This window comes from Myxine glutinosa, chromosome 4 (assembly GCF_964187855.1).
Source record: "Myxine glutinosa chromosome 4, kmMyxGlut1.1, whole genome shotgun sequence".
Classification (NCBI taxonomy): Eukaryota; Metazoa; Chordata; class Myxini; order Myxiniformes; family Myxinidae; genus Myxine; species Myxine glutinosa.
Window position 1 is genome coordinate 185,897,257 of NC_136264.1, and position 144,179 is coordinate 186,041,435.

The 144,179-nt window shown below is 46.3% G+C and overlaps 2 protein-coding genes across 6 annotated transcripts in view; one reads left to right on the plus strand and one right to left on the minus strand.

The window, feature by feature from the left end:
• Positions 1-25,588: 25,588 nt before the first annotated feature.
• Positions 25,589-79,660, plus strand: LOC137425562 (uncharacterized). 4 transcript variants are annotated; one of them, XM_078776801.1, is made up of 6 exons: positions 25,608-25,640; positions 28,253-29,310; positions 45,491-45,552; positions 69,410-69,471; positions 71,382-72,959; positions 73,626-79,660. In XM_078776801.1, exons 2-6 carry the CDS (start codon positions 28,343-28,345, stop codon positions 76,761-76,763), a joined length of 5,808 nt encoding a protein of 1,935 aa, XP_078632927.1. In that variant the 5' UTR covers positions 25,608-25,640; positions 28,253-28,342; the 3' UTR covers positions 76,764-79,660. The 4 variants fall into 4 exon arrangements, with proteins under 4 accessions (XP_067970216.2, XP_078632927.1, XP_078632925.1 ...); XM_068114115.2 differs by having other exon boundaries at positions 25,589-25,744; positions 71,382-79,660; XM_078776799.1 differs by lacking the exon at positions 25,608-25,640 and adding an exon at positions 27,775-27,823 and having other exon boundaries at positions 71,382-79,660.
• Positions 79,661-139,764: 60,104 nt separating this feature from the next.
• LOC137426288 (RIB43A-like with coiled-coils protein 2) overlaps positions 139,765-144,179 on the minus strand; it is a 12,500-nt gene continuing 8,085 nt past the window's right edge. The window contains exons 5-7 of one of the 2 annotated variants that reach the window (XM_068114943.2): positions 142,685-142,858; positions 140,493-140,659; positions 139,765-140,073 (exon numbers count right to left, since the gene is read on the minus strand). In XM_068114943.2, the coding sequence (XP_067971044.2) occupies positions 139,992-140,073; positions 140,493-140,659; positions 142,685-142,858 (423 nt within the window). In that variant the 3' untranslated portion in view covers positions 139,765-139,991. The remainder of the gene's footprint in view (positions 140,074-140,492; positions 140,660-142,684; positions 142,859-144,179) is intronic. The other variant, XM_078775175.1, reaches the window with a different exon arrangement.

The window sequence follows — 144,179 nt, forward strand, 5'->3', positions numbered from 1 at the left end:
ACAAAGGCGGAAGTGACAGATCCGTAACACTATGCTCAATTTTTGTGCTACTGTTCTAATTGAATTATTATTTTCTATCTGCATACAAATTGCTGGTTTTTCTTTCAAAAACAGTTCTCTGGTCTTTATGTTGGATTATGCCTACTGATTCCAAAGGCAGACTCCCAAGGCAAAAGCAAAGGCTAAAGCCAAGACTCAAGAGGGTGAGTCATAAGTCCCAGGGCACAGTTTATCTGCTTATACAAGATTTTTTTCTACCATGTATGTTTTCTTTTTTTTCAGATAGTACAAATTGTACATTAAACCAAGATGGCAGACACCAGTCCATTTACAGTGGAAGAGAGGAGGGTAGCAGTGGTGTGTGTGGTACCGCGAGAGGAGAAACACAAACACGACGATGAAACAGGTGCAAGAAGACTCTGAGGAGCATTTTGGAAAGCCAGCATCGTCAAAATCAAATCTTCATATTTGGGGGAAAAAGGCATTTCAGACAGGAAGTGTACTCGACAGCAAGCGCAGCAGACAACCAAAAAATCGTCATTTGGGAATTGAATACATTAAAGAGTCCGTTCTCAAATTTCCGAAAAATCTTTACGGAAACGTTCTGCAGAGTTGGGTGTTTCGTATTCTTCGTTACGTCATACAATGAAAGAAGACCTTCACATGACACAACAGAAACCAACTGTCATTTGTGAATTTTCAGATGCAGATCATGAAAACAGGTTGACAGCTTGTGACAGACTGCGCCAGCACTTTGATACAATTCCGAACCGTCACGCGGGTGCACTCGATGTCTAAGGAGGTATTGCAATTATTGTATTACTGTAATATGTAATTACTCCTGGGGCTTATGGCTCACTCTATGAGATGGTAAAAACAAATCTTGTATAAGCAGCTAAAACGGTGTCTTTGTAGACATTCACAGCGCTTTTATGTTTGAACGAACAATGTAAGAAGAAACACCTGAGCAACAAGAAACACCTTTCAATCATCTATTCCAATACTTATGCTTACCTAAAATGGGGGGACTGAACATTAAAAAGTGCTATTGCTCTACAATTGTGAAACATATATGCATAGAAATACCAATAAATAAAAGCTTATCTTCTGTACTCTTGCATCATATTCATCTTTTGATCTCAAATCCAAATTTATTGAGTACATGGTAGCCCCACTTAACGTGGTCCTGGTTAACGTTGTTTTCTTATAACGTCTAGACTAATTATATACGAAGGCTTTACAGAACATCCGGATCTCAGTGCTCCCCTCTCTCCCACTCCCCGCCATCACCAGGAGATTGTTTTATTGAGAACCATCAGGATCTCAGGGACTTGCCTCTCTCCCACTCTCCACCATCCACCATTAGATTGCTTTAATGTACTACTCTCCACCATCCGCCTCCACCATCCCTTAAGGCCCAAAACACCCCAAACACCAAAAAGCCCCTGAAGATCCTGAAGACCAAAACGCCCCTGAATACCCCCAAAGACCCTGAAGACCCAAAAGACCCCGAAGACCCAAAACACCCCAGACCCAAAATACCCTTAAAGGCCCAGAGGATCCAAAAGACACTGAAGACTCAAAACACCCCGAAGACTTAAAACACCCTGAAGACCCAAAGCACCCTGAAGACCCAAAATACCCTGAAGACCCAAAACACCCCGAAGATGAAGACCCAAAACACCCTGAAGACCCCAAAGACCCATAAATACCCCGAAGACCCCAAAAGACCCTTAAATACCCAGAATAACCAAAATACCCTTAAAGACCCCAAAGAACCAAACGACCCTTAAGACCCAAAAGTCTGTGACGACCCTGAAGACCCAAAATACCCCGAAGACCCCAAAGATCCCAAAGACCCAAAACACCCCAAAGACCCAAAATCCCCTAAAGGGCCAGAGGATCCAAAAGACCCTAAAGACCCAAAGCACCCGAAAGACCCAAAACACCCCGAAGACCCAAAACACCCCAAAGACCCAAAACACCCCGAAGACCCAAAATACCCTGAAGACCCCAAAGACCCTTAAAGACCCAAAAGACCCCAAAGGCCCAAAATATTGAAAAGACCCTGAATACCCTTAAAGACCCTGAAGACCCAAAATACCACAAATACCGAAAAGACCCATAAGTCCCAAAATACCCCAAATACCCTGAAATACCCTGAAGACACAAAATACCCCAAAGACCCTTAAAAATCCAAAATACCCTGAAGATCCAAAACCCACCGAAGATCCAAAAGACCCTTAAAGACTCCGAAGAACCAAAATACCGCAAAGACCCCAAAGACCCAAAATATCTCGAAGGCCCAAAAGACCCTGAAGACCCAAAAGATCCAAAATACCCTGAAGGCCTAAAAGTCACTGAAGACCCAATTTTGGCCTCTCTCCCCACAATCCCTCCATCACCATCCACCCCATCCCCCCTCCACCATTCCCCCACAATCCCCAATCCATCACCACCACTAACCCCCACCACCATTCCCAACATCCCTCACTCCCTGAGAAAGCAGGCATGGTCAAAGATGCCTACCCATCTGAAACGACGTTTGATGAGGCGCGCTGAGCATGCCGAGTCACACTAGCTATCATAATAAAGCTTTATTGAAAATTTGAAGACAAAACTCAAATGGTAAATTGAAATTTCAGGTCAATTGGATGAAAATAGATGATTTGATGTGACGCTGACCTTTAACCTTTTGATAAAATTATTAATTTACCTTCTCCGTATTATCATAATAAAGGTTAGGTAATGTAGAATAATAATTTTAACTACTGTTCTACTTCAGAAACTTCAGAAACTCGTTTTAGCAAAATCAATGTTTTATTCACTTTTGAGAATTTGTTGTATACTAAGCCGAGATCTTTAATGAGTCTTTGTTCCAGAGTTTGTTGAAGCTCGTTTGGTCGGTCTTTTGAAGCTCGTTCAGTAGGTCTTTCTGAAGCTCGTTCAGTTGTTGACAATCTCCAGTTGGTTGATCAGTTTCAACTGGTCTTCAGTTTTCACTCCTCTTCAGTTCACTGTCCCAGTCCACTCTCCTTTTTCTCCTCGCAACTTTCTCCTGGTTTTAAAGCCCCAAACTCCTTTGATGTTGCAGAGCATGCAGGGTGTTCCTTATCCAAAAAACCTTATATGGCTTTCTTGGCCAGCAAATACTTATTTCTGTTCAAGAGGTCAAATACTCTGACCTGCTGAAAAAGAATTTGCAGCGTGTGCGCAGTGCCCTGAACAGAGGCTATTAATGATCGACAGGTGGCGGTCCGAGAGCGTTACACATTCTTGTCTGAAATTAACTCTTCTGACCACATGTTAATGCTAGTTCTATGCTCTTTTGCTCATTCGTAAAGTAAAACATAATTCCACTTTAAACAAGATTACATTGATATATATTCTAACAATATTGTCAATATGAATATTTAATCCCTGACAATCCCCAGTTTTTCTTTTATGTTTATATTAACCATTAATCTAAACATTACCACATTAAATATTCATACCACTAATCTGGTAATTCAATTTCCTAAGGCATACACCGTCATTCTGGAAGAATTTTGATCACAATACATTTCCTTGTTCATTGACTCTTTCTATGTTGATAATTCAATTCAACTCATTTGCATAAAGATCACAAAACATTTCACCTTCACCAAAACGCAATAATTTCAGTTTATCAAAATAATAAAGCATCTGCAACATTTGGCAAAATATTTGCCTTTAATCAAATATTGACTTTCTTTGTTTTGAAAAAAGGGGCGGATCACTTGTGTTTGGAATTTCAGCATAAAACGTTTTCTCCTGTTGTCTTCATCACACCTTCACTATTTGCATAGGATTTTCTGCTGTTGTGATAGCTGGGCAGAGTCAAAGACTGACCCTGCTCTCCATGCAGCATCCTTGCCACTCTTGCTGTGAGCCATAGTAGATTTGAACAAGGCCTCCATCCAGTTGTAGTCGACTTGCCTCCTCACTAATTGTGAGCATGGAGCAAGTATTGATGTGATGTTGATTTGTCAACAAGATGTGGAGCAGGGATGCCGGATGCATCCGCAATGATGATGTTGGGACCATGGTACTCAGTTGTCCATGGTCCATACCAGGAGCACACAGCAGAATCGTGCACAGCTGTTGTGAAGGAAAAGGCAGTCGTTCGCTTGCAGCTCCATGCTGGCTCCCCGGAAGTTGGTGAAGTAATGACACACGTCACCGTATCCCGTAAACGTTGCAGGTAAAATATCGTCGTCCTGCAATTGCTGATGTGATGACTGTTCGAGGTATTTGAACACAAGTAAGTGATCGCCCTTTTCCATATGTTGCAGTGTGACCCAGACAAATGGTCACATAATTTTCCCTTGGTGAAGGTAAACATCCATCTTCCAAAGGAGCATTTCTTCATCATTCTTTGAGAAAGAGGGTGTATGCCAAGATTAACTTCATTTTCACAAATTTTCCTTTTTTCAAACTTCTTCCCAGATGTCGTTATCACTCCATTTGGGATGTGGTCTTGTCTTTCCTTTACTTAGCCACATTTATATCTGCTCTCCACACAGATTGAATCAGATGGGGTACATTGTAACATGAAATCACTATATTTTATAACAACTTCACACGAATAATATTCAAATCAGACATGTGTTTTACACTACTAAAACTAAGAATAGCATCCACAATTGCTTTCAGGTTCATATAATTCAAAAAATTAAACTCATGCAGGTGTTGTAACTCAACTCAAAGAAAATAAATGCATTAATAATGATTATATGATTTAAATCACAAACAGGAATATCTAATTCCCAACAATTCTTGCAAACAAACAAACTATGCCTAATGTGTTATTAGCATAGTCCTCCCCGCTTTTTTTTTTTTCTTTAACAGTGTTACTTGTGGTGATATGAGTTCATCGATCGTGTAAAACAGACATAGTGCACAACAAGTTGTTATGCCCTCATTTATGTCAATGACATTCAACATTATATACCAAACTAACAAACTTCTTAAAATGTGACTAAAGAAAAATCCCTTAATATGTAACATAAATCTGATTATTTGCCTTATTCTGATGCCCCTATCTCCCGGGGTCCATATTTATTTCTATTGTTATCAACTTCCTATGATCTGTGAATTCGTTCCAAAATACCACAACCATAGGTTTTAACAAAGCTCTACCAAACTATTTCCAATGTGAACTCAAAATACTAGTAAAACAATCAATTCAAAGAATTAACTTCAAAGGGTCAGCAAATTCATTCTATAACCAGATCTAATATTCCCATCCAATAGTTTGCCTTGACACATGTCATATTATAACATTTTAATAAACCTTTAGAAATGTTGCCCATCGCAACAACTTCCCTTTTACAAATAGCCATGTGTAAATTACGTATTGAACGACAATTTTCCTCTCAATGTGTTTGGCCTAAATGGCCGCAAAAGTGGCTGCCAACATGCAGTACCATTTTTATCTACCAAGTAAGTGCTCATCGACATAAGACCTCTACCAAATGTTGGTTGTAGAAACAAATCTGGGATTTCTAATTACATGGATGCACACTCTCAGGACATTGCAGGCTGCTGTTATCAATCCATTCCGATAAAATAATTTCTTTACCTACAATCAAATAAGTAACACAAATTGAGGATATTATCCCTATCACATTCATTTATAGATTCATTTGGTTCTAATTCACTCTTTTCCCACTGCTATAAGGAAGAACAATAGCTCTTATAAGTCTTTGTAATATCTCATTAAATTTACCCAGCATTGAAGAATTTATTTACTATCCATTTCCCTTCTGTTTACCAGTAACTTTGTTTAAACTCCATAACTTAATTGGATAAATCCCATGTGTACAGCTACCACTTATTGAAACCCCTACTTTTGTAGAAAATATCCAAATACGTGGTTGTATACTCCCTTAAAAGTTGTTCCTCCATTTTTCTATGCAACTTAGTGAAGACTACTGACACCAGTATGCCAATATAGGTGTGGCAGATTAACAAAATATGTTGCAGGTACACGTAACATCGTGTTCTGAGTGTAAAAAAAACATAACAAACAAAAAAACATCTGAGTGTAAAAACATAACAGCGCGTTCACGTCTGCCCCTTGGTTTTAAGATTCACAATGCATTTCGTTGTAAAACTCACAATAGTTCAATTCAACAAAATTGTCTTTACTATCTGCCCATATCATCTATGCCTAAGACACATCCATACATACAGCACAATTTATATGCTGATAAAAGTCAAGTTTATATTTGTCAAAAATCTGTGAGCAGAGTACTCTGGAAAGTCAATGTAAGACCTCTTCCAAATTTGACTAATTTTGTACTCCCTCATTTTTATGAAGCTCATATCCATAAATAGCTGTTATTTTCATATGAATTCTATCAAAAATGGAATCCCAAGATTACTCACAATTTTACTATTAATTAATGGCTGCTCATAACCCAGCACATCAAATCCGCATATTCCATCGCCCTTGACAAAAGAGATAATGTTCATAATCAAATTATATTCCTATTTTATTTTACGAATTTTCTGGATATTCTTGTAAGATTGACACACAAAACAAAACATTGAAACACAAACAAACCCAAACATTATGTATATTTGTTTGCATTTGAACCATCATTAACAGATCAAGATGGGTGTCAATTTTCATTTCAATTTCGTAAAATTTATCCTTTAATGTTAGAAACGCTAATACACAAATAGACAAAAAGTTTATTTTTAGAAAACCCCTAATGTCACCTTGAAATTACCCTTTTTGGTCCTACAATAATTTATCCAAATTTTACAAATTTACAAATTGTACAAATTTTACAACACCTCTATTTACATGTCAGTCGACCACTGACCTATGAGCATGCAAAAAATAGTCCAAAATGCCCACCTGCTGATCATGTGATGCTCGTCACTTGGTTTACAAAAAATTTTGCAAAGCAATGTTCCACACTTTGGTAATTGTTTTGTTGTAAAAAATTGTTTCGCCCAAAATACTCCCTAAAACCACATTTATAATTGGCAAATATGAGGCTTCCAGAATGAACTCTAATTCTGGATCTTTTAATTCATGTTCCAAAAAAAATCCAATTTTGGCATTTAATCAACTAATTATTAATTTGCTAATAAGCAAAAGTAAAATTCATTCTTGCTCCAAAAATGTTTGAGACAAGAAGCATGAACAATTATTCATGTTGGTCTTTTGGCATTTGGGATCTGCAGCAATGAAGGCCTAATCGTTATCTGAGGTACCGGTAAGCACTGGTACCCTTGATCTTGGTTCGTCCTATGAACTCGTCTTCCTATTTGAATATGGACAACATCGTTTCCAGTGTCCAATATTTCCACAATTAAAACATCGATGTCTGTCATTGGCTGGTTTATCCACCTGTTCACTTGTATCGCTGGGCTGCCTCTCCAGATCCCTGAGTTGCCACCCCACTCCCTGGTTATCTCCTACTGCATTGTTGCGTTGTTGCCCAGAAAACCTATTGCGTTGATTCGTAGTCATCAGGGCTTGAGTCTGTAGTTGCATCAATTTCTCGGCATTTACAGCACTATTCCTGGCTTGAATCCGCTGATGATGCAAGGCGTAATTCAATATTTCTTGCATTGGCTTGCCTTCCCAAGCAATACATTGTCTTTCCACTTCACTCTTCAATTTGGGCAATAGACCATTAATAAAAAGGGGTTTTAAGGCATTGTCAATTTGTGCCCGGTCTATGCCTGAATATAGTCGGAAAACATCTCGCAATCTGTCCAAATAATCGCTAGCATCTTCGCCTGTGTTCTGCTTGCATGTAACCACTTTGTTCCAATCCGTCACTGGTGGCAATTTTTTTATGGCCTCTATCAAGTTATTGATCTGTGCCGTTCTAGCCTCCGTGGGCATGTCCACCTGTCCATCTTCCGTATTTACCCAGTTGGCCTCACGCATTAAGTTCCTCAAAGTGGTGGTATTAGGAATTAACCATTTTAAAAGTATTTCCATGTCTCTTGCAGTGGGCAACTGAGTTTCCACAATTAACCGCAGTTCCTCCGCAAATTGAAGTGGATCTGTTTTGATTGATGGCATACTACTCTGCAATGCCTTCAATTGATGTACCTGCCATGGTCTATACATCAGATCTGGATGTTGCTGATTTGCCCCTGGAAATTGCCGCTGAGGAAATTCATAACACCACATTGCTCAAACCCTCCTTGTGAGAGAGTCAACTTTTGATCATTCATTAGCCAATCACATTGATCGTTAGATTGATTGGCATTGATCACACGACCCTTACTCCTTGTATGGTGAAATGGAGAGCATGATAAGGGTATAACAGCTGGTTGCATCGTTTGCCCACTTTGAGTCGGTTCCTGTGCCCCAATTGCACCCTCTTGGGTAGTTACCTCAAATGGGTCACGTCTTTCACCTGTCCTCTGTTGACTAGAACCAATCGCTGCACTCTGTTCTGGTCTTTCGGCAGGTACAGGTACAGGCACTACCTGTGGCTGATATACAATATGTCTCCGATAAGGTGGAGGAGTTTCATCTTCCAGTTCATTTGTCTCGTATGATCTGGCTTCTGGATACAATTTGGGTTGGGATTGCTCTCCATTACTGACTTGAAGAGGCATTTGATTTGCTACCTTACACAACCTATGCTGTATCTGTTTCACCTCTTTCTTCAAGCCCCCCATCTTTGCTTTGGTCTCCCTGTCCCTAGATTCAGCGTCCCAGTAATAGAATGGTTGCCAATCCACTTTGAACTTCTGTCGCCCTCTTGCTTCCAATTCTTTTCTGAGTGTTGCCAATACGTTTCTATCAAAAGTGCCCTCCTGTGGAAATCCACTTTTTCGACCTTTCGTCCATTCATACCAGGATTCCACATCTTTAAGTGATTCTGCCCCATATTTCTGATACATGGAGCTGATACAAGCACCTTTTTGACTCAAGTCCAATTGACCTTGTTTAATCTTGCAGAATCCACTTCCCATTTTGCCTGTGTGTGAGTACCTCTTTATACTCACTCAATATATCAAATAACTACAAGGACTACACAGCAGACTACACCTGTATCCACTATCAACTGTGTGTACTGCAAAAATCGCAGAAGTTTGTTCCACCTTATACAAAGTAGCGTTGAATGCGTTGTTGTCTAGCTTATTCCGATAAGCTCCACTCTGTGGTCTTCCAGGAAGTATCTCTCCACCTGTCCACTTGATGACTGCAGGTGATTTCCAGATAGTCCCCCTGCCCTGTGGCTTTTCCCACACCCCAATCTCACTGATCAGAGTTGCAGATGAGTCTGGATCAGTAAGTCCTGTTAAGGGGGGGTCAAACAAAAATAACCACGTAATATAACAAATAACCACTACACTCACCACCTCGCTCATCGTCCAAGGTTGTCTGCACATCGATGTTTCGCAAATGTCTCAAAGCTTCTTTCTTGAGACCGCACTTTTTATTCATCCATCAATTGACTTGATTAAATTAAATTTAAATTAAAATCAGATCAGATTAAATTAATCAGATCAAAATCAATCAGATCAATCGGATCAGAATCAGAATCAATTCAAATATGCAATCTCAATCAATTCACCAACATTAATCAATAAAATCCTAATAATAATACATAATAAAATATCATAAATGATAATATCAAAATTCAAATATCAAATCATCATTGAATTTATCATTGAAAATATCAAAATATCAAATATCAAAATAGCAAAATTCACATTTATCAGTCTGATAACTCTATATCTATGCCTGTTCGCAATGTAGGCAAAACAGTTCCGTCCGCTGGCAGAGGTATTTGATCATGGACGTCACTTTCGACCCATACCTTCCGTCAATTGACAAATAACCGTTCTGCCTCTGGATCATATCTGACATATTTGTTCAATCCTGTGTGGTCATTATATCACAAATTAAAGCTGAACAACCACTGAAGGCAACTCAACCCTTCATTTGTGAGACAATCAGCGAAAATTGATCCAACAGATATGAGCCAGTCCATTGGGCAATGTCGCACATGTCACGTGCCACATGTCACACGTGTCACATGTCACACATCATGTGATGTGTCACCCACCATGTCGCACTTTGAAAGAGACTCAAAGTTCTTGACAATTAAAATGGTGTAATATTCCTGAAATGTGTACCAATGAATGGCAATCAATTTATAATATTTATCAAGGGAATCCAATCATACCGAAATTTCGACACTCCAATAAACTTTGTAACTTGTAATACATCATTAATCCTGCAGGGCTATAAAGCTATCCATAAAGTCCATGCAATCGATTTACATCAAAACCCAATGATGACATGCCTGATAATCATAGCAATTTTCATGATTGTAAAATCATGACCATTGTAAATCATTGTAATTATAAATTGTAAATATAAATTTACCATAATTGTACAAAATTTGAGAATGAACATCAATAATAATCAGCATATGACAATCATGATGACAATGATGAATCTCATCAATAATGAGAGAAAACAATGAGAATGAGAAACAATGAGAGAAATGAGAAAACAATGAGAAGTATGAAAGGTGAAAACAGGTAAAAGAAGAAGCAAAAGAGGAGGAAAGGAGAAGGAAAGGGGGGAGGAAAAGGGTGGGGAAGGGAGGAGGAGAAGTGGCAGAATGCCAAGGGAGGAATGAGGAATTAATACTATGCGAAATACGACACTCATTGTATTTTAACCTAAAGATAGCTGTGTATCATTGGCCGCACTCATGACTCCCTTACAAGGCTGTGAGATTATATGGTAAATACTGTCTCCCTCTCGAACTTCTGTGCGAGCCATTACACTCATCTGTGTATTTTTTTTTAACCATTTCAACTGTGTCGTACCATGGCACTCATCACTTTAACACTATGGGGCCATATTCTTTAGGGAGAGGGAGAAATTTTTAAAAGTGAGAATGAAGAACACAAACCCACACACACAAAAACACATAAAGCCACATAATGAGGTGATATGCTAAATCAACATGGGATCCAATGGGATATGGGATCAACAATCCTTTACATGCCTTATACAATCAGTAATATAACATGATTTGGAGGGGATGGATAATGGTAGAATGAAGTTAGGGTTAAGATTGGGTTGGGGTCAACAAATTCATGTACATGTAAATTCATTCATGTATAAACAGATCACAATATATTTCATCATTGGTTTCCCTCCATTTAATTGCCTTGGCAAATGTCATAGGATCTTATATCAATAAATTCCCTTTTTAAAATCTTAAAAGACAGATGAAATATAAAATGATCAAAGGTACATTGGATGGTTCTATTTTTTAGAGATTACGGATCACAGTAGCATGGGATTGGCTCACATTAAATTTCATCTTGATTGAAGGATTTTTAGCTGTGGTCCAAGATGGCCGCCGCCATAAAAATCCTAAAAATATATATATATTTTTTTCTAATCAGGATGTAAAGAGGTTACATTTAAAAAATCGCTTCTGATTCCATAGATAAGTGGACACAACACCAAACGGTTACCATGGGCAACCTGCCTGCACGCATTCCAGTGGCAGGGTCAGTGTGGAAAAGAATGCCTATTTTTGGACTGTCTGTCGACTCGTGCAGACAAATTGGCTAAATGCTAAACAATGCTAAATACTAAACTCACTTTTTGTTACCACACTGGAAATGCATGTTTGAAAATCGAATCCAGCCGATTTTACCATTATTTGGCTTACTGTACAGACGCTGTTATCATCGCTTTAATCGCTTTTAAAAAATCGCTTGAAAAATCGCTTTTTACAAAAACCGCGAATATGATTATAAATCAAATAGTGTCCATTCTGCAATCTGCTCGTCTGTGGTCACAACCCAAGCAGGATCTCAACCATTATTTTAACGGGAAAATCGACACACTTATAAGTCATTTAATCACGAAAACGAGCAGAGATTAGAATGCAGACCATTGCTGGAAATCATTTTAAAGATATTTACAAAATTGACGTTCTATTTCATGAATTCATGACATTCATGAAATGAGCAAGAAATATACAAAATCCATATTTCAGTTGTACATGACAAGGCGAATGCAGCACCTGTTGGCGAACGCCCGGGGTTCGTTAGTGGCTCTTTGCAATCGTCTCATTAAACTCGTAAAATGTACCGAAAAAAAATTCAAATTACAGAAAAAACAAAAAAAATTATTGATTATTAATTTTTTAAAATTTTTTTTTTTTTTTATCGTCATGACTTCTGAAATTTTAAAACAAATCCTTCATGAAAGCACAGCACCTTTTCTAAAGACACCAAGCTTTAGTGGATATTTGTGACAGTTCATGGCACCATCCCTCAAAAATGCGTATACATAAATTTTGGAAGAAAAAAAAATTGGCATGATTTCTGAAACCTGTTAAAGGCCTCGTGTTTTTTCCTTCCACACATCAACAAACGTACACAAAACTCAAACACTGAACTATTTTCACAGATTAACATCAGACTACACAGATAACAAACAAAAGCTTACCTGGGCAGTTGAGTCCCTACGGGCCACCACTTGTAGAATAATAATTTTAACTACTGTTCTACTTCAGAAACTTCAGAAACTCGTTTTAGCAAAATCAATGTTTTACTCACTTTTGAGAATTTGTTGTATACTAAGCCGAGATCTTTAATGAGTCTTTGTTCCAGAGTTTGTTGAAGCTCGTTTGGTCGGTCTTTTGAAGCTCGTTCAGTAGGTCTTTCTGAAGCTCGTTCAGTTGTTGACAATCTCCAGTTGGTTGATCAGTTTCAACTGGTCTTCAGTTTTCACTCCTCTTCAGTTCACTGTCCCAGTCCACTCTCCTTTTTCTCCTCGCAACTTTCTCCTGGTTTTAAAGCCCCAAACTCCTTTGATGTTGCAGAGCATGCAGGGTGTTCCTTATCCAAAAAACCTTATATGGCTTTCTTGGCCAGCAAATACTTATTTCTGTTCAAGAGGTCAAATACTCTGACCTGCTGAAAAAGAATTTGCAGCGTGTGCGCAGTGCCCTGAACAGAGGCTATTAATGATCGACAGGTGGCGGTCCGAGAGCGTTACACATTCTTGTCTGAAATTAACTCTTCTGACCACATGTTAATGCTAGTTCTATGCTCTTTTGCTCATTCGTAAAGTAAAACATAATTCCACTTTAAACAAGATTACATTGATATATATTCTAACAATATTGTCAATATGAATATTTAATCCCTGACAGTAAACATTTGATGACAATAGCTCAAATGTTAAAAAAAGTTACGGCCCGGAAAGACACACACACACACACACACACACACACACACACACACACACGTGATTACAAAACCCCGTCTCCTGCTATGCACACGGGCTAACATTAACTTTACCTTCAAAGTTCAAACAATTTGCACTCACTCTGTGAAAACTATCCGTTCGAATATCTTTACACAAACCACCATCTTCAAGGGTCGCATCTCGCTGTGTCTGTGATCGGTCTCAGTATTTGTGCTTCGTGGTTTGTGTAAACAAAATGCACGGATTGAATGACAATATGTTCCTGCAGCTATAGAATGAAACACCTCGTCTCACCTGGCTGAACGCAAATGGGCAGGTCAGGTGGGAAACCTTGATGGTGTCACTGTTCTCTACAAGCTGGTGTATATCATCCTTATTCAAGTAACATCTGCAAACAAACCCCAATAACACACACTATAGCCAGCTCACCACCTCTTGACCTCGCAGTACTTTTCCTATTTTGAATAAATGTCAACTATTAATTACGTATGCAAAAAAAGGACGGGGGAGGGGGGGTCCGATCATTTTTTTTATTTTTAAATTTTGTTAATTGTTTCTTCACCATTGAAAGATGGGGCCACAAACGATAAATGGCATGATATTTCAAACTAGAACAACACTCTTCAACGTCACAACGTCGACCGATATGCATCCACCCACATTATTACATCATTATACACACTTGTACCAAGTTTGATTTAAATCCCTTCAGATGTTCTTGAGTATCACATTTTTACCTCACATGACCTCTGACCTTTGATGCCGGAATCTAATCAGTTCATTTATTCATCATAATATATACCTATACCATCTTTGGTCAAAATTCCAGCACTGGTTCACAATTTATCAAGGCAACAGGATTTTTTTTTGTTAACCAAACATGACCCTTGTCCTTTGACCTCGTGACCCCAAAATCTAATCAATTCATCTTTAAATAATAAATTTATTATACATACTCCACCCCCCCCCCCCGCCCTCCCCAGGAAGCTCACAAAAGGTGGGAATAATTGTAAGCGTTGATTAACGAAGTGTCGGAGATAGCAGCCGTTTACCAACGGAACACACCCAAGATGATCTTTTTAAAAATCAAATCCGATTTGATTGGCCATTATTGTGACGTGTGTGCGAACGTTCACTTCTCTATACAGTATTTGGAAAAGTGAACGTTGTCTCGAGGTGTCGCTGTTGCTCACCTGTAAACACTGCAATAGAAAAAAGGCGGGAAAACCGGGTTCGACAGGTTACCAGTTTTGCGTTTCCATCTGAACCCGTGGACCCTGGTTCACGATGCTCGCATCCCAAATTGATATCCCAGCTGCTGGTTTGTCCGTCGTCTACAAAATATGTACTTCCAATTTGTGTTCGAGTCTGCTGGCGTTTCCGAGTGTACAAACTCTTCCATGAGCCTTCAATCTCTGTAAAAAGCAATTCTAACACTCGGGTATCCTAATAATCCCATATTAAATACAACCAGAGTGAAGTCGATGACGCACTATCCCAAATCCCCATTCTTCCCATCTAAACTACACTTTAAAGTTCCACCAAAAATGCCGCAAAATCAAATTTTTGAGTTAAAAAAAATCTTCTGGTTTGACCCCGTGACCTTGTCCCAAACCCCTGGGGGCATGAACCGTGGGTCACATCCACAACAATCGTGACATATTTCATGCCCCCCTCCATATTAATTACAGATACAAAGTTTCATAAAAACGAAGTGCCGGAATTGCATTTTTTTTGACCTTATAACCCCACTCCAAGACTCTAGGGGGTGGCGCCAAATATTTTACTGCTCTCGCACATTTTTTTTTTGGACACAAAGTCAAGGGTCGTGGAGGGGTTGGTGCACTCAGGGCCGCCGAGAGCCAGAATGGGCCCCGAGGCAATACTAAGTCTCGGGCCCCTTTCAAAAAACATTTTTTTAAATCAACCTATAACTACGGAGGTTTCGTGTTTTCGTCAGAACAAGCACATGCCATGGTTAAAGGATATTGTGGTGTTATTCATTTATTAGCTGGAGAACCCGTCGTTGCCCGGTGATGTACTACCTGTTGGCATTTTGAATAAATCAATTTGCTAGGTGCCTAAAACACTCCTCCACCTGCATCCAATAAGGAAAATTTATATTTAATATTGTCGCGCGATCCCTTCGGTTAACACCAGGGCTCGCGGATGACCAAACGGCTTTAATGGAGGCGACGATCAAATACGGATTCGGCTACAAGAGCACGGGAGGAAGAATGAAGGGGGAGGAAGCGGCAACGCGTACCTGTAGAGGGAATAAACTCAAACGGGAATCCGGGCTCAAAAGGAAATGGAAAATAATACAAGGATTTATTTACAAGGAATCGCGGGACAGGAAAATACGCGCCGGTAATAAAATGTCCTAATCGGGACGTCCCCACACCTCACTTCGGATACGAGACAAAGGAAAATGAACTAAAAAAAATAACTGTCCCGTCATGTACTTGTGAAATGTGGTGCATCTTATCTTTGTCTGTAGTCGTGTCCACCATCCAACGCGGCTCCGAGCTCTGGCGCGAAGAAACCCTCCATCCGTTTCGCCCACGCGCTCCACCAGGCCCCGAGCGACCCGCCCCACTCCAGGCCCTTCGTCCACCGCCCACGAGGTCCCGCCCGCTCATAGCACCGAGACCCGCTCCCGCACCACAAGCACCACGAAGGACCGAGCACCACTCCAAACTCCGAGTACCTAAAGATTCTGAGACGACGCCAACGACCACCAGGACCTCTCAATACGAAGAGCCAAGAACGAAGAACGAACGGACCAGCATGACTAACAAGCACGAACTGACCAGAATGAAGACTGAATACCCAGAGCGAAGAGAGAGAATGCCCACGAACGAGACGTTTTGTCACTCGCCATGTGACGTCAGTTTTGGCGCGTTACCAATCAGAGCCTCGATTCTTTGTGGTCTCTCGAACCTTCTGCCGCCACCGGCCCTTCTCCCTCCAATGAACAACCTCCTTCTGAGTCATATTTTGGCGCCTTCCGCGCTGATTGGCTGAAGGTTCGCGCCTTCCGCGCCAACCAATCACACGTTCCCTGGGCGTGGTTATTGCTTGCTACGATGCTCGTCGCCCATGGTGGCATTGTACGCGGCTGCTGCCTGCTTGTCTTTCTGGTCAGTCATTGTAAGGGGAGGAATTATTTAATGTGTGCTCCAAGGGATCTATCTAATGTCAATGTGAGTGTGTATTGCCATAAGGGACACAGGTTTGGCGACAGAGGGGACGACAAACGAGGGAACTTTATCCATAATCCCTGTACTACTTAGCACGCCCCGCCCCCTCGTGGCGGGGACACCAATACAGCTTATACCGACAAACCGGCTAAACATAGAACTTATTACATGTAGATTCCCTATCACGACAGTCGAATACCTACATATACAGATCTACCTGGCTCTAGATATTCCTTTACCCCCGTGACATCACAATATGATATTACACACACACACACACACACACACATACACACACACACACACAGACAAACACACACAGACACATAAACACACACACAGACACATAAACAAACACACATACATACACACATATAAACACACATATAAACACAAATATAAACACACACACACATATAAAATGAAAGACACATGAAAGCCCGCTTGGAGGTTGCCACTCTGCCATAAAGCCCAGATCGGTGGAGTGTTGCAGTGATGGTTGTCCTTCTGGAAGTTTCTCCCATCTCCACACAGGATCTCTGGAGCTCACCCAGCGTGACCAACGGGTTCTTGGTCACCTCTGTTACCAAGGCCCTTCTCCCCCGATTGCTCAGTTTGGCCGGGCGGCCAGCTCTAGAAAAAGTCCTGGTTGTTCCAAACTTCTTCCATTTAAGAATTATGGAGGCACTGTGCTCTTGGGAACCTTCAATGCAGCAGAGATGATTTTGTCGGCTTCCCCAGATCTGTGCCTCGATACAATCCTGTCTCTGAGCTCTGCAGGCAGTTCCTTCGACTTCATGGTTTGGTTTTTGCTCTGATATGCATTGTCAGCTGTGAGACCTTATATAGACAGGTGTGTGCCTTTCCAAATCATGTCCAATCAATTCAATTTACCACCGGTGGACTCCAATCAAGGTGTAGAAACATCTCAAAGATGATCAAGATAAATGGGAGGCACCTGAGCTAAATTTCAAAAGTCATAGCAAAGGGTATGAATACTTATGTCAATGTGATGTTTCAGTTTTTTCTTTTTAATAAATTTGCAAAACTTTCTAAAACCCTGTTTTCTCTTTGTCATTATGGGATATTGAATGTAGATTGATGAGGGGAAAAATGAATTTAAACGATTTCAGCATTTGATTTAAATGTTCATTTATGTCATTACGTCAATACCGTGATTATCATTATATAAATTATTCCCACAGTAGTTTATTCTACGTCAGAGTCTTTATTTAGTCTTTAATTAGTCGTTAGAGTGGTTAGATAGTAAATCACAACCGATCTTTCAATCTATCTTACCAATCACTTAACCAATCACTCAATCAATCTCACAACCCATCTTTCAATTTATCTAACCAATCACTCAACCAATCCCTCAATCAATGCCTCAATCAATCTCACAACTCATCTTTCAGTCTACCTAACCAATCTCTCAATCAATCTCACAATCAATATCTCAATCAATCTCACAACTCATCTTTCAGTCCATCTAACCAATCTCTCAATCAATCTCTCATTCAATATCTCAATCAATCTCACAACTCATCTTTCAGTCCATCTAACCAATCTCTCAATCAATCTCATTCAATATCTCAATCAATCTCACAACTCATCTTTCAGTCCATCTAACCAATCTCTCAATCAATCTCACAATCAATATCTCAATCAATCTCACAACTCATCTTTCAGTCTACCTAACCAATCTCTCAATCAATCTCACAATCAATGCCTCAATCAATCTCACAACTCATCTTTCAGTCCATCTAACCAATCTCTCAATCAATCTCACAATCAATGCCTCAATCAATCTCACAACTCATCTTTCAGTCTATCTAACCAATCTCTCAATCAATCTCACAATCAATATCTCAATCAATCGCACAACTCATCTTTCAGTCCATCTAACCAATCTCTCAATCAATCTCACAATCAATACCTCAATCAATCTCACAACTCATCTTTCAGTCCATCTAATCAATCTCTCAATCAATCTCACAATCAATACCTCAATCAATCTCACAACTCATCTTTCAGTCCATCTAACCAATCTCTCAATCAATCTCACAATCAATGCCTCAATCAATCTCACAACTCATCTTTCAGTCTATCTAACCAATCTCTCAATCAATCTCACAATCAATATCTCAATCAATCTCACAACTCATCTTTCAGTCTACCTAACCAATCTCTCAATCAATCTCACAATCAATATCTCAATCAATCGCACAACTCATCTTTCAGTCCATCTAACCAATCTCTCAATCAATCTCACAATCAATATCTCAATCAATCGCACAACTCATCTTTCAGTCCATCTAACCAATCTCTCAATCAATCTCACAATCAATATCTCAATCAATCTCACAACTCATCTTTCAGTCCATCTAACCAATCTCTCAATCAATCTCACAATCAATATCTCAATCAATCTCACAACTCATCTTTCAGTCTACCTAACCAATCTCTCAATCAATCTCACAATCAATGCCTCAATCAATCTCACAACTCATCTTTCAGTCTATCTAACCAATCTCTCAATCAATCTCACAATCAATATCTCAATCAATCGCACAACTCATCTTTCAGTCCATCTAACCAATCTCTCAATCAATCTCACAATCAATATCTCAATCAATCTCACAACTCATCTTTCAGTCCATCTAACCAATCTCTCAATCAATCTCACAATCAATATCTCAATCAATCTCACAACTCATCTTTCAGTCTCCCTAACCAATCTCTCAATCAATCTCACAATCAATGCCTCAATCAATCTCACAACTCATCTTTCAGTCTATCTAACCAATCTCTCAATCAATCTCACAATCAATATCTCAATCAATCGCACAACTCATCTTTCAGTCCATCTAACCAATCTCTCAATCAATCTCACAATCAATACCTCAATCAATCTCACAACTCATCTTTCAGTCCATCTAACCAATCTCTCAATCAATCTCACAATCAATACCTCAATCAATCTCACAACTCATCTTTCAGTCCATCTAACCAATCTCTCAATCAATCTCACAATCAATGCCTCAATCAATCTCACAACTCATCTTTCAGTCTATCTAACCAATCTCTCAATCAATCTCACAATCAATACCTCAATCAATCTCACAACTCATCTTTCAGTCTATCTAACCAATCTCTCAATCAATCTCACAATCAATATCTCAATCAATCTCACAACTCATCTTTCAGTCTACCTAACCAATCTCTCAATCAATCTCACAATCAATATCTCAATCAATCGCACAACTCATCTTTCAGTCCATCTAACCAATCTCTCAATCAATCTCACAATCAATATCTCAAACAATCGCACAACTCATCTTTCAGTCCATCTAACCAATCTCTCAATCAATCTCACAATCAATACCTCAATCAATCTCACAACTCATCTTTCAGTCCATCTAACCAATCTCTCAATCAATCTCACAATCAATGCCTCAATCAATCTCACAACTCATCTTTCAGTCTACCTAACCAATCTCTCAATCAATCTCACAATCAATATCTCAAACAATCGCACAACTCATCTTTCAGTCCATCTAACCAATCTCTCAATCAATCTCACAATCAATACCTCAATCAATCTCACAACTCATCTTTCAGTCTACCTAACCAATCTCTCAATCAATCTCACAATCAATATCTCAATCAATCGCACAACTCATCTTTCAGTCCATCTAACCAATCTCTCAATCAATCTCTCAATCAATATCTCAATCAATTTCACAACTCATCTTTCTGTCCATCTAACCAATCTCTCAATCAATCTCTCAATCAATCTCTCAATCAATATCTCAATCAATCTCACAACTCATCTTTCAGTCTATCTAACCAATCTCTCAATCAATCTCACAACTTATCTTTCAGTCTACCTAACCAATCTCTCAATCAATCTCACAACTTGTCTTTCAGTCTACCTAACCAATCTCTCAATCAATCTCACAATCAATGCCTCAATCAATCGCACAACTCATCTTTCAGTCCATCTAACCAATCTCTCAATCAATCTCTCAATCAATATCTCAATCAATTTCACAACTCATCTTTCTGTCCATCTAACCAATCTCTCAATCAATCTCTCAATCAATCTCTCAATCAATATCTCAATCAATCTCACAACTCATCTTTCAGTCTATCTAACCAATCTCTCAATCAATCTCACAACTTATCTTTCAGTCTACCTAACCAATCTCTCAATCAATCTCACAACTCATCTTTCAGTCTACCTAACCAATCTCTCAATCAATCTCACAATCAATATCTCAATCAATCTCACAACTCATCTTTCAGTCCATCTAACCAATCTCTCAATCAATCTCTCAATCAATATCTCAATCAATTTCACAACTCATCTTTCTGTCCATCTAACCAATCTCTCAATCAATCTCTCAATCAATATCTCAATCAATCTCACAACTCATCTTTCAGTCTACCTAACCAATCTCTCAATCAATCTCACAATCAATATCTCAATCAATCTCACAACTCATCTTTCTGTCCATCTAACCAATCTCTCAATCAATCTCTCAATCAATCTCTCAATCAATATCTCAATCAATCTCACAACTCATCTTTCAGTCTATCTAACCAATCTCTCAATCAATCTCACAACTTATCTTTCAGTCTACCTAACCAATCTCTCAATCAATCTCACAACTCATCTTTCAGTCTACCTAACCAATCTCTCAATCAATCTCACAATCAATATCTCAATCAATCTCACAACTCATCTTTCAGTCCATCTAACCAATCTCTCAATCAATGCCTCAATCAATTTCTCAATCAATTTCACAACTCATCTTTCTGTCCATCTAACCAATCTCTCAATCAATCTCTCAATCAATATCTCAATCAATCTCACAACTCATCTTTCAGTCCATCTAACCAATCTCTCAATCAATGCCTCAATCAATTTCTCAATCAATCTCACAACTCATCTTTCTGTCCATCTAACCAATCAATCAATCTCTCAATCAATCTCTCAATCAATCTCTCAATCAATCTCTCAATCAATCTCTCAATCAATCTCTCAATCAATCTCTCAATCAATCTCACAACTCATCTTTCAGTCCATCTGACCAATCTCTCAATCAATCTCACAAACCACATAACCTTTCAACTGAACTTCCAATTTCTCTACCGATCTCTAACTAATCTAGCTCTCTATCAATTTTTCAATCAACCTCTCTTACCAATCATTTAATCAATCTCACAAACCACATAACCTTTCAACTGAACTTCCAATTTCTCTACCGATCTCTAACTAATCTAGCTCTCTATCAATTTTTCAATCAACCTCTCTTACCAATCATTTAATCAATCTCACAAACCACATAACCTCTCAACTGAACTTCCAATTTCGCTACCGATCTCTAACTAATCTAGCTCTCTATCAATTTTTCAATCAACCTCTCTTACCAATCATTTAATCAATCTCACAAACCACATAACCCTCTCAACTGAACTTCCAATCTCTCTATCGATCTCTCACTAATCCAGCTCTCTATCAATTTTTCAATCAACCTCTCTTACCAATCATTTAATCAATCTCACAAACCACATAACCTTTCAACTGAACTTCCAATTTCTCTATCGATCTCTAACTAATCTCGCTCTCTATCAATTTTTCAATCAACCTCTCTGACCAATCATTTAATCAATCTCACAAACCACATAACCTTTCAACTGAACTTCCAATTTCTCTATCGATCTCTAACTAATCTAGCTCTCTATCAATTTTTCAATCAACCTCTCTGACCAATCATTTAATCAATCTCACAAACCACATAACCTCTCAACTGAACTTCCAATTTCTCTACCGATCTCTAACTAATCTAGCTCTCTATCAATTTTTCAATCAACCTCTCTTACCAATCATTTAATCAATCTCACAAACCACATAACCTCTCAACTGAACTTCCAATCTCTCTATCGATCTCTCACTAATCTAGCTCTCTATCAATTTTTCAATCAACCTCTCTTACCAATCATTTAATCAATCTCACAAACCACATAACCTCTCAACTGAACTTCCAATTTCTCTATCGATCTCTCACTAATCTAGCTCTCTATCAATTTTTCAATCAACCTCTCTTACCAATCATTTAATCAATCTCACAAACCACATAACCTCTCAACTGAACTTCCAATCTCTCTATCGATCTCTAACTAATCTAGCTCTCTTTCAATTTTTCAATCAACCTCTCTTACCAATCATTTAATCAATCTCACAAACCACATAACCTCTCAACTGAACTTCCAATTTCTCTACCGATCTCTCACTAATCTAGCTCTCTATCAATTTTTCAATCAACCTCTCTTACCAATCATTTAATCAATCTCACAAACCACATAACCTTTCAACTGAACTTCCAATTTCTCTATCGATCTCTAACTAATCTAGCTCTCTATCAATTTTTCAATCAACCTCTCTTACCAATCATTTAATCAATCTCACAAACCACATAACCTCTCAACTGAACTTTTAATCTCTCAATTAATTTCTAACCAATCTCTGACTCAATCTCTCTCGCCAATCACTCAATTAATCTCAACCAAACTTTAAATCTCCCAATCAATCTCTACAACTATAAGCAATGTCTCAATCAATCTTTCAATCAATCTCTATAAATAAATTCTCAAACCAATTAATCTCTCAATCAATAAAGTGAATTTATCATCTGCCGAAGCCCTAAAGACTTTTCCCCTCTTGTGGAACTTAACGCAGCTTCAGTGAAAGAGTAATTCTCGCACCGGTACCCTGTGTAGATTACGTTTTCCAACTCTCATCACGTGGATCATCACCGGGTCCTCATGTGGATCCTCAACGGATCATCACGTGGATCCTCACTGAATCATCACGTGGATCCTCACTGAATCATCACGTCGATCATCACCGGGTCATTACGTGGATCCTCAGCGGATCATCACGTGGATCCTCACCGGGTCATCACGTGGATCCTCAGCGGATCATCACGTGGATCCTCACCGGGTCATCATGTGAATCCTCACCTGATCATCACGTGGATCCTCACCTGGTCATCGTGGCGGTTTTAAATCAGGAATGGTCGTGATGAGATATACAGTGATTTCAATGCAATTCAGGTAGAATCTGCCTTCGTGCTGACCCAAAGCCACCAAAACCCAAAGCACCCTGGGATATGTGACTTTCACAACGCGCAGGGAACAGTCGATGCAGCAATCGATCTGTGATGGACGACCTACTCCACGATGGACACCACCCTTGCACCAGCGTGAAATGGTAGTCGGATGAGATCTCTTGGGTTTGAAATCCAACAGCAGGAAGTTCAGATTCAACTTAGATTGGGTTCACCTGTTCATTCTCCCATCAGAACCCCTCACTCATGGCGTATTCATGCTCCCTTCAGAATCCCTCACTCATGGCCTGTTTGTGCTAACATCTGAACCTCTGACTGATGGCCTGTTTGTGCTCCCATCCAAACCCCTAACTCTTGGCCTGTACATGCTCCCATCCGAACCTCTCACTCATGGCCTGTTTGTGCTCCCATCCAAACCCCTAACTCATGGCTTGTTCATGCTCCCATCTGAACCCCTCACTCATGGCCTGTTCGTGCTCCCATCCGAACCCCTCACTCACGGCTTGTTCATGCTCCCATCCGAACCCCTCACTCACGGCTTGTTCATGCTCCCATCCGAACCCCTAACTCATGGCCTGTTCATGCTCCCATCCGAACCCCTCACTCATGGCCTGTTCGTGCTCCCATCCGAACCTCTCACTCATGGCCTGTTTGTGCTCCCATCCGAACCCCTAACTCATGGCCTGTTCATGCTCCCATCCGAACCCCTAACTCTTGGCCTGTTCATGCTCTCATCCGAATCTCTCACTAATGGCCTGTTTGTGCTCCCATCCGAACCCATAACTCATGGCCTGTTCATGCTCCCATCCGAACCCCTAACTCTTGGCTGTTCGTGCTCCCATCCAAACCTCTAACTCTTGGCGTGTTCATGCTCCCATCCGAACCTCTCACTCATGGCCTGTTCATGCTCCCATCCGAACCTCTCACTCATGGCCTGTTTGTGCACCCATCCGAACCCATAACTCATGGCCTGTTCATGCTCCCACCCGAACCCCGAACTCTTGGCTGTTCGTGCTCCCATCCGAACCTCTAACTCTTGGCCTGTTCATGCTCCCATCCGAACCTCTCACTCATGGCCTGTTCATGCTCCCATCCGAACCTCTCACTCATGGCCTGTTTGTGCTCCCATCCGAACCTCTCACTCATGGCCTGTTTGTGCTCCCATCCGAACCCCTAACTCTTGGCCTGTTCATGCTCCCATCCGAACCTCTCACTCATGGCCTGTTTGTGCTCCCATCCGAACCTCTCACTCATGGCCTGTTTGTGCTCCCATCTGAACCCCTCACTCATGGCCTGTTTGTGCTCCCATCCGAACCCCTCACTCTTGGCCTGTTCATGCTCCCATCCGAACCTCTCACTCTTGGCCTGTTCATGCTCCCATCCGAACCTCTGACTCATGGCCTGTTCATGCTCCCATCCGAACCTCTCACTCATGGCCTGTTTGTGCTCCCATCCGAACCCCTCACTCACGGCATGTTCATGCTCACATCTGAACCCCTCACTCATGAGGTATCTCGTCTCAGGTCCAGTTTTGACGTGTAATTCACGTTTAAGTTCATTGATATCTTCCAATGTATCGTCCTGAATGTAATTTCCCTACAAACTCCACCATGAGCCACCATGAGCCTCCATGAGCCTCCATGAGCCACCATGAGCCTCCATGAGCCTCCATGGGCCTCCAAGAGCCACCATGAGCCTCCATGAGCCACCATGAGCCACCATGAGCCTCCATGAGCCTCCATGAGCCACCATGAGCCTCCATGAGCCTCTGATCGATATTGATGTAAAACACAATACCAACATGTTGATACATGACATATGGATTTAATCGATTATTATTATTATTAGATATTTACCTTTTTTATTTCAACGATGTATCACTCATTAGGCAAGTCGGCAATGCGTTTTAATTACAGTTCCTGATACAAATCTTCTGTATAATAGAATATTTGTATTTTCGTGCATTAAAATCAAACAAGACAAGTGACGAAGCGACGTTGCACTACGTCACTGATGACGTCAGCACGCCGATCCAGGGTAAAAGTTGGAGCTATGAAGGTTAAATCTCTCGGTGTTTTACCAATACTCGCTTCAATACTCTCCTGTGTCTTAACGGCGACCTTGGCGACGACGTCGACGATGTGAATATATATGATATCTTCTTTTTTTAAACATTATTCTGCATTGTGGTAGAAATGCAACGACGCTTTGTCGAGAAATAACCTTCATTTTGAACTTCCGGGTCCTGCTTTAATATCTGTTTGTTTTCGCCGATTAAGATGTTGTTTTGTGGGTACAGTGGAATTGAGTGGAAGAGAAGGGAGGGGTGAGGATAGAGGAGGAACGGGGAGGAGCGAAGTGCAGGGGAGGAGAGAAGTGCAGGGGAGGGGAGAAGTGCAGGGGAGGAGAGAAGTGCAGGGGAGGAGAGAAGTGCAGGGGAGGAGAGAAGTGCAGGGGAGGAGAGAAGTGCATGGGAGGGGAGAAGTGCAGGGGAGGAGAGAAGTGCATGGGAGGGGAGAAGTGCAGGGGAGGAGAGAAATGCAGGGGAGGAGAGAAGTGCAGGGGAGGAGAGAAGTGCAGGGGAGGAGAGAAATGCAGGGGAGGAGAGAAGTGTAGGGGAGGAGAGAAGTGCAGGGGAGGAGAGAAGTGCAGGGGAGGGGAGAAGTGCAGGGGAGGGGAGAAGTGCAGGGGAGGAGAGAAGTGCAGGGGAGGAGAGAAGTGCAGGGGAGGAGAGAAGTGCAGGGGAGGAGAGAAGTGCAGGGGAGGAGAGAAGTGCAGGGGAGGGGATACGTGCAGGGGAGGGGATACGTGCAGGGGAGGAGAGAAGTGCAGGGGAGGGGAGAAGTGCAGGGGAGGGGAGAAGTGCAGGGGAGGGGAGAAGTGCAGGGGAGGAGAGAAGTGCAGGGGAGGGGAGAAGTGCAGGGGAGGGGAGAAGTGCAGGGGAGGGGATAAGTGCAGGGGAGGGGATAAGTGCAGGGGAGGGGATAAGTGCAGGGGAGGGGATAAGTGCAGGGGAGGGGATAAGTGCAGGGGAGGGAATAAGTGCAGGGGAGGGAATAAGTGCAGGGGAGGGGATAAGTGCAGGGGAGGGGAGGAGATAAATGCAGGGGAGGAGAGAAGTGCAGGGGAGGAGAGAAGTGCAGGGGAGGAGAGAAGTGCAGGGGAGGAGAGAAGTGCAGGGGAGGAGAGAAGTGCAGGGGAGGAGAGAAATGCAGGGGAGGAGAGAAGTGCAGGGGAGGAGAGAAGTGCAGGGGAGGGGAGAAGTGCAGGGGAGGAGAGAAGTGCAGGGGAGGAGAGAAGTGCAGGGGAGGGGAGAAGTGCAGGGGAGGAGAGAAGTGCAGGGGAGGGGAGAAGTGCAGGGGAGGCGAGAGGTGCAGGGGAGGAGAGAAGTGCAGGGGAGGAGAGAAGTGCAGGGGAGGAGAGAAGTGCAGGGGAGGGGAGAAGTGCAGGGGAGGGGAGAAGTGCAGGGGAGGGGAGAAGTGCAGGGGAGGAGAGAAGTGCAGGGGAGGATAGAAGTGCAGGGGAGGGGAGAAGTGCAAGGGAGGGGAGAGGTGCAGGGGAAGGGAGAGGTGCAGGGGAAGGGAGAGGTGCAGGGGAAGGGAGAGGTGCAGGGGAAGGGAGAGGTGCAGGGGAGGAGAGAAGTGCAGGGGAGGAGAGAAGTGCAGGGGAGGGGAGAAGTGCAGGGGAGGGGAGAAGTGCAGGGGAGGAGAGAAGTGCAGGGGAGGAGAGAAGTGCAGGGGGGAGGCTAGCTGCAGGGGGGAGGTGCGATCTGCAGGGGGGGGGGGGCGATCTGCAGGGGGGGGCGATCTGCGGGGGGGGGCGATCTGCAGGGGGGCGGCGAGCTGCAGGGGGGGGGCGAGCTGCAGGGGGAGGGGCGAGCTGCAGGGGGGAGGGGTGAGCTGCAGGGGGGAGGAGTGAGCTGCAGGGGGGAGGTTCGAGGTGCAGGGGGGTGGAGCGAGCTGCAGGGGGAATGGGCGAGTTGCAGGGGAGGGGCGAGCTCTAGGGGAGGGCGAGCTGCAGGGGGGAGGAGTGAGCTGCAGGGGAGGAGTGAGCAGCAGGGGACGAGCGAGCTGCAGGGGAGGGGCGTGCTGCAGGGGAGGAGCGAGCTGCAGGGGAGGAGCGTGCTGCAGGGGGAGGAGCGAGCTGGAGGGCACGAGCGAATTGGAGGGGAGGGGCGAACGGGGTCTGCTGCAGGAACACGACAGTGCACGGGGCATCACGTACGGACGCACGAACGCATAGTCAAGGTGATGGGGACAGTGAAAGATTGTTATTTATAGTGCTGCAGAGCGAGGAGGCTGCATGGGTCGGGGGTTAATCTGCTTACGGGGAGGGGAGGAGGGAGATCGGATAACTGACTGGGCAGGAGAAATGGTGGGGGTTAACCGTGTGGACCCGGTGTCATTGCCATCGTTTAACTAACTACACCTATGATTTAGCATGTCAGTGGGACCTCCAGTAACCGAGCTGGTGGAGCTTGTACTTTACTAAGTAATGTTCGTGGTTGTAGAGTGATAGTGAGTTGGTCAGGCAAGGAAGAGCTAAATTTGGCTTTCGGGTTTACTTTTTCTCTCCTTCTCCCAACTTCCCTCCCTCCTCCCCAATCGCGTTGCTGAAAACTTCTCAACCTCGTTCGTCTCCTCGAGCAGTTGCACCATCAGGACCTGCTCCCGGTCTCCACGTCGATAGCTCTCTCCATCGGTACACGATCAGGTGCCGGGGGGTGACCTTTCCCGGAGATGGCAAACAGAAAGCAGAGTCCACAAAGCGCGTCCCTCCTGGCACCTCCTAAGTTCGGGACTCCAGGTTCGGGATACTGGCTCCCGCCAGGCAGCTTCAGCTCAGAGGATGAGGAAGACGACTTGGCGGGCTCCACCTTCCGTCTAATCCCCTGCGCCTCTCCCAGACCCAAGCACCACTCGTCCAGCGAGGAAGAGGACGATGACGATGAGGAGGGAGAGGGCAGCAAAGATACCCCTGGACCGCTGACTCTGATGGCTGCTCTCAACGCTACTCCAGCCTCCGGCCGGCGTCGGGTCTCGTTTGCAGACTCGTTCGGCTTGGAGCTCACGGCCGTGCGGGTGTACGGTCACGAGGAGGGTAAGCATGTTACCATGGAGCAGCCTCCGGGGTTAGACAGTCACGTGATGTTGATTGACGGCATCGGAGATGGACAAAATGCAAGTTCTGCAGGTGCTACTGCTAGTTCGCTCTACCTGGAACCCGAGTGGCGAGCGCACGCAGATCTCTTGAAATCTTTATCCACCACTAAGGTGGAGCTGGAGTCCCTGGAGCCTGAACCCGAGGACTTACTCACCGCTCGGGGCTTGGTCCGGGTGCTGAACATATCGTACGATAAGCACGTGTCGGTTCGCAGGACCTTGGACTCGTGGCAGACTTACAGTGACGTGCGTTCACGGTACGAATCCGAGGTGCACGACGACTACTCCGATCGCTTCTCGTTCCTGCTGACGGTCCCACGGGGCATCGCTCGCCCGGGACTTCGTTTGGAGTTCGCTGTGCGCTACTGCACGCCGTTTGCCGAATTCTGGGCCAATAATGGCGGACAAAACTTTGTGCTGTGCTGCCGGAGCCGAGCTCCGTGCGGGGAACCTGCTCCAGAACTTTCTGGGGTACCTGCTCCAGAAGTTTCCATGGACGTGGAACCCGAGAAAAACCTCAAGAGTTGCCTCAAGGTCACGAGCGGGTAAGCTTCGCAGTTTGTCGAATTATTTACAAACTCGGACATCATGTATTTGCTTTGAGATGGATCCGATGGTTTTTCTGTGTCGATCACCATGGAAAGTGCTGGTGGATGCACAACACTGGGTAAGTCAGAGTGGGTATTGCCATCTGATCATCCGAATAAGTGTTTACTGTGCTGCTTCTTCTTTCGTATGCAGCACAAGGCTGCAGGGTGGCATCATTGGCTGAGGGTGCACCTGTGCCACTGATGCAATGCCCTCTGCTGGTTAGGCCAGGAATTTGTCATTTGTTCAGCGTGCCAGCGATAGCTCGCCGACTCTGCGCGGAGGACACCATGGGATATTTACATCCACCAACTAAAACGGGCAGACATCCATCCAAGGGATGGCACACGCATTGATGAATCGCCTTGCCTGTGAAAGGCCGGGATGGAGGTTTCTAGTGGGGTCGGGATTCGACCTCAGGCAGAACGGCTTAGAGGCGAGTGTACTGTGCCTCTGGTCCACATATTCGCACATACAGCACTTACTACATCACGTATACGTCTGCATGACAGACAAATGTACTTTACCTTACACAGGCAGTGATTTGTCATACACTTTACCTTATGGCTCCTAGCTCACCACCCCGCTCTCTTCATGCCATGAACCACCCTATGAATACTCTGTGTACACAGGATAAACAAGATGGACACTACAGGGACTTTCAGGAAAGAAAACGGAATTTGAAGGAGGTGGACTTGGGGTCGATTGATGGGGGTAGAAAAGATCAAGGTTTTGGATGGGGAAGATATGCTATGGTGGTGGACAGCTGTTTTGAACACCTGGAGGGAGGAGTGGTATTGAAAAGAAGTGTGGAAGTTTGTTTCAGAGGTAGGAAAAAAAGGAGATCAATGAAGGAGTGAAGGTGAGCAGATTGTCTTGATTTTGGCAGTTTCCCCAGAAGAGGGTTGTTGGCAGATCTTGTGTGTCCTGCAGAAATATTTAGGGGACAGAGCACAGACAGAGCAGGGGTGCTAGGCCGGAGAGGAGTCGTTAACGAAAGGCCCTCAGAATTGGCTTCATCACGGGAGATACCAACGATTCTAAAAGCCTTGGATTCTACAGTGGGAAGCCAAACTAGGTGTGAAGCAGGTGCACCAGCCCAGAGGGGAGAGCAGTATTCCATCAAGCTGGGGAAGAAGCTTTGTATGTGGTGAGAAGCTCAGTCGTGCCGAGGAAGTACTTCACACAGCGGCGGATGCCCAATCGGCGACTGGCTTTGGAGGCCAGGTTGGGAGTTTGTTTTTTCCAGGAAAGGTCATGGCAGATAGTGAGACCCAAAATCTTGAGTGACAGAACTTCTTCGAGAGGATTGTTCAGCAAGTAGATGGGAGGGTTGTCGAGAAGGTCTTTTCAGAGAGACATAGTGAGAGCATGAGATTTGTCAGGATTTAAAGACATGTTCCACTTGTTTGACCAGTTTGTGATTTTTGTCCAGGTCTGCAGAGAGTGAAGAAGCTGCTGCCTGCCGATCTGAGGGTTGAGATATGGAGCGGCAGAGGGTGGAGTCATCAGCAAAAAGATAGGATTTTCCAGAGAGTCGGAGAGATCATTGATGAAGACCAGAAAAAGCACAGGGCCCTGAACACTGCCTTGAGGAACTCCAGCCTGGATAGGAAGGGGAGATGAGATAATTGCATTTAGAGCCACACGTTTGCTACGATAGGAAATTAAGTCAGCGAGACAAGCGTGGACATTTCCATGGACACCATAGCAGGAGAGTTTGGTGAGCAGAACGGGGTGCCAGACCGTATCGAAGGCACAAGATAAGTCAAGGGAGACGGCTCTGATTTCCTGTTTGGCATTGAGGACCTCCATCCATTGTTGAGACAGCAGAAGCAGCATGTCCAGAGTAGAGTGGCCTGGTCTGAATCCAAATTGATGATCCGAGATTAAGCCACTGGAGAAGAGGAAGAATTTAATATCACAAGCGATGATGGATTCCATGACCATGATTGGTGGATTATTGGGAGCAGTCTGATTGGTCTGCAGTTGTAAGGATCTGTTTTTGCACCTCTTTTGTGTATAAGCGGTAATGTTGGCTGATTTCCAAGAAGATGGCAGATGACCTTGAGCAAAAAAAGAGGGTGAAGAGAACATAGAGAGGGTAAGATAGAGCGCCAGCATGATTTTAGGACCCGTGGGCTGATGCCATCTGGTCTAGTTGCAGAATCAGAATCAGAGTCGAGGTTTGACAGAAACTTCTCCACCTTGTCAGGAGAGAAGGACACAGAGTCCAGGAGCAGCTGGGTATCACTGAGAAAGGTGGGTACAGAGAGTGATGGGTTTGGGACACAATATTTTGAGGCAAACACAATGTTGAGGCATTCGGCTTTTTCACGTGCGGTGTCGGCTGTGTAGCCGTTTGAGGTAAGGGAGGGGTTGGAGGGGGAACAAACACCAGAAACAGATTTGACCAGATGCCACCATGATTGGGAGGAGGGAGACAGGTTTGAGAGTTCAGTCTTGAGAGTCTAGAGATATTGTTTCGTGGCTCTCCTGAGGGTAGACACACAATTGTTCCGAGTTTTGTGAAAGGAACTGAGATTGTCTTCAGTTGGATTTGCCTTCCATGAGGCGAAGGCAAGTTGTTTCAGGGCAACTGCGTAATCGCAAGATTCAGTGTACCATGGACGGCAGGAAGGGTATGACAACTGAAGACGAGATGGGGTAAATCTGTGCATGAGAGAGAGCAGTTTACTTTGGAAGAATTCCCAGGATGAATTGATGGCAGAGACAGTAGAGATGGGAGACCAGTCCAGATGATTGATGGCTGCCTGGAGACCATGCCAGCCAGCCTGAACGAAATGCCAGACTCATCGGAGCTGAGGAGGCTCTCTGAGAACGGCTAGAGAGATGTCCACTTTAAGAAGCATATGATGAAATGAACCAATTGGAGCAGAAAAGGAACAGCAGACATTTGCAGGGAAGTTAGTCATAATCAAGGTTAGGTGATAAGAACAAACCGATTAGAATTTGGTTCATGTCAGAGCCAGATCTGACGTATTGGTGGGATACAAAATGTAAACTGGTCAGCATGGTGGAGGTATGCATTATACTGAGTACCTTTCTAGTTTAGACCTGTAAATGCATGTCTTCTAGACAAGGAACTAGTTAAACCGATCTCTGGATGTTCAGCTGATCTGCTGGTCGCACAAGTTAATATTTCCAACAATTAATTGGTAACAGAGTCCAAACCGTGTAACTGATCGTAAAATTATCCAATTACAGCCTTTACAGGATACAAGTGGGAGAGCATGTGATTGCATTGGGGTGGGACTAGAACAGTGGTTCTCTACTCGTTTCGGGCCACGGACCACCAGGCCCCTTTTTGAGGCATGACGACAAGGAGACGTAAAAAAGGAGACGACAAACATTTTGGTTTGAAATGTATTTCTCACGCCGTGTTTGACTTTGGACAATGCTCCTGTGGACCACCGAAAAAAAAGTCACCATGGACTACCAGTTGAGAACCACGAGACAAGAGGGTAATGGTGATCAAGTGGAGGTAACGATGGATGGAAGAGGTAGGAGACAAAAGGAAAGATGGAAGAGGTGGGTGAGGGAGAGAAGGATGGAATATGTAGGGGGAAAATGGAAGGAAGAGGTATGAGAGGTATGCAATCGATAGGGGAAGAAAGGAAGGAAGAGGTAGGGAATGAAAGGTGGGGAAGGAAGGATGAATGGATGGGGAGGCGTGGAAGGATAAAATAAGTGAGGGAGGAAGAATGAAGAGGTGGTGAAGGGAGGAGAAAGGATGGAAGAGGTAGGAGGTAGTAGGATGAAGGGATGGGAAAGAATGGATGAAGGGGAGAGGATGGAATATACAGTGCATTCAGAAAGTATTCAGACCCCTTCACTTTTTCACATTTTGTTATGTTGCAGCCTTATGCTGAAATCGTTTAAATTCATTTTTTCCCTCATCAATCTACACTCGATATCCCATAATGACAAAGAGAAAACAGGGTTTCAGAAAGTTTTGTAAATTTATTAAAAAAAAAAACTGAAATATCACATTGACATAAGTATTCATACCCTTTGCTATGACACTTGAAATTTAGCGCAGGTGCCTCCCATTTCTCTTGATCATCTTTGAGATGTTTCTCCACCTTGATTGGAGTCCACCTGTGGTAAATTCAATTGATTGTACATGATTTGGAAAGGCACACACCTGTCTATATAAGGTCTCACAGCTGACAATGCATATCAGAGCAAAAACCAAGCCATGAGGTCGAAATAACTGCCTGCAGAGCTCAGAGACAGGATTGTGTCGAGGCACAGATCTGGTGAAGACTACAAAAACTTTTCTGCTGCATTGAAGGTTCCCAAGAGCACAGTGGCCTCCATAATTCTTAAATGGAAGAAGTTTGGAACAACCAGGACTCTTCCTAGAGCTGGCCGCCCGGCCAAACTGAGCAATCGGGGGAGAAGGGCGTTGGTAAGAGAGGTGACCAAGAACCCGATGGTCACTCTGGCTGAGCTCCAGAGATCCTGTGTGGAGATGGGAGAAACTTCCAGAAGGACAACCATTACTGCAGCACTCCACTGATCTGGGCTTTTATGGCAGAGAGGCCAGACGGAAGCCTCTTCTCAGTGAAAGACACATGAAAGCCCACAGAATCTTCTTTCTCACAGTCTGAGAGTCCTGTAGGTGCTTTTTTGCAAATTCCAAGAGGGCTTTCATGTGTCTTTCACTGAGGAGAGGCTTCCGTCTTGCCTCTCTGCCATAAAGCCCAGATCAGTGGAGTGCTGCAGTAATGGTTGTCCTTCTGAAAGTTTCTCCTGTCTCCACACAGGATCTCTGGAGCTCAGCCAGCGTGACCATCGGGTTCTTGGTCACCTCTCTTACCAAGGCCCTTCTCCCCCAATTGCTCATATTGCTGGGCGGCCAGCTCTAGGAAGAGTCCTGGTTGTTCCAAACTCCTTCCATTTAAGAATTATGGAGGCCACTGTACGCTTGGGAACCTTCAATGCAGCAGAAAATTTTTTGTAGGCTTCCCCAAATCTGTGCATCGACACAATCCTGTCTCTGAGCTCTGCAGGCAGTTCCTTCGACCTCATGGCTTGGTTTTTTGCTCTGATATGCATTGTCAGCTGTGAGACCTTATATAGACAGGTGTGTGCCTTTCCAAATCATGTCCGATTAATTGAATTTACCACAGGTGGACTCCAATCAAGGTGTAGAAATATCTCAAAGATGATCAAGAGAAATGGGAGGCACCTGAACTAAATTTCAAGTGCCATAACAAGGGGTCTGAATACTTATGTCAATGTGATATTTCAGTTTTTTCTTTTTAATAAATTTGCAAAACTTTCTAAAATCCTGTTTTCTCTGTCATTATGGGGTATTGAGTGTAGATTGTTGAGGGAAAAAATGAATTTAAACGATTTCAGCATAAGGCTGAAACATAACAAAATGTGAAAAAAGTGAAGGGGTCTGAATACTTTCTGAATGTACTGTATGTATTCGGGCAGGTAGCGTTCTCCTGGCATCCGCTAAACCCAGATTCGTCAGTCGGACTGCCAGATGGTGAAGCGCGATTCATCACTCCAGATGCATTTTCACTGTCCCAGAGTCCAATGGCGGCGAGCTTTACACCACTCTAGCCGACACTTGGCATTACGCATGGTGATCTTCGACTTGTGTGCGACTGCTCGGCCATGGAAACCCATTTCATGAAGGTCCCAATGAACTGTTGTTGTGCTGACGTTGCTTCAAGAGGCAGTTTGGAACTCGGTAGTGAGTATTGCAACCGATGACGCACGATTTTTACACGCTACGCGCTTCAGCACTCAGCAGTCCCATTCTGGGAGCTTGTGTGGCCTACCACTTCGCGGCTGGGCTTTTGTTGCTCATAGACGTTTCCACTTCTCAATAACAGCACGTACAGTTGACCGGGGCAGCTCTAGTAGGGCAGAAATTTGATGAACTGACTTGTTGGAAATGTGGCGTCCTATGACGGTGCCATGCTGAAAGTCACTGAGCTCTTCAGTACGGCCCATTCTACTGCCAATGTTTGTCTATGGAGATTGCATGGCTGTGTGCTTGATTATATATACCTGTCAGCAATGGGTGTGGCTGAAACAGCTGAATCCACTAATTAGAAGGGGTGTCCGCATACTTTTGGTCAAGCCGTGTATGAACCTTCTATATCACTGGCAATTTTCACTCCAGGGTTTCTAAGGCTCATGTGAAGGGTTGTGTATGTGGCATGAAGGACCCATGACACAAAGGGAAAGTTTATTACAGACAGGATCGGGTTGGACATGAGGATGTAATGTATGCGTCTTTGACCTTAAATCAATATGGTGATTTTTAACCCGTCCCCCACTTAGCATAATACCCTAACAATTCTGTCTGTCTGTCCCGGCCCAGAACCTTTTTACCATTTGAGCTTTTGTCATCAAATTTTCAACAAAACTTCATTATGGCAATATGTAGAAACCAAATTAATAATCTGGTCAAAAGGTCAAAGGTGAGCGTCACACAAAATTGTGAATTTTCATCCGATTGACCTGAAATTTTAAGAATTTGCATGTTGGGTCATTGAATTGGTTCACCAATCAAAAGCTAAAAGCCTATTGCTTTTGAGGTCAACGGGTGAAGGTCGCCTAAAATCGTCAATCTCATACGGAAGAAGAAGAATTCTGAACACAAATCAGACTCGGACAGGCTTTGCATTTTCAGATGCTTTCTAGTTTTATTTTTGTTTGACTTTGTACAAAGAAAGAAAGAAGCTGAGGTGTTTCATGCTGGTGTACAAAATTCGATTATGGCCAGGTTTCTGGAAGCATAGATCTGGTGGATGTATTGGTGTTGGTTCGACTTGCCACTGAATTGTGGAGTAGGTCGAGTACACGGAAAAGCTTTTTAACGATTCGTGTGTTTGTGTGTTTGTTACTTGGCAAAAAATTTTTTTCTTTCAAAAGTATGTTGATCACTCCGGTTTGTGTGTGTGTTTGTTTGTCTGTCCGCTCACTTATACTTGCCTACAGGTCACAATTTAAAACCAATCTTCACGAAACTTCATCAAATGGTAGTTTGTGGTCCAACAAAATCCTATATATTTTTGAGGTCAAAAGGTCAACATAGGCCAAGGGTCAATCACTTTTTTCATATTTCTAAAATCCTCAATTTTAATCCGATTGACTTGAAATTTGAAAAGAATTTTCATATCAGCCTACTGAAACCAACCACCAACTAATTTTGAGATCAACATCGGCCAAAAGGTCAACATAAGCCAAATTTCTAAAATTGTCAATTTGCATCCGATGAACTTAAAACGTTGAAGACTATTTGCATATTAGGTCACTGAATTCAACCACTAATTATTTTCAGGTCAAAAGGATGCTCTACTGAGTGCCATTCTACTTCGTTCTGTGTTGCCAAGTGTCGCTCTATGCGTGGTTTTTCATTACTATATTGTTTTGTATACAAAGTCAAGTCTTGTGTAAGAGCTAGAACACTAAATGGATCAGGATATAATAAAACAAAAGGAACAGCATAAAGATGGGGTCAAACAGCAACAGCATAGTTGAAGGACAAAATATAGGGAGATTTGGACAAATAAGGCAAGCATTATTTATTTATCCCATCTCGTCTACAGTTGTCTTACCCTTCCTCCCGTCCATGGTACACTGAATCTTGTGGTGAGGCAGTTGCCCTGAAACAACTTGCCTTTGCCTCTTGGAAGGCTAATCCAACTGAAGGCAATCTCAGTTCCTTCCACCAAGCTCGGAACAAGTGTGTGTCTACCCTCAGGAGTGCCAGGAAGCACTATCTCTCCACACTCAAGAATGAACTCTCAAACCTGTCTCCTTCCTCCAAATCCTGGTGGCGTCTGGTCAAATCCGTTAATGGTGTTTGTTCCCCCTCCATCCCCTCCCTTACCTAAAATGGCCACACAGTTGACATCGCACGTGACAAAGCCGAATGCCTCAACTCTGTGTTTGCCTCAAAATCTTTAGTCCCAAACCCATCTCTCTCTATTCCCACCTTTCCCAGTCGAACCCAACTGCTCCTGGACTCTGTGTCCTTCTCTCCTGACAAGGTGGAGAAGTTTTTATCAAGCCTCGACTCTGATTCTGCAACTGGACCAGACGGCATCAGCCCACGGGTCCTAAAATCCTGCTCTGCCGCTCTATCTCACCCTCTCTCTGTTCTTTTCACCCTATCTTTTGCTCAAGGTCATCTGCCAGCATCCTAGAATTCAGCAAACATTACCGCTGTACACAAAAAGGTGCAAAAACAGATCCTTGCAACTACAGACCAATCAGCCTGCTCCCAATTATCAGCAAAGTCATGGAATCCATCATTGCTTCGGATATGAAATCTTTCCTCTTCAATGGCTTGATCTCTGATCATCAATTTGGTTTCAGACCAGGTCACTCCACTCTGGACATGCTGCTTCTGCTGTCTCAACAATGGATGGAGGTCCTCAATGCCAAACAGGAAATCAGAGCTGTCTCCCTTGACATATCACTTGCCTTCGATACGGTCTGGCACCCCGCTCTGCTCACCAAACTCTCCTCCTATGGTATCCATGGAAATCTCCATGCATGGCTTGCGGACTTCCTCTCTGGTCGTAGTCAACGTGTGGCCCTGAATGGATTTCTCTCATCTCCCCTTCCTGTTCAGGCTGGAGTTCCCCAAGGCAGTGTTCTGGGCCCTGTGCTTTTTCTGGTCTTTATCAATCCCTGCGCATCGTAAGAGCGTGATCAAGGGTTGGCGTCAGGAAGGGCATCCGGCCATGAAAACATTGCCTCAAACAGGGAACCATGATTGTCATGGGGCCCGCAAGGCTAACCCCCGCTTTAGCGGGGAAAATGGCCTTAAAACGATCATTCATTCATTCATATATCAATGATCTCGCCGACTCTCTGGAAAATCCTCTCTATCTCTTTGCTGATGACTCCACTCTCTGCCGCTCCATTCCTCCTCCCTCAGATCGGCAGTCTGCAGCCTCCTCACTCTCTGAAGACCTGGACAAAATCACAGGCTGGTCAAACAAGTGGAACATGTCTTTCAATCCTGACAAATCTCACACTCTTACTATGTCTCTCCGAAAAGATCGACTGGACAACCCTCCCATCTACTTTCTCAACAATCCTCTCCAAGAAGTTCTGTCGCTCAAGCTTTTGGGTCTCACTATCTGCCATGATCTTTCTTGGGAAAACCACATTTCCAAGCTGGCCTCCAAAGCCAGTCGCCGACTGGGCATCCTCCGTCGTGCGAAGTCCTTCCTAGGCACACCTGAGCTCCTCACCACATACAAGACTTTCATCCGCAGCTCAATGGGATACTGTTCTCCCTTATGGGCCGGTGCTCCTGCCTCACACCTAGCTCGGCTTCACGCTGTTGAAACCAAAGCTTTCAGAATCATTGGAATCTCCCGCGATGAAGCTATCTCTGAGGGCCTTTCACTCACTCACCGCAGGCAGGTAGGTGGTCTTTATGTCTTCTATCGACTCCTCTCCGGCCTTGCTCCCCCAGCTCTCTCTGTGCTCTGTCCCCCAAATATTCCTACAGGTCGCACAAGATCTGCCAGCAACCCTCTGATGGTTAAACTGCCGAAATATCGGCTCTCTGCTCACCTTCACTCTTTCATTCCTCTTTTCTCCCACCTCTGGAACAAACTCCCACACTCCCTTCAATCCCACTCCTCCCTCCAGGTCTTTAAAACAGCTGTTCACCACCATCTCTTATCTTCCCCCATCCAAAACCTTGATCTTTTCTACCCCCACTAATTCACCCCAGATCCACCTTGTTTGAAATTCCAACTTCTTTCCTGGAAGTCCTGGCAGTGTCCATATGGTTTATACCTCTCCCAACTCCCCTTCCCATGTCCCCCCCCCCCCCAAAGCCCTCTCCCTCCCACAGATCTCTCGATGTCTCCATGTCTCTCGTGTCTGCTCTCAAATGTTGTGTTTGTGTCCTTCCCCCTCTCTCCCCATCTTGTCTACCGCTCCCGATGTTATATGTTTTATGTGTCGGTTTGTCTTTCTGTGTGATTAATGTTCGCTCTTTCACGAGCCTCGATCTTGTATACAAAAAAAAATAAAAATAATTCTATTGCTCAAGCATTCTGAGTATTGCGCTGCAATACATGTCCCCTACCAAAGTTCAAAGTGCCATAACTTTGTCAAAAATGATCGAAACGTCGTGAAGTTCGAACTTGATCTGTAACCTATCATGAGGAAACCATGTGCCAAGTTTGAAATCATGAGCATTAAGCGTTTAGAAAAAAAAGTCCGGAAAACTGTTCTTTGCGTGACGGACTGACAGACAGACAGACGGACAGACAGACAGACAGACGGACGGACAGACAGACAGACGGATAGACTGACAGACTGACTGACTGACTGACGGACAGATGGAGGGACGGCGTGCAAACCTATAGTCCCCTCCTGTGTACACCGGTAGGGGACTAATAAGGGATGTGGGGCGGGGGGGGGGGGGTGAGAGGTGGGGGAGGAAGCACGGGGTGGACAATATGGATGCATAAGCAAAAGTCTCAGGCAGGAACTGGGAATTTGGAGGGAGGTGGGCTTGTGGATGGGAGAGGATAAGAGGATAAGGGGGTTGGCGGTGATTAACGTGAATGGAAAAAAAAGAAATCATGGTTTTAGGTCTGAGATGGTGGTTACAAAAATGCATCTGAGATGGTGGTAAACGTCTGCCTTTAGTACCTGGAGATAAGAATGACATTGAAGAGAATGTGGAAGTTGATTCCACAGGTCAGGGTGGGGAAAGAACCAAATGAGTAGAGGTGAGAAGTAATTCTGCATTTGGGAGTTTCACCAGGAGGGGATTGATGGTGGACGGACTGCCCTCTGCAGAAACCTGGGGCAAGGGGGAGGTGGGGACAGGTGGACAAAGCACAGAAAGAGTAGTGGGTGCAAGACCAAAACGAGGCAGTAGAAGACAGAGACAACTGACCTGTCGGCTATGGTGAAATGATAAGCCCATAGACTCAGCGTCATTGCGGGAGATTTGATTGATCTTGAAGGCCTCGGTTTCCACGGCGTCATGCCAGGGGAGCCAGCCCAGAGGGGATAGTAATACTACATCAAGCTGTGGATGAAGGCCTTGTAGGTGGATAGGAGTACATGTGTGCCAAGGAAGGAATTTGTATAATACAGGATGCTCAGTTGGCGACTGGCTTTGGAGGCCAACTTTGAAATATGGCCTACCCAAAAAAGATGCAGGCTGATAGTGATACCTACGAGTTTGAATGACACAACTTCTTCAAGAGGATTGTTAAGAAAGTAGATGGGGTTTGGGTTTGTCAGATTGTCCATTCAGAGAGAGAAAGTGATTGTGTGAGATTTATCAGGGTTGAAAGACATTCCAAGTGTTTGACCAGCTTGAGATTTTTGTCAACATCTGAAGAGAGGGAAGAAGCTGGTGCCTGTTTAGGATGAGGAAGGTCACAGCAGAGGGTGGTGTCATCATCAAATAGATAAAGAGGATTTTCGAGAGAGCGAGAGAGATCATTGATGAGGAATGGGACTGGGCCCAGAATACTGCCTTGCGGGATTCCCACCTTGACAGGGAGAGCAGATGAAATGATTCCGTTGAAATCCAAACATTAGTTATGAGAGTAGAGGAAGTCAGTGACCCATATGTGGAGTTGGACTTGGATTCCATAGGCAGAGAGTTTGGAGACCGAGACGGGATGCCAGAATGTATTGAAAGCTCGAGATATATTGTTCAGAGAGACGGCCCTGATGTCATGTTTGACATTGAGGGCCTCCATCCGTTGTTGGGTGAGTGGAAGCAGCATGTCCATGGTAGAGTAACCTGTTCTGAAACCAAACTGGTTATCTGAGATGATGTTGTTGGAGAAGAGGAAGGATTTCATTTCAACTGCGATGATGGATTTCATGTCCTTGCTGATGATTGCAAGTAAGCTGATAGGTCTGTAGTTAAGGGGATCCGTTTTTACACATTTTTACCGTAATGCAGTGTAATCTTTTTTTCATGTATGTTAAAAAAAAGTAATACGAATCCCTTCTTCCGTGCTGAGCTTGACCTACCTGTGTTTGGATGGTCAGCGAAAGTGAAAGATACACATCGCTGCCATTTGCTTTGCATTTGTCAGGTGAGCGATCTGCTTGCATTTGCCATTGAAGGTAAATTTCCGACTTGTCATTATGGTAGCCCAAGCCTTCGACCAGCAGTATTCTGTAAAATTTATACAAAGTAAAACTCCATATTATGTTGGTGGTGCTTCATATGCAGCCTGTGGCTGCTTGGCCCTATCATTTTCTGGGGGGCGTGGCTGTGCCACTGGTGCAACCATTACCCGTCAGCTGTTACTCATTTTTCTGACCTCGGAAGGATGACGGGCTGAGTTAACCCACCTGGTGGTAATTCAGCGGAATGACAGGGGCTCGAACCCAGGACCCTAATATCTCAAGCCAGCCACATTAACTGTTAGGCCAACACCAGGCTGTATTAGAGAGCTTCGTAAGCGAACCTCTATGGCAATTGCATGTATATGTAAATCCATTCAAAATTTAACTTTCATTTCAAATTTCACAAATTAGTTTTGGGAATTTTTCCCCATTCCCTTGGGAACACAATTGCATGTATATGTAAATCCATTCAAAATTTAACTTTCATTTCAAATTTCACAAATTAGTTTTGGGAATTTTTCCCCATTCCCTTGGGAACACAATTTCATGTCATTTCAAATGTCCCTTCCATGATCCGCCATCTTGTCCCTTCCATGATCCGCCATCTTGCTCACGTGATCTTGCTTTGGTCTGGCGCGACCGATAAATTATTTTCACCTGTTGATTAAAATCAATAAATTACAATATAGTACTGTACAGAACGGATTTTGAATTCGAAACCAGCTACACCGACTTCATTTAAGCCAGGTACACCGATTTCAGTTTTCCGCCATCCACACCGACTTCAGTTTTCCGCCAGCTACACCGACTTCTTTTAAGCCAGGTACACCGATTTCAGTTTTCCGCCATCCACACCGACTTCAGTTTTCCGCCAGCTACACAGACTTCATTTAAGCCAGGCGCACCGATTTCAGTACGTACCTGCCAGTCGGACCTACGTACCTGGTCCAGTCGACTAGAAGTCTAGACTATATAGCCTACAGGTAAGTAAGTCCTGCATTACTAAGTAAGTCCTATATAGGTAAGTCCTGCATTCTATCCCAATCTATCCATTCAATAAAATTAATTTGAATTTTAATTCTAAGCCCGAGATCAAACAACCTAGCCTAGCTAGGCCGAGGCCTACAGATGTTTGTGAGGGCTGCATACTTGATCGACTGACCATTGTTGACGAAGCCCTCACTCTACGCAATGCGTATTCATATTATTTTGAATATAGGATATTAGGATTGCCCACCTCATGTATGGCGCACCCATGACAGCCTCTTGAGATTCCAACTGGAGATCGCATCAGATTCTCCATTACAATGAAGCTCCTATGTTGTGTAAGATTGAACTATAAAAGTGATTTACAACGTTTTTCCAACGGTTATAGGCATGGATTTTGTAATGAAGATTGTATTTCTGGCCAGAGTGAGCACTTCAATGCCAGACCATTCTGCAGTTTTATAGGATAGCCGAGTGTGAGGCCTAGTCTCCTTTGGTTACCAATGTTTCTCATGTATTTAGCACTCGGCTACTGGTTGCATCATTTCTAGGGGCACGGCTATGCCGCTGAGGCGAATCCCTTTCTCCGTACAGCACGATTGGAATGTAAAATTTGGCCAGCACACCTTCACACAATGGCCTGATTATTTTCAACATGTACATTGCAGGAATGAAATGTAAAGCAGTGAATGCTTGCAGATGGAACAGCCAACTTTACTTTCCGTTATTGATGATTATAGTAAGCGTTCCCATCTGAATTTTCAAGACTGAAATATATATATTATATATCTACTATATAAGAGAGCAGTTGGTCTGTGTGTATGTCTGTATGTCTGTCTGTCTGTGTCGCCATTTTTCTCAGAGATGGCTGAACGGATCTTTGTCAAACCTTCAGAGGTTCATCAGTGAGTGTCTGGGAGTGTTTTAGGCAAAAAAAAAAGTTCGTTTTTTGGATTTAAAAAAAAATCGCTCTGTAGTGCCGAAGTCTTTTTTTTTATTAATGACAGTTATATACAAGTAAACATTTGCATAAATAAATACAAAACATTCACCAGACATTTGAACACAAATAATAAAATAATTTCAGAAGCAGTCGAAGTTGGTGGGAAGGCTTCTTCTTATTCCTGAACGTCATCATACTTAACTCAGAAACGTGATGAATGGCACATTCAGCAACATATATTCAACAAAAAAGGTGAAATGATGATTTGACATTGGTGTTGGATTCTGATTTGGATGTAATTGCTTTTCCATTGTATTTGCCCTCATTTCAAATATGTTAATGTTTCTTTTTCTCTTGAGCAACGCCGGGTACTCCAGCTATAAACACTTTTATACTTTACTCGGGGTACAAATACAACTTTGTCTGGGGGATAACATAGGCTTTGTGGCTGCGGCCTCATGCAGGGGAGTGGGGGGGCAGGAGAGGGACCTAAATTTTATCTATGTAAATGTGTACAGTGTAGCGCCACCTGTGATGGTGGCAGAGGGTGTTACAATTTCCTTTTTTTTTTTTTTTTTACCTGGGCAACACTAAGGTGAAAGCACTCTTTGCACAGGAAAAATTTTCCTCCTTGCCCCCCTCCCCTAAAACGGGGGGTGGGGGGATGTCAAAACAACCCGCCTCCCCCCAAGAGTGGCAATATTGGGGTTTTCCCATTACCTCTGATTGTGACCGCACCCCCTCCCCCCAAAAAAAACCAGGCTTACCTCACATTCATTACCGCTGCGTGGTCATATCTCACCACCCCACACCCCACACCATCATGCCTCACTACCCCTCCCCCAATCCCACATGGGTCCCTCACCCTCCTCATCGTCATGCCTCAACCCCTCCAAGGGTACCTCACCTCCTCCCAAATCGTCATGCCTCACCCCCACACCCCTCCCCCATATGGGCACCTCACCCCTCCACATTGGTATCACCCCCCCCCCCCACATCATCATGCCTCACCCCCACCCTTGCCCCACATGAGTACCTCACCCTCCCCACCCCTCCCCTCTCTACATGGGTAACTAACTTTCCCCTCCCCCCCAACCACATCGTCATGCCTCACCCCCACCCCAACAAGGGTATCCCCACCCCACCCACATATTCGTACATCTCATCTCTTCCATTCCCCAACCAGGTCGTACCGCCCCTCCCCCACCATTTTGTGATGCAAGACTGGCGTGAAAGGTTTTAAATGGTGACTGCACTTGCTACATATAACCCTGTCAGTGTCGCTTTACAAATATGTAGCACAGAGATTTTGGTGATTAATGGGAGTCAGCATGTGTGGGTTTTGCCTTCACTATTTGCCATAACCAAGGTGAGGGTTCTGCAAACTTGCTAGTTTACAGGTCATCAGCATGCTTAGTGAGCACGTCGATGACGGTTGAATACCGCAGTACTTGTCTGGCCTACATTTTGTCTGGCAGATCCTAATGGTTTCCACACTCACCACTCGGCTGTCTAGCCTGGGTTCAAATCTCGATTCACCTATAAAAGTGGCACCCTGGTGTTTTGCATGCAGGGTGAGGCATAGATGTGCGTGCGGGCCTGCAGGGCCTATTGAGGCATAGGCCTACTGCTCGTTGGTGGACGTTAAAGATCCCACTGTCTTTCGGGAAGAGTCCAAGAGTTGTTGCTGGGCCAAGACCCTGAGCAAGTTACAAATTACCGCCAGATTTGTCTTCAGTCGAACGTCAGGTCTGGCCATCCGGTTTGTGAAAGACTTGGGCCAAAAACATTGCACGGCCCACACGAGGTGGGAATAATTTTGGCCGTTAAACTGGTGATAGATTCCCATTGCTTACATTCGATGTCGTGTTCGGGCCATCTACATGTAGATTACATACACGTACATAACATTTTGTTAGACCCGATGTAATCTGTGCAAACTGTTTAGTGCAACCGTGTTAGATCTGTGACAGATGGGCCTTGTTGAGAGAGGTTGAAATAGTTGAGGTGCTTGAGAAGGCCAGGTCGTACACAGGAATACCTGTTCTGACACCAAGTTTTCTTTGCAGCACCGACAAGGAAGATCTGGAGCAGGTTCTGGACAACGTGCCTTCGGTTGCAGTGCACGCAGGTGAGTGAGCAGTCTTGAGGGATTGACAAAATGGCGATGGTGGACCGAGAGCGGTCGCCGCTAAAACGATGCATGACCAGTGGCTAAAAGGGTACAATGATGTCACTCTAGTAAAACTGAACAATGACTTCACACTCAAGTTAAAGGCTCTTGTATCGACAACTATTTCGCTCACAATCTTCCAGCTCCTTGTTTTTTGTTTTTTTTTGTTTTTTTTTGTATACTGAATCGAGGCTCGTGAAAGAGCTAACATTTACTTCACAAACAAATCAACCAGACAAACAAAATACCCCAAAAGAGGGAGTGGAAGACAAGATGGGGAGAGAAGGGGAAGCACACAAACACAACATTTGAGAGCAGGGAGATGTGTGGAAGGGAGAGGGCCCGGGGGGAGGAGGCATGGGAAGGGGGGGGGGGGGGAGAAGTATAAGACACCAAGGACTTCCTGGACAGAAGTTGGTATTTCAAAAAAGTGGAATTGGGGTGAAATTAGCGGGGGTAGAAAAGATCAAGGTTTTGGATGGGGGAAGATAAGAGATGGTGGTGAACAGCTGTTTTAAAGACTTGGAGGGTGGAGTGGGATTGAAGAGAGTGAGGGAGTTTGTTCCAGAGGCGGGAGAAAAGAGGAATGAAGGAGTGAAGGTGAGCAGAGAGTCTTGATTTTGGCAGTTTAACCATAAGAGGGTTGCAGGCAGCTCTTGTGCGACCTGTAGGAATATTTGCAGGACAGAGCCCAGAGAGAGCTGGGGGGGCAAGGCCAGAGAGGAGTCTGTAGAAGACGGAAAGACCACCAACCTGCCTGCGGTGAGTGAGTGAGAGGCCCTTGGAGTTAGCTTCATCGCGGGAGATTCCAATGATTCTGAATGCTTTGGTTTCAACAGTGTGAAGACGAGCTAGGTGTGAGGCAGGAGCACCAGCCCAGAGGGGAGAGCAGTATTCCATTGAGCTGCAGATGAAAGCCTTGTATGTGGTGAGGAGCTCAGGTGTGCCAAGGAAGGACTTCGCACAACGGAGGATGCCCAGTCGGCGACTGGCTTTGGAGGCCAGATTTGAAATGTGGTTTTCCCAGGAAAGATCATGGCAGATAGTGAGACCCAAAAGCTTGAGTGACAGAACTTCTTGGAGAGGATTATTCAGAAAGTGGATGGGAGGGTTGTCCAGTCGGTCTTTTCGGAGAGACATCGTAAGAGTGTGAGATTTGTCAGGATTGAAAGACATGTTCCACTTGTTTGCCCAGTCTGTGATTTTGTCAAGGTCTGCAGAGAGTGAGGAGGCTGCAGACAGCCGATCTGAGGGATGAAGAATGGAGCGACAGAGAGTAGAGTCATCAGCAAAGAGATCGAGAGGATTTTCAAGAGAGTCAGAGAGATCATTGATGAAGACCAGAAAAAGCACGGGGCCCAGAACACTGCCTTGTGGAACTCCAGCCTGAACAGGAAGAGGAGATGAGAGAAACCCATTCAGGGCCACACGTTGACTACGACTAGAGAGGAAGTCCACCTCTTGTTGCTTCTTCATAGTTCTTCCACCACTCAAATCAAGTGGATGTGCGACTGAATCCTCGCTCTATTCCTGGAACCTTCTATTGCATTGTTTGGTGTATTTTATCCACCTGCTGCTGTATGTGCAGACCAAAGGTGTATACAAGTTTTGTTTTACACATTAGTGTTAACTTGCTTTCCCATCAAACCTTTCATGTGGCTGTTAAAGAAGGATTGGCCTGTCTGGCATTGCCATCCCAGCATGCAACTCGTACTGGAATCCGAGGTTCAAATCCGTTATTCCGCATACTGTGTTTGTTACCCCCGCCAGATGAGAGGGTATTGCATTTGAGTCTGTCTGTCTGTCTGTCTGTTTGTCTGTTTGTCTGTTTGTCTGTTTGTTTATCCGCACAGAATAAATATGATTTTCTCTGCAACCGTTGGTCCGATTGACAGGAGATTTTCACCATAGGTGCAACTCCACCTGTAGAACTTTTAAAAGATAATTATGATGTCATAGGTCACGTGGTTCGACCGCCATCTTGGAAGAACCGAAAAAAATTGCACCTCCATATCTCCGAAAGCACTGAATAGAAAAAATTGAGACATGGCTCATTATAAAGAACTCTCCATGGGGAATAGAATATGTTAATGATGATGTCATAGGTGCCTCCATTATGACGTCATAATTCGACAAGTCCAAAACTTCATCCGATCAAGATGAAATTTATTGAGCATAATCTAGGAATAAATTAGTTTAGAAAAAAATTAATGATGTCATCGTTCACGTGGTTCGGCCGCCATATTTGTTTTTACACAAAAGCCTTAAAAACCACTGAAAATACATCCTGGCGAGGGTTTGCAATCTCTGATTGCTCTTTCTTGTTTCTTCCTTGTCACACACCCGACCTCTCCACCAAGTTTCGTCAGAATCCGATCATAACGTTTCGAGATATCATGTTGTATATTATTTTTGTGTGTGTGTGTGTATGGTTTTTTATTTATTTATTTATTTATTAAGTTTAGGAATGATAGAACAATGTATAATCATGCCCTGAGATTTAGACTCAAATGGACTTCACTTACATCCTTGTCTCATCAATAAATTGATCAAATTGTGTGATGCTCGATGGTTCAAGCGGCTGTTGACCTTTAATTTTGAGGTCATCACGTGTGTGCCATTGCCTTTCCATATGTGTCAGTGATTTATTGACTGACCAGAAGTGTTTTTAGGAAGTCGATTGCATTCGCCGTCGTGTGTGCTTGTTTTCATTGCCAATTAAACCCCGAGAGACAAGCGTGGAGTGATCGTGCTTGATGGAGCAAGGTTGGTCCACATTTCATTTTTAGTGTTGCTCTATTCGATTACTTAATACCCTCGCCAGACCAGGGGTCAGCGTATTGCATTTGGGTCCTTTTGTTTGCCTGTCTGCACATAATGTGCTAACATAGTGCTGCTTTTGTTATGTTCCGTCCGGAACGCTGATCTCCGTCTTCTACTGCCTCCTTTCTGGTCTTGCAGTCTCTGCTCTTTCTGTGCTTTCCCCCCCCCCATTTTCCCCCAGGTTTCTGCAGGGCGCACGTGGTCCACCATCAACCCCTCTAGTGAAACACATTCATAAGCACTGCTCACCTTCACGCAGTCGATCCTCTCCCCCCCCACACCCCCCCCCAACTGTAGAACCAATTTCTACATTCTCTTGAATCTTATTTTTCCCTCCAGGTTTTTTCTTCACCGCCATCTCCGATTGTCTCCAATCCAAAACCATGATCTTTTCTACCCTCCACCCCCACCTCCCACAAGCTCACCTTCCTTCCTGAGTTTGCTTCTGTTTCCACCTTGTCCACCCCTTGTGTCATCCCATACTCCACCTGCTTCCCCACACTCATTATTTTTTGTCCATGTCTCCCTCTATTGTGTCCTTCAACCTTGCTGTTTGTGTCTCCCCCCCTCACCCCCAATCCCCACTCTTTGTACTGTTCCATTCCATTTGTTCTGTTGCGTCCTGATCCGTTCAATGATCTCGCTCTTCCACAAGCCATGACTGTGTTTTCCAAAAAACAACGTAGGCCACAAAGACCACCTGTTAGTAGCCAGTATTACACGTTACCTTTTTTAAAACTCAATAAACCTATAATCATTATTCTGCCGATGGCGAGCAAAAGGAAGTTGAGGCTGTTTATTCCTGATATGTGAAACACCCTGCATCCCCATGCCTGTAGAAAACAGACTTTTTGTGATGCCGGACACATTTTCCATCTAATCATCATGTATCTTTGTTAAAAAAAAATTCTCCATGGGCAGGCGCTCCTATGTTGAAAGTTTTGTGTCAATCGCTCAAGCATTTGTGGAGAAAATGTATTTAAAAGCAAACAAGTCAGGAGATGACGATGGTTCACGAGCGAGCGGTATTCAATGACAAAGGTCAAAACCGACATTGAAAATATATAAATAGGAATGTATTATCTGTTATGAGACTAGTTAGCTACACAATACCGAAAATTCGGTTCGATTCCGACAACTTTGAAAATTTGACCTTTGTGACCTTGAAATGTCAAAACGAAGGTTACTGACCTTGAAATGAAATAGAAAATAATGTATAATCAGTTATGAGGTTAGTTAGCTACACAATATCGAAAATTCGGTTTGATTCCGACAACTTTGAAAATTTGACCTTTGTGACCTTCAAAGGTCAAAGGTCGAAGATTCTGAAATTTGTTGGAAAACTTGTATTTCATGATGTATGTGATAATATAAGATCATATACGACATTTCACCCTATCAGGAAGCGAACAATGTAATAAAACCATCAAAAATCTACTTTTTAAAATTTCGTGACCTTGTGACCTTCACCCTGGGGCGAAAATGAAAAATCGAGCTCAGTGGGGCTAGACACATGACATTGGCCTAACCAAATACCGAAACCCCTGTCAGATTCCACCAAACCCCTCGGAGAAGATGTAGCTTGAACTCGATCATGCATCGACTGATCATGCATCTTTTTCGGCGTGGCTCTGCCCACAATGGGCGTAATACGCCCACTCTAGACAGGACACAACTAGATCATGATACCAACCTCCCACCCAAGCTTCATCAAGATCAGCTGATATCATCGGGTAGTTATGCTGCGGACAGACAGACACACACCCATGTCGAATATAGTGGTCACTCTGTTTGATAACTCGTGAACCAATTAACGTGAAAAGGGGAGGGCCTCAGCCGATGTTCCACAACATGGTCAAGGATGGTTGTGGACGTCTATTACTAGTTATTAATTATGTAAAAGTAGAAGGAGAGTACATCTATAAAGTACAGGACACCCTATTACAATGTGAGCGTGTCTATAAAGTACGTACTTTTAGAATGTGAGTACATCTATAAAGTATGTACAATTTGAATGTGAGTACGTCTATAAAGTATGTACAATTTGAGTGTGTTCAAGTTGAATGTGAGTACGTCTATGAAGTATGTACAATTTCAATGTGAGTACGTCGATAAAGTATGTACAATTTGAATGAGTACGTCTATAAAGTATGTATAATTTGAATGTGAGTACGTCTATAAAGTATGTACAATTTGAATGTGAGTACGTCTATAAAGTATGTACAATTTGAATGTGAGTACGTCTATAAAGTATGTACAATTTGAATGTGAGTACGTCTATAAAGTATGTACAATTTGAATGTGAGTACGTCTATAAAGTATGTACAATTTGAATGTGAGTACGTCTATAAAGTATGTACAATTTGAATGTGAGTACGTCTATAAAGTATGTACAATTTGAATGTGAGTACGTCTATGAAGTATGTACAATTTGAATGTGAGTGTCTATGAAGGACGTTTATTAAAAATGTGAGTGTGTGGCGGACACAAAAGCCCACTGGCGTGGTGACATCATTCCACGCACCAAGTGGGCGGTGGCCACGTCCGAGTGGTAGGCGTGGCCTCATGAGAGACACCGGGCGCCCAGCCCGGAGCGGTACAGTGTTACAGTGTAGTCTTGAATAAAGGCGTTTATATGTTACCGCTTGTCCGCTTCCTCCTTACTCACAAGCAGCGCGCGTAACGCCGCGCTTTATTGGTGACCCTCGACGTTGGATCTGCCGGAGCGATCCTTCCACACGCGACGCCATCGCCATGGCCGCCTTCGTCAAACTTCCGGAATTTTGGGAGGCTCAGGCCGAAGTCTGGTTCGTCCAGGCCGAAGCCCAATTTCAGCTTCGGCACCTCACCGGCGATGACACGCGCTACTGCCACGTCGTCGCCTCCCTCGGGCCCGGCACGGCCGCTCGAGTTGTGTCCGTCCTTCGCCACCCACCGGACGGCCACAAGTACGAGGCACTCAAGCGGCTACTCCTAGCCACGTTCAGACTCACGGACGACGCACGGGCCGACCGCCTCCTGGATCTCCCCGAGCTCGGTGAGACGCGCCCGTCGGTCCGAATGGACCATATGCTGTCACTGTTGGGCGACGAAGCCCCCGGTTCGCTATTCCGGGCGCTTTTCCGTCGCCAACTTCCAGCGCAGGTTCGCCTCGCGTTGGCCGGGACCGGGCTAACGGAACCCCGAGCATTGGCGGCCGAGGCGGACAAGTACTTCGCCGCTTCGGACACGCGGGCGAGCGTTGGCGTGGCCGTCACGGCCTTCGACGCTGCTGTTCCACAGCATCATCTTCTACAGCACGCTGATGTTCCACAGCATCATCTTCTACAGCACGCTGTGGTTCAGCAGCATGCTGATACGCACCTCGTGAACGCCGCCACGCCCCGCCCACCGCCGCGGCGAAAACCGCCACCGCGGGGAAACCCGTCGACTCCACCGGCCTGGCGGAGCCAGCCGCGGTCCTCCAGCTCCACCACCTGGTGCTGGTTCCACGCCAAGTTCGGCCACGAAGCTCGGCGGTGTCATCCGCCGTGCTCCTTCAACGGGTCGGGAAACGCCCGGGCCGGCGCTCAATTGTGGCGATGAGCGCCGGCCGTTCGAGCAGCCTGCTGTTCATAACGGACACCTTCTCCGGGCGCCGTTACCTGTGCGACACGGGAGCACAGGTGAGTGTCATTCCCGCCGGCATGTCAGACAAGCACGCCGCGGGTGGGGGCCCCGCGCTGCTTGCCGCGAACGGGACGCCCATCCGTACGTACGGAAAACGCTGCCTCTCTCTGCGGTTTGGAGGGCAGGTTTTCCGATGGACGTTCGTCACCGCCGACGTGCCCATGGCACTGCTTGGCGCGGACTTCCTGTGCGCTAATGGGCTCCTGGTCGACGTCAAGCGCAGACGGCTTGTCCAGGCCGAGACGTTCAGCTCGCTCGCATGTGCGTTGCCCAGCTCAACGAGCGGCTTGCCGAACGATTCGGTTCCGGCCACGTTGGTCTGTACGCTTCCGGCAGCGGACGCATTCACCCGCCTCCTCGCCGGTTTCCCGGCCCTCACGCGGCCCACCTTTTCGGCGGGGGCCGTCAAGCACGGGGTGGCCCATCACATCCCCACCGTCGGGCCACCGGTCTACGCCCGGGCACGCCGCCTCGAGCCGACGAAGCTGGCGGTGGCAAAAGCGGAGTTCGCTACCCTGGAGCGACTCGGCATCGTTCGGCGCTCAGAGAGCGCTTGGGCGTCGCCGCTGCACATCGTGCCGAAGCCCGGCGGGGGATGGCGACCGTGCGGGGACTATCGCCGTCTCAATGACGCCACGACTCCCGACCGCTACCCCGTCCCCCACATTCAGGACTTTTCCGCCCGTTTGGCGGGCAGGTCCTTCTTCTCGAAGGTGGACCTCATACGCGGCTACCATCAGGTCCCCGTCAGGCCGGAGGACGTCCCGAAGACGGCGGTCATCACGCCATTCGGACTCTTCGAGTTCCTGCGCATGCCCTTCGGTCTGAAGAATGCGGCTCAGGCGTTCCAGCGACTGATGGACAGCGTCCTGCGCGACTTGGATTTTGTCTACGTCTACCTGGACGATATCCTCGTCGCCAGCGCGTCCCGCGAAGAGCACCTACGCCACCTCCGCACGCTCTTCGAACGCCTGGGCCAGCATGGCCTGATTGTGAACCCCGCAAAGTGCCGGTTCGGCGCCGCCACAATCGATTTTCTGGGGCACCGTGTCACCAGGCACGGAGCCGTCCCCCTGCCGGCCAAGGTGGAGGCGGTGAAGGGGTTTCCGCGCCCCCGCACGATCAGAGGGCTGCAGGAGTTCCTGGGCATGGTGAACTTTTACCATCGGTTCCTGCCCCGTATCGCCCAGCTCCTGCGCCCCCTGCACGAAGCTCTCCGAGGTAAGCCGGGCAAAGGCGACGTTACCTGGACCGAGCAGATGCACACGGCGTTCACGGGCGCGAAGCTCGCCTTGGCTAACGCCACCATGCTCGCGCACCCGGCGCCCGATGCACCGATCGCCCTCACCACCGATGCCTCGGACTACGCGGTGGGCGCGGTGCACGAGCAATGGGTGCGTGGAGCTTGGCAACCGCTGGCGTTCTTTAGCCGGCAGCTTCGCCCGCCCGAACGCCGTTACAGTACCTTCGACCGCGAGTTGCTCGGACTTCACTTGGCGGTCAGGCACTTCCGCCATCTGCTCGAGGGCCGGGCGTTCACTGCCTTCGTCGACCACAAGCCGCTGATCTTCGCGATGGGCAAGGTCACCGAGCCGTGGTCGGCCCGGCAGCAGCGTCACCTCTCGGCCGTGTCCGAGTACACGACGGACATCCAGCACGTCGCGGGGAAGGACAACCCGGTGGCGGATTGCCTTTCCCGGGCCGTCGCCCACGCAGTCCACCTCGGCATCGACTATGCCCGGATGGCAGCGGACCAGGCCGCTGACCCCGACGTCCAGGCCTTGCGGACCGCCGTCACGGGCCTCCGCGTCACCGAGGTGCCGTTCGACGGCGCGGGCGCAGCCCTCTTGTGCGACGTCTCCCTCGGGCGTCCTCGCCCCATTGTGCCCGCGGGCTGGCAGCGCCAGGTGTTTGACGCCATCCACGGCCTGTCCCACCCGGGCGCGAGGGCCTCCCAAAGGCTGATCGCCGACAAGTTCGTCTGGCATGGCCTCCGGAAGGCCGTCCGCGGCTGGGCCAGGACATGCCTCGCGTGCCAGCGCGCCAAGGTGCACCGGCACACCCAGGCCCCGTTGGCCCCGTGCACGGTGCCGGAACGCCGGTTTGACCACGTCCACGTGGACCTGGTGGGACCTCTGCCCCCCTCGCGGGGTTTCACCCACGTCCTCACCATGGTGGACCGCACCACCCGGTGGCCGGAGGCCGTGCCCTTGGCGTCGACAACGGCGGCCGATGTCGCGCAGGCTTTCATCGCCACCTGGGTCGCCCGGTTCGGCGCCCCCTCAGACATCTCATCCGACCGCGGCCCCCAGTTCACCTCGGAGCTCTGGGGGGCGGTTGCGCAGGGGCTCGGGGTCCGGCTGCACCGAACCACGGCCTACCACCCCCAGGCTAACGGCCTGTGTGAGCGATTTCACCGCTCATTGAAGGCCGCGCTCCGGGCCACCCTCCGCGACGGCGGCTGGGTCGACAGGCTCCCCTGGGTCCTGCTGGGCCTCCGGACGGCGCCCAAGGAGGACCTGCGCGCATCCGCGGCGGAGTTGGTCTTCGGGCAACCGCTGCGGGTGCCGGGCGAGTTCCTCCCCGACTCCACGGCACCATGGTCCGCGGCACAGCAGCGCTCCGCTCTGCAAGAGACCGCCCAGAGGTTCGCCCCGGTGCCAACGGCATGCCACGGGCACCCACCGACGCACGTCGCCCCGGAGCTTCGCACGGCGGAGTACGTCTTCGTCCGCCACGATGCCCATCGGACACCACTGCGGCCCCCGTACGACGGGCCTTTCCGCGTGCTGGAGACCGGGGCGAAGCACTTCACCCTGGACATCGGCGGTACTCCTGACCGCGTTTCGGTAGACCGCCTCAAGCCGGCCCACCTCGATGTGGACCATCCACCGCCAGTGGCCCGACCCCCACGTCGGGGCCGCCCTCCTGCGGGCGGACCCCCGGCACCGCCCAGCCCCACCGCCACGCCGCCCCCCGGTCCTGCACCCATCCCAGGAGCAGCCAGGGGCATCCCACCTGGCATCCCTGCACCCCGGACGCCGCCGATCGCCAGGGGGCGCTTCGGCCGGGTCATTCGTCTGCCCCGCAAACTGGCCCTCCAGGTGCGCGGGAATTCTGGGGGGGCGCGTGTGGCGGACACAAAAGCCCACTGGCGTGGTGACATCATTCCACGCACCAAGTGGGCGGTGGCCACGTCCGAGTGGTAGGCGTGGCCTCATGAGAGACACCGGGCGCCCAGCCCGGAGCGGTAGCGGTACAGTGTTACAGTGTAGTCTTGAATAAAGGCGTTTATATGTTACCGCTTGTCCGCTTCCTCCTTGCTCACAAGCAGCGCGCGTAACGCCGCGCTTTAAGTGCATCTTTAAAGTATGTGCTATAAAAATATGTTGACGTCAATAAAATCCATACGATTGGAACATGAATCTCTGCAATATAACCGACAAGGTCTTTTTGTCCGCTGTATGAACATAAACCGATGTCGTCGATGCATGATCTACAAACCACACAAACACCACACAAAAGTCCTGGCGATGGTCTGCAATCTGTTGCTCTTTCTCGGTCCATTTTGTATCGGTGTCAGCATTCATTTATGTCCATTTACTTCCTATTACAGGAAATTTATTGATGTCGTGTGCAAATATGAGACCCTGCTATTGGAGGCCAATAAAATGATGACAGATCTCCCGGTGAAGAATATATTTATTACACATACAACGATTAATCGATGCTTACAATTTCACCTTTCTACTTTTCCTGAACACAAAATCCTCGATTAATGTCGTCATACTTCGTATTTCGTTCTAAGTCCTTCTCGATTAAGATGATGGCCAGATATGACTGTACTGTGACATTGTCGAGCATAAGTAGCTCTTCATGAGCTTCAGCCTTGAGAAAGAGCGTTCTGCTGATGCAACGGTTCCAGGCGTCGTCAGTAACACTCTCAGGGCCACGTGTACATTTGGGTAATTGTCGATGAGTGAGATTTTGGTTGGTGATAGTGAGTGTGTGAGTGAGATACACCTCAGTGGTTCTAGCGGTCACATCTTTCCAACGCAGAAGCTCGAGTTCCTCCAGCAGCTCAATAGGTTCCAGATCACTTGTGTTCAAATTATTTAGCAGGATATGTATGTTGTTATGGCCTTTTATAAGATCATTGTCACTTAAAGATCTCTTGTGATATTGCATGGCTGTAGGACGTAGCAAGTCGATTTGGACAAGTATATCGTACCAGATGACCAGATGTACGAGAAATCTGAAAGTCCCCACTTCCTTCACCAGAGACATCCCTCACTATAACATGTCGCATCCATTCCTTTAGCAGCATCAGCAACACTCGGTGATCAGCCTTTCTCTTCTGGAGTTGATAGCGCACGACCTTGACGGACTCAGTTTCACATTCCCATCGCGTTTCGGAAAGTGATTTCACGGCAATATATGTGTGTTGCTTTGGAATGTCCGCAGGAGTGGCTTAGTATGTCTTTTGAATGTGAGTATGTACAGGCTCAATGTGAGTATGTACTCACGTTCAATCTATGTGTAGAAGCAGCAATAAAATGTGCACGGCCACTGTATTAAGCCGCAAACTAATATGGACACTACAGAGCACTGAGCAGCATCGGAAACCACAACGTTGAGTCTGAGCACTGCAGGGGACATGTACAGTGCATTCAGAAAGTATTCAGACCCCTTCACTTTTTTCACATTTTGTTATGTTGCAGCCTTATGCTGAAATCGTTTAAATTCATTTTTTCCCTCATCAATCTACACTCAATACCCCATAATGACAAAGAGAAAACAGGATTTGAGAAAGTTTTGCAAATTTATTAAGAATAAAAAAACTGAAATATCACATTGACATAAGTATTCATATCCTTAACTCAGTACTTAGTTGAAGCATCTTTGGCAGCGATTACAGCCTCGAGTCTTCTTGGGTATGACGCGACAAGCTTTGCACACCTGGATTTGGGGATTTTCTGCCATTCTTCTCTGCAGATCCTCTCAAGCTCTGTCAGGTTGGATGGGGACCGTTGGTGGACAGCCATTTTCAGGTCTCTCCAGAGATGCTCGATTGGGTTCAAGTCAGGGCTCTGGCTGGGCCACTCAAGGACCTTCACAGAGTAGTCCCTAAGCCACTCCTGCGTTGTCTTGGCTGTGTGCTTGGGGTCATTGTACTGTTGGAAGGTGAACCTTCGGCCCAGTCTGAGGTCCTGAGCGCTCTGTTTCAAGTTTTCATTTAGGATATCTCTGTACTTTGCTCCGTTCATTGTTCCCTCAACCCTGACCAGTCCCCCAGTCCCTGCTGCTGAAAAACACCCCCACAGCATGATGCTGCCACCACCATGCTTCACCGTTAGGATGGTGTTGGGCAGGTGATGAGCGGTGCCTGGTTTCCTCCAGACATGACGCTTAGAATTGAGGCCAAACGGTTCAATCTTGGTTTCATCAGACCACAGAATCTTGTTTCTCACAGTCTGAGAGTCCTTCAGGTGCTTTTTTGCAAACTCCAAGCGGGCTTTCATGTGTCTTTCACTGAGGAGAGCCTTCCGTCTGGCCACTCTGCGATAAAGCCCAGATAGGTGGAGTATTGCAGTGATGGTTGTCCTTCTGGAAGCTTCTCCCATCTTCACACAGGATCTCTGGAGCTCAGCCAGAGTGACCATCGGGTTCTTGGTCACCTCTCTTACCAAGGCCCTTCTCCCCCGACTGCTCAGTTTGCCCGGGCAGCCAGCTCTAGGAAGAGTCCTGGTTGTTCCAAACTTCTTCCATTTAAGAATTACTAGGGCATGCCCGTACTATATATATATCTAAAATTATATCCCCCCCCTCTATTTACATGAAATGGTTTGGGTCATGAAATGTTTTGGTCCATTCGCAACGCCAAAGCGAACGGCGAACGCCTTACATGAAATGGTTTGGTTCATGAAATGTTTTGGTCCATTCGCAACGCCAAAGCGAACGGCGAACGGCTTGCGAGTACAGTGACAATCCCCCCCCCCCCCCTCTATTTACATGAAATGGTTTTAATTAGTTTTAAAACATAGTTTAACGCCAACATATGGCATGCCCGTACCCGTACTATCCGTAATGGCGCACGCTCTCACAGGAGCTCCGGAAGGTCGCATATCGCAGGAAAGCGAAAGAATCGCAAATTAGTTTTAATTAGTTTTAAAACATCGTTTAACGCCAACATAGCGCCAACATAGTTTGCCGACGGGAAATAAATGAATACGCTCTCAAATGTGCCATCCGAGGCAGAGTCTGTTCGCCACGTTCGGCACACGTGATAGCTCGCTGCTCTCTGATTGGTTGAATCGTTTTTTGGACATAGCTCGGTAACTACTTCTGCGATTAATTTAAAACCTTGAAAAGGCACATCCTCGGGTCCCCAGCAATATACCTGGCAAGTTTCAAGTATATCGGACCGGTAGTTGTCGAGAAACAGCGGTCACAGACAAACATACATACAAACATACAAACATACAAACATACAAACATACAAACATACACACAGAGATTGCTGGAATTATAGATAGATGGAGGCCACTGTGCTCTTAGGAACCTTCAATGCAGCAGAAATTTTTTTGTAGGCTTCCCCAAATCTGTGCCTCGACACAATCCTGTCTCTGAGCTCTGCAGGCAGTTCCTTCGACCGCATGGCTTGGTTTTTCCTCTGATATGCATTGTCAGCTGTGAGACCTTATATGGACAGGTGTGTGCCTTTCCAAATCATGTCCAATCAATTGAATTTACCACAGGTGGACTCAAATCAAGGTGTAGAAACATCTCCAAGATGATCAAGAGAAATGGGAGGCACGTGAGCTAAATTTCAAGTGTCGTAGCAAAGGGTATGAATACTGATGTCAATGTGATATTTCAGTTTTTTCTTTTTAATAAATTTGCAAAACTTTTTAAAATCCTGTTTTCTCTTTGTCATTATGGGGTATTGAGTGTAGATTGATGAGGGAAAAATGAATTTGAACGATTTCAGCATAAGGCTGCAACATAACAAAATGTGAAAAAAGTGAAGGGGTCTGAATACTTTCTGAATGCACTAATTCTCAAGGGTTCATCTATAGAATCTGAACCTGAACATTGGAATGTTTTCTTTTCATGGTGCTGCCATTGCCGTACCCCTGGCCTCTGCAGTTGGACAAAAGCAGACCAAAGCGGTGCAATATTTCCCATTTTGTTAGTCTCACACCGGTAGTGTATTTCACAACAAAAAGAGAGGAACGCATATTTTAGACACCTCCATCTTGCACGCGAACAACAAAGTTGCTCTTAGTGGCCGATATCTGGCTTGCAGTCGAGCATCACCGAGTAATACTTGCAATTTGCAACACGTGCAAGTATTTCACTTCTAAATTTGTTGGCTAATATTCCTTGGAGCTCGTACTGAATATCTGCACTCCGATAGTTATCTCGTTTTTCCCTGGTTGACGATTTTCTACCATCCTCTTGCATGATTGAGTCGAATGTATCTGTATAAGAGCAATTGTGCTTTTAGGATGTAAATCGCGATTGTATTAGATGGTGTACAATTCTGTGTGGGACATAGATGTTAGTGCACGCGCCTTGCAAGTGAGAGGACCCGGGTTCTATTTCCAGCCAGGTTGAAACTTAAGGCAAGTGTCCCAACTCCAAATGAATCTGCAAGTAGGAAGCTGTTAGTCGATTGGCCCGATGTTGAACATGTCCTCAACCTTTTCACGGACATACATTCAGCAATCTTGTTCAAACGGCACACAGGTAATGAATGATGCGTTGAATATGCACATCATGTTTTTTCGAGATCAGATCCAAGATGGCCGACTGGTGGCCATTTTGATACCTGAACATGTCCCCATCCATTTCTCAGACATGCATGGATCGATTTTGCTCAAACTTGGCACAGACGAAACACGTGAGTATACATTTGCAGAAGATTTTATTTTCTTATCCGACCAAATATGGCCGACTGACAGCCTTTGACTCTGCACAGCAACATTACTAAAACCACGGCGGGGCTATGACATTTTCTGTCTTTTTCTTCTTGTTTTATTCAACATTGATGATTTTATTGCTATTGGATTTGCCACATGATGGGAATATTTGAGCGCATGTGGTTTTCACAGCTATGAGTGAATACAGTAAAAATTGAGTCCACTCACTTACCTCAACCACGTGAAAACTTCTTCAAAAGCAAATACTGGATCAGATCTGCCCTGTCTAACTGTTGTCGTTTGTCCCCTGTACTGTTAACCGTATCATGAGTCTGCTGTGTTTTCTTAATGGGACATACTTGGTCCTGTTGTATCCTTAACCTCTGACACCAAAGGTGGACTGTTTGGCTGTTTGTTTGTTTGTGAGCAGGATATCTCAAAATTATGGATGGATTTGGACAAGATTTGGTGGACAGGTTTGGTGTGTGACATGCACAAATTGATTAGATTTTGGTGAAGATCTGGATCTGGATACTGGAATTTTTTTATGTGTTTCCATACCATTGAGGAATGGGGCCAAAGTGACATATACAGTCGCATGATATTTCAAAAAGTTGTGGCTGGATTATAACAAAACTTGGTGGATGAGTTGGGTAGGTGACAAGAACAAAGTGATTAGATTTTGGTTAAGGTCCAGGTGCAAATCCGACCTATCAGTGGGATAAACAAGACCGATAGTCTAACAACGGCGTAGCCGGCTATCTGATACATTAGTTGAAGAGGACAGTATGACCTGGTGGGGATACCAGTTCGCAGTTAGCAAATAATGCAAGTATTTTTTTTTTTCCAATAAATTCCACATTCCTGTGCCACCTTCAGTCGAACATCAGGCATTGACAGCAGGTTCGTAAAGGATATGGATTTTAAAAAAAATGTCCCGAGTCTGCATGTTGCTATATCCAGTCAATGGCGAATCTGCAAATAGGGAATCCGCGAATGTCACGGATGGAAACCCTTACGTCATTTCCTCATTCTGCTTCAAACTCGTATTGTCTCTATTTTCATTCCAAATAGCATCATTCATCATTCCAATCACAAATTAATACTATATTATTAATATATCAAAATATAATGTTAAATCACGATTGTATTGAGATATTATCAAACCAGCGAACCGTTATCATCTGTTCAAAATTATAATTGTATTGGGGAATTTCTGAAACCTCCTACCTACCTTACGACACCCGCTGGGACCCCAAAACGTTCTGCAGAAGGTTATTATATTTCGTTTTAGTAAAATATACAACTGTAATGGTTACTAAACGTGTCTCCGTCATGTGACCAGATTCTCAGCTCTGATTGGTGGACGTTTGTGAGGGACATACATACATACATACATACATACATACATACACTGGACGGACAGACAAACGCTGTTCCAGATGACATTGCCCTAATCCCTATGTGCTATGTCGTAAAAACATGAACTGTTGAGTCTGGTGGAGGTATTCCTTCAACAAAGTGCCATTCTTGCTCACGCGTGTTTGGCTAGGCCTCAGCTAGGCCAAGCAAGCTGAGGCCCAGATAAACAAACTTAAAATTGCTACAACGGGACAAAGTAAGCACATCGAAGCAGGCATGGAAGGATAAAACTGGACAGGTGTGTGCGTTTGCATAGAGTTGAACCTTGGGAAGTGAAACAAGCGGTTGTTTTCTTCTTCTTTTTTTTTCATTATAGCAAGGGTTCATTACAATGATAAGACCAACAAAATGATTCCTTCCAATGCCAAACATGACTGTGGGTAGCATCATTTGCTGGGGGCGTGGCTGTGCAGGTGATATAGTGGAGTAGGTTAGAGTAGGAATTTGTAATTTGTTCAGGGTGCTGGCGAAAGCTCGCCTCCTCTTCATGAAGGACACCGTGAGACCAACTAATGCGAGCAAAGGGAACACCTAGTTTAATGTGCATCCGAGGGACGGCACACACATTGTGATGAAGTGCCAGGGTGAGGGTTTATAGCTGGGCTGACATTCAAACCCAGGATAGACAGCTCAGTGGTGAGTATGTACCTCTATGCTATCCTGGCAGCCCAGAATAACAACAGACAAAATACTATAAACATGGCTGAATGATGATGTAGTACATGCTGAAGTAAGTGAGAGCACAGGGAAAATGAAGTTTATTATCAGTAATCAAGGCCATCCAACATAAAATTCAAAATAATCTTATCACCTGTCACAACCAAGGTGAATGTCGGAGGTGATTTTCGTGAATCGATTCCCAAGCCTCAAGTCTCAATCTTCTTTTTTTTTCAAATGAAATCATCAATTTTACTTTGGATTTGTTTAATCCCAGCTGCTTGAAATATTGATTTCTGTTTAGCCAGGTATGACCGAGGCTACAAACAATGCGGCCAACATGTGTGCAGTGTAGTACGAGGTGATCACCTGTCGGTCACCTGTGCAACGCACATAGTGACACAAGTGACCTACATTTTCGAGGACATTCCTAAAATAGCTCCGGGACTGCTTAGCGACTCTCAGTGGTGCAGTATGTTGACATGTGGTTTGTACAGTTGTTAGGTCTGTGTCTGTCCGCAGATATGTTTAGACAAAAGTCAATAGATCTGGCTTAATGGAAAATCTAAAGTGGGGTGTGTTCTGCAATGCACCCCTTCTAAATGAGTTTAACCTTTATTCAGGGTTGTTAAATAAATAGCGTGGGTTATTTTACGTTTGGGGTTAATACTGGATAAGTTACAGTGGAATCAAATTGCCCTTCAATAATAACTCCTCGTGTTGATTAAACATAACATGTCGTTCCCTCGGGGTCTTGTTGTATGAACGCGCAACATATTTTGTGGATAACTTATTTTGACCCCTGTAACAATGTTCCTTTGCTACGTTAATAACTAGACACTTACCGGTACCTGCTTACTATTTTTATTTATAACTCGCAAACAAAAGTACCTGGCGTCGCCGGGCAACACGAAGTCGCTTTGTGCGGGAATATGAAGAGAGGGTGGGGGTGGGGGGGGGGGGGGAGAGGGTAGAGAGAGAGGGTACAGCGAGGGTAGGGAGAGGGGAGAGAGAGGGTAAAGATAGGGGAGGGAAAAGGGACAGGGAGGAGAAAGGAGAGTGAGGGTTTTTCCCATTTTGTAAAACTCTTCTTGCAGCATCTAACTCAAAATGTCCAAATGTCATACACGTCTATGTCCATGGGTTTCCCACGGGTGCCCCACGAGTCCACTAAATGAATTCATCAGATGTCTGTCTTCCTGTTCACGTTTTTTGCAAAGACCGCTGGGCTAACAACCACCAAATCTGGCACACAGACCAAGTCTGACCCGGGGATTGTCCTAAGGGTATTTGCATCCACCACCTCGGCCTTTAAAGACCCCGAAGATCCCTAATACCGTTGTTTTACATGCTTGAGAGATTTGATTACATGCTTGAGTGAAGACTTTATACATGCTTGTGAGATTAGACCCCTTAAGACCCAAATGACCCATAACACATGTTTGTGTCCACCCTCAGGAGAGCCAGGAAACAATATCTCACCGTTCTCAAGACCGAACTCTCTTATCTGTCTCCCTCTTCCAAATCCTGGTGGCGTCTGGTCAAATCAGTTTCTGGTGTTTGTTCCCCCTCCATCCCCTCCCTCACCTCAAACGGCTTAACGGCTGACTCCGCACGTGAAAAAGCTGAATGCCTCAACTCTGTGTTTGCCTCTAAATCTTGTGTCCCAAACCCATCCCTCTCTGTACCCACCGTACCCAGTCGTACCCAGCTGCTCCTGGACTCTGTGTCCTTTCCTCCTGACAAGGTGGAAAAGTTTCTGTCAACCCTCGACTCTGATTCTGCAACTGGTCCTGATGGCATCAGCCCACGGGTCCTAAAATCATGTTCTTCCGCTCTTTCACTCCCTCTTTCTGTTCTCTTCACCCTCTCTTTTGCTCAAGGTCATCTGCCATCTGCTTGGAAATCAGCCAACATCACCGAAAAAAGGTGCAAAAACAGATCCCAGCAACTACAGACCAATCAGCCTTCTCCCAATTATCAGCAAAGTCATGGAATCTATCATTGCTTCAGATATGAAATCTTTCCTCTTCTCCAATGGCTTGATCTCTGAGCATCAATTTGGTTTCAGACCTGGTCACTCTACTCTGGACATGCTGCTTCTGCTTTCTCAACAATGGATGGAGGTCCTCAACGCCAAACAGGAAATTAGAGCTGTCTCCCTTGACATTTCACGTGCCTTCGATACGGTCTGGCACCCTGCTCTGCTCACCAAACTCTCCTCCTTTGGTATCCATGGAAATCTCCACGCATGGCTGGTGGACTTCTTCTCTGGTCATAGTCAACGTGTGGCCCTGAATGGGTTTCTCTCATCTCCTCTTCCTGTTCAGGCTGGAGTTCCCCAAGGTAGTGTTCTGGGCCCTGTGCTTTTTCTGGTCTTCATCAATGATCTCTCTGACTCTCTTGAAAATCCTCTCTATCTCTTTGCTGACGACTCTACTCTGTCGCTCCATTCCTCATCCCTCAGATCGGCAGTCTGCAGCCTCCTCACTCTCTGCAGACCTGGACAAAATCACAGACTGGGCAAACAAATGGAACATGTCTTTCAATCCTGATAAATCTCACACTCTTACGATGTCTCTCTGAAAAGACCGACTGGAAAACCCTCCCATCCACTTTCTGAATAATCCTCTCCAAGAAGTTCTGTCACTCAAGCTTTTGGGTCTCACTATTTGCCATGATCTTTCCTGGGAAAACCACATTTCAAATCTGGCCTCCAAAGCCAGTCGCCGACTGGGCATCCTCCGTCGTGCGAAGTCCTTCCTTGGCACACCTGAGCTCCTCACCACATACAAGGCTTTCATCTGCAGCTCTATGGAATACTGCTCTCCCCTCTGGTCTGGTGCTCCTGCCTCACACCTAGCCCGTCTTCACGTTGTTGAAACCAAAGTGTTCAGAATCATTGGAATCTCCCGCGATGAAGCTAACTCCAAGGGCCTTTCACTCACTCACCGCAGGCAGGTTGGTGGTCTTTCCGTCTTCTACCGACTCCTCTCTGGCCTTGCCCCCCCAGCCCTCTCTGGGCTCTGTCCCCCAAATATTCCTACAGGTCGCACAAGATCTGCCTGCAACCCTCTTATGGTTAAACTGCCAAAATCAAGACTTTCTGCTCACTTTCACTCCTTCAATCCTCTTTTCTCCCGCCTCTGGAACAAACTCCCTCACTCTCTTCAATCCCACCCTCCAGGTCTTTAAAACAGCTGTTCACCACCATCTCTTATCCTCCCCCATCCAAAACCTTGATCTTTTCTACCCCCGCTAATTTCGGTCCCCTTGTGTTTTATACGTCTCCCCCCCCCCTCCCCCTCCCATGCCTCCTGCCCCCAAGCCCTCTCCCTCCCACACTTCTCCCTGCTCTCAAATGTTGTGGTTGTGTGCTTCCCCTTCTCTCCCCATCTTGTCTTCCGCTCCCTCTTTTTGTATATTTTTGTATATTTGTTGATTTGTTTTTGTATATTTTGTATATTTGTTGTATATTTGTATATTTTGTTTGTTTTGTATATTTTTGTATATTTTGTTTTTGTATAAAATTTTGTAAATTTTGTATATTTTGTTTGTCTGGTTGATTTGTTTGTGAAATAAATGTTAGCTCTTTCACGAGCCTCGATTCAGTATACAAAAAAAAAAAAAACCAAAAAAAAAAAAACCCATTAAAACCCTTTAAAACCCCGAATACCCCAAAGACACTTTGGATCCCAAAGACCCTAAAGATCCCCAAGACCCTTGAAGTCCCATATGACCCTTAAGATCCTGAATACTCTTTAAGGCTTTAAAGATCCTTAACACCCAGAAGACCCTTAAGACTTTGAAGACCCTTTAGACCCCAACCACCCATTACATCTGTAAACTGGCATTGCCTCAACTCACCATTTTAAATAAACCCTTCTACACCTCCCCCCTCCCCAGCACCTCACTGGCTCTCTTTTCCTCCCACTCTCATTCCCACTCCCCCCCCCCCCTTGCTACCCCCTTCCTCCACACTCCCTCCAACCCCTGAGCAATGCCGGCTAACCCTGCTAGTTACCAATAAGATTGTAGAGCACTCAACAAGTAGCTCAAGCACTCAAGCAAGCTCTCCAACGAAACAGCTGGCTTGGCAAAGGATTAGCGATTCATACTTATGAAGATCAGGATTTTGGATCATGAGCGCTTGGAGTTTACTCGTCCCATCGCTGCTTTAATCATTGTATTCCTCTCAATTATTTTGCCTTCATAACTCGGAGATTTCCCCACAGTGTACCCAGGCTCGGCTGTGAAAGCCTTCATGTGATCCTGCTGGTTAATTTGTTGCGAGGGAGAAAATAAAATGGCACAACATTTTTAGCAGGTGAGGCAACGTTTGAGGAACCGCAAATCGTACCACAGGCATGTGAGGGTGAATTTAAGAAGAAGAAGAAGAATTATTAGAAGCAGATTGTTTCTCCGTAATGTATGGTAAAATGCGAAATTAGATAAAGACACAAACACTGGCGTTTATAAGCATTGCGTTGTATACAGGAATACAGCAATTGGTAGGTATGAAGATCAGCTATAATTACCATTCGTAGATATGAAGATTTCTTGTACAGTTACCAACCTGGTTTGAGGCAAGGCACACTTGAGTTGAGCAGACAAAATGGTGAAATTATCATTCCAAGCTGAGCAACCTGAGTGGAGGCTGACCAAAAGTAAGCCTGTTGGTATAAATGATCTTCAAAAACATACACAAACACCCAGTTTTCATTCATACAATCCCTTGGAGGTCGAGAAGTATGCTTGCAAAGTTTGGGGCTGCTCGGTTTCATGGTTTTGGAGTTATGGAGGAGATGGACACACACACACACACACACACACACACACACACACACACACACACACACACACACACACACACACACACACACACACACACACACACACACACACACACACTGCCATTTTATTATTATAGATGAGTAAAAAATTATTAAAGCAAATGTTGCACTTCCAGAAGTTTCCCAAAAACATTGTGGAGAGGGTGGGGGCTCATCATTTTGTGTGCTGCCTGCAGCTGCTGATTTGTACATTTGCTGGGAGCACGGCTGTGCCGCTGATGTTGGCAGGAATTTGGAATCTGTTGAGGGTGCCGGCGAATACACTCGCCTACTCTTTGCGGACGACACCGCAGGATCTTTAACGGTCCACTGACTAATTCCGGCAGACGGGGCACCCGGCTGCTGCCTTGCTTGACTAGTCAGGGCCCTTAGGGATATTTTGGGGCCGTTTGGTTCAAATTCTTCCAAAAGCACCAAATTTGGCCCAGATGTTGCCCATGCCATACTCTTTCGACTTTTGACGGGCGCGAAGACTGTGCCCCCCCCCCCGGGGGCCCCATATTGGCGAAATACTAAATGGCCGCCACCCGGATTAGAGGAAAATCAGTTAAATAACCAAAAGGGTTGGAATCATGTATGATACCACTTTTCAGGGGTTTTCGAGGTCGAGGAATCCAATCATGATGTTATTTTGATGATTCGAGGTCAAGGTCAACCCTCAAGGTCATCTTAAAGGACATTTTTGAGTCAAACATGTCGGTTTTTGAGTTTTTGTCAAGATTTACGCGAGGTTCACCATTTCATGTTTCTGGGTTGGGTAATCGAACTCTGACCTTATTTTTGACGATTAGAGGAAATATTTACATGTCTATTTCCTAATTTTCAGGCATATGCAGTTCATCAGTCTAATTACAAAGGTACGGATTTTGATGTTTTATGAACTGTATGCCATATCCTTGTGTTTAATTTTTGTGCGATCATGATCCGGGTTCATGTATACATGATTGTATACATGCCATAAATATGACGTCATAGGTCATGTGACCTGGCGGCCATATTGGATTTTATGAAAACCTTAAAAATGGATCCCTGCCTTCATTTTTCGATCGATTCATTTTGAAGTTTGACCACTTATAGTACGCCATGTGATTGGATGCATATCCTAATTATGACGTCATAGGTCAGGTGACATGGCAGGATGGACCGGTATGGTCCCCGGATCATACCGCCCTTGGCGCCCGTCAAAAATCGAAAGAGTATGGCATGGGCAACATCTGCGCCAAATTTGATGCTTTTGGAAGAATTTGAACCAAAATATCCCTAAGGGCCCTGACTAGACGCTCCGCATTTAAAACGGATATAGCACACACATTGACACCTCTCGCTGCATATGAAACTCCAGGATGACAGTTTATAGCTGGGTCGATATTCGAACCCAGGCTAGACAGCTTAGAGGCGAGTGTGTGTAAATCTCAGCCATCCTGAAAGCCTGCTATTAATTATGTGCATGTAAGTGACATGGGTGTCTTAGAATTCTACAAAACTGGAGAATTTTCGACAATGAAAAATCAGGAATATAATTTTACAATGTATAATATGAATATAATTCTTAGAATTCTACAATGAAAAATCAGGAATATAATTAGCCTGTCCCCTGCACAGCAAGAGACTGGGTTGTGTGCGTGTGCGTGTGCATGTGTCCGTGCTGTAACCATTTGAGTTTTGTCATCAAATTTTCAACAAAGCTTTATTATGACAATACGGAGAAGGCAAAATAATAATTTTGTCAAAAGGTCAAATGTCAAAAGGTCAGCGTCACACAATCATTAATTTTCATCCAATTGATCTAAAATTTTACCAATTTACATACTGGGTCACTGAAAAGCTATAAGCTGATTGTTGTTGTTTTTAGATCAAAAGGTCAATGGTCAAGGTTGTGTAAAAACGCCAATTTTCACCCGATTGACCTGAAATCTAAAGAATTTGCATATAGGGTCACTGAGTTGGTTCGCTAATCAAAAGGTAGGCGTCGATTGTGTTTTTTCTTTTTAGGTCAAAGGTCAAGGTTGCATAAAATCATCAAGTTTCACCTGATTGACCTGAAATTTGAAGAACTTGCATATTGGGTAACTGAATTGGTTCACCAATCAAAAGCTAGAAGCTGATTCTTTTTTTAGATCAAAAGGTCAAAGGTCAAGGCTGCATAAAATGATCAATTTTCATTTTGTATATATTTTTTTAAACTGTTTTTGTTATTTTGAGCATATGGAAGAAGAAAAGAAGAAGACATCTGAATACAAACTGACGCGGATGGGCTTTGCATTTTCAGATGCTTTCTAGTTCGTGTTTGAATTGAATTTATGGTTCCATTAGGAATCGAGTCAAGATGCCTTTGCTTTTGTGAAGTCCATTGTTCAATGATAATATTTGCTAACGAGTGCTTGGATACAAGAAAGCCTTTTTGTTTATCTGGACGAAGCTTGGTTTGACTGCATTCCTTGTCTGTTATGTTGCCATGTTCATCAGATAATTACACCGCGGGACATCTCCCCACACTGCAAGTGAATGAATGCGCTTCAGTTCTTAAGGTAAGAATCTCTGCTTTCCACTACATTTGATGACACAATGAGAGTTGGAATCTATGTTTGACTGCAGCAATATTTCAAAGCAAAAAACTCTTTATTCTATTGCAATTTTAATTTGTTTATTTGCACTTGCCTAAGATTTGTTTATTGCTGCATTTCTGCCTCATTATGCTGAACGTGCACATGTAATGATATTTTGTATTCCCCTTGCATGAAACTCCTGTCTGTTTCCAAATGATACAATTAACAGTCTTGTACTTTCAAGGGCACCTTGTGTCCCTGAAACTTGGCACCTCGATTTATCCTTCCCTCTCTACAGTTTCTAAGCCACATGGAAGAGCTGACGCACACATATACACACACACACACACACACACACCTGTCCTGTTTATTTGCTGCAGTAATATGGTCACCCAAATAGGGGCTAGTTTATTGACGCTTCATCCTCTGCTACATGGCACCTGTGTACAGCAAGGCCACCCTGGCTGCAAAGCCACTACTTACATATCCGACACTGCACCTTTTTGCTCACTTATTGGTATCTGTCCTTCGTCGATACATTTATGCCATTTCTTATCCCCATCTCTCCAAAATACCTTGGTGTACACTAGATTTTGTTTTATGGCCATGGATATCAGTCTGTTGCTCTGCTTGGTTCATAACTTCTTCCTCCATACCCTTCAGATGGATAGCATGTCAGCATGCCCTCGATGTAGTAGTTTCTTTCTACCAACTATCTTCTGAAGCTTGTACAGCTTTCAAATTCCTTTGAATCCGGTCCCTCCATCTTTTCCAAGGTCCACTAGGGGGTAAGGCTGTGAAAGACGATCAAAGTTTCCTTTTGGGAATGAGATTGTCTAGCATCTGGCAACATTACCCAGCTACACTAGTCTGCATCTCGTAATCTTCTTGGATAACTGGTTCTGGAACCCTCATAGCTCTCTCAATGCATGTGACATAAAGTGCACGGTCCAATGTTGTCATAAAAGATGCCGAGCATTGCCGTGTTGCATCTAGCTTCCTGAGATTGCTCACAATGGTGTCCGGCACTCTGCGCCATACAACTGTGCCTAGAGTACACACGTCTTGTAATCGAGACGCTTTCATTGTTTTGGTGGTTAGACAGGCCCCAAATGCCTCACAGCCCAAAGAGATCTGGAAGCTTGCGCGACCCTCTGTTCAATGTCCACATCCACTCTCCCAGATGAAGCAATCAGTGACTGAAAGTAGGGGAACTCCTGTACACACTTCATCTCCTCATTCCCCACTTGCAAGGGTTCTGTGTCAGTGTTGGTGACCTATCGACCAGCAACCATCATATCTGTCTTAGTGAAGCTGTGTGCTATATCATGTTTGTGCATATGTCTGTTACAGACATAAACATGTCTGTGCTATATCCATACCCTAACAATTCCACCTACTGCAGGTAGTGCCATATATAATAATAATTATATAAAGGTAACCTCAAACTGGGAATTGGTACAATGTATGAACACACAATGGCCTATTCTTTTCAAAGAATGCCATGAGATCTTCAACATCTACTACAACCTAATAACAGCTCGGACAGCCAGCTTTCCCTATCCATATTATAAAGACACCACACTTGAGAAATAGCATCCCGTGTTGATATTGAATTTAAAAGCTTTTATTTTTATCACTGACAGGATCAGATTTAACTGAGATTGGTCCATTAACTTGCAAGCATACCAAATTTAACGATGCTCTCAATTTTACCTGTCATAAAAATTGACTTTAGGCTGCTGACTGCGCACCTGCTTTGAGTATATTTTTAGAAGGGTTATAAATGAATGGTGAATACTGAGAAGGCTAACAAATAATTTTTTTGGAATAACAATACTTTGTCATTTTAGTTAAATTGTGTTGACTCTGGAAAACTTTTTTGTTCGCAGGACAACGTACCGCACCTTACAGTTATCAGCCCATCTGGAAATGATATTTATGTTGATTACAAGAACGAGGTGGTCAATGCTGAGAAAATAAAGCACGGGAAAGATGGGCCCGAACAAGACGGCTCCTCTAATACAAGCCCAGAGAGCCGTGTCCCGTTCTTGAGAAAGCGGCGTCTTGTGGACTACAAGAAACATAAAGATGCTGCAGAAAAAGTCATGTTCTCGGCTCTTCATCCAGAAAGTGATTATGATTCACAAAGCAAAGATGTAAAAGTATTGAGTTCTAATCTGACCCGCCCACATGACGAAGTCGAGTTTGCATCAATAGAGCCACCGGTGGTTGAAAACGTGATCCCAGTGACCATTTTGCAGACAGTTGAAAATGAAGTTACAGAGCTGGTTCCAATACGTCAACCCTTTGAGGTTTTGGAAGGAATTGATGATCAGCCAAACACCGATGATTTGGATAATATTGCCATTTGTCATAGCCCCATTGTCTCTGAGGAAGTTCCACAGGATGTTGAGCTGCTGGACAAGGTAGAGAGTAGAGGTGATGCCAACCTTACAGGTTTTCATCAAGTTTTGGTTGAGGAAGTTGAGAGTGCTGAGCAAGAGAAGCAAATGGAACCAGAACTGACCCATGACTCTGAAATAGCAAGTCTTTCAGTTAAGGCATGCAGAGAGCAACTTGGCTTCACTCCAGTTGAACCTCTGCAGGGTTCTGAGGCTCTTGTGAATACAACTATTGGAGAGAATAATATTGATGCATACCTGGAGACATTACTCATAGAAGAGAAACCATCTGAGGAAGAGTTTGTGCTTTTCATGGAAGCTGAAAGGCATGCAAGGCTTCCAATAAATCCTGTCATAATGAGTGAAGCTTTTGGTAAAGAACTTGATGAATATAGCCCTGCAAAAGTTTTTGATGAGGCTGATGTTGAAGTTGGAACAAGAGATAGGGAAGGTCAAGATTACTACATTGAAGGAATCGTGCAAACATCTCTAGATGAAGATTTTCCATTGTCGTTATGCTCCGCTGATGTAGAGAGGCCTATAGAGCACATTACTTGTGAGCAAAACATCCCTATTTCGCTTGAATTGAATGCAGTTGAACATGGGGTGGAAGGTCTTTTGTCAGTAGAAAAAGTTATGGACAGTAAGGAAGAAACCATTAGTGCCCCGGAAGAGCATGAAGATTTTGTGAAGTCTTTGCAACCACCAGTTGAGGAAGTGGTAATACAAAGGGAAATAGATATGTGGCCTCAGAAGCATGAGTTTGACCATGAGCCGAGTTTGATATCGATCTCCTCCATGGAATCTCCAGGATCTGGAGTTATTCCTTCTGATAACTCTGAGAGTTCCCAGAAACAGTTGGTGACCACAGAAGTAAAATTGCAAACTTTTGATGTCGAAGATAATGTTTCCAACAGACTTTTCAGATCACCTCCGCGGAAAATAATTGAAGTTGCGAGTTGTGGAGATGTTGAAGATGAAATACAGCAGGAGATTATGAATGTCGCTGATGATCAAAGATTATATTCTGAAGAGTTGACCATGGAGAAAGAGGAGACGTTGAAGGTAGATGATGTTCCTGTGTATGTGGAAACAAAAAGAAATGTGCCCTTTCTAACTGAGGAGCCAAAAACTATCCATAAAACTGAAGATGTGAAAGATCTACTGTCCAAGCAGACAAAAACTGCGTTCTTGATAACGACTCATGAGCAATTGGATTTCAACAGACCTGAGCCATTTGATGTCGAGACAGAGCGGTATGTCTCAAAGATTGACACTTTTCAGACCGAAGAGGAATCAAAAATAGAAATGCCTTCACCTCAGGTCATGGACTCTGCAGTCTTGGATAAGGACTGGAAGCCCATGTCAGTTCAGCAGTTAGAGGAAGAATATGGAAGCCTTCTTGCTGAAGATAATGCTGAGTTGGAGATGCCTTCATGTGAAAAATATTTTGAATCTAAACCAATAGTTCAGAAAGGCACACAAGAAAAGAAACGTTTTGAAGACAGAGAGCCCATTGTTCCAGAAGGTATGCTTGAGCTCTCCCTCCAAGTTTCCCTTTCTCCTTATGAACCAGAAATTCACAAAGAAAGTGACACTCCGCGGAAAATAATTGAAGTTGCGAGTTGTGGAGATGTTGAAGATGAAATACAGCAGGAGATTATGAATGTCGCTGATGGTCAAAGATTATATTCTGAAGAGTTGATCATGGAGAAAGAGGAGACGTTGAAGGTAGATGATGTTCCTGTGTATGTGGAAACAAAAAGAAATGTGCCCTTTCTAACTGAGGAGCCAAAAACTATCCATAAAACTGAAGATGTGAAAGATCTACTGTCCAATCAGACAGAAACTGCATCCTTGATAACGACTCATGAGCAATTGGCTTTCAACAGACCTGAGCCATTTGATGTCGAGACAGAGCTGTATGTCTCAAAGATTGACACTTTTCAGACCGAAGAGGAATCAAAAATAGAAATGCCTTCACCTCAGGTCATGGACTCTGCAGTCTTGGATAAGGACTGGAAGCCCATGTCAGTTCAGCAGTTAGAGGAAGAATATGGAAGTCTTCTTGCTGAAGATAATGCTGAGTTGGAGATGCCTTCATGTGAAAAATATTTTGAATCCAAACCAATAGTTCAGAAAGGCACACAAGAAAAGAAACGTTTTGAAGAGAGAGAGCCCATTGTTCCAGAAGGTATGCTTGAGCTCTCCCTCCAAGTTTCCCTTTCTCCTTATGAACCAGAAATTCACAAAGAAAGTGACACTCCGCGGAAAATAATTGAAGTTGCGAGTTGTGGAGATGTTGAAGATGAAATACAGCAGGAGATTATGAATGTCGCTGATGATCAAAGATTATATTCTGAAGAGTTGACCATGGAGAAAGAGGAGACGTTGAAGGTAGATGATGTTCCTGTGTATGTGGAAACAAAAAGAAATGTGCCCTTTCTAACTGAGGAGCCAAAAACTATCCATAAAACTGAAGATGTGAAAGATCTACTGTCCAAGCAGACAAAAACTGCGTTCTTGATAACGACTCATGAGCAATTGGATTTCAACAGACCTGAGCCATTTGATGTCGAGACAGAGCGGTATGTCTCAAAGATTGACACTTTTCAGACCGAAGAGGAATCAAAAATAGAAATGCCTTCACCTCAGGTCATGGACTCTGCAGTCTTGGATAAGGACTGGAAGCCCATGTCAGTTCAGCAGTTAGAGGAAGAATATGGAAGCCTTCTTGCTGAAGATAATGCTGAGTTGGAGATGCCTTCATGTGAAAAATATTTTGAATCTAAACCAATAGTTCAGAAAGGCACACAAGAAAAGAAACGTTTTGAAGACAGAGAGCCCATTGTTCCAGAAGGTATGCTTGAGCTCTCCCTCCAAGTTTCCCTTTCTCCTTATGAACCAGAAATTCACAAAGAAAGTGACACTCCGCGGAAAATAATTGAAGTTGCGAGTTGTGGAGATGTTGAAGATGAAATACAGCAGGAGATTATGAATGTCGCTGATGGTCAAAGATTATATTCTGAAGAGTTGATCATGGAGAAAGAGGAGACGTTGAAGGTAGATGATGTTCCTGTGTATGTGGAAACAAAAAGAAATGTGCCCTTTCTAACTGAGGAGCCAAAAACTATCCATAAAACTGAAGATGTGAAAGATCTACTGTCCAATCAGACAGAAACTGCATCCTTGATAACGACTCATGAGCAATTGGCTTTCAACAGACCTGAGCCATTTGATGTCGAGACAGAGCTGTATGTCTCAAAGATTGACACTTTTCAGACCGAAGAGGAATCAAAAATAGAAATGCCTTCACCTCAGGTCATGGACTCTGCAGTCTTGGATAAGGACTGGAAGCCCATGTCAGTTCAGCAGTTAGAGGAAGAATATGGAAGTCTTCTTGCTGAAGGTAATGCTGAGTTGGAGATGCCTTCATGTGAAAAATATTTTGAATCCAAACCAATAGTTCAGAAAGGCACACAAGAAAAGAAACGTTTTGAAGACAGAGAGCCCATTGTTCCAGAAGGTATGCTTGAGCTCTCCCTCCAAGTTTCCCTTTCTCCTTATGAACCAGAAATTCACAAAGAAAGTGAAGAATCGGAAAGGCACTTTAGTTTAGATTATCAGGAACTAGTAGAAGATAGTACAAATGCTCCTCGAGTTAGTGAGGAACATGATTATTTGCAGGGTCCAGTGTGGGCAGAAACGATGTATGTTTCCGACAGCCTTATGTATCCGCCCCTAGAAAATGAAGTCGACAGGATGCCATGGAACGACAAGTCGTGGGAACCAATAATGGAGGATGCAAAGGCTCCAGTTTCTTTGCATGCTGAAGTTCCTCTCGAAGCAGCAAAAAATAACTTGCAGGAATCGACTGTAGCTTGTGAAGAAACTGAGGTAATTGGACAAGCAGGAGAGGGTCCTTTGAAAGCATCTCTCGAAAAAGTTTCAGTGGGAGAAGCTACCGAAGAGCCTGCGAAGAGCTTTCTTGGAAATGAACAGCAAATGAAGACCGTCTGGGATCCTGTACAAGAAATCGCTCTTATTCAAGAGGAATGCCTAACCTCAACTCCAAAATGGCAAGCATGTGCTGAAGTACACGACTATTCGATGGAACAGAAAGCACAAGGAAACGTGTTGGAGGAACACAAAGACCTTGGTGAACTTTTTAACGAGGTAGAAATAAAATGTCACGAGAGGTTGCCTTCTGTTGAACAGCCAATTTTGAAAGAACAAACGATACATGACATAAATAAGAGTGAGGATAAGGTAGGAGATGAGAAAAGAGTTGTAGAGAGGTCAAAGATAGAGGAACAAATAGAAGACCACAACATAATTGTTTCTGATGTAGTTGAAGATGAAAGTTGTTATAGAGGAATTGATCTGCACAGCAGGCCAACAGATATTCACAAAGCCATGGCCAATGAGGAGCCACCTTTGGATGAAGGTGGGCTTGACCATTTGCCCACAAGTCAGAGATTAAAGTACAAAGGTGAGAATGTTGGCGAAGAGCAGTGGAGGCACGTGGATGAAGGTCTTGAGAGGAGTGTTCCAAAAGCCTCACCAAAAGAAATGGAAAATGCCGAGAGCAAGTGTGAGGCAACGGGACTCGAGACACAGCATGGCGAAGAGAAGAATTTGCCAAAAATGCAGGTTGACCAACACCAGTCAGAAAGAGAAGTAAAGTTCTATGAAGACCATACCGTACCTGTCGATCTTCCACCAATTCGAATTCGACTTCGACAAGCAGTTCACAGTGCGTCCGTCTTCCTCCTCTTCCTCATCTTCCTTGCTGTCCTGAGTCGCTACGATCTTACAGTGTGCTGTGTGCTCTTTGCCGTTTCTCTATTTATCTTATGGTTAATTTGAGTGCAATAATGTTTTTAAAGATTAATGTGAAAATGAATTTAAGCGTGTGGTGGGGAAAGGAGGTTCGGGTGAGAGTTCCATAAAGTTTTTGCCTGAAGTGTGCCTACAGTTTGTTTTTGATGCCGCATCGCTTCACTAACTTATGCAACGTTTCTTGAGTGGAACACTAGAGGAATTTATTTTGAAATAAAAACCTGTTTACTTGACACACTAATGCAAAGCTGGGGAGGATCGGGGGGTTCTTTATTTACGTGTCTGTGCGTTTGATAGCACGTTGGGTTGTAAAGTGGAGGGTTCTGTGAGATTTTTTTTGTTGTTGAAGCGATGAAATGTGAAAGAAAATTATTTTTCAATGAAAATTGTGGATTTGCAGTGACGATACTTGCCGCACAAGTTAGGGATTTGATGGAGATTGCGATTCCACGGAGCATCACGGACGATGCTCAAAAATGCCGCATTCTGTCGTCCGAGGGTTTACACGCTGGTTTAGTAGTTTGGAGGGTTGGTGTTTATATTCACAAAGCACACAGAGCAAGTAGGATGTTGGGGTAGTTTTTCAGGTTAGACTTTGTTGTATATCGATATCAACTGACCGCTGTCTTTCAGGTGAACGTTTGCTCGAGTTTATCATGTGCTTCAATTGGTGAATGAGTTTGGCTAATCCAAGGTATTCCATAAAAGGTTTAAAATGCTTATGACCTTTTTGTTTTTATAAGAGAGAACTGCAAATAGGAGAGGGCAACATCAAATCCCCATTGTTTTCGGTGAGATGTTTCTTCGTCCCACACCAATTGTGCCATCGTGGAATGGTTGGACACAAAGTTTCCTAGACGTCTAATATCCCTATGAGGAGGATGCATCAAACACCTGCCCCCAAGATCATCGGATCTGGCTTCATTGGACTTTTTCTTGTGGGGCTACGTCAATGCAAGAGTATTCCGAAACAGACCTCAATCTTTGGAAGATTTGAAGGTATAAATTCGAGAAGCTGTTTTGAAATGTTTCACAACAAGTCCTGCGGCATTGCACAGCAGAATTTGGAATTCAAATTTGTACAAATGAATCAAATGGAGGGTTGACACATTCTTCTTCTTCTTTTGTATGCAGTCCATGATTTCGGGGAGCATCATTGGCTGAGGGCCCCGGCACATGCAATGCCCTCTGCTGGTTAGGGCAGGAATTGGTAATTTATTCATTTGCCGGCGATGGCTCGCCTACTCTTCATGAAGGACACCATGGAATATTTACTGGCAGACATGCTCGCTTAACGTGTCCATCCAATGAACGGCACACACCTTGATGAATCACCTGCCTGTGATACACCGTGATGATAGTTTATAGGTAGGTTGGGATTCGAGCGCAGGCGAGACAGCTTCGAGGTGAATAGGCATAACTTTAGGCCATCCTGACTGCCCTGATTGACACATTGTGCATGTGCGAGAAGTCTTTTTGAGTTTCTCTTTCTGCTGATGCCAGTCTTAATCATAGGATGAAAAACAAAAAAAGGTCGGAAGCATCTTAAACTTATGGGACATCGTGTACAATTATTATTTTGGAATGGTACAATTTGGATGGTTTGAATTGCTGGTTGCCCAAAAGCATACTACCCAGAGTGCCCCAAAATCCAGAACACACCAATTGGCGAGTCAAACTTTTGTTCGAACGCAAAAACTGCCAACAAAACTGTCGGAATTTTTTGTTTTGCACCAGCCGTATGTATAACATCGTTGGATTCATGATGCATTAAAGCAAGTTTTTAATATATGCATACAGAGTATAACTGTCAGAATTTGTTTTTTCTTTCCCATTTTAATTTCAAGTTGTTCTAAAATGAACGCCAACTTGCCCCTCTTTGTCTGGTTTACACTGGTTTTCTATTCGGCCTATGGAATTATTGGGTTATTTTTGACTCCTCGCTAACAAGGTTTATCAATATTTGGTCAATTCGGCCTACTTTGAATAGTTACCCTATTCCAAAGCAGGGCCACACAGGCTCGGCTAAACGGGAAATGCTCTCTCGGGCCATTGGAATTGGATCCGACACGTTGTGGAAAATGCACGTCCCTTGGAACCTTTGTTAATTAGAGCAATGTGACTGCCATTTCATAGGCCCTGTCTTTCCTATCATCGGTACTGACCTTGTGTTCAGTAGCATGCACCTCACCCTCATTGCCGTCTCGCTTTGCCAGCCAAAGACTCAGTTGTGTTACTGAGTTCACAACCAAATAAAAGTCACCACAACACGTACTTTTTGCTGCTGTTTGCTACTTTTTGTGTGTGGATGTGAATGCTGAGTTTTTAAAACCCCCGGATGTAGATATCCTCAGCATTCACTGCTGCGCCACTTGTTGCTAAAATCCACTGTCTCTGGTTGCTGCTCGAGGATTAAAAGGTCATGGCTCAGCCTGGAATAGCGTCTGATTGACAGTACCAAGGCGTTAACTCCTGACTGTGCAATTTCTTAATACCATGTGTGTATTTGCATATCGAATGCGTCTTTTTCTTCGCAAACTTTGATTTCATTAATTTTCCAAACGAGGCCTCAAATAATAAGTCGTATTTTGAGTTGAAATGATTAATATTGCAGCAAAGTTGGAGAAATGTATTGGTTTCTGGATGCCTAGCTATACAACACAACAACATGCATTTTAAGGCCATTTTCCCTGCTAGAGCGGGGGTTAGCCTTGCGGTCCCCATGACAATCTACTCCATTTTCCCCTATTTTCTGCATCTCTCCTTGTTAACCCCCTTGTCCGCATGTCTTCTTCCACCATCTTTAGCCAAGTCTTTCTCGGTCTTCCCCGTCCTCTACTTCCTTCTACATTTATTTCCATCACAATGCAAATTTCCTAGCTATGATAGATGCAAATCTATTAATAAAGATTTTTAAAACTGAAGTACAAGATCCATTCTTGTGAGAGGATAAAAATTCAATGCAATGACAGTGGGGCCACAGTTGGACATAACAATCAAGGGAAAGGACAAACAGTGACAGAGAGACAGGAGGAGAAAGAGAGAGAAGATTGGTGGAAACTCAGTAACTTGCAAGTAAGGTTTGGTTAGGTCGGGTTATAATGGGGTTAGGAAAGATTGCAGGTAGGGATGGGGGATGACATGATGGTGGTGTACTGCTTTCTTGAAGCCCGGGAGGGAAGGACTGAACAGCCTCAGAAAGGTAGTTCCACAAATGGGAAAAGGGTGGAGGTCATGAATGTGCTGGGGAGTGTCATAGGCCTAAGAGAGCAGATGAAGATAGACACAGAGAGAGATGGTAAAAAACGCTAGAGGCCTGCACTGACCTGTCTGTGATGAGAGCAACAGACCTTGTTCTTCAGCCTCATCGTGGGAGATTCCAATAACGATGAGAGCTTTAGATTCCACAGAATCGAGAGATAGATTGATGTGATGCTGGGTGTGCCAGCCCATAGTGGAGAGCAGTACTCCATTGAGCCAAGGATAAATATATTGTCGACTAGGTAGGAAGGATAAAAGTTTGGATTTATAAAATCAACCAGGAATTGCCACTTGGTTTATGGCCAACAGCTGGAAGACTTTAGTTCCATTATTCTTGCACTGGGAGCTCCGAGCCCATCGGTAATATTTTCCTTTGAAGTACATTGAAATCAATGTGACAGAAACAAACCTTTCACTGCACTCACCATACTCTGCCTCACTTTTGGTGGGGAATTTATAAGATATTTAACATCCATCGTTTTGTTATGCCCTTCTCAATAATGAGATGCATCGAGACTACAGTCAAGGCGCAGTGATATGTCTGTCGGTGCAACAAAACCTTTGGTGCTTTTGTGACGCGTATGCACAATACATACCTTGGCTACAGGCCAAACTTAGAGAATCGAAACTTCTAGTTTGGAAACGACAAAACTTATCAACATGATCCATTACTATCATTTGGCTAATATGTTTGGTACTGAAGTCTCTTCGTGAATTGTGTTCAAGATGACCAAGGCAAGTTCATTTTAACAAACTAGGTGGCCCGTCGGTCCATTGGACCAAATTTTAATTGGTCTTCACCACCTTGTAGCATATCTGCTTGCTGGACTCGGGGGGTCTTTTGGGTCTTTTAGGTATTTTTGGTCCTCAAGGACCTTTTTTTTTTTTTTTTTTTTTTTTTTTTTTTTGGATACTGAATCGAGGCTCGTGAAAGAGCTGACATTTACTTCACAAACAAATCAACCAGACAAACAAAATATATAAAAAGAGGGAGCGGAAGACAAGAGAAGGGGAAGCACACGAACACTTGAGAGCACACAACATTTAAGAACAGGGAGATGTGTGGGAGGGAGAGGGCTTGGGGGGAGGAGGCGTGGGAACGGCGGGGGGGGGGGGGGGGGGAGAAGTATAAAGGACTTCCAGGACAGAAGTTGGTATTTCAAAAAAGTGGAATTGGGGTGAAATTAGCGGGGATAGAAAAGATCAAGGTTTTGGATGGGGGAAGATAAGAGATGGTGGTGAACAGCTGTTTTGTACACCTGGAGGGTGGAGTGGGATTGAAGAGAGTGAGGTAGTTTGTTCCAGAGGCGGGAGAAAAGAGGAGTGAAGGTGAGCAGAGAGTCTTGATTTTGGCAGTCTAACCATAAGAGAGTTGCAGGCAGATCTTGTGTGACCTGTATGAATATTTGGGGGACAGAGCCCAGAGAGAGCTGGGGGGGAGGGGGCAAGGCCAGAGAGGAGTCGGTAGAAGACGGAAAGACCACCAACCTGCCTGCGGTGAGTGAGTGAGAGGCCCTTGGAGTTAGCTTCATCGCGGGAGATTCCAATGATTCTGAATGCTTTGGTTTCAACAGCGTGAAGACGAGCTAGGTGTGAGGCAGGAGCACCATTCCAGAGGGGAGAGCAGTATTCCATTGAGCTGCGGATGAAAGCCTTGTATGTGGTGAGGAGCTCAGGTGTGCCAAGGAAGGACTTCGCACGACGGAGGATGCCCAGTCGGCGACTGGCTTTGGAGGCCAGATTTGAAATGTGGTTTTCCCAGGAAAGATCATGGCAGATAGTGAGACCCAAAAGCTTGAGTGACAGAACTTCTTGGAGAGGATTATTCAGAAAGTGGATGGGAGGGTTGTCCAGTCGGTCTTTTCGGAGAGACATCGTAAGAGTGTGAGATTTGTCAGGATTGAAAGACATGTTCCACTTGTTTGCCCAGTCTGTGATTTTGTCCAGGTCTGCAGAGAGTGAGGAGGCTGCAGACTGCCGATCTGAGGGATGAAGAATGGAGCGACAGAGAGTAGAGTCATCAGCAAAGAGATAGAGAGGATTTTCAAGAGAGTCAGAGAGATCATTGATGAAGACCAGAAAAAGCACAGGGCCCAGAACACTGCCTTGGGGAACTCCAGCCTGAACAGGAAGAGGAGATGAGAGAAACCCATTCAGGGCCACACGTTGACTACGACTAGAGAGGAAGTCCGCCAGTCATGCGTGGAGATTTCCATGGATACCAAAAGAGGAGAGTTTGGTGAGCAGAGCGGGGTGCCAGACCGTATCGAAGGCACGTGATATGTCAAGGGAGACAGCTCTAATTTCCTGTTTGGCATTGAGGACCTCCATCCATTGTTGAGAAAGCAGAAGCAGCATGTCCAGAGTAGAGTGACCAGGTCTGAAACCAAATTGATGATCAGAGATAAAGCCATTGGAGAAGAGGAAAGATTTCATATCTGAAGCAATGATGGATTCCATGACTTTGCTGATAATTGGGAGAAGGCTGATTGGTCTGTAGTTGCTGGGATCTGTTTTTGCACCTTTTTTGTGCAAAGCGGGGATATTGGCAGATTTCCAAGCAGATGGCAGATGACCTTGAGCAAAAGAGAGGGTGAAGAGAACAGAGAGAGGGAGTGAAAGAGCGGAAGAACAAGATTTTAGGACCCGTGGGCTGATGCCGTCAGGTCCAGTTGCAGAATCAGAGTCGAGGGTTGACAGAAACTTTTCCAGCTTGTCAGGAGGAAAGGACACAGAGTCCAGGAGCAGCTGGGTACGACTGGGTACGGTGGGTACAGAGAGGGATGGGTTTGGTACACAAGATTTAGAGGCAAACACAGAGTTGAGGCATTCAGCTTTTTCACTTGCGGAGTCAGCCTTGTGGCCGTTTGAGGTGAGGGAGGGGATGGAGGGGGAACAAACACCAGAAACAGATTTGACCAGACGCCACCAGGATTTGGAAGAGGGAGACAGATAAGAGAGTTCTGTCCTGAGAACGGAGAGATATTGTTTTCTGGCTCTCCTGAGGGTGGACACACACTTGTTTCGGGCTTTGTGAAAGGAAATGAGATTTCCTTCCGTTGGATTTGATTTCCAGGAGACGAAAGCAAGTTGTTTCTGGGCAAGGCCTCACCACAAGATTCCGTGTACCATGGACGGGAGGAAGGGTATGACAACTGAAGACGAGATGGGATAAATCTGTGCATGAGAGAGAGCAATTTACTTTGGAAGAATTCCCAGGATGAGTTGATGTCAGAGGCGGTAGAGATGGGAGACCAGTCCAGATGATTGATTGCTGCTTGAAGACCGTGCCAGTTGGCCTGATGACTTTTGGGTCATCTGGATATTTTGGGTGCCCGGGGACTTAGGGTCACCTAGGTCTTTTGTGTCATCTAGGTCTTTTGCATCATTTGGATATTTGGGTCCCTGGGGACTTTGGGTCATCGAGGTCTTTTGGGTCATCTATGTCTTTTGCGTCATCTGGGTATTTTGGGTCCCCGGGAACTTTGGGTCATCTTCGTCTTTTGGGTCATCTGGGCATTTTGGTTCCCCGGGGACTTTGGGCCATCTCGGTCTTTTTGGTCATCTAGGTCTTTTGGGTCATCTGGGTCTTTTGGGTCATATGGGTATTTTGGGTCTCCAGGGACTTTGGGTCATCTCGGTCTTTTGGGTCATCTGGGCATTTTGTGTCCCTGGGGACTTTGGGCCATCTCGGTCTTTTTGGTCATCTAGGTCTTTTGGGTCATCTGGGTCTTTTGGGTCATATGGGTATTTTGGGTCCCCGGGGACTTTGGGTCATCTAGGTTTTTTGGGTCCTCGGGAACTTTTGGGTGCTCAGGAACTTTTGGGTCCTTTGACTTTGCACAAAAGTCCCTCAGGAGCACTAGTCCGGCAGCTAAGCTAAATATCGCATAACAATTGTGCATTTTGTGAGGAAAGCACCAAATTTGGCACACTAGTAGACTATCATATTATGAAAAGATCTGGATATTGGGCCATCTCAGATTCAGAGATTTGATTTTTGCAAGATTTGCAGATTTTGCAGATTTGCAAGCTGAGATTGCAACGCCAGGGACGGCCGACTCCTTCCTGCGAGCTGCCCACGTCACCCGCACAAGAAGAGCTCATCAAATCACTGCAGCGGCACTGCACATCCTGCAACACCGTGCGTATGAACGCCACTGTATGACATATGCTGATGATGCAGAAGACCTGCTTGAGTTCGAAGACTGGTGTCACCAGAGAGGAGAAGACATTCCCAACTTTCAGTACTGGGCAACTGTGCTGGAACTAGAGATGTTGGTACTGGTCTATGTGCGTTCTCTGCGGCAGGCTTCATTCACGATGTGCCTTGATGCTCTGACCGAACTGGTCCCATGGTTCCATGCCTTAGACCACACACACTATGCCAGGTGGGTCCCTGTTCACCTGAGGGACATGGTTGCACTCCCAATGAAGCACCCAGATGTAGCCAGAGAATTCAGGGCTGGCAACTTCACTGTACAGAAGACGAAGAAGGCGTTCTCTTCGATCCCAATCGAATCGAAATCTTGCAAAAATCAAATCTCTGAATCTGAGATGGCCCAATATCCAGATCTTTTCATAATATGATAGTCTACTAGTGTGCCAAATTTGGTGCTTTCCTCACAAAATGCACAATTGTTATGCTAAGTTGCCCCACTGCACAGGCTCGCCTTCAGCCAATGATGCTACCCCGCTGCATACAAATGAAGACAAAACATTAGAGTAACATGAATTCCTCCAAATTGTATTGAGTTTTTTTTACTGCACTTGATTAGGTAAGTTGAAGTATGCAGAAAGTTTATCCAAAACCGCTAACAGTTTTGACTTTATCTCCTTCCCCTTCACCCTCCACCTTTTGCAACTCATCTGAGCATTGCAGCAACAAGTGAGCACAGGAAAAGGCCGGACATTAGCATCTGCATCCATGGCTGTGGCTTTGCAAAAGTGTTTGCAGAACAATGTTTCGATTGTGTCAAACAGGATTTTGCGTAGGGAGAGTTAATGGCGATGTGTGGGATTCCGTTAAACCTGGCGGTTGTGTCCCACACTTGTGTTGAGTCCAGCTGATCGTGCTCCTATAGGATTGTTCGCTATAACTGATGCAATACGCCAGAGCAACTGGTGAAACCTGATTCTGAAATGGGAAACCCATGCATGCATTCCAACCCTGCCGTAAAGTAAGAATCGATGCCTTTGTCCCCCACCCCAACCTTATCTACCGTTCCAAGTCTTGTTTCTAGCTCCGGCAAAAGAAGGTAGCCCGCTCTTCATCTTGGAGCAAACCAGCCAGAAACATAGTGGTCTGGCCTGCCAGATGCTGTCAAGACGTGACAAATGCCGGCCTGTTTTACCCAGGCCCAGGCTCTCCTTTGTTAAAAGCCAAAGCCTTGTACGGTTTTATTTTGATGTTAGTGTCATCTCTTAGCGGATTCAATTCACAAGGGGCATATTTGGTAGCATTATAAAAACAAAAACGCGACCCTTTATCAAAATAGATTTTATTATGTGAGTAGCCATTGCTGCAAGTTAAAAACTGCAGTGGTGACATGTTATCCAGGGTTACGTGTTTAACCGCTATCTTTGCAGTTAGACAGAATAATGGCCTCTGTAGACGAACATACAAACCAGAGAGCTCCTTTCACTTGACTTTTTACTTCTGTGGCACTTGCGCCGATGTAGAATTCGGTGAAGATGAATTTTCTGCTATATTAAGGTCGTCTCTTGGGTAGAGACCGAATCCGACACCCTGGCAGTGTCATTGCATGCTTGCACGGTTAGGGGCGACATTGGAGTCTTATAAACCCGCGACTCTCATGGAGCTTTACAAAGATTAAAAAAAAAAAAAAAACCTGGAAGCACATATAGCTGAGTAAGAGGCACCATGTCATGTGACAGTGTCATGATGTTAGATCAGTCCACCTTCCCTCAATGCTTCCTTCTTTATTCCTTCTTTATTCCATCCTGTTGGTGCCAGACCAGGGGTAGGCCTTGAATATCACAGTTGCATAACCAAGCCTGTATTTCTGCTTGAAGCATGTGGCTGGTTGTGAAAGGTTTCCGGATATATTTGCTCATCTCCCTGCCAGTTGGAAGGTCAATGACAGAGCCTCTTTATGCTTACACATCTTTTAGTTTTTGAATGTCTTCATATGGTTTACTTAGTTAAACATAGTGTTGTGGATATGAGGATTGTATTTTTTTTATTGTGTGTTTTATTAATATTGCTTGATTCTGGACCCTCCTGCCTCCAGTGTTGTGTAAAGGTCAAAGGGCGTCCCATAATTAGTCCATAAAGCATACACGTCAGCCAATCATAGATTTCCCCCTGGTTGATAGTTATATCTTTATTATGTGTATTAGGGTAAGGCCTTGTCTCCCATTAAGATGACACTCCATTGCACCAAGTGAAATAGAGTAGATTCCTTTCACACCCCCCTTTCATCATTGCCAAGCCTCGATTGCCAATTACATCCCCTCCAAAACCACCATTGAACATGTGCTCGGGTCGGGGAAGACGGGCGTGCCCGCCCGTTGTCATCAAGGGTGGAGCCAGAGGGTCGCGCGACCAACAAGGGCCGAGGTGAGCACACCGAGGGGCGTGTCCTAAAGGCCGGCGGCTTGATCGCCGGAGGCGCTATAAAAGCGCACGCGCAAGGTACTGCGGGAGATCATCCAGAGAGATCATCCAGAGAGAAGAGATCATCCAGAGAGATCATCCAGAGAGATCATCTAGAGAAGATCATCCAGCAGCGATTCTTGTCCAAAAGATCATCCAGGGAAGCACAAAGCCTGCTATTCGTCGCCTTGCTTGCCAAAGTTGGACCAAGCAAGAGAGTTGGGCAAGAAGCAAGCACGTTGTTCAGTTGTGTGGTTGGACCAGACGAGTCCTGGCAAAGCATGCGACGTCCCCAGAGCAGCCGCAGCCACAGCAGCAACAACAGCAGCGTGGGGCCTTGACGGCAGTTCCGGAGCAGGGCCGCGAAGGAACGGCGGCGGTCAAACGCGCCGATCGTGCTGCAGTACCATTGGACCTTCCTCTCCCTCCAGCCATCCACCTCCTGCCTTTCCATCCTTCTTGTGTACGTGAGTTTGTTTTGTTTGTTCTGTCCTTGGGTTAATTAAGTTTGTATAAGCTAGCATTGCACTGTGTCTAATATCTTCTGTATATTATTTTCTTATCTTTCCTTCTCCTTGGTTTTTTTGAGCCTGTAAATAGCAAATAAATTATATTCGTATTTCCAACCTTTTTGTCTGCTTCTTCTTCACATCCGTGTCGCCTTAGTCTTTTCCCTATTGAATATCTGTGGCGCGATCCGGCCAACGTTCGGGAATCGGGTTAGTCGGGGTAACTGTACGGCCGCGGGGCCATCCGCTCGGCAAACACAACATCTTATCCGCGGTCCGTAACAATATTGTTAGACTAATTATCCCGCACACTCGAAGGGAAAAGCGGGGTTAAGCAATTTGTTCACTTATGTCTGTCCGTCTGTCCACATACATCAGTTGATGATCGAGGAACAACTTAATTGAAATTGAATGTAATATTTTGAACACTAATTGGAAAGCTAACCAGTAGTTTAGCAGTACTTTGGCTCTGAATGTGTCTCAATCGTACATGTGCAGAGAGGAGATATCTTTTTTTTTGTCTGTCTGCTTCTGGCAGTTAAACAAAATTGAAAATCATTCCAAACAGAAAACTTAGTCAAGTCCGTGGCCAATGAACACCGGCCTCAGAGGAATAGCCGAACGTTGTTACTCCAAGGCGTATACCCAAACTTGGCGGGATTATCTTTTCGCGCACACAGGAAATACCCGAAGCCTTACCTGGACGGACGGCCACCATGGGGTGTATTCCTTGAACCCACAAACAAGTAAACGAATACGACACAAAAGTAAAATGCAACAAATATGAGTTTAATGAAATGAAATGAAAAGACAATAAAAGAAAATGAATGCTGAGGTAAAACTATTTCCTACTTGAGGTGCCTCCACTCAGACACAATTACAGGACAGGGGAAAAATAAGTAAAGGAAAAGCAAATGGTTTGGTGAATCGGCCAATACTCAGCTTGCTCTGCCGAGGACGAGCGTGAACGGTCCCCGAGTATCTGCGTGGGAGCGCACAAGATGGCACGAAGCACCACACAGCACCTTAGCCATGAAGCGGTGGAAAAACGTGTCCGGAGAGCACTACCACTCGGGAAAACCGTCCTCCTCCGGTCGTTCCAAGTTCCACAAGGCTCCGATTCGTCTCTCAGGCGCACACGGCATGAAGCACAACCGTCCTTTTCTAAGCCAGAACAAAAGAAGAGAGAGAGAACCAAAATCCGACCGCTTGCCACAAAGCCAGTCCAAGAGAGAGAACACGGATTGCACACGAGCCAGGAACAGCCAAGCCAGGGACAAACGACAAAAGCGACTACCCGATCCGATCGCCAAAACCAGAGAGAGCCAAAAATGCGACTGCCTGTGCCCAGCACCAGAACGAGAGAGAGTCTTTTTCGACTGCTCGCACCAACACCAGGACGAGAGAGTCTTTTGCGACCGCTCGCACCAACGCCAGGACGAGAGTCTTTTGCGACTGCTCGCACCAATGCCAGGATGAGAGAGTCTTTTGCGAATGTTCGCACCAACACCAAGACGAGAAAGAGTCTTTTGCAACCGCTTGCACCAACGGCAGGACGAGAGAGAATGAGGGGGGCGGGGGGTGCATCCTCCTTTTCCCCTCGCTGAGGTCACACTCGACCAATCCCTGCGCCCCATCACATCGTTCCTTCGGGGCAGGGCCTCACGGCCTGCTTGACGTGCAATGACGAAGCTCGGGACGTGGCCTACGAGTACGATCCTTCGAGGCGGAGCCTCGTCGTCCTTCAGGAATGTTCGGCTGGGCGGGGTTCACTTGCCGATTGTTATGTCCGGTACCGTCGGCGATTATGATTGTTGTAGTGGTGGCCCTTTTTAGATGAAATAAAACAGAAGGGAAAATTATAGGAGGCAATACATACTGGTGTGATGACATGCAAACGCTCTTAACCTGAACATTTTCACCAGCATGTTGTGGGTTTATTCCCTTTAAAATTCGTTTTCTCTGCAACTGTTGGTCTGATTGACACGAAATTTTCACCATAGGTGCGCCTGATTGACACGCATTCCTCTTGTGGAATGTTTTATTTTATTTTTTATTTTTTATTTTTTTGTATTCTGAATCGAGGCTCGTGAAAGAGCTGACATTTACTTCACAAACAAATCAACCAGACAAACAAAATATATTAAAAGAGGGAGCGGAAGACAAGAGAATGGGAAGCACACAAACACTTGAGAGCACACAACATTTGAGAGCAGGGAGATGTGTGGGAGGGAGAGGGAGAGGGGGGAGGAGGCGTGGGAAGGGGTGGGGGGGTGGGGGGTGGGAGAAGTATAAAACACAAGGACACCAAGGACTTCCAGGTCAACAACACAACAACAACATGCATTTTAAAGGCCATTTTCCCTGCTAGAGCGGGGGTTAGCCTTGCGGTCCCCATGACAATCTTCTCCATTTTGCCCTATTTTCTGCATCTCTCCTTGTTAACCCCCTTGCCCGCATTTCTTCTTCCACCATCTTTAGCCAAGTCTTTCTCGGTCTTCCCCGTCTTCTACTTCCTTCTACATTCATTTCCATCACTCTTCTCAACCAGTCACTTTCATCCTTCCTCAACACATGACCAAACCATCTCAACCTGTTCCTCTTCACAGCATCAATCACAGGCTCTATTCCCATCATCTTTCGCAATTTATCATTTGTCTTCCTCTCTCTCAACAATACTCCGCACATCCGTCGAACCATTCGCATTTCCACCCTTTCCAACCTTCGTTGCTGCTCTACGTTCATTACCCATGTCTCGCTCCCATAAATCATAACACTTCTCACACATGCAGCATACACCTTTCCCTTCAGCTTCAACGACACTCCCCTCATCATCAGCACGCCACTCAATTCCCGAAACTTCTTCCATGCACATCTCACTCGAGCAACCGTTGCCGAGTCTGATCCACCTTCTCCATTCAGCATGTCTCCGAGGTAGCAAAATGTTTTCACACCTTCCAGCTTCACGCCATCTCCAAGATCCAACTCAACATTTCCTCCATCTGCAGCTCCCTCTGTGCACACCTTACATTTGAATGTAGCTGCCACACTGGTTAATGACCCTCTCAGACCACTACATTTTTGATGAACCCACTCAGCGCACATTGTACACTGAATGGAGTTCACTCCGACACCCTTCCTACACACAGCACAGGGCCACTTCCCAGTTCTTTCCACCTCACCACATGCTTTACCACTTGCCATCACCTTCGTCTTTCCGATATTCACCTTCAGACCTTTTGTCTCCATACATTCCTTCCACGTGTTCATCTTTTCCTTCAGTCCATCCATACTTTCCGCAATCAACACCAGATCATCTGCATACAACAACTCCCACGGTAAACCCTCCTTTACGTTCTGAGCCAGCACCTCCATCACAGCTACAAATAGTAGTGGACTTAGTACCGACCCCTGATGCACTCCCACCTTCACCTCAAACTCACCACTGTTCCCGTCCTTCGTCCTTACAGCTGTGCATGCTCTTTTGTACATTGCCATCACTACTCTGATCAACCATTCCTCCACTCCTAACTTCCTCAATGCCCATGTCAATACTTTGCGTGGAACCCGATCGAATGCTTTCTCCAGATCAACAAACCCAAGAAACAACTTCTTGCGCTTCTCCATGTACTTCTCCTGCAACTGCCTCACAATGAAAAGCGCGTCTGTCGTTCCTCTTCCTGGCATAAATCCAAACTGCATTTCGTCGATCTTCACTTTCTTCCTTATCCTCCTCTCCAACACCCTTTCCAATACCTTCATTCCATGCTCCAATAACTTTATCGCTCGGTACGAGCCACACTCCAGAGGGTCACCTTTCCCATGTATAGAGGGACGAGGGTACTCAGTTCCCAAACCACTGGAATGCGGCCTTCTTTCACCACCAGATTACAGATCTCTGTCATTCTCTTCACACCCCAACTTCCTGCTGCCTTCAACATATCTCCCACAACTCCCGTCGGCCCTCCCGCTTTTCTACCCTTCATTGCTTTTATCGCTTCCTCAACTTCCTTCTCAGTTATCTTCTCTGCCGGTCCTAAAACTGGGTTACTCTCTATGTTGCCATCCCATTCATTCTCTGTATTCAACAGCATTTCCATATATCTTTTCCATCTTCCTTTAATTCCATCTGGGTCGACAACGATTTGTCCCACTTCATCCTTCAAGCAGCTCACCCCCATCACATCACACCTCTCTTTCGCTATCTGCTTTGCAATCCTGAATACCGCTCTCTGACCCTCTTCCGAATCCAAGCGTTCTCCGAACATTTTCCTACATGCCTCCTGCGCCTTTGCTACCTCTTTCTTTGCAGCCTTCCTGGCTGCCTTATAACTTTCATGCTCTGCTGTTTCTGCTCCCGTACTCTTCGCCTTCTGCCACTCCTTGAACTTCTTCCTCTTCTCGTCAATCGTCTTTCCAACTTCATCATCCCACCACCATGTTTCCGAGTGCCTTGGTGGTCCTTTTGTCCATCCACATACCTCACCAACGGCTCCCAACAGACTAGCTTTCATTGACATCCAACCACTTTCAAGCTCAACCACATCATCCTCGACCCTACTCAGCCTCTCTTTTAATGCCTCCCTTACTGTCACCTCTTTCAACCTCCACACCTTCATTCTCGGTTGGTACTTCACCCGCTGAGCTCTCCTCGCACCTTTCACCCTTACGTCGCAGACAACCAAGTGGTGCTGTGAAACAGCCTCCTCCCCCGGGATCACCTTTGTGTCTCGGAGGTGCCCCCTATCTCGCCTACGCACCATCAGGTAGTCAACGGTTGTCGTCGACCCACCTGACGTGTATGTAACAAGCTTATTATCCTCTTTCTGGAACTGAGTATTACAAATCAACAAATCAGCTCCATCAGCAAACTCCAAAATCCTTTCACCTTCTCCATTTCTCACACCATATCCGTAACCCCCATGAACTCCTTCAAAACCATCCATACTCCTTCCCACATGTCCATTTAGGTCTCCTCCTACCACAACAACTTCCTCATCTTTCACGTTTTCCATCAGCTTCTCTATCGCACACCAGAACTTGTCCTTCTCTTCATCGCTCCGACCAACCTGCGGAGCATATCCCGAGATGACGTTCACCAAGAGCTTTCCAATCATCATTTTCACCATCATCAACCTATCACTCACTCTAGTCACACTCACCACACTGTCTACAAACTCCTCAGAAAACAGGACACCAACACCATTCACGCCCTCCAGGCACCGTTGCCACACAAACTTGTATTTCTGTCCCTGCCTACCCTTCACCATTCTCACACCACTTCCCTTCCATCTCGTCTCTTGCACACAACATATGTCCACTCTTCTTCTGACCAATACTTCCACCACTTCTCCTGAAATCTCTGTCATTGTCCCTACATTCCATGTCCCAAACCTCAGAAACCGATCTCCACTTCGGGCTGTACCCTGCCCACATGTAGTTGTAAATGTCATGGTTCTCTTTTTGAGGCAGTTTTTTTTATGGCCGGATGCCCTTCCTGACGCCAACCCACTTAGTCGCCTCCTACGACACGCAGGGATACGGCGTACCTATTCTTATCCAGGGTACACACTGGGAAACGTTTAAAACATGGAAATCCTGAGGGGGGGGGGGGGGGGGTGAGGACACCGCTGCGGTTTAAACATATTTAAAGAAATATTTCAACAAAACCATGAAAACAATCTGGGAAAAGTCTCTAAGTGAGAACGTGGATTTGAGAAAGCAGGAGCAGAGGTGAAAGAACAAACGAGAATATAGGGGGCGGGCACAAGTCGAGACGAGGAGGCCGCACGAGACACCAGGCCGCACGAGGCGCGGACAAAGAAACGACTAATTACACACAAATTTGCAACAACTACAAAACCAAAACCAAATAGAAACACACAATAACACATACACAACAAAATACGCAGCGGAAATTTGACAAAGAAACGAACGGGAAAACACTCAAACTTTGATGCCGTGGAGAGATCAAAGCAAGCCCCGTCGCTCGGGGGACCGGAAGCGGAACTCCAGGTCAGAAGTTGGTATTTCAAAAAGTGGAATTGGGGTGAAATTATCGGGGATAGAAAAGATCAAGGTTTTGGATGGGGGAAGATAAGAGATGGTGGTGAACAGCTGTTTTAAAGACCTGGAGGGTGGAGTGGGATTGAAGAGAGTGAGGGAGTTTGTTCCAGAGGCGGGAGAAAAGAGGAATGAAGGAGCGAAGGTGAGCAGAGAGTCTTGATTTTGGCAGTTTAACCATAAGAGGGTTGCAGGCAGATCTTGTGCGACCTGTAGGAATATTTGCGGGACAGAGCCCAGAGAGAGCTGGGGGAGCAAGGCCAGAGAGGAGTCGGTAGAAGACGGAAAGACCACCAACCTGCCTGCGGTGAGTGAGTGAGAGGCCCTTGGAGTTAGCTTCATCGCGGGAGATTCCAATGATTCTGAATGCTTTGCTTTCAACAGCGTGAAGACGAGCTAGGTGTGAGGCAGGAGCACCAACCCAGAGGGGAGAGCAGTATTCCATTGAGCTGCGGATGAAAGCCTTGTACGTGGTGAGGAGCTCAGGTGTGCCAAGGAAAGTTTTACTTTTATGATGTCATATGTCACATGGTAAGGGCACCATCTTGGTAAAACCCAAAAAACTTTACACGTCTATATCTCCGAAACCGCTCCATAGAAAGAAATTGAAAGGTGACTCATTGTAAAGTACTCCGCATGGGGAATAACATATGTTAATAATGATGTCATCGGCGCCTTCATTATGACGTCATAAATTGACAAGTAGAACGCTTGATCCGATGAGTATTAAATTTGTTGAGCGTGATCTAGGATAAATTGGTCAAGAAAAAAAATGGATGACGTCATTGGTCACGTGGTTTGGCAGCCATATTTTATGGTGTAGCCCATAGAGCAAAGCCCTCTGGAACAGCATTTGGCTGTCCGTCTGGTGTATGTATGTTCCTCACAAACGTCGAGCAATCAGAGCTGAGCATCTGGTCACATGACGGGGACAGCAGATCCAAGTCAGGCTACTCCGTTGTTAGACTATCGGTCTTGTTTTTATTTCAATTTAATTACATGCTTGAACAGTGAACACTGCAAAACATAAATTGTCTTTTATTGCCTCCAAAAACCTACAGTTTTGCAGTACTTGGACATGTTAAATAAGGTGGTGAATAAGACTGCATAGACAGCGCTAAACGTCCTGAAATTTTTTTATTTCAATGGAATTATTTACTTAACACTATGTGGGGTAAGGTGTTTTATGAACTCTCCTGTTCTAAAATGCATCTACAGCTATCTGTAAGTAGTTCGAACCCAAGTTACAATGTAAACGAAATCCTCATGTTAGATAAGGAGCATCAGACTTCAGACCTGTCGGGTTGTTTTAGAAATTCTGATCATTATTTGGCAACTACAATAGCAGTATTCCATTGCCTCCATCTATTTCACCCACTAACCAGTTTTCTCGAGATGAAAACTATTTGTTTGCATTCATGGAGGATGTGTGGCAGTACAAGCGTATTACAGGGTGTCCACAAATTACTGTTACAAATTAAAACCGTAACAAAAAGCAAATGAAATGGGATGCATTGACATGGTTTGCAGCCCGTGAAAGAACATTTGTCAAAGTATTATTTACATTTTTTTTCGTTTCCACAGGTCTCCTGTGACACGTGACGTCACATTCGCTGCAAAGGGTGCCCCTATTAGAACAAGCATTACGCCGAGGTACCCCGTCGGTGAAGTGATGTGAGTTGACAAAGTGGAAGACGCAAGGCGGCCATCTTGGATTTTGACGTGGCGACCCAATTTTCAATAGCGCTCTTCCTTATGCGTAGATACACCCACACACCAGATTAGAAGCTAGTAGTTCGTTTATATTTCAAGTTATTCCGCCCACAAGGTTGACATACATGGCGGCGGCCATCTTGGATTTTGACGTGGCGACCCAATTTTCAATAGCGTTCTTCCTTATGCCTAGTTGCACCCACACACCAAATTAGAATTCGGTCCTTCGCTTACGCACGCACAGACGGACGCACACGGACGGAGGGGAAAACCATAGTCCCCCTTTTGTTCCGCGGTGCAACGGGGGACAAAAAGCACAGTGTGTCATCTGGTTCAGAGAGACCAAATCATCTACACCGGTTCAAATAAACTTCAAAATGACTGATGGAAGACAACCACCATCAACAAAAACGATTCGTGATTGGAACAAAAGGTTTATGGAGACTGGTAGCATCCTGGAGAGGAAGGAGGCAGGCCGGCCAGGTACAAGTGGTGAACCAATTCTGTATGGTTGAGGTTGTTCCCGAACAAAAGCCAGAGAGAAGTATGGGCCTTGACAAGAAAGTGATCACAAGAGTACGAAGAGGGGCAGAAGAGGAACAATAGAGATTGGATGGAAAGTTCATCATTACTAGATTCAGAAGGCAGGATGTACCAGCAGTAGAAATCCATGTTGGGAATTTGATGCCTTGAATGTGGATTATGTCCAAGTTAGTTGTGCTCTGTGTCAATGAGTGAGTGAGTCTTCACAGACCAAGTTCAGCCAGTGTTGCTCTGCTTCAATTCAGCCAGTTTGTTTGTTTTCTCTTTTTGACACATTTGACAGCCTGTCATGCTTCTAAGGTATTACTGGTAACAGGTGGCATTGCAACAGCGGCACAGCCACGTCCCGAGAAAATGATGCAACCAAGCAGCCACAGGCTGCCTATGGACCACCACCACCACCTCTTTGTATCAACTTTAATGAAGTTCACACTTCTCACAGCTTGTCCTTGAAGGTGAATTGCTTTGAGATGAGTAGCTGTGTCTTTCGGCACACCCTGTACATTAATATGACCCTACTGCAAAGCCGCAATGAGCCGGCGAAGCCAAAACCTCTATTGAACTTTTTCGCAATTTTTCATGCACACTTCCGTATCCGCAAGATGGCGGCCTCCATGGAGCGATTTGGTGCGTCAAAGCTTCGAAATTCTCAAAGGATCCAGCAAAATCTGGCTTTTCAACATAATACGTACGCGTTCATTCACAACACCGGCTTCGCCGGCGATAATAGTAGCTGTGTCTGTCTGTCTGTCTGTTTATCGTGTTACAACTTGAGAATGGATGGGATGAATGGATTTCAATGAAACCAACGAGGGTGGATTCGGGTAACGCCCAGGAAGTTTTGTGAATGGGCAAACGTGGCGAAAGTGGAAACACCAAATTATGACTTGACACGTCTTTCTTTTCGTCCTCTCGATCTATCTCCCCCCCTCTTTCTTCTCCCTCGTGGAGTGGTATTTGCGGGTACTTAATTGATAAACAGACATGACAATTTGGTGAAGTGTATATGGATAGGTCAACAATTCCAGGTTCAACTTTCTTTTGCGCTGCACGACAGGCTTCAAGGACGACAGGTAAACTTGGAGAGAAAGGGATTAAAAATAAATAAATCTGCCACATGGTTGAGTTGAACTTAAAAAAAAATATATATATTTAGTTGAATATTTCTTTTAACTTATGATCTGAAAGTTTTTGTAAAATCCGACCAGGGACAACTTTGATGCCAACTGACGGACCAAATGGCCATTTCTTTTGCTGCCCTTCGACTGCAAATGACTAAATTTGTAATGTACTAAACGTCGGCTCACCTGCTTTTACGTGGCCAATGTTCACTCAACAGAATATTTCAATGTGACGAAGCGACAGGAGTCCGCTGCAACGAGTGGGACTAGTCATCAAAATCACCGCAAGGCCGCACGATTTACTGAAAGAGCGTTGTCTGGCGATATTCTTCTACTTCGTTTTCTTTCCCCACGAGAGGATTGAATCATCTTTTTTTTACATCTCCCTGTATAATTTACATACGAGGAAAGAACAGGGAAAGTAGTCATTTTCTAACAATAACTGATGTATAATTTTTTTTAAAACTGTATATATTGTTGCGGATCTCGGTTTCGGCACTCCCCTTACCAAGGGAGGGGGGGGGGGGTTTAATCCCCTCGTCTTTTAAGCTGGCCGTCCGAGTCATGGAACTATCCCGCTCCTTTGTGGGATGAGATTGGCCAGGGTGATTGGTCAAGGATTTCCCAAATACCTTCACCAATCTCTCCGGAAAGCAGGGAAATTAGTCCCTGCTCGAACCGCGGCTGTGATGGTAGTTGCCGAGCGGTTTAACAATCCACGATCCGAGCCGTTAGCAAATAGACTAACCCGATTATAGTGGTTGGCCAAAATCACGCCACAGGTACTCAATTGGGAAGGGACTAAAGCGATCGGGGGAAGAAGAAACCAAAGTAAAGGAATAACAGGTATTTATTAATTATGTACACGAAATGAAGAGGAAACGAAAGGCAAAGAATATACAGAAGAAGAAGAAGAAGCAGGACACAGGGCAGCCTTAAACAGTCTTATATTATACCCCAGACAGAACAAACAGACTCACACGAATAGGGATTGGCAGGAAGGAATGGCTGGAAGGAGGAGAAGGTCCAGGCAGACTGGCAGGGCAGGAAGGTCCAGGCCGATGCGCAGCGTCGAGGTCTGCTCCAGTCCTCGCTCCGGTCCACGCTCCGGGCTTTAGGCGAAACCCGGCGGCAGCTGCACGTATATTTTCATGCGGTAGGGGCTTTCCGAAGCAGTTCGTCAAAGAGCTCTGCGCAGCTTCGTCTCTCAGCCAGACCCCACCAAGCGCCATCTCCAACCCAAGTCGACTCTGTAAAAAGGCTCGCGCTGGCACTTATATTACGCGCTTCAAGATCAATGCGCGCTTCATAGAGCCACGCCCGTGATGGTATTTCATCAGCCCTGGTTGGCTGGTAAGGGCTCGCTGGCTCCACCTCTGATGGTGAGTTGATGTGCCACACCTTGTTCTTGTGTCCTGCCCCCTTTTTCCTCGGCCTGAGACCGCATGTTCAATGGCGGCTGGGGCAAGCAATCGAATCAAGACAAGGGGCAGCGAACGCTGCCCTACCGCTCTCTCTGCACTTTGAAGAGCGGGAGAGATGATTGGGGAAATTGAAGGGGCCTATCTTATTTGATTAATGCAACGCAGATTCAACTATTGGGAACAGATCCTTAACTGAAACACATAATAATGAAATAACTACAGAGAGGTCCTATGGTGCTCTACGTGTTGTACATGGACTAACTAGGGTGCGATCTTTAAAAAAGCCAAATAATGGGGATATTTACAGGGGATCATTTAGAAGGGAACATTTACTAAAATTTACAAAGTGAAGGTTCTAAAAACCGTAACACAGCACCCGTCTCTCCTCTCTCCTTCCCGGCCCGAAAGAACTTTAACTTAATGTGACACTCAGGTGTAGTAGCCCTCTACTATTAACCTTACCCTTGAGAGCGACAGTTTTACAACAACTACGTATGTCCCGCCTGCTACGTTGCATCCTACCAAACAGACTCACGCCCACAGGATAACCGAATTGCGGAATGGTCTTCAAACTATGCATTTAGCCGGTGGGGAGCATGTTATTTACAAAGACTATTTGGTATTTACAATGCGAACCCAGGACCTGTCATTTTGGGAGACAAAAAGATGTTTCAAAAGAGGAAGGAGCATGCACTGCACTGCACCGATACACCATACCCACATGCCCGCGGATGCACAATTGATATTGCAGTGCACCCCCGAGGACAAGAGCATTGCAATTCACCAAAGCACCAAAGCACCAATAAGTACCAAAAGCACGAAAAGCACCATCCAGTGCTCATTTCACACATGTCATCACATTTCAACAACAAACAAACTGATGACCTTGTCTTGTTTCTCCCGCTCTGCTGGCAGATGTTTCCTGATGTTGTCGTTCTTGATGTTGACTCTTGCTTGTGGCTTGCTGCCTATTTGTAATAACAAAAAAAAAAGGCACACAACGCATCCATTTTTATCCGCGTCGCAGACGCTGCTCATACAGTGCCCTCTTCTGTTGTTGTTGTTCTTCTTGTTCTTCTTCTTCTTGTTCTTCTTGTTCTTGCAGAAAAGACAAAACCTTAAAGCTCCACCCATTCTGGGAACCATAGCTCCACCCATTGTGGGAGAGGCTTCATATAAACAAATATCCATCATTTTATTAACTCGCATAGCTTTGAGGCCTGTTTTGTAGGCCCGTGGTGTCTTCCTCTCTCACACAGTTTTATTTCAAATCAAATTCGATATATCATTTCATTTTTCACAGTCGCTAACATAGTTTTAGACTCGGTTGAAAAAAAACGGGAAGAAAATCCGATGAAAGTTGCCCTTTATAGAACGAAATGAATTCTCAAAGGCCTGTAACTTCAAGTCCATTGAGATATATTTTGTTTAAATCGCGGCATGGTGTCATACACCGCCCGAAATAACAGACGGGAAAATGCAGAAATACATTAAAAATTCGTCCATTTGATGACAATCGTCACGATGAAATATTTCATTTATACGTCGTCACAATAATGTGGAGAGAGGAGCATAGCTTCGTTCACGTGTCGCCGCATATGGGAAATTGCCGAGATATATTTTTTTACAATCACGGCATGATCAGTCATACACCGCCTGAAATAACAGACGTGAAAATGCCGAGATATATTATAAATTCGTCCATTTGATGACAATCGTCACGATGAAATATTTAATTTATACGTCGTCACAATAATGTGGAGAGAAGAGCATAGCTTCGTTCACGTGTCGCCACACACGGGAAATTGCCGAGATATATATATTTTTAAATCGCGGCATGGTCAGTCATACACCGCCTGAAATAACAGACGGGAAAATGCCGAGATATATTAAAAATTCGTCGCCACACACGGGAAATTGCCGAGATATATTTTCACTTTGCACAAAAATAACATCAAGTAATCGAATCAATAGGAATGTCCTGTGCCTATAACATCGACGTTATAGGCACAGCTGCATCTAGGCATTGTGTAACATCGACGCGGCTTTTGTTTTAATTAAAACTTTTTGTACTTGTTTTTTATGTACGGCCAACAGGGGGCAACTAAGGGTGGTCCACCTGTCTGGCATAGGGGCCACCTTACCGTGGTCCACAAGCAAACTTTTCTCTGGCCATCATGGCCGGTCCCAGCAGAGGGGCCAGGCCCCAACACGTGGGGTCCATCAGTGTGGTGCTTGGCCACAAAAACGTGTGGTCCATAAAGTGGTGCTAGGCCGCAGGTCGTGTGGTCCATAAGGTGGTGTATCGGTCCAGGCAGGCTGTGCAGCGGCAGTTCGGGCACACAACTGCGGCTACCTGCGCACTTCCCCCGGACCCAAAATAACAAGCCGTGAGTGGGGAAGGAAAGACAAAGCAAGCATCGGGGCAGGGTCACAAGGGTACACATCAAAACAAGGTAACGCAAGGTGAGGTGCGCATAGGAGCGAGCGGAGAAAGCTCCTCCCGACTGTACGTCACCCCCCCTGTCACCTACCCTACCCTTGCCCTTCCCCGTATTTACAAAATTCTACACATTTACCAATTCCGTCTCTGTTGTCCTGTCTTCCCCATATCTCCCCTAATACCAAATTCGTCCACAATCCCTCTAACCAAATTTGCCATCAAGCCCAATTTCTCATCAATTCCTCCAAAGGAGGAAGAGATGGAATTACAGCACAATGTCACACTTACGTCATGATGCATCTTCCCATTCCAAACATTGGCACAAACCGGTGGTGTGGAGTCTTGTCACCCTGGTGAGTGGATGGAGATGGTGCAAAGAGTTTTCTCCTAACTACCTTCTAAATGACTTTAACGCACTTACTCTACTCGGGGTCTTTCCCTGCCAAACCATTGGCCATCTTACACTATGTGGTTCTAAGAACCGAACTCCCATTGACCAAACTGTGGTGCTCACCAATTTGGGGTCTCACTCCCCCGATTCTTCACCCTGTGCCTTCACACAATTTCCGGGCTGGGTCGTGTGGCGCTCCCAGCAGGTCCGCTCACCTGCACACCTCCGCCACTGCAGTTGTCTCTGAGCTTACCTGCTCCTTAACCTAACCTACCTGGGGAAGGCCCTCTGGCGCTCTCACCCCACAACCGCCCTCTCTGGCATCGGGCTACCCGGGTCCGTCCTCCGGATCCTCGGGCCCCATTGAACAACTCTACTGGCTCCCCGAGCCTACCTGTGGTCTCACCTGGCCGACATCCTAACAGTGGCGGAGTGCTCAACCAAGCACACTCACTAACAGGCCACACGCCCAGCCAATTGACTCCACTAATGCACCCATCCAACACTCTGTGCAACTACTCGCACCACAGATGCCAATATCCAACCACAATTTACCTACTCCTTCTACCTACTTTTAAACTACCCTCCCCAGGTATTCGTGAAGGAGTCCATCTTCCGCATCCACTCCTTTCGCACCAACCACTCCACTCCACGTATTCCACACTACTCTCTCCACACCATCCATTCCATACTCCATTTATTCCAGACCATTTATTCCCCACAACCATTCTCACCTGTATTTGCACACCTGTGCCCACACACCTGGTGCCACCTGCACCCTCCTTTCCTCCCAGGACCATTCACTTCAATGCAATACACTCATCTCAATGCACAATCACAATTACTCACATGTCCACAATGCTCTGCTCATTCACTTTCACACACACACATCGTTCACGAGCATTGCCTCATTTCATAACCAGCACTACTGTGCACTTTCATACCAATCCCTCATTTCATCACTCTGACTACAAACACAACTGCATCATCTGGCTAGCTGGTTTCCCTCTACCTTGGTGCTCCCCGTCTTCCCTTTAAACTAAGCACATACCACGTCATTAACAACCATCTAACCTATTCTACGTCCCCTCTACAGGTATTATGTCGCTAATTAAATCTACCGTTACCTATTGTCATTTTTCTCTAAATTCCTAGCATTTTATCCCAACCCTCTCGGGCTAGTTTTGCACAGCCACCCCATAAACTAATGCTCATGTGCCCTGGAGCGATGTGAGGGATGGTGGATTTGCCATCCCTCCACATCGGGCATCTCCCACTATACCATATACCCATCAAATTTTGCCCATCAAAGTTTCCCAATCAAATTTGCCAATCATTACTGCCAATCATTTTTACCCATCAAATTTGCCAATCATTACTGCCAATCATTTTTACTGCTACCCCTAATCGTCCATTATTCTGAGCCTCTTGGTACGTCATTACATTTTCAAAACTCAGCTTCGCAAAGCCGAGCAATGAATACGGGTGGTTTGGTCTCCTGCGGTTGGGTCCGTCCGGCATCCGATTCAGGGGAGGAGGTTTCGTCGGGCCAAGGTTCACAGCACCATCCCTACGCGGGGCCTTTCGCTCCCATGCGCGGTGGGCCAGCCTTGCCCGGGTGGAACGCCGCCACCACAGGGGGGCGCCGTTCCGACCCCTCCTACCTCCCCTCGAACCGGGCCGGTCGCTTTGCCCGGCAAAGCGCGGACTCGACCGTACGGGGTGGGGCCCGGCCCGAATCGTGCATGACGCTCCGAACAGGAGCGACACGACACCGATCCCCGCTGGTTCCCGCAGTACACAAAGCCCGGCACGGACCGGGAGCTCGCGTCGGCTATACGTCGGCCGAAACGCTGCCCCGGTCAAAGTCGATGCCTTACTCGCATGCTCACATCCACACGCGTCTCTTCCCATACTCACACATCCAGGTGTCTCAGCGCCTCTCATGCAACCCATACATTCTCTGCACTCTATCAATTCCACCACCGCACTCTCTGTTACACACCACTCGCTGTTCGCACACTTCGTTCCACACCTCTCCTCCGTTACGTCCTCCGTAACACTCACCACGGGTGTGCACTCCTGCACATACCCACTCACGCGCTCCGATGTGCCCTCCCGCACACGCGCCACAACCAACTCAGGTGTGCCTCCTCGCACCTGCTCCTCATCCATCTCACTCTCCGTATCACTCTCATCACACATACACTCTGATGTGCATTCTCGCTCGCACTCGGTTTCACTTCCATACTCTGTTGTGCATTCACTCTCGCACTCGGTATTACTCCCACACTTTGTAACACACCCACTCTTCGACGCACACTTTTTCCTCACATGCGTGCCATTTTCTCTCACACAGCGCACCACGGACCTCCCACAAACGCCCGCGGTACGCTGGGATCCCAAGCGCGCGAAAATTCTTTTCGCGCCAAACATTCTCCCGTAAAATCTTTTGATTACCTTACTCACCTTTGGGATCCTCCTCTCCACACGCACCTGCAAATCTTTATAAGGATTAGCAAGTACGGCATCAGGATGTGAATTCAGACTTTGTACATTATCCATCCCTCCCTTCGCTAATGCCTCTATGCTTGCCGTCTCTCCAGACCCAATTTCCACTACTTCTTTGCTTTTAATTGCTTTTTCCTCGACGGCCGCCTGTTCTAATAAAATAAAATTCTCTACTTCGGCGGTCGACGGCTTCCCCATACCCCGGGTCACGATCTCTATACCCGTCCAGTTACCTGCGCCTTGCTCCAACTCGCTTCTCCCGCGCTCCTCGAGTCGCGCTACCTCGTCGTGTACTGATGCACTTTTCCCGCCTGCGGTCTATGCTCTCCCCACATTTTTGTATGCAGTCACTCATTCTGTTTCCCAACCCTTCAATTTGGTTTCCTAATCGCTCCCTGATACCCCTTGCTTCGTCCCTCTGCAGGTTGATGGACGCCTGTAGTTGCTCTATGAGCAAATACAGGTCCCAACCCGCTGGTAGCGCAGGCTCGGCTCCCGCCGCCATGTGCGAGGCGCCTCCATTTTGTGCACCCGCAACCCCTACTGCTACACCCTCTTCAACCTCCTCTTCCATTACTCCCACTGCCTCCCTGGGGTCCTGGGTTGCCTCTAACCCCTCATTCTCCCCTACCGGCATCCGATCGCCTTGACTATCCATGGCACGATTTAATTTGGATGTTAAACAAAATTTCGGCCTATCGTAAATTTTTGACCAAATTTTTTAGATGTTCTAAAAATTTGGTTTTGGTCCAAATCCCAACTCCTCGACACCAATTGTTGTGGCCAATAGCACAATTGGTGTCCAAAATTTGGTCTAAATAAATTTAGTCCCAGGTTCCAGATCCCAACTCCTGACACCAATTGTTGTGGATCTCGGTTTCGGCACTCCCCTTACCGAGGGGGGAGGGGGGGGGGTTAATCCCCTCGTCTTTTAAGCTGGCCGTCCGAGTCCTGGAACTATCCCACTCCTTTGCGGGATGAGATTGGCCAGGGTGATTGGTCAAGGATTTCCCAAATACCTTCGCCAATCTCTCCGCAAAGCAGAGAAATGAGTCCCCGCTTGAACTGTGGATGTGATGGTAGTTGCCGAGCGGTTTAGCAATCCACGATCCGAGCCGTTAGCAAATAGACTAACCCGATTATAGCGGTTGGCCAAAATCGCGCCACAGGTACTCAATTGGGAAGGGACTAAAGCGATCGGGGGAAGAAGAAACCAAATTAAAGGAATAACAGGTATTTATTAATTATGTACATGAAATGAAGAGGAAACGAAAGGCAAAGAATATACAGAAGAAGAAGAAGAAGAAGCAGGACACAGGGCAGCCTTAAACAGACTTATATTATATACCCCAGACAGAACAAACAGACTCACACGAATAGGGATTGGCAGGAAGGAATGGCTGGAAGGAGGAGAAGGTCCAGGCAGACTGGCAGGGCAGGAAGGTCCAGGCCGATGCGCATCATCAAGGTCCACTCCAGTCCTCGCTCCGGTCCACGCTCCGGGCTTTAGGCGAAACCCAGCGGCAGCTGTTGTATATTTTCACGCGGTAGGGGCTTTCCGAAGCAGTTCGTCAAAGAGCTCTGCGCAGCTTCGTCTCTCAGCCAGACCCCACCAAGCGCCGTCTCCAACCCAAGTTGACTCTGTAAAAAGGCTCGCGCTGTCGCTTATATTACGCGCTTCAAGATCAATGCGCGCTTCATAGAGCCACGCCCATGATGGTATTTCATCAGCCCTGGTTGGCTGGTAAGGGCTCGCTGGCTCCACCTCTGATGGTGAGTTGACGTGCCACACCTTGTTCTTGTGTCCCACCCCCTTTTTCCTCGGCCTGAGACCGCATGTTCAATGGCGGCTTGGGGCAAGCAATCAAATCAAGACAAGGGGCAGCGAACGCTGCCCTACCGCTCTCTCTGCACTTTGAAGAGCGGGAGAGATGATTGGGGAAATTGAAGGGGCCTATCTTATTTGATTAATGCAACGCAGATTCAACTATTGGGAACAGATCCTTAACTGAAACACATAATAATGAAATAACTACAGAGATGTCCTATGGTGCTCTACGTGTTGTACATGGACTAACTAGGGTGCGATCTTTAATAAAGCCAAATAATGGGGATATTTACAGGGGATCATTTATAAGGGAACATTTACTAAAATTTACAAAGTGAATGTTCTAAAAACCGTAACAATATGTTGTGCCATTTTGTTGGTAAAAAACATCATTGTCCACGTGTAGACACATTACGCACATAAGATCTCATGCACCCTCCCCAGTCTACACCATCACCTTTTTGTATACGAAGTCGAGGCTCGTATAAGAGCAAATACAGAACATAATACAGGGAGCAGGAGGAAGAGGTGGTGAGAAAGGGAAGCATAACAACTGGAGGGAACAGGGGCATCAGGAGATCTGTGGAAGAGAGAGGGCTGGGGTGGGGTACACAGGGGTAGAAAAGATCAAGGTTTTGGATGGGGGAAGATAAGAGATGGTGGTGAACAGCTGTTTTAAAGACTTGGAGGGTGGAGTGGGATTGAAGAGAGTGAGGGAGTTTGTTCCAGAGGCTGGAGAAAAGAGGAATGAAGGAGTGAAGGTGAGCAGAGAGTCTTGATTTTGGCAGTTTAACCATAAGAGGGTTGCTGGCAGATCTTGTGCGACCTGTAGGAGTATTTGGGGGACAGTGCACAGACAGAGCTGGGGGAGCAAGGCCGGAGAGGAGTCGGTAGAAGACAGAAAGACCACCAACCTGCCTGCGGTGAGTGAGTGAAAGGCCCTCGGAGTTAGCTTCATCGCAGGAGATTCCAATGATTCGGAAAGCTTTGGTTTCAACCATGTGAAGCCGAGCTAGGTGTGAGGCAGGAGCACCGGCCCAGAGGGGAGAACAACATTCCATTGAGCTGCAGATGAAAGCTTTGTATGTGGTGAGGAGCTTAGGTGTGCCAAGGAAGGACTTCGCACGACGGAGGATGCCCAGTCGGCGACTGGCTTTGGAGGCCAGATTGGAAATGTGATATTTTTCCAGGAAAGATCATGGCATGGCAGATAGTGAGACCCAAAATATGTGACAACGTCTTGGAGAGGATTGTTGAGAAAGTAGATGGCAGGGTTTTCCAGATGGTCTTTCCGGAGAGAATTAGTGCACTGGTATAATAGTGAGATGTGAGATTTGTCAGAATTGAAGGACATTTTCCTTGCCTCTGCGAACGGCCAGTGACAGCAGGCTCTCTGAGAATGGTCAGAGAGATGTCCACTTTAACAAGCATATGATCAGATGAACCTATTGGAGCAGAAGAAGAACAGCAGACATATTTCCAGGGAAGATAGTCATAACCAAGTCGAGAAGAGATGATATACCATTGACTAAGATCCAGGTCGAGAAATTGACAGATTGTGTCAGTCCCAATGAGTCACAAGACATTTGCCCAGGTGCCATGGCTGGTGCGAGAGGTACACCCAGCCAGTCGCCACATATGAGGAAGAGAGTTGGGATGAGTGGATAGAAGTTGGTCCATGTTGTCGGACAGCGAGATGTAGATGGAGTCATCATCGATGGGTGGACAGACAACACACACATGAACAAAAGGTGGGAGCGAAGGGGAAACCGTAGCCAGAGGTACTCCTGGGGGTGGGGTGGAGAGAGGGCAGTGCAGGGAGAGTGAGGCAGAGGGTCTTTGATAACGAGAGCAACATCATCACCAGGACGAGGCTCAGGTCTATCATACCGGAGGAGGGAGCAACCAGGGAGAGATACTAATGAGTCAGGGACATCATGAAGGAGGAAAGTTTCTTTTAAGCAGATCACATCTGGTTTGTCAGAAGCAACCTGTATGGAGAGATCAGTCGTTTGGGCGAAGGCCCCGATAGGGAGAATTCACTTACTGAACTGTGTGTGTGTGTGTGTGTGTGTGTGTGTGTGTGTGTGTGTGTGTGTGTGTGTGTGTGTGTGTGTGTGTGTGTGTGTGTGTGTGTGTGTGTGTGTACGTCTGATATTTATAGAATCTAAAACTGCTGGCTAATATCCACTGAATTCTGTAAAAGTGGCACAGTGCAAGTGCTTTACTGACCCCTGCTGGAGAAAATGGGGGATTACGAGCCACAGCAATATATATATATCTATATTATAATAGCCGTAGATGATTCTGTCTGTCTGTCTGTCTATCTGTTGGGTGTCTGTCCGGGGTGTGGCTTACTCGGTTTGCAGAGTAGCTCCACCCATAGCTCCACCCATTCTGGGAGTGGCTATAAACAAATATCCACCATTTTATTAACTCGCATAGCTTTGAGTCCTGTTTTGTAGGCCCGTGGTGTCTTGCTCTCCCCCAGTTTTATTTCAAATCAAATTCGATAAATCATTTCATTTTTCACAGTCGCTAACGTAGTTTTAGACTCGGTTGAAAAAAAACGGGAAGAAAATCCGATGAAAGTTGCCGTTTATAGAACGAAATGAATTCTCAAAGGCCTGTAACTTCAAGGCCATTGAGTCTCTCTCACGCCTTTATCTCCAATCTAACTCACCATATGATTTCATTTTTATCGATGGTTTTACTTTTAGACTCGGTGTCAGCAATAATTGAGAACAATCCACACACGCGGGAAAATGCAGAGATATATTTTTTAAAATCGCGTCATGGTGTATCATACACCGCCCAACATGACACCGCCGGCAATGTGTCGATATATATTAAAAATTCGCTTTTGCTTTTCCGTTATGATATATTACTATTTCGTTTGATGATAGTCGTCACAAAAACGTCAACAATGATGCCGACATATATTTCTTCGTTTTTATTTCATTCAACATATTAGCCGGAAGTAAAATATGTTTCAGGAAATTACCGAGAGATATTTCTTCGTTTTTTTTATTAGTTATGTGCGCATACACTTTAAATAGGTTTATTTGAAATCTTTAATTTTCCACAAACATTCCACACACGCGGGAAAATGCAGAGATATATTTTTTAAAATCGCGTCATGGTGTATCATACACCGCCCAACATGACACCGACGGCAATGTGTCGATATCTATTTTAAATTCGATATATCATTTCATTTTTCACAGTCGCTAACATAGTTTTAGACTCGGTTGAAAAAAAACGAGAAGAAAATCCGATGAAAGTTGCCGTTTATAGAACGAAATGAATTCTCAAATGCCTGTAACTTCAAGGCCATTGAGTCTCTCTCACGCCTTTATCTCCAATCTAACTCACCATATGATTTCATTTTTATCGATGGTTTTAGAGTCGGTGTCAGCAATAATTGAGAACATTCCACACACGCGGGAAAATGCAGATATATTTTTTAAAATCGCGTCATGGTGTATCATACACCGCCTAACATGACACCGACGGCAACGTGTCGATACATATTAAAAATTCGATATATCATTTCATTTTTCACAGTCGCTAACATAGTTTTCGACTCGGTTGAAAAAAAACGGGAAGGAAATCCAATGAAAGTTGCCGTTTATAGAACGAAATGAATTCTCAAACGCCTGTAACTTCAACTTCAAGGCCATTGAGTCTCTCTCACGCCTTTATCTCCAATCTAACTCACCATATGATTTCATTTTTATCGATGGTTTTGGACTCGGTGTCAGCAATAATTGAGAACATTCCACACACGCGGGAAAATGCAGAGATATATTTTTAAAAATCGCGTCATGGTGTATCATACACCGCCCAACATGACACCGACGGCAACGTGTCGATATATATTAAAAATTCGCTTTTGCTTTTCCGTTAAGATATATTACTTTTTCGTTTGATGACAGTCGTCACAAAAACGTCAACAATGATGCCGACATATATTTCTTCGTTTTTATTTAATTCAACATTATTAGCCGGAAGTAAAATATGTTTCAGGAAATTACCGAGAGATATTTCTTCGTTTTTTAAAATTAGTTATGTGCGAATACACTTTAAATAGGTTTATTTGAAATCTTTAATTTTCCACAATATAATTTACTTGCCATTTATCATTTGATGATTACGAGACAAATTCCTCTTGAGGATCGTGACAATTCATGCGCTGCGTGGAAACTTCTATTTCCAAAATGAATGAGACGATCGATGAAGAACGCAGACTTGAACAGGATGCAGCAAGAAAACGAATGAGACGGGCGAACGAGTCCATCGACGAACGTCAATGCAAACTTGCGGGGTCACCCGTGGGAATCCCACGGGCATGGATGTGTGTGACATTTCGCATATTGAGTTAGATGCTGCACATTCATTTTTACAAAATGGTTACTGGCAAGTCATCAGATCCAGAAATGGTGTAAAAACCACCGTTTAGAGGCCATTTTTCCCCGCAAAGCGGGGGTTGGCCTTTTCGGGGACCGTGGTAGTTGTTGTTTTTTTGTCCCCTTTTTGAAGCAATGTTTTACGGCCGGATGCCCTTCCTGACGCCAACCCTTTTTGCCGCCTTCAACGACAAACAGGGAATTACCAGTGAACTGGTACTCAATTAGCCGACCTCGGAAGGATGACAGGCTGAGTCAACCCCCCTGGCATTAATTCGGCGATCGACCGAGATTCGAACCCAGGATCCTAAGCCGGCACCCTAGCCGCTAGCCCAACACCAGAAATGGTGTCATGAACACAATTTATTTACGCACAAGCACAAAAGCAAGACGGGCCGATTTCCGATTCCGACGGGCCGACGGGCGAGACGGGCCGATTTCCGATTCCGACGGGCCGATTTGGAGCAAGAAAAAGAACGAGACGGGAGAAAAAGGAGAGAAACGAGACGGGGAAAGCCGATTGGAGAGGCGAGTGAGGCGCGATTGGAGAGGAGTGTGAGGCGCGATTGGAGAGGAGTGTGAGGCACGATTGGAGAGGAGTGTGAGGCGTGATTGGAGAGGAGTGTGAGGCACGATTGGAGAGGAGTGATTGGAGGGGAGTGTGAGGCACGATTGGAGAGGAGTGTGAGGCACGATTGGAGAGGAGTGTGAGGCGCGATTGGAGAGGAGTGTGAGGCGCGATTGGAGAGGAGTGTGAGGCGCGATTGGAGAGGCGTGTGAAGGATTGGAGAGGAGAGGAGTGTGAGGGATTGGAGAGGTGAGGGATTGGAAAGGAGAGGGATGTGAGGGTTTGGAGAGGAGAGGAGTGCTAGGTGGAGAGAGGAGAGTGTCAGGTGGAGACAGGAGAGTGTCAGGTGGAGACAGGAGAGTGTCAGGTGGAGAGGAGTGAGGGGTCACATATTATGTGAAATAACTAAATTCACACCATTTCTGGATCTGATGACTTGCCAGTAACCATTTTGTAAAAATGAATGTGCAGCATATAACTCAATATGTCGAAATGTCACACACATCCATGCCCGTGGGATTCCCACGGGTGACCCCGCTAGTCTATATTATAATAGGCGTAGGTGATTCTGTCTGTCTGTCTGTTGGACGTCTGTCCGGGGGTGTGGCTTACTCGGTTTGCAGAGTAGCTCCACCCACCCCTCCTTCTCGAATAGCTTCCGCGCTGTCTTTCTCTCTCACACAGGTTTATTTCAATTCTAATTCGATATATGATTTCATTTTTCGCAGTCGCTAACATAGTTTTAGACTCGGTTTTAAAAAAACGGGAAGAAAATCCGATGAAAGTTTCCGTTTATAGAACGAAATGAAATCTCAAACGCCTGTAACTTCAAGGCCTTCTTGAGTCTCTCTCACGCCTTTATTTCCAATCTAACTCACCCTCTGATTTCATTTTTATTGATGGTTTTGGACTCGGTGTCAGCAACGCGGGAAAATGCAGAGATATATTTTTAAAAATACACCATATCACCGCCCACCGCCGCCCAACCGCCAACAACCGCCCAACATGTATCATACACCGCCCAACATGACACAGACGGCAACATGTCGACATTATCGCTTTTTCTTCAAACCGAGTGAACCGAGCCGAACCGAATAAACCGAGTGAATTCACCGAGCGAATTTCATCCAATTCCACCGAGTTTCATGAAATTACCGAGAGATATTTCTTCGTTTTTATTTTATTAGTTACCAGCAGAAGTACCCAGCGTTGCCGGGCGGGGGAGGCACGTACACTTTAAACATGTATATACATGTGGGATGTGGGATATATACATGTGGCACATGTGTACGTGTGTGTGTGTACGTGTGTGTGTGTACGTGTGTGTGTGCATATATGTATGTGTGTGTGTGTGTGTGTGTGCGTGCATATATGTGTGTGTGTGTGTGCGTGCGCGCGTACATATATGTGTGTGTGTGTGTGCGTGCGCGCGTACATATATGTGTGTGTGTATGTGTATGTAGGCTAACCCCCGCTCTAGCAGGGAAAATCGCCTTAAAATGCATGTTGTTGTTGTATGTGTATGTGTAAAGCGCGGCGTTACACGCGCTGCTTGTAAACAAGGAGGAAGCGGACAACGCGGTAATTTGTAAGAGTCTTTACTCTTTATTCAAGAGCTCACTGTAACACTGGCGCGCTCCGGGCTGCGCGCCGGGTGTATATCCTGAGACCAAGCCTACCCCTCGGCGTGGCCGCCGCCCACTTGGTGCGTGGAATGATGTCACCACGCCAGTGAGCTTCCGTGTCCGCCACACGCGCCCCCCCCCCCCCCCAGAATTCCCGTGCACCTGGAGGGCCAGTTTGCGGGACAAACGGATGACCCGGCCGAAGCGCCCTCTGGCGACCGGCGGCGTCCGGGGTGCAGGGATGCCAGGTGGGATGCCCCCGGCTGTACCCGGGATGGGTGCCGGACCGGGGGGCGGCGTGCCTGCAGTGCTGAGCCGTGCCGGGGGTCCGCCCGCAGGGGGGTGGCCCCGACACGGGGGCCGAGCCACCGGCGGTGGGTGGTCCACGTCGAGGTGGGCCAGCTTGAGGCGGTCCACAGAAACGCAGTCAGGAGTACCGCCGATGTCCAGGGTGAAGTGTTTCACCCCAGTCTCCAGCACGTGGAAAGGCCCGTCGTACGGGGGCCGCAGTGGTGTCCGATGGGCATCGTGGCGGACGAAGACGTACTCCGCCGTGCGAAGCTCCGGGGCGACGTGCGTCGGTGGGCGCCCGTGGCGTGCCGTCGGCACCGGGGCGAACCTCTGGGCGGTCTCCTGCAGAGCGGAGCGCTGCTGTGCCGCGGACCATGGTGCCGTGGAGTCGGGGAGGAACTCGCCCGGCACCCGCAGCGGTTGCCCGAAGACCAACTCCGCCGCGGATGCGCGCAGGTCCTCCTTGGGCGCCGTCCGGAGGCCCAGGAGGACCCAGGGGAGCCTGTCGACCCAGCCGCCGTCGCGGAGGGTGGCCCAGAGCGCGGCCTTCAATGAGCGGTGAAATCGCTCACACAGGCTGTTAGCCTGGGGGTGGTAGGCCATGGTTCGGTGCAGCCGGACCCTGAGCCCCTGCGTGACCGCCCCCCAGAGCTCCGAGGTGAACTGGGGGCCGCAGTCGGACGAGATGTCTGAGGGGGCACCGAACCGGGCGACCCAGGTGGCGATGAAAGCCTGCGCGACGTCCGCCGCCGTCGTCGATGCCAAGGGCACGGCCTCCGGCCAACGGGTGGTGCGGTCCACCATGGTGAGGACGTGGGTGAAACCCCACGAGGGGGGCAGAGGTCCCACCAGGTCCACGTGGACGTGGTCAAACCGGCGTTCCGGCACCGTAAACGGGGCCAACGGGGCCTGGGTGTGCCGGTGTACCTTGGCACGCTGGCACGCGAGGCACATCCTGGCCCAGCCGTGGACGGCCTTCCGGAGGCCATGCCAGACAAATTTGTCGGCGATCAACCTTTGGGAGGCCCTCGCACCCGGGTGGGACAGGCCGTGGATGGCGTCAAACACCTGGCGCTGACAGCCCGCGGGCACGATGGGGCGAGGCCGCCCGAGGGAGACGTCGCACAAGAGGGCCACGCCCGCGCCGTCGAACGGCACCTCGGTGACGCGGAGGCCCGTGACGGCGGTCCGCAAGGCCTGGACGTTGGGGTCAGCGGCCTGGTCTGCTGCCATCCGGGCATTGTCGATGCCGAGGTGGACTGCGTGGGCGACGGCCCGGGAAAGGCAATCCGCCACCGGGTTGTCCTTCCCCACGACGTGCCGGATGTCCGTCATGTATTCGGACACGGCCGAGAGGTGACGATGCTGCCGGGCCGACCACGGCTCGGTGACCTTGCCCATCGCGAAGACCAGCGGCTTGTGGTCGACGAAGGCCGTGAACGCATGGCCCTCGAGCAGATGGCGGAAGTGCCTGACCGCCAAGTGAAGCCCGAGCAACTCGCGGTCGAAGGTACTGTAACGGCGTTCGGGCGGGCGAAGCTGCCGGCTAAAGAACGCCAGCGGTTGCCAAGCTGCACGCACCCATTGCTCGTGCACCGCGCCCACCGCGTAGTCCGAGGCGTCGCTGGTGAGGGCGATCGGCGCATCGGGCACCGGGTGCGCGAGCATGGTGGCGTTAGCCAAGCCGAGCTTCGCGCCCGTGAACGCCGCGTCCATCTGCTCGGTCCAGGTGACGTAGCCTTTGCCCGGCTTACCTCGGAGAGCTTCGTGCAGGGGGCGCAGAAGCTGGGCAATACGGGGCAGGAACCGATGGTAAAAGTTCACCATGCCCAGGAACTCCTGCAGCCCCCTGATCGTGCGGGGGCGCGGAAACACCTTCACCGCCTCCACCTTGGCCGGCAGGGGGACGGCTCCGTGCCTGGTGACGCGGTGCCCCAGAAAATCGAGTTCGGCGATGCCGAACCGGCACTTTGCGGGGTTCACAATCAGGCCATGCTGGCCCTGGCGTTCGAAGAGCGTGCGGAGGTGGTGTAGGTGCTCTTCGCGGGACGCGCTGGCGACGAGGATATCGTCCAGGTAGACGTATACAAAATCCAAGTCGCGCAGGACGCTGTCCATCAGCCGCTGGAACGCCTGAGCTGCATTCTTCAGACCGAAGGGCATCCGCAGGAATTCGAAGAGTCCGAACAGCGTGATGACCGCCGTCTTCGGGATGTCCTCCGGCCTGACGGGGACCTGATGGTAACCGCGTATGAGGTCCACCTTCGAGAAGAAGGACATGCCCGCCAAACGGGCGGAAAAGTCCTGAATGTGGGGGACGGGGTAGCGGTCGGGGGTGGTGGCGTCATTGAGACGGCGATAGTCCCCGCACGGTCGCCATCCCCCGCCGGGCTTCGGCACGATGTGCAGCGGCGACGCCCAAGCACTCTCCGAGCGCCGAACGATGCCGAGTCGCTCCAGGGTAGCGAACTCCGCTTTTGCTACCGCCAGCTTCGTCGGCTCGAGGCGGCGTGCCCGGGCGTAGACCGCTGGCCCGACGGTGGGGATGTGATGGGCCACCCCGTGCTTGACGGCCCCCGCCGAGAAGGTGGGCCGCATGAGGGCCGGGAAGCCGGCGAGGAGGCGGGTGAATTCGTCCGCTGCCGGAAGCGTACAGATCAACGTGGCCGGAACCGAACCGTTCAGCAAGCCGCTTGGCAAGCCACTTGGTGAGCCGCCCAGTGGGCTGCTCGACGAGCTGGGCAGCGCACAAGCGAGTGAGCTGAACGTCTCGGCCTGGACAAGACGTCTGTGCTTTACGTCGACCAGGAGCCCATTTGCGCACAGGAAGTCCGCGCCAAGCAATGCCATGGGCACGTCGGCGGTGACGAACGACCATCGGAAAACCTGCCCTCCGAACCGCAGAGAGAGGCAGCGTTTTCCGTACGTACGGATGGGCGTCCCGTTTGCGGCAAGCAGCGCGGGGCCCCCGCCCGCCGCGTGCTTGTCCGACGTACCGGCAGGAACGACACTCACCTGCGCTCCTGTGTCGCACAGGTAACGGCGCCCGGATAAGGTGTCCATGATGAACAGCAGGCTGTTCGAACGGCCGGCGCTCATTGCCACTATCGAGCGCCGGCCCGGGCGTTTCCCGACCTGTCGAAGGAGCATGGCGGATGACACTGTCGAGCCTCGTGGCCGAACCTGGCGTGGAACTGGCACCAGGTGGTGGAGCTGGAGGAGCGCGGCTGGCTCCGCCAGGCCGGTGGAACCGGCGGTTTTCCCCGCGGTGGCGCTTTTCGCCGCGGCGGTGGGTGGCGGCGGCCACGAGGTGCGTATCAGCATGCTGTGTATGCTGTGGAAGCTGATGCTGTGGATCAGCATCGGCCTCGGGATCCACGAGGTGGGCCGCACCGACTCTCGCCCACGTGTCCGAAGCCGCGAAGTACCCGTCCGCCTCGGTGGCCAATGCTCGGGGTTCCGTTAGCACGGTCCCGGCCAACGCGAGGCGTACCTGTGCTGGAAGTTGGCGACGGAAAAGCGCCCGGAATAGAGAACCAGGGGCTTCGTCGCCCAACAGTGACAGCATATGGTCCATTCGGACCGACGGGCGCGTGTCGCCGAGCTCGGGGAGATCCAGGAGGCGGTCGGCCCGTGCGTCCTCCGTGAGGCTGAACATGGCTAGGAGCAGCCGCTTGAGTGCCTCGTACTTGTGGCTGTCCGGTGGGTGGCGAAGGACGGACACAACTGGAGCGGCCGTGCCGGGCCCGAGGGAGGCGACGACGTGGCAGTAGCGCATGTCGTCGTTGGTGAGGCGCCGAAGCTGAAACTGGGCTTCGGCTTGGACGAACCAAACTTCGGCCTGGGCCTCCCAAAATTCGGAAGTTTAACCGACATCGCGTTGTTGGGCATGGCAATGGCGTCGTGTTTGGAAGGATCGCTACGGCAGATCCAACGTCGAGGGTCACCAGTAAAGCGCGGCGTTACGCGCGCTGCTTGTAAACAAGGAGGAAGCGGACAACGTGGTAATTTGTAAGAGTCTTTATTCAAGAGCTCACTGTAACACTGGCGCGCTCCGGGCTGCGCGCCCGGTGTATATCCTGAGGCCACGCCTAGCCCTCGGCGTGGCCGCCGCCCACTTGGTGCGCGGAATGATGTCACCACGCCAGTGAGCTTCCGTGTCCGCCACATGTGTATATATATGTGTGTGTGTATATGTGTCTGTACGTGTGTGTGTGTTTTTTTTTGTGTATGTGTGTGTGTGTGTGTGTGTGTGTGTGTGTGTGTGTGTGTGTGTGTGTGTGTGTGTGTGTGTGTGTGTGTGTGGAGATGTATATAATGTGCATATATGTGTATATGTGGATACATATGTGTATACATATGTGTATATGTGTAATGTGTATATGTGTCTGTACGTGTGTGTGTTTGTGCTGTGTGTCGATGTACGTGTGTGTGTGTATGTGTATATGTGTGTGGGTGTATATGTGTGTGTGTGTGTGTGTGTATATGTAAACATGGGCCGGTGTGTGTGTAAAGTGTGAGGAGGTATTGGAGAGGAAAATGCAGATATATTTTTTTAAATCGCGCCATGATGATAAACGAAAATACACCGCCTAAAATAACAGTCGACATATCTATCTATAATTCCAGTAATCTCTGTGTGTGTGTGTGTCTGTGTGTGTGTGTGTGTGTGTGTGTGTGTGTGTGTGTGTTTGTCTGTGACCGCTGTTTCTCGACAACTACCGGTCCGATATACTTGAAACTTGCCAGGTATATTGCTGGGGACCCGAGGATGTGCCTTTTCAAGGTTTGAAATTAATCGGAGAAGTAGTTACCGAGCTATGGCGATTTAGCCGTTCGCCGTTCGCTTTGGCTTTGCGAATGGACCAAACCATTTCATGTAAATAGAGGGGGGGGGGGGGGGTTCTGTGGTCGTTGCGAATGGACCAAACCATTTCATGTAAATAGAGGGGGGGGGGGGGTTCTGTGGTCGTTACTGCCACGTGGTTTCAAAGTTTTTTTTTGTTGTTGTTGTTTGCACGCATGCTTTTTTGCACGCACGTACGGGCACCCACGTACGGGCACGTCCTAGTCTATCTATAATTCCAGTAATCTCTGTGTGTGTGTGTGTTTGTCTGTGTGTCTGTGACCGCTGTTTCTCGACAACCACGGGTCCGATATACTTTAAACTTGCCAGGTATATTGCTGGGGACCCGAGGATGTGCCTTTTCAAGGTTTCATATTAATCGGAGAAGTAGTTACCGAGCTATGGCGATTTCTTTACCAAACTCCGCAAGCCGTTCGCTTTGGACCAAACCATTTCATGTAAATAGAGCGGGGGGGGGGGGGGGGGGGGGATTGTCACCGTACTCGCAAGCCGTTCGCTTTGGCTTTGCGAATGGACCAAACCATTTCATGTAAATAGAGGGGGGGGATATAATTTTAGATATATATATAGTACGGGCATGCCCTAGTCTATCTATAATTCCAGTAATCTCTGTATGTCTGTGTGTATGTCTGTGTGTCTGTGACCGCTGTTTCTCGACAACCACGGGTCCGATATACTTTAAACTTGCCAGGTATATTGCTGGGGACCTGAGGATGTGCCTTTTCAAGGTTTCATATTAATCGGAGAAGTAGTTACCGAGCTATTTCCAAAAAACGATTCAACCAATCAGAGAGCAGCGAGCTATCACGTGTGCCGAACGTGCCGAACAGACTCTGCCTCGGACGGCACATTTGAGAGCGTATTCATTTATTTCACGTTGGCAAACTATGTTGGCATTAAACTATGTTTTAAAACTAATTAAAACTAATTTGCGATTCATCGTAACTGCGATATGCGACCTTCCGGACAGTCAAATGAGGACGTCACTTCCGGACTTACGGATAGCCATAGTGACGACGTACTGATGCTGAACGTGGCGAGCAGACGCTGTAAGGTACGATCGATTGTAGTACACGTTTATAATAACTCTGCCAATACAGGCCCGATTAACTGCAGCGCCATCCGAGCTGCGGCGTCAGGACGATACATTCATTGTACGGTCACATCACGCACTTACGGGCACGCCCATGGGCCCATGGGCACGCCCATGCATGCATGGGCGAAGACTTTTTTTTTTTTTTTTTTGGCAAGGAACGGGCACCCACGTACGGGCACGTCCTAGTATTTAAAATTCGCTTTTTCTTTTCCGTTAAGATATATTACTTTTACTTTTGATGACAGTCGTCACAAAACGACATATATTTCTTCGTTTTTATTTCATTCAACATTATTAGCCGGAAGTAAAATATGGTTCAGGAAATTACCGAGAGATATTTCTTCGTTTTTTTATTTATTAGTTATTTGCGCATACACTTTAAATAGGTTGAGATGAAATCTTTAATTTTCACAATGTAATTTATTTGTCATTTGATGATGACGAGACACTTCCTCTTGACGATCGTGACAATTCATGCGTTGGCGTTGCGTGGAAACTTCCATTTCCAAAATGAATGACACAGTCGATGAAGAACGCAAACTTGAACAGGATGCAGCAAGAAAACGAATGAGAAGGGCGAACGAGTCTGTCGTCGAACGTCAATGCAGACTTGAACAGGTTGCAGCAAGAAAACGAATGAGACAGGAGAACGAGACAGTTGAGGAACGTGAACACAGACTCGCACAGGATGCTGCTGCAACAACGATGAGGAGGGAGAACGAGACAGTCGAGGAACGTGAACACAGACTCGCACAGGATGCTGCTGCAACAACGATGAGGAGGGAGAACGAGACAGTCGAGGAACGTGAACACAGACTCGCACAGGATGCTGCTGCAACAACGATGAGGAGGGAGAACGAGACAGTCGAGGAACGTGAACACAGACTCGCACAGGATGCTGCTGCAACAACGATGAGATGTGAGAACGAGACCGTCGATGAACGTCAACACAGACTCGCACAGGATGCTGCTGCAACAATGATGAGGAGGGAGAACGAGACAGTCGAGGAACGTGAACACAGACTCGCACAGGATGCTGCTGCAACAACGATGAGGAGGGAGAACGAGACCCTCGACGAACATGAACACAGACTCGCACAGGATGCTGCTGCAACAACGATGAGGAGGGAGAACGAGACAGTCGAGGAACGTGAACACAGACTCGCACAGGATGCTGCTGCAACAACGATGAGGAGGGAGAACGAGACAGTCGAGGAACGTGAACACAGACTCGCACAGGATGCTGCTGCAACAACGATGAGGAGGGAGAACGAGACAGTCGAGGAACGTGAACACAGACTCGCACAGGATGCTGCTGCAACAACGATGAGGAGGGAGAACGAGACAGTCGAGGAACATGAACACAGACTCGCACAGGATGCCGCTGCAACAACGATGAGGAGGGAGAACGAGACCGTCGATGAACATCAACACAGACTCGCACGGCATGCTGAGCAACAAAGACGTTGGAGTGCTCAGCAAACATATACAACCGCAGCCATAATGAATCCGGCCGAAGTATCTGATAATATTGTTCAAGAGCATAATTGCGCTCCAATGACGTCACCATGTGTGTACTGTTCTGCACACCATTTCGCAAATGAATCAACAGGACAAGGGGATGGATTTACACTGTGTTGTTCCAAGGAAAAAGTTAAATTGCCTCCACTATTTGCCGTACCTGCCCGACTGCAACAACCTTATCAGGGTGACGATGGAAAATGTCGCAACTTCCGAGACAATATCCGGAATTACAATTCGGCATGAGCTTTTGCATCAATGGGTGCTCAGATCTCATCTCCTCCAGGAAATGGACCGTACTGTTTCAAAATCCACGGTCAAATTTACCATCGCTGTGGTCCATTACATCCATCACATGTACATGAACAAGCACAATTTGCACAATTATTTATTTTGGATACAGCTCAAGCTACAAAGGAACATATGAATCGACATGAGAATCACAGATGTTTGCAAGAATTGATGGCAGAACTGCACAACATACTATCTGACGTTAATCCTTATGCCACATGTTACAAGACTATGTTCGAGCGTGAACAGGAAGAAATCAGGAAAGCTGTCCTTGAAGATCGCCTCCCTTCTACCTTGGAAATGCATTTTCGTCGACTGTGTGCAGACGACCAAAGACGTTAGACCGCAATGCAATGAGCAGAAAGAGCTCTATTTCTTGACTTTTGCAACCACCATCTGGCAACTACTTGAAATTTTGTAGAAAGATGAGGAAAAATACATTGAATAAACACACAAAGTCGTCAAGGATAAAACTTGCACATTATTTAGTAATAGTAATTTAAAATTTCAGAACTTCTGTTTGTCGCCCTCTTGAGTCCTGTTGGGGGATTGTATAATAAGGATTATTACTGACTGACTTCCAACGGAATCCTCTCCGCGAGTACGTGATATACGAATTTGGTATGAAATCTTGAAGACTCAATTTATTTTCTATGATCCAGGAACACATTTGAGTTTACATCCTACCCAAAGGATGCTTGGATGACTATGATTTACTGTATTTTCTTTTCTATAATCACTGGTGGATTCTTTGAATGAATAATGGCAAATAGAGCTCCCATCCATGGCATATATGTGCTATTACTCGTCAAAGAAATGTTACATGTGGGTGTTTTTTTATGCAAATTAATTTACCATGTTTGGTTTTACATCCTATCTGAAGGATGCATTGACAACTATGATTTAGTGGCTTTTTTTGGTCTAGAACCACCAGCGGATTTAAAAAAAAAGAATAATGGCACTAACAAAATACAACACCAATCCATAGCATATTTTGTATATTACAGCTTGCTAACTATCCAAGAGATGCTCCATGTATTATTTCATTTAATATTCAATTACTTTCTTTATTTTTTGTCAAAACCAGTTTGAATATTCTGTGACATGGTCATTTTTTTCTCCCTCCCCCCCCCCCCCCCCCCTCTCTCTTGTCTATTATCTGCTACATTTTATATGTTCTGCTTGAAATGAATTTTCTCTCTTCTCTGACATCGGGTTCATCAACAATTCCATTCATCTATTCCACTTCATCAAATCCACTCTTCACATCTTGTAAAATCACTGAATTTCTAATTTCCTTTCCTCTCGCAACATACTCCATTACAACAATGAACAAACTTTCCATTTCCCTTTGTCTCATTCAATTTGTTGTGAAATAACAGCTAATTAATTTAAATGCACATTCTTTTTCATTAATAAATGTTTTATTTGTGAACATGACACATGCAAACCAAGCCTCTTCATTTATTTCTGTTGTTGTTTTACTATCTTATTTGAAATTGATGAACTGTCAAAGACGAGACAAAAAGCTTTAAAAGCTTTTTAAGTGCCAATATGTATCAAAACAAAACTGAAACGTTTCGGAGGCAATGTCCATCATACCATAAACCACATCCAATACTAGAATGTATCTCCAGATAAAACAATGTTATTCTTTGTGTCAAAGAAGAATAGAAATTAAGACAACAAAATTTCATAACCAAACACAGTTCAATCATTAAATTACATGTATATGGTAATTGTGCACCATATGACATGTACACATTAATATGTTTAGTTGACAAGATAAACATTGAATATTTCATAATTTCATGGATTATGGATGCTGTTACACATACCTAACCATCTTTGTCCTGTTTCAGAATTACTTATCAATAACAAATAGAAATATGCCCTTGGCCAATCACTAGCAAGCATTTTGGTGAGTTGTAACAATTGTCGGAACAAATTAAAACAACTTCTTATGAAATGAGACACTTGATTAAACTTTATGTAGTACTTGTTGAAAATTAGATTGAGATTTATAGTGAAATCACTACAGGGATGTACATTATATAGTGGAGATATGATACTCATCCCCACATAACATCTTCCACAAATATGACCAAATGAAGATCATATATTCACAAAGTGTTTGTCATTCTACTGTTCATAAATTAATGCTTTCTGATATATCTTGCGCTCTGACAAGTACACTGGCCTTTACATTATCTAGCAAAATGTACGCATCTAGCAATTGATAAAGAGCATCAAAGGATCACCATGCATGTCTGTAGGCAATCTTTCCTCTTGTAATACCCTGATGTATCACAGGCCAGTAAAATATTCAAGTAACTGCACATTATGTATTGTATTCTTTATGACGGGAACATGTTTTTTTTAACCCCTGCATGTACTGACATGACCTTTACAAGCAAAATTACATTTGTGTTCATCTATTCAACTCACATTTCATTCAGTATGTCTACAATAAAACATGATTGTACTACATGCAAAGGATGATGGCAAACTTCTAATCTATAATCATCCCAATAATAGTAATGATAAAAGGAATACATGCCCCAAATTATGGCAAAATACATGTCACACAATTATGGCAAATTGGTAAAACTATGTATGTACACAGAGGGTATTCTGGTGACATAGCTTCTGGCACTGTACATTCAGTGGTTAAACTGCAGCTTCATACATTTCAACTAAATAATGCTTAGAGCAGTGAGTAATATCTGTACCCTATTAGCAATAGTCTTTCTGTCTAGAGGTACACAACCGTACTACATACAGCATACCTCAAGGAATCTATCTAATACATTATCATTAATTGGCAACCTGTTTGTTTTTTACAGCATACATACATGTACACATCATTGCCAATAAGCAATCGGATAGGAACTTTGAATGTGGTGGTAACTTGTATATTTGGGCATTCTGTAAAGAAAAAAAAAATCATTACTTTGACTGTAAACGGCTTCAAACTATTCCAAGAAACAGAATGAAAGTGCTTCGATAATCTATCTCAACACAGTGGCAAATTCAGAGAACCCACAGTATGGACAGAAAAACTAGACAGTTTCACAATAATGAGATTTAACGCACATACAGTAGGTGTGCATAATTAGATATGTTATCATTTGCATGATAGAGGAAACAGTCAAAATATTTACAATAAACTTCAATGTCATCATCATGGAAAGGATCTGTTCATTAGACACATGAATGAACGGTGTACTGTACATGCATGGGTATATATACATGTTGATTCAGGGCAAATGACCAACTGGATATTCTTGCTTTGCAGACTAAATTATGGATTACAAATGTGTGTCCCAGCAAACTAGACTCAGCAGACTGGTTCTAATGATTACTTATAAGTTGTCACGTACTATGTTTGACCTTATGGATTGTTTCTCTTTTCTGGCAGATGCAGAAGCTTTGAAGTACTATTTACTGCCCTAAAACAAATGATCAATCTCTATTAACATCGTTACCAGAAAAAGAAATGTGTTCTGTCTCACAAGCATTTCAGTGATTGGTACAGTATGTAAATGCAAGCAGTGTTATTATTAACAATGTTCTTCCAAGGAGCTTAAGAGTGAGCGATGAAATCAATTGCCTATTCATCTTCTGCATTATCAGAGTCTTCTTCAATGTCATCCATGTCATTTTCAGTAGGGACTGAATTCTTGCAGTCTATACACTTGCATCGATCTGTACAAGGTATATTGTGGTGTCTACAAGAGCAGCGGCCCTTTCCTCCTCCTTTGGGGTCCTCACAGTTTGTCTTCTTGCAACTACAGTGTGTGAGCTCCAACAGAGTGCTTGGTGCAGGAGGAAGATCACCCCACACAATCTCCAGTTCGGTGTCGTTGGTCACTTTCCATCCATGATTATGTGGGCTCGGGATGGTGGGAAATTGTTCCAAACATTTAGTGTGCACAGCAGCTTGGTAGTTAGCTCTCAAAATATGTTTTTGCAAGGAGTCCCTGGTAGGGGGCATGTTCATCTCAGCTTTGACACCCATCAAAAAGTTATTGTATCGAGCTGTGTTCACGTCAGTGCAATCTTGATCATACAACTTGCACACAAACCTCTCCATCATGTCACTCAGACTGGCATCTAAGGTAAATGCATTTCCCAGCTTTTTGAAGGCTTCTTGGAAGTCTGTAGATTCACGCAATAGTTTCATTGCCTTCTTCTTTGACCGCCCATAAAAGGAGCTCACAGAGTCACATCCAGTGAAGCAGTGAAGGCCAATGAGAGCATCTGTTATATTTTGCCCAAGATAATCTTGTATGACACTCAGATTCAATGTGCGTTTCCCATTTCCTCTGCCAGTATGAAAGAGAAGCTGTGCACTAATCTTGTGAGCTTTAGCCACACCAATAACAAATATACACAAAGAATTAAGTTAAGCACCCCCCCCCGTTTTTTTACAACCTCGCACATTACAAGTTTGTTGTCGTCAAAACAGTGTAATATACCCATGATATTGCTATATTTTCTGGAGAAGTGATATTATGGTCACATAAAAACATAACAATCATGCCGTTTTCAATATTTTATTCTGAATAATTTAAGGTGAAAATTTTTGGGAATTTTAGGCATATTTTCACCTCAATTTAAGTATGGAGCTATAGGTCCATCACGGACAGTGTGGATGACGTTTAGGTTTTCTAACGTACAGTCATTGTTCTGAGAAGACCTCTAGCGATCTTTGCGTCAATCCCATCTTCATGGATGACAACGCCAGGCCTCACCGTGCGAGACGCGTCCGAGCCTTGCTGGAGCAAGGTGCTGTGACAACCATCCCCTGGCCTGCGTACAGTCCTGACCTGAACCCCCTCGAGCACGTTTGGGACATGTTGGGACGACAAATTGCGAAGATGGTCCCTCCAATAGCCAATCTGGATGAATTGGAACGTGCATTACATCGGGAATGGAACAACCTGCCACAGCAACGCATACGACGGCTTACAGGGTCTATGAGACGTAGGGTTGAGTCAGTGATCCGATCACGTGGGTCCTACACACGTTATTGACGCAAAGATCGCTAGAGGTCTTCTCAGAACAATGACTGTACGTTAGAAAACCTAAACGTCATCCACACTGTCCGTGATGGACCTATAGCTCCATACTTAAATTGAGGTGAAAATATGCCTAAAATTCCCAAAAATTTTCACCTTAAATTATTCAGAATAAAATATTGAAAACGGCATGATTGTTATGTTTTTATGTGACCATAATATCACTTCTCCAGAAAATATAGCAATATCATGGGTATATTACACTGTTTTGACGACAACAAACTTGTAATGTGCGAGGTTGTAAAAAAACGGGGGGGGGGTGCTTAACTTAATTCTTTGTGTATACATCAGTATCTGGGCTCTTGATGATGACAGAGGGGCATCTGTTTGAAGAAGATGGGAGAGAAGCAGCAGCATACTGGCAGTGTAGGAAGAGTCTTGTGTCAGCTTCCTCGTGGTTGCATTCAAGTTCTCTCACAGCAGTTACTTCCAATGCACCAGCAACATTACTGACAGAATGACACTCTCCATCATGTGCCATCACAACGGTTACATTTTGAAGGACAAGGACATGCATTTTGAAGGTTACATTTTGAAGGATTTTGAAAGCTAATTTTTTGTTCGTTTTTTCTCATTTTCTCTCTTTTGTGCAAGTTATATTATTGACGAGTTTCACAAACTTACTGAAATATATTTATATACATCATGTTAGGATATTATGTAGTTGCAGCACGGTGGTCACAAAAGTGAAAGATTTTCGGGGTCAGCATGCAGTCTACGTTACAACATACCAACTGCTGATGAAATTGCTGCTGTCTTCGTTCGTGGACAAGATGGTGAACCACCTGCAAACAGGGATTTCCAGGTTCATTTGCATGACCAGGGCTTACACAATCTCTCTCCACTTTCCTCTCACATTGATGCCATGACATATCCCATTCCCTTTCCACATGGCGAGCCTGGATGCATGATAAACATGCCTCACCAGCGACAAACTGCGGTTCGAAACAAGGTAACTCATCGTGAATTCTATGCCTACCGACTTGCTATTCGAAATGAATTCAGCACTATCCATTCTTCGGGGAAATTGTTCCAGCAGTATGTTGCCGACGGATATTGCAAGGCAGAAGCAAATCGACTGCAATACTTCAAACAAAATCAGGAAACCCTTAGAGCCATGTAATACAGAGGACTACTGGACCATGTCCAGAACGTTGCTGCTGATAACCAACGTCCTGTCGGTCGTATTGTGGTGCTGTGTACACACGACTCGATTGCCAGAGAGTTAGGCCACAACGCGTTGGTACAAACAAAGAGTCTTTATTAAGAGCTCGCATTTCAGCACTGGGCGGGCTCGAACTTCGAGCCCGCATATATGTCCCGAAGCCACGCCTTGTCCCCGGGCGTGGCCGATCGGTCGAAAGGCGGGGCATGCGCTTTCGTTCCCTGCCTGGACGCTCGCGCCACCCACTGGTGCGTGGAATTATTGTCCCTTGTGCCCGCCACACGCGCCCCCCCCCCCCCAGAATTCCCACGCACCTGAAGGGTGAGTTTGCAGGGAAGCCGGATGACCCGGCCGAAACGCCCCCTGGCGATGGGTGCAGGGCTGGGGGGTAGCGGGACGGCGGGGCTGGGGGGTGCCGGGGGTCCGACCGCCGGGGGGCGGCCTCGACGCGGAGGCAGAGCTGCTTGCGGGGGGTGGTCCAGATCGAGGTGGGCCGGTTTGAGGCGGTCCACAGAGATGCGAACCGGGGCACCGCCGATGTCGATGGTGAAATATTTGTCCCCGGTCTCCAGCACGCAGAAGGGCCCGTCGTACGGGGGCCGTAGCGGTGCCCGGTGGGCGTCGTGCCGGACGAAGACGTACTCCGCCGTGCGAAGCTCCGGGGCGACGTGGGAAGACGGGCAACCGTGGTGTGGCGTCGGCACCGGGGCGAACCTCCGGGCGGTCTCCTGAAGGGCAGAGCGCTGTTGCGCCGCGGACCAAGGAGCCGTGGAGTTGGGGATAAATTCGCCCGGTACCCGCAGTGGTTGCCCGAAAACCAGCTCCGCCGAGGACGCGCGCAGGTCGTCCATGGGCGCCGTCCTGAGGCCCAGCAGGACCCAGGGGAGCCTGTCGGCCCAGCTGTCGTCGCGGAGGCTGGCCCAGAGCGCGGCCTTCATCGAGCGATGAAAGCGCTCACACAGGCCATTGGCCTGGGGGTGGTAGGCCATGGTGCGGTGTAGTTTCACGCCGAGCCCCTGGGCCACCGCGGCCCAGAGCTCCGAGGTGAACTGGGGGGGCCAACGGGGCCAACGGGGCCTGGGTGTGGCGGTGGATCTTTGAGCGCTGGCACGCGAGGCAAGTCCTGGCCCAGTCGCGGACGTCCTTCCTGAGGCCATGCCAGACGAACTTCGCTGCGACGAGCTTCTGGGAGGCCTTCGTGCCCGGGTGGGACAGGCCGTGGATGGCGTCGAACACTGGGTGCTGCCAGCCAGCGGGCACAATGGGGGCGAGGCCGGGTGAGGGAGACGTCGCACAGGAGGGCCGCGCCCGCGGTGTCGAACGGCACCTCGGTGACGCGCAGGCCCGTGATGGCGGTCCGCAAGGCCTGGATGCCGGGGTCGGCGGTCTGGTCCTCCGCCATCCGGGCATAGTCGATCCCGAGGTGGACCGCGTGCGCGACGGACCGGGAAAGGCAATCCGCCACCGGGTTGTCTTTACCCGCCACATGACGGATGTCCGTTGTATACTCGGACATGGCAGAGAGGTGACGCTGCTGCCGTGCCGACCATGGCTCGGCGACCTTGGCCATCGCGAACAAAAGGGGCTTGTGGTCGACGAAAGCCGTGAACGGGCGGCCCTCCAGCAGATGGCTGAAGTGTCGGACCACCAGGTGGAGCCCGAGCAGCTCGCGGTCGAAGGTGCTGTAGCAGCGTTCGAGCGGGCGAAGCTGCCGGCTAAAAAACGCCGGCGGTTGTCGAGCACCACGCACCCACTGCTCGTGCACCGCGCCCACCGCGTAGTCCGACGCGTCGGTGGTGAGGATGATCGGCGCATCGGGCGCTGGGTGCGCCAGCATGGTGGCGTTGGCCAGGGCCAGCTTTGCGCCCGCAAACACCGCGGCCATCGGCTGTGACCAGGCAATGTCACCTTTGCCCGGCTTGTCCCGGAGGGCCTCGTGCAGGGGGCGGAGGAGCTGGGCGACATGGGGCACGAAGCGGTGGTAAAAATTTACCATGCCCAGGAACTCCTGGAGCCCCTTGATCGTGCGGGGTCGCGGGAAATCCCTGACCGCCTCCACCTTGGCCGGTAAAGGGACGGCCCCGTGCCTGGTGATGCAGTGCCCCAAGAAGTCGATGGTGGCGACGCCGAAACGGCACTTTGAGGAGGTTGATGATTAGGCCATGCTGGCCCAGGTGTTCGAAAAGCGTGCGGAGGTGGAGCAGGTGCTCATCCCGGGATGCGCTCGTGACTAGGATGTCGTCCAGGTAGACAAAGAGGAAAGGTAAGTCATGCAAGACGCTGTCCATAAGCCGTTGGAACGCCTGGGCCGCATTCTTCAACCTGAAAGGCATTCGCAGGAACTCGAAGAGGCCGAAAGGGGTGATGACGGTCGTCTTCGGGACATCGCCCGGTTGTACGGGGACCTGGTGGTAGCCCCGGATGAGGTCCACCTTGGAAAACACGGTCGTGTTTGCCAACCGGGCGGAAAAGTCCTGGATATGCGGGACCGGGTAGCGGTCGGGGGTGGTGGCATCATTGAGCCGGCGGTAGTCCCCGCACGGCCGCCATCCCTCGCCGGGCTTCGTCATAATGTGCAGAGGAGAGGCCCAAGCGCTGTTGGAGCGCCGTATGATACCCAGCCGCTCCAGCATGGCGAACTCCGCTTTCGCCACGGCGAGCTTCGTGGGTTCGAGTCGGCGTGCCCGGGCGTAGACCGGCGGCCCGACCGTGGGTATATGGTGATCCACCCCGTGTTTAACGGCCACCGCTGAGAAGGTGGGCCGCATGAGGGCCTGGAAACTGGCTAGGAGGCGGGTAAAGTCGTCCGCTGCCGGAAGCGTGCAATCTAAACTCGCCGGGACGGAACCTTCCAGCAAGCCGCTTGGCAAGCCGCTCGGTGAGCCGCTCAGTGAGCCGCTCAACGAGCCGCTCAGCGAACAAGCAAGCGAGCTGAAGGTTTCGGCCTGGACGAGACGTCTGCGCTTCACTTCGACCAACAGCCCATGCGCACATAGGAAGTCCGCGCCCAGCAGGGCCATTGGCACGCTGGCGGTCACGAACAACCATTGAAAGCGCTGCCCTCCGAACCACAGTGAGAGGCAACGCTTACCGAATGTGCGGATGGGTGTGCCGTTGGCGGCAAGCAACGTGGGGCCCCGGCCCGCGGCTTGCTTGTCGGACGTGGAGGCGGGGAGGACGCTTACCTGCGCTCCTGTGTCGCAAAGGAAACGGCGCCCGGACAAGGTGTCCGTGATGAACAGGAGGCTGCCGGAATGGCCGATGCTCATGGCCGCAAGTGAGCGCCGGTCGTTTCCTGACCTGTTAAAAGAACATGGCTGGCGGCACGTTTTAGCCTTGCGGCCGAACCTGGCATGGTAGTAGCACCAGGTTTGCGGCAGTGGCCCCCCGCGGCGGCCGTGTCGGCGGCGGCGGTGGTGGCGGCGGCGGTAGTGGGCGGGGCGTAGCAGCGGCCACGAGGGAAGCAGGGGGCGCTGGAGCCCCTGCACCAGGAGCCACTACGGCAGCACCGTACAGCGACCGCGTTTCGCAGGCCGCGAAATACTTGTCGGCCTCTCCAGCCAGGGTGCGGGGTTCCGTGATTTTGGAACCGGCCAGCGCGAGGCGCACCTGTGCAGGTAGCTGGCGGAGGAAAAGTGCGCGAAACAAGAAATCCGGGCGCTGGTCTCCGAGCAGCGACAGCATGTAATCCATCCGGACGGATGGTCATGTGTCGCCGAGGGCGGGAAGGTCCAGGAGGCAGTCGGCCCGTTCGATCTCCGTAAGCCCGAACGTGGCGAGGAGGAGATGTTTGAGCGCCTCGTACTTGTTGTCGCCCGGCGGGCGCCGAAGGATGGACACAACTCAGGCGGCAGTGCCGGGCCCGAGGGTGGCGACCACGTGGTAGTACCGGGTCTCGTCTGCCATGATGCCTCGGAGCTGAAATTGAGCTTCGGCCTGTACAAACCAGACGTCGGCTTGCGCTTCCCAAAACTCGGGGAGTTTGACGGCGTTGGTAGCCATGGCGCGTTCGGAGGTCAGCAACGGCTGAACCAATCGGGGTCACCAGTGTTGTGCTGTGCACACACGACTCGATTGCCAGAGAGGTAGGCCACAACGCGTTGGTACAAACAAAAAGTCTTTATTAAGAGCTCGCACTTCAGCACTGGGCGGGCTCGAGCTTCGAGCCCACATATATGTCCCGAGGCCACGCCTTGTCCCCGGGCGTGGCCGTTCGGTCGAAAGGCGGGGCATGCACTTTCGTTCCCCGCCTGGACACTTGTGCCACCCACTGGTGCGCGGAATTATTGTCCCTTGTGCCCGCCACAGTATCGTCATTTTGCCGTCGAGTTTTGCAGTGAGTCCAAGAGCTATGCAGCAGAACTACCAAGATGCTATGGCCATTGTTCGCAAATTCGGAAAACCAGATCTTTTCATCATGTTCACGTGTAATCCAAAATGGACAGAGATACAAGAAAAACATCGGACAACACCAATGAGCTGAAGGCAGACCAGATTTAGTGGCACGCGTGTTTCATCTGAAATTAAAAGAGTTAATCGACGATATAACGAAGAAGCACGTGTTGGGCAAAGTACGTGCATTTCTCTACGTCGTCGAGTATCAGAAGCGTGGCCTACCGCATGCCCACATATTACTCAGGCTGTGCCAAGAAGATAAAATTTGTACCGCCGAAGACATTGACAGAATTGTTTCCACACAAATTCCTAATTCAAATGAGTCACCAGAGATCCATTCCTTGGTGAAGTCTCACATGATACATGGTCCGTGTGGCACTTTAAATCGCCATTCGATTTGTGTGAAAGATGGAGTGTGCAGTAAAGGCTTTCCAAAAGCGTATGCTGCAGAGACACTTGCGAGCTTAGATGGCTGTGCCCTTTAGAAGCGTCCCCCAAATGGACCCACCATAACCGTTCATGGAACCGATGTTGATTGCCAATTTGTGGTCCCATTCAATGCTTATTTACTGAAGAAGTACAGAGCACACATCAACATTGAGGTTTGCGCAAGCATAAAGTGCATAAAGTACTTATTTAAATATGTGTGCAAATGACATGACTGTGCCAGCATCGAAATTCGAGAGCGCGGGAGAGTGGAGGTGGACGAAATAAAGACCTATTTGGACTGCAGATATGTCAGTGCCCCAGAGGCAGCATGGAGATTGATGGAATTTGAAATGCACAAACAGTCCCATTCCATCACCAGACTTGCGGTACACTTACCTGAATTGCAGACTGTTGTGTTCAGGGATGGTAACGAGGAAGAAGCCATTGTACGACATAAGACTACAACACTTACAGCTTGGTTTCAGCTAAACCAGAGAGACCCTGAGGCACGAAGTTATCTGTACCATGACATTCCAAAATATTACGTATTTGAAGATGGACGAAAGACATGGAAACTTCGACGCCGGGGCGGCAACAAGGTTATCGGACGCATGGTTTCGGCAAGCCCTATGGACATTGAGCGCTTTCATCTTCGTGTACTCCTGCTGCACTGCCGTGGTAAAACATCATTTGAAGATCTCAGAACCGTAGATGGAGCAGTTTGTGAAACATACAAGGATGCAGCCAGGAAATTATTACATTTAACAGAAGATGATACAGAATGGGACAGGTCCTTAGCTGATGGAGTTATCTTTGCCATGCCACAACAATTGAGATCTCTTTTTGCAACCCTATGCATATTCTGCACACCAACAGACACGTCGGCACTGTGGGAAAAATATAAAAACAACCTTTGCGAAGATTTTGTGCACAGCGGCCATATCTTGGAACAGAGTATTTTCATGGCATTGCGAGAAATACAGTCCTTCCTCCTGAGACATGGACAGACCTTGGAAGCATTTCAGTTACCAGTACCTCCAGACACTGTTGAAGATCTTTCGAGCGATGATTATCAGTATGTACCGGGAGATGAACATGAAAAAGGTGAAAACAACAGACAACTACTAAATGATGACCAAATCCAAATTGTAGATGAGGTCCTACAGGCCGTTCATTGTAGGGACCAGTACACAGGCAACCGGTTGTTTTTCGTTGATGGACCGAGCGGAAGTGGCAAGACCTTTCTCGAAAATACACTTCTGCACATCTTGCGAGGCCAGTGTCGTTTGGTTCTTCCAATGGCGTACTCAGGCATTGCAGCAACATTGCTAGCAGGGGCCGTACATCGCACCATCGATTTAAATTGCCAGTGCCCATTTTGGAAAACTCCACATGCAACATATCACCTACGAGTAAAGATGCAGATGCTCTAAGGAAGGCCAACCTATTCATTTGGGATGAAGCACCTATGGCTCCAGCATATGCTTTAGCGGCTGTTGATCGATGTCTCCGGGATGTAACCAGCAACAACATTCCTTTTGGTGGAAAGGTCTTACTTCTTGGTGGGGACTTCAGGCAGGTTTTGCCCGTTGTACCTCGCGCTGCACCTGCAGCAATCATCGTCACATGCATCAAGCGTAGCAAGTTGTGGCCGAAGTTCAAACAGCTGAACTTAACATCAAACATGAGAGCTAATGATGATGAAGAATTCTCAAAATGGTTACTGTCGGTTGGAAATGGGACCGTGGAAACAATTCCTGACTCAGATTTAATACGACTGCCTCTGTGTAGAATAATACGTTGTCTTCTACACAGATCGTATCTGTGTAGAAGACAACATTTCTTTAGCAGAGGCTGTTTTCGGTAATTTGAACGAAATCCATTCAAACTATGATGCGCTGGCACAACGAGCCGTGTTGTGTCCAAATAATGAATCTACATTTGTGATCAACGATGAGATACTGGATGCATTTCCTGGGGAAGAAAATACGTACTTCAGCGCTGATTCCATTGTCTGTGATGACCCTGAAGAGGCACTAAATTATCCTATGGAATTCCTAAATCAATTAACTCCTTCTGGAATGCCATTGCACAAACTTCGTCTCAAAGATGGTGCTGTCATCATGTTACTCCGTAACTTTGATCCGAAACAGGGACTGTGCAATGGTGCAAGATCGGTTGTTAAAAGATTGTTGCCAAACATAATAGACGGAGAAATAATTTCTGGCAGTAACAAAGGAACACGCACATTTATACCCAGGATTAGTATTGCACCTTCCGATACAACACTACCATTCGTACTCAAAGGCCATCAATTTCCAGTTCGTGTGGCATTCTCTCTCTCAATAAACAAGAGTCAAGGTCAAACATTACACAAAGTTGGGATTTACTTACCAGAACCCATCTTCAGCCATGGCCAATTATATGTTGCATTGTCGCGTGCTAAACGATTTGAGGATGTCAAGGTAAAGGTAGTCAGTAATGGCCAACAGGGAAAAATTGATGGCCACAGTGGAATCTTCACCCATAATGTTGTTTACCCAGAGGTCCTGCAGTGACACCATTGAGGCAACAAAAGGAGGGCATGAAGGAAAATAGTTAATTACTCCGACACATTTAGTTGCGGTGATTGAAAAATCACCGGACCATTGTTGCTGTTTTGATGCTTTTTACTGCTGTTTTGATGCTTTTTCACTGCTGTTTTGATGCTTTTTCACTGCTGTTTTTTCACTGCTGTTCTGATGCTTTTTCACTGCTGTTTTGATGCTTTTTCACTGCTGTTTTGATGCTTTTTCACTGCTGTTTTGATGCTTTTTCACTGCTGTTTTGACGCTTTCCACTGTTGTTTTGACGCTTTCCACTGTTGTTTTGATAGTGTTTTGATGCTTTTTCACTGCTGTTTTGATGCTGTTTCACAGCTGTTCTGATGCTTTTTTGCCGTTTTTTAAAATATAAAAATCTCATTTCAAAAAAAAAAAAAATCTCACAATGATGACATATAATTCACCGAAAACGTTGAAGCAACTGCATAATATTACGGCGATGTTTAACTCTGAGTGAGAATAGTTCTAAATTTTAAAAACGTTTTTCTGATATTTGTGATTTATTTCAAACGAACTGTATTTCCCATCTACACGGGCATGTATTCCTATTAACGTTATGTAAAGTACATAAATTGTGTGGATTACATCATTTGTGGATGTGATCAATTGCCAGTAACCATTTTATATAACTGAATGTGCAGGTGCAGCATCTAACTCAATATGTCGAAATGTCACACACATCCATGCCCGTGGGATTCCCACGGGTGACCCCGCTAGTATGTGTATGTATATGTATATGTATATATATATATATATATATACAGTGAAACCTTGACTTACGAGTGCACCAACTTACGAGTTTTCCGAGATACGAGCCGTCGCTCGGTCGATTTTTTGCTTTGTGATGCGAGCCGAGATCTGAGTTACGAGCGAGCGAGCTTGGATATAAAACACGTAATCGTCGAAAAACATGAGCGAGGTGTGCGTGTTGTCGACTTGGCGAGGCAGTACGATCGTAGAACTTCTATGATATGTCCGATTTTGAAGCAGAAGGAGTCGATAAAGGCTATAACGCCAGCCAAGGGCGTTAAGATTATTTCAAAGCTCCAGACCTCTGTCCATGAAGAGATGGAGAAGTTGTTGTTTGTGTGGTTGACGGAGAAGCAGCTCGCAGGAGATACCGTGACCGAGAGCATCATCTGTGAGAAGGCACGAGACATTTACGGGGATTTGGTGCAGCAGACGGCGGGAACATCAACGGACGAGGCATCGGAAGAGTCATTCAAAGCCAGTCCGGGATGGTTTGATAATTTTAAGAAGAGGACCGGCATTCACTCCGTCGTCAGGCATGGTGAGGCAGCAAGCTCGGATGTGAAGGCAGCTGAAGATTTTATTATAACTTTTGCCGAACTGATAGAAGCCGAAGGATACATCCCCCAGCAAATCTTCAACTGTGACGAGACAGGGCTCTTCTGGAAAAGATGCCGAGGAGGACGTATATAACGGCAGAGGAGAAGAGCATGCCAGGCCACAACTTGTTCAGAGTGCCGGCGATAGCTCGCCTTCTCTTTGTGGAAGACACGGTGAGATCCTTAACATCCAACAACTAATGGGACGCAAACGGGGCGCCCAGTTTAGCGGTGCACACATTGATGAATCACCCTGCCTGTGAAACACCGACATGACAGGTTATAGCTGGGTCGGGATTCAAACCCAGGCTGGACAGTTTAGAGTCAAGTGTGCGTACCACCAGTCCAGGCCATCCTGCCAACTTGTATGCTGCATACAGGTGAAATATAAAGCGCGAGATATTTTTATATATACTGTATATTTCAAAAAAAATTGGTGTGGTTTTTGGGGGGCTGGAACGGATTAATAGCATTTCAATTCATTTTAATGGGGAAATTTAATTTGAGAAACGAGCAAATTGAGTTACGAGCTCGGTCACAGAACGAATTAAACTCGTAAGTCAAGGTTTCACTGTATATATATATATATATATATATTGTTGCGGATTTGAAAATCCTGTGTTTGTAAATATCACCCTCTGTAAGTAATGTCATGATCTTTGTAAATACCTCCATTTGTGTAAAGGTCAAAGGTCGTCCCCTTAGTTAGTCCATCGCATGCACGTAGAAAATCATATACCTTCTAAATATTTATTTCTTATTCTATGTCAGTATAAGGCTCTGTTGCCCATTAGTTGACAATGCATTGCACCAAATCGAATAAGATAGATCCCCTTTTTCAAATTCCCCCAAAGCCTCCCTTTCCAACTGCATTTATTGCCAACTGCATTTGCCGCCATTACGGCGTGGTCAAGCCTCGGAGAAGAAGGGGGAGGAGCTATATCAAGGGCGTTGCCCGCCCATCGTCATCAAAAGGTGGAGCCAGCGAGCCCCCACCAGCCAACCAGGGCTGATGAGATACCATCCCGGGCGTGGCGCGCATCGATCTTGAAGCGCGTTATCAAAGCACCCGCGCAAGCCTTTTCGGAGAGATGCGGCAGATGTGGCAGATGCGTGACCCAAGCAGATGAGTGAGGAGTCCACCGCAGCTGAGTCCACCGCAGTTGAGTTGAGCTTTGACGGCAGTTTCGACCCGCTGCTATGAAGCAACGCCGCCGTGCGAACCAGATTGAGGAGGGTCGGCGGCCGCTCACCTCGAGCCTTGCCGTTTACACGAACCGGACCGCATCCTTCCAGCTCTGTGGACCACCTGAACCTTCTCATCCTTCCAGCCATTCGTTCCTGCCTTCATTCCCCACTCGTGTAAGTCTGACTGTCGTCTGTTTGTCTGTGTTGTCCTGGGGTTTAAGTAAGACTGTATAGAAAAGCTAGAAATTGCTCTGTGTCCTTCTGCTCCTTCCATTTCCCTGTAAATTACATTTCTTTTCTTCCCTGCTTTGGTTGTGTGTAAATAATTAATAAATCCATGTGTTCTTTCTTTACCCCTTTTGCTTCTTCACATCTGTTCGTTTTAGAGGTTTCCACATTGAACACCTGTGGCACGATTTGGCCAACGTTTAGGATCGGTTCTAGTTTTTGTTAATGGTTCGAACCGCGGGCTGCTAACCCGCTCGGCAAATAACATCTTGTCCGCGGTCTCGAACGGGGTTGCCCACCTGCTTTGTGGTGGGCTCGGCGGGGGCGTACGGGAATCCTTTGACCGATCGCCTCGGCCAATCCCACCCCACGGAGGAGCGGGGTAGCTTCAGGATCGGAGACGGCCAGTGCAAATAGAAGGGGGATTAACCCCCCCCCCCCCGCTAAGGGGGAGCGCCGTACTCCGTTTCTGTAACAATATATATATATATATATATATATATATATATATATATATATATATATATATATATATATCTGTGCAGTGTCTGTCCTGTGTTGTCCTGTCTTGTCTTGTCCTGTGTTGTCACTGAACTACTTTCTCAAACTTTTGTGAAATCGTACCAAACTTCTGGTGTGCACATATTTCTCCCGTCGGTATGTCCTAAGGGAATTTTTTTTTTGTAATTCCAATTCTTCTTATTATTTTTTTGGGGAATTTTTTTGGGAAAGATTTTTTTTTTCAACTTCAATTGTTTATAAAAGGTGATATCACGTATATTACAAATACATTTGTGCAAAATAATTGTTTGAATTATGATTGGTGTGAACCATGACAAAACGACAACTCGGGTACAGTCATTCATCTATATATCTACACATCTGGGCAGTGTCTGTGTTGTCACTTAACGACTCCCTCAAACTTTTGTTTCCATGGTTGTGAAGTGTTTTTAATAACGTTGTGGTGGTTTTGAATCACGTGGTGGTGAGGTATTTATAATTACGTGGTGGTGAGGTATTTATAATTACGTGGTGGTGAGGTGTTTTTAATTATGTGGTGGTGAGGTGTTTTGAATTTTAATACCTCCGGTTAATACCAGGGCCGCGGAAGACCAGAATGGCTTTAACGGAGGCGACGATCAATACGGATTGTGCTATCAAACGCGGGAAGAGAAGCAGGGAAGAGGAAGAAGAAGCTCTCTCTCTGGGCCCTGTCCCCCAAATATTCCTACAGGTTGCACAAGATCTGCCTGCAACCCTCTTATGGTTAAACTGCCAACATCAAGACTCTGCTCACCTTCACTCCTTCATTCCTCTTTTCTCCCACCTCTGGAACAAACTCCCCCACTCCCTTCAATCCCACTCTTCCCTCCAGGTCTTTAAAACAGCTGTTCACCACCATCTCTTATCTTCCCCCATCCAAAACCTTGATATTTTCTACCCCCGTAATTCACCCCAGATCTACTTTTTTGAAATTACAACTTCTTTCCTGGAAGTCCTTGCAGTGTCCATGTGTTTTATACCTCTCCCACCTCCCCCCAAACCCTCTCCCTCCCACATTTCTCTCGATGTCCCTGCTCTCAAATGTTGTTTTTGTCCTTCCCCCTCTCTCCCCATCTTGTCTACCACTCCTCTTATTTTGTGTTTTATTTGTCGGTTTGACTTTTTGTGTTATTAATGTTAGCTCTTTCATGAGCCTCGATCTTGTATACAACAAAACCCCCCAAAAAAACAAACAAGCCCTGTGTTGGAGATATTGCTTGCTGTTTTATGCCTAATGGCACTCTCACCATGCTTTAAAAAAAATCAGTCATTTTGCGGTGGATTTTATTTTCAGAAAATCAGCATTTTCCACTCATTTTACCAAAACCAACAACAACAACAACAACATGCATTTTAAGGCCATTTTCCCTGCAAGAGCGGGGGTTAGCCTTGCGGTCCCCATGACAATCTTCTCCATCTTGCCATATTTTCTGCATCTCTCCTTGTTAACCCCCTTGCCCGCATTTCTTCTTCCACCATCTTTAGCCAAGTCTTTCTCGGTCTTCCCGGTCCTCTACTTCCTTCTACATTCATTTCCATCACTCCTCTCAACCAGTCACTTTCATCCTTCCTCAACACATGACCAAACCATCTCAACCTGTTCCTCTTCACAACATCAATCGCAGGCTCTATTCCCATCATCTTTCGCAATTCATCATTTGTCTTCCTCTCTCTCAACGATACTCCGCACATCCATCGAACCATTCGCATTTCCACCCTTTCCAACCTTCGTTGCTGCTCTACGTTCATTACCCATGTCTCGCTCCCATAAATCATAACACTTCTCACACATGCAGCATACACCTTTCCCTTCAGCTTCAACGACACTCCCCTCATCATCAGCACGCCACTCAGTTCCCGAAACTTCTTCCATGCACATCTCACTCTAGCAACCGTTGCCGAGTCTGATCCACCTTCTCCATTCAGCATGTCTCCGAGGTAGCAAAATGTTTTCACACCTTCCAGCTTCACGCCGTCTCCAAGATCCAACTCAACATTTCCTTCATCTGCAGCTCCCTCTGTGCACACCTTACATTTGAATGTAGCTGCCACACTGGTTAATGACCCTCTCAGACCACTACATTTTTGATGAACCCACTCAGCGCCCATTGTACATTGAATGGAGTTCACTCCGACACCCTTCCTGCACACAGCACAGGGCCACTTCCCAGTTCTTTCCACCTCACCACATGCTTTACCACTTGCCATCACCTTCGTCTTTCCGATATTCACCTTCAGACCTTTTGTCTCCATACATTCCTTCCACTTGTTCATCTTTTCCTTCAGTCCATCCATACTTTCCGCAATCAACACCAGATCATCTGCATACAACAACTCCCACGGTAAACCCTCCTTTACGTTCTGAGCCAGCACCTCCATCACAGCTACAAATAGTAGTGGACTTAGTACCGACCCCTGATGCACTCCCACCTTCACCTCAAACTCACCACTGTTCCCGTCCTTCGTCCTTACAGCTGTGCGCGCTCTTTTGTACATTGCCATCACTACTCTGATCAACCATTCCTCCACTCCTAACTTCCTCATAGCCCATGTCAATACTTTGCGTGGAACCCTATCGAATGCTTTCTCCAGATCAACAAAACCAAGAAACAACTTCTTCCTCTTCTCCATGTACTTCTCCTGCAACTGCCTCACAATAAAAAGCACGTCTGTCGTTCCTCTTCCTGGCATAAATCCAAACTGCATTTCGTCGATCTTCACTTTCTTCCTTATCCTCCTGTCCAACACCCTTTCCAATACCTTCATTCCATGCTCCAATAACTTTATCGCTTGGTACGAGCCACACTCTAGAGGGTCACTCTAGAGGGTTTTACCAAAACCAACAACACTAACCATACACAGCAAACCAAAATCCTGAACATCAAAGCAAGCAATGAGTTATGTCAACGAGGTCAATGTGGTGAGGTTAGCATGAGAGAAGGGTGTGTGTGTGTGTGTGTGTGGGGGGGGGGGGGGGGGGGGAGAGAGGGGACTTCTGTTTGTCAGACCAGATTTTCCTGGTAATCAAAATAGCTAAAAAAACAAAACACCGAATGTTAGCTGTTCATGGAACTACAGTTTATTATACCATATTATGTCCATTTTGTAACAATTTCCAATTTGTGCCTCGTTTCATTCGGCGTGACCTGGTCGGCGGAGCCACAGTCTGCTTCCCCTTTACCGGCTGCATGTGTTGAACTGAGTGAAGAACTCTTCGCTGGGGATGTTTCTGAAAACCTCTCGATCGAGAAAATGATGGCTGGAGGAAGAAATCCACATGTTGGTCAGCCTGATGTGGTCAGATATGGTCTTTTATAGTGATATTGCATGTATACTTAAGATAAGGTAATGGCAAACAATTATGAAGGGCCTATTATTATTATGTAGGCATATATCGAGATGGTTTGAGCCCCATACCTCCTTTTGTATGCTCCCTTTCCCTTCCCTCCTTTACTCCTATGTCCTCCTAAACCACTGTCCCTTCACTTCCCCCACCGTCTTTATCCTTACACTATCCTATAATCCTCCCTTCTCTTTTCTGAATTTCACTCATTTTGGCAGATATTATAAGAATAGGTGAAGAGAACGTAGCCTATGTATGGTGAGAGTGTAGTGGAGAGAAATGTCTGAGGCTGGAGTTAAATCCAGGGTGAGTGGTTCATGGTGTGTGTTACGTGCTGTTGGTTCTGCTCCTGAGCCAGCCTCTGGTTTTCAGCTGCTATCGTTTGACGAAAGCTCCGAGCCGAAAAGTTTTGCTCCCGTTCACGGAGAAGACTCATGCGAGCCTCTAAGCCCTGCAGTTGCTCCCACTGGTGGTTCCGTGCATGATGTTCCTCCTCCAGCCGCTGGATGTGAAAAAAGGGAAACAGGTCCACATCAGTTCCTGATAAATATTCAAAAAACGCAAACAATAAACTTTTATTATTACTGATGTTAACAGATGAAGTTTCAATAGAGGGTCTCATGCATGTTGAGTAACATTTCCACCTTTCCATCACCTAAGTCTTGTGTTTCACTCAAATAAATGCATGAGTTTAAGTAATACCGGGTTTAACTGATGACTCTTCATCAGTACAATGGCTAAGTCTCATTCACGTTAAAAAATTTTTTTAACATCTACCACCAACCAGTGGCAGACGGGTCCTCCAGCTTAAAGTCTTTCTGATAGACTGCACACACATTGATGCCTTACCACAAAGCACCAAGGTGAGTTTATAGCTGGGTCTGGATTTGAACCTCGATTAGACGGCTCAGTATGCATGTCCGTTCTCTCTGAGCTATCTTTCCAGCCATTTCTGGACAAAATGTCCTGACTTGTCTAATGCACTAAAAGCTCCATAGAGAGTGTGCGTGCATCCTGCCGAATCAGTTACATTCCTGGATGGCTCACCACTCCGACACAGGATGGATTAATTTGAGTAGTGTAAAGATAGTTGGACAATCTGGACCATTGACTCCATGAAGACCTTTACACATACCATATTCCTTTCTTCTATCCATGAGGTCAGATTGGTCTCCAGGCAGTGAGAGTACTCATTAAAATGATACGTTTGTTCTTCCGATACTACTGACTGTTGTGCAACTGTTGATGATCCTTATAATGGCATCACAAAGGGTATACTCCGGAGTTTAAAAATAGCCCTTGCACATTATCCACGTCTTTGGATATCCAGATCAACATGATCAGATCCAGTCTCCAAATGGTGTTCTTGTCATCCCTTGCACATTATCCATATCATTGGATATCCAGATCAACATGATCAGATCCGGTCTCCAAATGGTGTTCTTGTCATCCCTTGCACATTATCCATGTCATTGGATATCTAGATCAACATGATCAGATCCAGTCTCCAAATGGTGTTCTTGTCATCCCTTGCACATTATCCATGTCATTGGATATCCAGATCAACATGATCAGATCCAGTCTCCAAATGGTGTTCTTGTCATCCCTCGCACATTATCCATGTCATTGGATATCCAGATCAACATGATGAGATCCAGTCTCCAAATGGTGTTCTTGTCATCCTTTGCACATTATCCATGTCATTGGATATCCAGATCAACATGATGAGATCCAGTCTCCAAATGGTGTTCCTGTCATCCCTCGCACATTATCCATGTCATTGGATATCCAGATCAACATGGTCAGATCCAGTCTCCAAATGGTGTTCTTGTCATCCCTTGCACATTATCCATGTCATTGGATATCCAGATCAACATGATCAGATCCAGTCTCCAAATGGTGTTCTTGTCATCCCTCGCACATTATCCATGTCATTGGATATCCAGATCAACATGATCAGATCCAGTCTCCAAATGGTGTTCTTGTCATCCCTTGCACATTATCCATGTCATTGGATATCCAGATCAACATGATCAGATCCAGTCTCCAAATGGTGTTCTTGTCATCCCTCGCACATTATCCATGTCATTGGATATCCAGATCAACATGATCAGATCCAGTCTCCAAATGGTGTTCTTGTCATCCCTCGCACATTATCCATGTCATTGGATATCCAGATCAACATGATCAGATCCAGTCTCCAAATGGTGTTCTTGTCATCCCTCGCACATTATCCATGTCATTGGATATCTAGATCAACATGATCAGATCCAGTCTCCAAATGGTGTTCTTGTCATCCCTTGCACATTATCCATGTCATTGGATATCCAGATCAACATGATCAGATCCAGTCTCCAAATGGTGTTCTTGTCATCCCTGGAAAATTGATCAGAGCTTTCTCGCCACCCTCTCCTTTCCTCTTTAGTGGAAACAAAGACAGCAATCATGCCATATATGTGTCAGGTCATGTTCCATTCCAGCTCCTATACGAGCCTTAAATGACTTTACTTACAAAAAAGAGTCTTACCCTACTTTCCGCAGCCTGTTCCAGCTGCTGCTGGCAGATCCTCTTTTGCTCTTCAGTACTCAGACCGCGCCAGTCACGACGATTGGGATACTTTATCTGCAGGGGATCGAGCAGCAGTGATGGATGATTAACCTGTTGTGCTCTCTGCTGTCTCAGTACTTTATTCTCCTCTTCCTGGGGGTGGGAAATGGAAGTGGAGGGGGAATGGGAGTGTGAGTGGTTAGGGAAAAGGTGGGAGCGGTTAGGGGAGAGGTGGGAGGGGTTAAAGGAGAGATGGAAGTGGTTAGAGGAGAGATGGGAGTGGTTAGAGGAGAGGTCGGAGGGGTTAGGGGAGAGGTGGGAGGGGTTAGAGGAGAGGTGGGAGGGTTTAGAGGAGAGATGGGAAGGGTTAGGGGAGAGGTGGGAGGGGTTAGGCGAGAGGTGGGAGGGGTTAGAGGAGAGGTGGGAGGAGTTAGAGGAGAGATGGGAGGGGTTAGGGGAGAGGAGGGAGGGGTTAGGGGAGAGGTGGGAGCGGTTAGGGGAGAGGTGGGAGCGGTTAGGGGAGAGGTGGGAGGGGTTAGAGGAGAGGTGGGAGGGGTTAGAGGAGAGGTGGGAGGGGTTAAAGGAGAGATGGGAGGGGTTAGGGGAGAGGTGGGAGCGGTTAGAGGAGAGGTTGGAGGGTTAGGGGAGAGGTGGGAGGGGTTAAGGGAGAGGTAGGGAGCAGTTAGGGGAGAGGTGGGGGTTAGGGGGAGGAGAAGGCACAGTCAGTGGGAGAGACTGCGGTGTTTAACAGATGGTAAATGTAAGACACTGGCATCTTGTTTCATACAAAATAATATATAATTCACTGGATAAAGTATTGAAAGTTTGGAACAAAACTGTTCAGAGCAGTTAATAACGAAACATGATCTTTAAAGATAATTGTCACTGATGTGGGATGATGGAGCAGTTCAGCACACCATTGTGGTGAAAGCACTTTCATTTGAGTTGATAGACCTGGTGGAAGGGACAGGTAGGATTACTCCATGTCCAGGTGCTCAATTTCACTCGACTAAGTTGTCCTTTTCTCTTTCGGGTAATCACACCGAAGTTCTCCATTTAAGGTGTTTAATGATAATGCAAGCTCAGAATATGTTTTCTTTGTACTCACCCCCATTGTTATTAAATCCAGTTGGTGCCGACACATTTGCAGTAATGGAAGACAACAAGAATAGGGATGTGACATGGACTCAATGGGATGAATGGCCTTTTTTACAGCGTAATGTTTAATTATTTATTGAATGAATAAACATTCCCATCAATAAGTAAAGTACAGAGTTCATAGAACACCTTACCACACACAGTCTTGAGAAAAATTACATGGGAAGGGCCTTTTCAACTCTGGCTTTGTGTTTCCAGGCACAATCTACATATTTTTTCAGCACAAGCACGTTTCCGATCACATTTCTGATCATGCGCTCGATATTCCATTGCCATGAGAGTACGAGGGGCAAATTTGATAGGTCGAGATGACATA

What these genes read in the sequence shown, in the direction of transcription:
- LOC137425562 (XM_068114115.2), top strand. Translation starts at nt 28,343, where the DNA reads ATGGCAAACAGAAAGCAGAGTCCACAAAGCGCGTCCCTCCTGGCACCT. An exon ending in TGCCTCAAGGTCACGAGCGG is followed by an intron (nt 29,311 to 45,490) that starts GTAAGCTTCGCA and finishes TTTTCTTTGCAG; the next exon opens with CACCGACAAGGAAGATCTGG. An exon ending in TTCGGTTGCAGTGCACGCAG is followed by an intron (nt 45,553 to 69,409) that starts GTGAGTGAGCAG and finishes CATGTTCATCAG; the next exon opens with ATAATTACACCGCGGGACAT.